Genomic DNA, 143,191 nt, shown 5'->3' on the forward strand with positions numbered 1-143,191 from the left:
TGCAAATATTTTCTGAAAAAAAGTGAAGTGTTAAAAGGTTCTGATGGGAAGCATTACAGAAGTATCAGCAACTACTTGGAGCATGGCACCCTTTCAAGTCTGTATCCTATTTTTTACGAGGTTAAAACGACAATGCAGCCAATGCGTGTAAGATCAGTGGTATTAGGCTTACTGTTTGCCTTGCACACTGACTAAGCAGGCTGGGATACATATCTGCCTCCGGCTTCGACCCTGCCAGCTGAAGAGGCTGTTCCCAGGTGCTCATCACCTGGGTGACTCATGCCAGTTAGTGGGAGCTCCCACCTGGAGATCTGCCAGCTGATCCAAGGGTTGGTAACACCCACCATGTGGGTGCTGATGAGTAGCTGCAGGCGCACTGGGGCGAGGAAGCCCTTGCTGAAGGCTGGAAAGGTCCCATACTCACAGCCTGTGGCCTGTTGCGTGATTATGCACGGGTGGGTGTCTGTGCTTGTCAAAACCTCCTGATGCTTATCCTTGAAGTGGATGAAAATTTAGAGATAGTCAAGCTCGAGTTAAGAGGAAGAGACAAGAAACCTCAGAGGTAAAGTTGTTGGGCCTGATATACGTAGCAGCAAATGCAAGTCAGTGTTACGCAGACAGACAGGCTCAATGTTCAAGCAGCTCCTTTTGGTCATAAAGTCTAGTAAACCTATGGCCAGAACATTTGAGCTTGGCTGCCTGAAGTTAAGCTCCTCTTTGTGGAATCACATAAACCATTGACAAAAAAAAAAAAAAAGTAAAGGCAGCTTCTATCAAAGTAAATGAAACCCATATCAAAGGTTGCCAATTCACTTTAGGGCTTAAGATGTTGAAAAAATTTAGACTAATTGGAATACTACAAAGAGATTCACAGTGCAGTGAAAGACTGAACAGGTTTGAAAATAGCATCTGGAAGTGAAAAAAAGAAATTAATACTGCAGATGTTCGTGGCTTTTTCTTTCTGTGTCTGCCTGTGAAACAGCTGTGGGACGTTTTTTTGTCTTACAGTAATATTCTTTGTGGTGATCGTGTGCTGTGGGAAAAGCACTTTCCTGACATTTCTGACATGTTGGATGGTGGCAGGTGATGCTACCCAGTTGCCAGTTCAATGGGCATACAGTTACACTTCCTTCCCTTTCCCACAAATCTGGATTCACGTCCTTTTTTGAATCACAAGAAAATCTCTTAGATGTCAGTGTTTCCAAGTCCCCCATTTTTCACTGTGATTGGTAGCTCCTGCTGGGAAAGGAACCAGGGCTATAGTAATATCAGCTACTTACGTAGGATTCCACCAAGGTACAGTAGATGCCTGCAGTGCTTGCTCTGGCTCTTGCCATCCTAAGTTGTCTGTTTACAATGCATGTAATTACATGAATGAGGTTGGCAGATATGGAATATATATTGCTGCACAGTAATCTTAATCTAGTTATTAGAATGGGTGAAAGTTAACTTTGCATTTAATTTTTGGTTCTGCCACAGACTTCCCTCGGATGAGACACATTGTCTACCCTGTGGTTTAATTCCCACTTTTATAAAATAAAACTAATACTTCATATCTCTCTGGGATGATATTGGGCACAGTGCAAGGCAAGATAACACCAAGTAATTTCAAGAAAGCTGGTACGTCTTGCCTATCCAGCGCAATACAGAACCATGCAGGGCTACTAGCTGGAAGCCAAGATGCATAATCCATCCTTGACGAGCACTATGGAACATTACATCTATGTTACAAGTCTTCTTCCTGGTCCATAGCTAGACTGGACTGAACCAAGCCAGGAATCTCTTTCCCTAAGATTTTGTCTTTTTATATAAATATATATCTTTCAGGAAAATAATGACCAGCTCTCTCAGGGTACGTTGACAATATGATCCTCTAAAGTAATTCCACATGTTTTAAACGCGAAGCTTCAGAAATAAGAAAAAAATTACCTGCAATTCAAAAAAGCCTCTACCTATCTGTAGGTTTCAGGCCCAAATTCCTTCAACGAAACATTAGATACTGCCTGATTCAGGTGACAGATTCACTGAGTTACCTCCAGGGTGCTTATTTGTCTCTTCTGACCAAAGAGGGTACTTTTGGTGACTATATGCCTAACTCAAATGCCAAACTTAAGAAAGGTAAATATTGAAAGCAATGGACCCAGATAACTGTGGCAAATACGTCCTAAAATTATAGATCACTAGAGAGAGAGCTCTGTTTAGAGTGTATGCTGTGCATTCTTCTGCCCAAGAAGCCTCTTACACTTTCTGAAAGAAAATCTCCTAGAAATAACACGGAATATTAAAGCAGTCGACATAATGGCAAGAGACGTGGTGGTGTCACCAAGAGGAAAAGCGTTAAGACCTGCGAGTGTGAGCCTCCCTTTAGCAGGCCTCTGTTTTGAGATCCAATTCATCTCCGAGAATCCAAGTTGCTGTTTTGAGTTAGCAGCCAGCTGAACCTCTCTCGAGCAAAAATTCCTCTCTTTGACTAATTTGCTCACTATTTACAGTATTTGGTGCCTTAACCCCAAGATTGCTGGAGGGCTTACAGGCTTAAAGAGATCTTTCTTTTAAGATAATGAACTACAATGGTGATGATGGGGGTTTTGTATGCACATAAAAGGCATTGAGATATCATGGTAGCAAACACCTCGTGGAACACTAGATGAAGAGACAAGGGAATGACCTGATAGCTAGGTTAGATCAGCTATCATTTGTATTTTAGCACATCCGTTCAAGCGAGAGCACAGGGAAACTTGTTCACGAGAAGCACAGGGAAACTTGTTCAAGTTGTATCCTTGATAGAAAATGCCTAAATCCATTTCTGCTATTATCCTTCAAAAGGTAAAGTTTTGGAAGGAAAATCTGAGCGCCAGAGACAGCAGACAGTGTCTGCTTACACTGTTCATTCCACAGCACGTACTCGCTCCTCACATTAGGCTGCCTTGTGACCAAAGGAGACCAGCAGACCAAATTCATGGCATCACTAAGAATCTTTATTTTTCTCATGAGCCTTTTTTTACCACTTTTGCCTCTTGTGCTTTCACCTCCTTCACCATACTAACAGTATTCAGTTCTGAGAAGACCAAACTCTGTGCAGTCACAGCACATTATTTTGAGTTCATAACAACAATAACGAATTCAACCTAGTTTTATGAGGACTCTAAGCTAGAGTTGCAAGGACTTACACTAATGGGGAGGGACACACGCACTCCGAGGAAGGCATAAAATGTGCTGCTTCTGCTCTCTGACTGCTTCAAGCTGAACTACCTGCAACATTTGCTCATAAAGTGACAACAAGTCCGTTTGACTCGAACCAGTGTGCTGGAATTATAATGGAAGTTCAGGGCATCATTTATCAGCTGTTTTAACTAGAGGTCAGTACATCTAAAGGATGCTGTAATTTTCCACTGCTTTCTACAAGGACAGGAATTACTTTTTTCTCAGTGCAGCCCTGCATCACTCTGTGATCCTGTGAGCGTAATCCCTTGGCACTAAAGCCTCTTATTGACAATGCAGTAAACCTGCTCCGTAAGCATCAGAAAAGGGAAATAAAAGATGTTACAAATTTGTGTTTGGCAAAATATGACACTGAAATCAATTAGATGTTTCCAGATCAATAGGGGCTTCAGTCAATAAACCTCCTGTCAGAACAATGTCTAGCAGACCTGTTGACAACATTAGAAAGCTCCTGATTTAAAATCTCTGTTGGAGTTGTTATTAAAGCTGTTATTCAGTTCCTTATCTATTTGCTGCCACTTGTAGACATCATTTGTGGGGGCAGCCTGAAGGTCTTGACTGAAAGTTTTGGCTGTTGCACACAAAACTTAATTACAAGGTCAGAAACAAGAACTTGTTTGTTGGGGATTTAAAGGAGGAAAATAAAAGCTTTTTTTTGAGATTTTGCTTCAGAAGACAGATGCTGTTAGGAGTGCCATCGCCTTTTGCATTTGGGGGCTATGTCATTCCTGCAGTCCAAGGCTTGAACTCCATCTTTGTTTAATTAACCCAAAGCCAAATACTGCTGAAAATATTTGCAGAATTTGTGGAAGCTTCCTTCCGGACTCAGCCAAGTAATTTTAGGAACAGTTCAACCTGCTGCATCCTAAGGTCTTGATTCAGCAAGATTCAGCAAGCAGGAATTCATCCATTCAGCACTGAATTCATTGCCAAACCGAAGTTCAGAAGCTATCAGTGAATCTAATTCCTGAAGGATGGAGGCACTGAATTACATTCATAAATCATCCTCCGCAGAGGACAATGAGGACCAGGACAGAATCAGAGGAAGAGAGCTCACAAATTCCAGTTACCATGTGGGCTGCTGAAGCCTCTGACCTTCCTGAAGGGCAAGAGGGAAAAGTTTCTGTGTGCCTCATAAATAACCTTCAGGCAAGACTAACATCTATCCATACACCGCAGATGAAGAAACCCTCCAAACAGCAAGACTCCTCTAGGGAGACGAATTTCCACTGTCCAGCTACTGCTGAAGGTGCTTTGAAGTGCATTGGCCAACGCAGGCCAACAGCAGTGATGTGCGTGTCTTCATTCTTTAAGATAAATGGAAAGACATCCCTCCTGGCTTTATGTTGGGCACGTCCCAGTCTCTGTGTCAGCAGGACCTTGGTGTTACCCATTTGGGTAAGCCAGCATGTCATGCCTGCTCTGCCCTTATGCCTAGGTTGCCCACTGTTCCAGCAGAGTCTGTGTCTTTCTGTATCTCTCGCAGCCCGGCAGCACGGCCCTGGTTTGGATGCTGGCATGGTGAAGAGTTTAATGACCATCTGTTTACCTAGTGCTACTTTTACATGGAATGCAGTTATTTGGCAGAGTCAAACGCTTTACATCAGGTTACAAATCAAATCAGTTCTCTTTCTTCTTGCCAGTAAGCTGCAGTTCCTGTGATTTTGTGAGTTGGTTAAACTCTGTGACCAAAAAGCGGTAGCATGCCACTCAGAAGTGCAATATAAGACTATCAGACTGAAGGTATGGGCCCAAGGTCCACGTAGGTCAGTCTGGGTTACCAGCACCAGCTAACAGTGCACTGGTAAGGCAGAGGGCAAGAACACGCAACCACTTGGTGATATGCCCCCAAAACAGCCCTGACTCACAGGATTTGGTGGTCCAGGAACATTCCAGGTCAGACACACCACCTTTGTGGTCAAATCTTTTTTTTCTTTTTCCTATTGATTTGCCCAGCCAGTCTTGAACCCACCCATACTTTTGGTGTGCACACAACCTGGGGCAAGGAGTTCTATAACTTTTAATATTCCTTGTGTAGAGTCTCCCTTTCCTTTGTATTTTCAATGCCCAACTTCGACTTTATTTTCATTCATTTTGCTTTGAAAAATTGTTAATTTAGAAGTTCAGGAAAATTTGCCAAAATTTTAGCCTGAGGGAGAAAAGTAACACGAGTGGGTTTTTTTATTCTTCTCTTGTATCTACTTTCTAGCTGTGCACTCCTAACCCACCGACTATACAAATTATTGACGCAAACGCTTGCAATTGATTGAGATTTTCACAATATCTGATGCTTTTCTGTCAGAGTCAGCTTTCGAATACGGGGATCTTTGGGTACCTTTTCCTTGCTTGTGTTCTCTTGCCTGTTTCTAACTGCTAAGGTGTTCGCTGCTATCCTTGGAGAGGAAAGTTCTAAAACACAACCCAAGGACACTCAGGCTTTTAAGCCGAACCCCGGGCTTCTGAGAACCCAGTTCATGACTCTGAAGCGCCGCGTGAAGTATAAATAATAAAAATTCGTCCCTTGGGAGGAATTCCTCCCTTCCACATTAAAAACGTCCGTGCTGTCAAGCGCCCGCCGCCGGGCCGGAGGACGAGGACGGGGAGGGGGCGAGGGCCCTGCCGGACGCGGTAGCCGGCAGGTGGGTACCGGACGGAGGGACACCGGGTTCCCGCGGCGGGGCGCGGCCGGGGGTGCGCGGCGCCGGGCCGGGCCGGGCCGGGCGGCGCGGAACGGAGCCGGGCGGGCGGGGGGGGGGCGCCGCCGGGGAGCTGCCGGCGGAAGGCGCTGGGTGCCAGCCCGGAGCGGGGCGCCGGTCCCGCCCCGGCGCTATCCGGCCGGCGGGGAAGCCCGGCCGGCAGCCGCAGCCCTCCGCCCCCCGCGGGCAGCCGCAGCCCCCCGCACCGCCTCTCCCCCTCCTGGCGCGGAGCCCTTTTTTTGGAAGCGGGGGGGGGGGGGAGGGGCGTGGGGGTACAGGACCCGCGCCGTGGCGTGGGGGGAGCGTGGGCAGCGCCTCCTTCCGTGGGGCAGGGTTAGCCGGTGCCGGCAGGTCAATTAGGGCCGGAGTGGCCCCCCCCCCCCCTCCTCCCCTCCCTTCCCCCCACCCCCCCTCCCCGCCGCGGCCCGTGCGTGTGCGCGCTGATTACAGTAATTTTGAGGGCGATGTTGCAACGGGGCAGGGTGTGCGGGGCGGCCCGTGCTGAACTTTATAACGCTCCTGCATGTCAGCCGCCCTCGATATTGCGTCCATAAAGGGGTCAGCGGGAGCGGCGGCCGGCCTCGCCGCTCTCGCCGCCTCCCTCCTGCCTCCGGGCCGCCCGGCCAGGAAAGGGAGTTATTTGGGATTACGGCGGCGGCCGGGAGCCCAGTCACAGCCTCAGCGCTGCCGCGCCGCGCCCGGGGTCTCGGCGGGGAGCGAGATGAGGGGCAAAGAGGAGAAGTCGTCGCTGAAAGGTGGGTTCAACCTCTCTGCCGGCGGGACACCCCTGCCCTGGCAGGAAAACCGCTCTCCACGGGGGGAATAACCCCGCCGAGCAGCGGGGCCACCGCGCAGCCGGGGCACCGGGGGATACAGGGGGGTGCGTGCGGGGTACAGCCGGGACAGCGTTTGGCACGGAAAGGGGCCAGGTGGCTTGGCAAAGAGCAGAGGAGCCCTTGCAAAAAGACCGATGCAAAGCGGGGGCTAGGGCAGTGGTGTAACCGACCGGAGGGGCGACAGCGGGGGGGGGGGGGAGCCGCGATGGGGCTGCGCCGTGGGCACTTGAGGGCGGCGTGGGGGGCCGCGGCGGAGCGGGGAGGAGGGAAGTGGGTCGCAGCCCGTGGCAGGTTGTGCAGAAGAGCCGGCGGAGGCTGTGCCGGCGCCTGCCTGGGGGCTGGGAGCCGCTGGCCTCTGCGCACAGCTGGCAGGAGGGCAGCGGGGTGGTAGCGCCGCCGCCACGTCGTAGAGCCCGGAGGGAGATGCCGGGGGAGCAGCGAGCGGGGGACGGGAACGCCAGTGACCCTCAAAACTGCGGGTCTCGAGTAGTTTTTAGCAGCAGCCCTCTGAAAGCAGTCCGGAGGGGGCAGAGGAAACTGGCCGCTCCTGTGGCAATCTATCAAAGTTTTGGCGTTTTCGGTTTATTTTTTTGTGGGTTTGGGGCTTTTTTTTTTTTTTCGGTCTTCGCTTCCATCAACGAGAGTGGCAGTTTTTGCAACAGAGTGAGAGGAAAGCAACAAGTGGGAGAAACTAGAGCCCCGCCAGCCGCAGCCGGCTTTTCCTTGCTTCTCCCGTCGCCCCTTCCTTCCCTGGCGCCGGCTCCCTCGCACTCCCCCGCACCGCGGCGGCGGGGCCGGGTAAGGCTCCCCCCCCCCCCCCGGTAAGGATACTGGCGGCCCGGTGCAGAGACCAGCGGTGCCGGCAAGCATCCCGCTTTGCTCAGGCCTTTGCAGAGCATTTTAAGACCTGTGCCCACCTCCGGGGGGGTTATTTCTCTGCTCCATCCGTCTTGCTGCTCAGGCTGAGATGCAGCCTTTGACGGCTGCTGTGCCGAGGTGTTTGCCATCACCGCCCCCCACCCCCCCTCCGAGGCAGGCGACGCCGACAGCTTCCAAGGGCTGCCGCCCAGCGGCCGGCTGTGGTTGGCGGGGGGGGGCGGCAGCAGCAGCGGGTGTAGAGAGAAAAAAAAAAAGAAGGGGGGGGGGGGGGGAAGGGCTCCGGGCGGGGGGAGGACGGGGGCAGGTTGCAGCTGGAGCCGCTGGCTGCAGCCCAGCGCCTTTCGCTCAGGCAGCGAGGCGAAATACGCGCATGAATTAACGTCCCGTCGGGTGGAAAGTTCCACCCGCCTGTAGCGCACAGGAGCCCGGCACCCCCCCGGACGCGCCGGCCTCCTGCGAGGGCTGCAAGGGGAGGATGAGGGGGAGGGAGGCCGTGATACGCTTCGCTGTGCCTGCTTGAGCCCCCCTCCCCCCCCCAGCCCCGGGCGGGGGTCCCCGGGGCAGCATCGCTGCACCCTGTGCTTGGTGCATGCACCAGCGCTCCTTTCGCGCCCCGGTGCGCCCGCAAGGAAGCGAGTGAGCAATTAAGTCCCGGGTACACGGTGTTCCCAAATGACCGTGTACAGTGGAAACAAAAACTGCGGACCGGGGATGATTTTTTTTTTTTTTTCCTTCCCTTGCTGCACTTGTCCAGTTCTCGGTCATCTCCCCGCCTTTTCTAGAAGCAGATCTTTGCGCTCTCCTCCCAGGTTCAGGGGACTGGGATTTATTTTTTCCTTATTTCCCTTTTTATTAAAAAAAAATAATCTAGGGATTTGGGTGGGGTTTTTTTTGTTTGTTGGGTTTTTTTTCCCTTTTCCCTTTCAGTAGCGTCCCAGCCGGGATCAGGGCAGTGCAGAGAAGAGACGTTTTGTTTGTTTTATTGAAAACCGGGCAGGAAATCTTGTTTTCCTGAGTCACCGCGTCCTCTTATCGCCGCGCACCCGGGGCGGCGGGACGGCGGCGGGGTCCGGGAGCGGACACGGGCTGCGGCGTCGCGGGGGGGACACGACGGCGGGACACGCTTTAGGAAAGAGCTGCTCGTCCAGGACAGAGCAAGATTTCGACTTGATATTAAAAGAAGGGCCTGGAAGAGAAGCGGGGGAGGGGGGAAGAGCAGAGAGAGACGGGGCCGCTGTGCCAAGAAAAAAAAGGGGATTTGATGCATTTGGTCGTGGATGCTCTGCACGGTGGGGATGCTGGGGGGGGAGCTCCCCAGGGGGTGCGCCTATGGTAGGGCAGTGGCGGTGACGCCAGCGGCCGCCGTCGAGGGCGGGGTGGGGGGGGGACGACGGGACGAGCGTCGCCGCCCCGCCCTCCCCCCCCCAGTCCCGCCCATCACCGTCGCCACTTAAGCGCTGTCGGTTGTCTCGCCGAGGCAGTGCGGTGCTGGGAGCCGGTGGTATCGTACGGTCGTTATTTATCGTTGCCCCCCCCAATTCGCTCCAAAATGACCGTGAAAGCAGCCGAGGCGTCTGGTCCTACTTTGACTTACTCGAAGATGAGGGGGATGGTGGCCATCCTCATCGGTGAGCGGCGGGGGGCTTCTTCGAGGATGCTCAGGGGGAAGGCTGTGATTTTTTTCTGGCAGGATGGCTTAACGATTTTATTTTTCTTTTCCTTGTCCTTTTACTTCATAGCCTTCATGAAGCAGAGAAGAATGGGACTAAACGACTTCATTCAGAAGATAGCCACCAACTCCTATGCATGCAAGCAGTAAGTATCAGAAAATTTGGTCGAATTTCAGTCACAAATATCACTACGTATTGCAACATCTAGTAAAAAAAAATACGTTTGTTTACTGTAATGCCTCTGGCATGACTGTTACGGAAGAGTTAATTGATCTTGAGGTGTTACTCACTTGGCAACAATCTTTGTAAGCTGGGTTTGGGAGAACTAAGTCGGATGGGATTTCTAGTGACCCGTCCCTATTTTGAACTGTACTTACAGTATAAATATATTTCTCTGTATGATGAAATTTACTTTCTCTAGATTAATTTTACTCCTTTAGTCGAATAGATTGTTTCAGTTGCTTTCTGTAATAGCCCAAACCAAAACTCTTTTTACGTGATACATGCATGCCCTCTGGCGGAAAGATCTGCCTGATGCTTCTGGTAACTCTTCTAATCGTGCATGCTCTTATCCTTGCAGCCCAGAAGTTCAATCTATCTTGAAAATCTCCCAGCCTCAAGAGCCTGAACTTATGAATGCTAATCCTTCTCCTCCGGTAAGTAGATTTTACTCAGTGAAGCATTTTTAGAACATCAAATCAGCCAGTAATAGAAGTGTAGCAAAATTAGCATCATGAGTATTTTTTTAGTTCAGCTCATAGCACGCTGATGTAATTGGGAAAAAGAGTAATTGAAACTTTGTCTTTTCCCAACATAGAGAATAAATTAAAAAAAAAGAACTTGATTAGTTGTTACTTCATTATGGAATATGACTAAGACCTCAGCAAGAACTTTTAAGTAAGCTACGGCTATTTTACTTTTCTTAGGCAGTACCTAATAGCTTAAGATATCTGGTAGAGGTTTAATTAAATTTTTAGTGGTAAGAAGAGTCCTAATCTTCATTTTCAAGGTCACTTCATTTGTACTTTTAAAAAGATATTGTGGAGACTGTCACTACCAAACTGTTTTAATAAATGTGGTTTCTGTCTGTCTGTTTTTCTAGCCCAGTCCTTCACAGCAGATCAATCTTGGTCCATCATCCAACCCACATGCCAAACCATCAGACTTTCATTTCTTAAAAGTGATTGGGAAAGGCAGTTTTGGGAAGGTAAGCTTAACTTTTTTTTTTTTTGGTTGTAATTTATTTACTCTTCAACTCTTGTATGTAATGCCTAAGGATCAGGTTTGTATTGGCTTCGGTAAATGATGGCCATTTAAACCAGACCCCAAGCATGTTCTGCTGCCCAGTGCCTGGCGTCCTCTGTAGCTTCAGGGAGAAGGAGTAGGGTGCAGCACCTGAAAGAGCCGTAAAAGAGCCAGGGAATGAGATGCACTGGTGCTGGGAAGAATATGTACTTGGCTTTTGGAAGGCAAAGAAAATAGATGTAAAAACTTTGGGCTAGATTAATATACCAGAGTGGTAATAGCGCTAGGCATTTCCAGCAAAGGGCTTGCACATTGAACCAGAGGGATGCAGCAGTGCTCAGCAGTTAACATAGGGGCTTGTTTCCAGTTGTGTTTTCAAGTTGTTCTGTATTTCAGTATTGCTCAGTTCTGGGATTTTATCCTCTTTCAGGTTCTCCTTGCACGGCATAAGGCAGAAGAGCAGTTCTACGCTGTTAAGGTCTTGCAGAAAAAAGCAATCCTGAAGAAGAAGGAGGTAAGCTGCTTCTTCATGATACCACTGCAATGTCCATCAAAGATATTTTTACTGCTATTACTAAGCAAGTGTACTAAACATGGATGATTTCTTATGTTTTCAGGAGAAGCACATTATGTCAGAGCGCAATGTCCTGCTGAAAAATGTGAAACACCCCTTCCTGGTCGGGCTTCACTTTTCCTTCCAAACTGCAGACAAATTGTATTTTGTCCTAGACTACATCAATGGTGGAGAGGTAAGCAGTAAGAACCTGAAATAGTATTTCCTATCATGTGCTCAGTGGTAGGGTAGACCTTTTTCACCCTTCCTTTTAAATAAAAAAGAGTTGCAAGGGGAAGAGTCATGGGGGAAAAGTTACGAGACTGAATGTTTCCAGCCTGCCAAGTTTTGAACTACCAAAGGATCGTTAGGCCATTTCCTGCTATTGTTCTCCCTCGCTATATATGTTGAGTCTAATTAAGTGCATTGTTAACAGGCTTTGGCGCCGTCTACACAACTTTGTTCTCTCTCTGTCTCCTGTAGTTGTTCTACCATCTCCAGAGGGAGCGTTGCTTCCTGGAGCCGAGAGCCCGATTTTACGCTGCTGAAATTGCCAGTGCACTGGGCTACCTGCACTCCCTGAACATTGTTTATCGGTAAGCAGCCTTGCTCGGTTTGTCAGACTGAAAAAAACCCACCTGCTTTGTTGAATAAGCATTGAAAAGTTGATCTCAATATGAGCTCAGAATTGCCTTTAATATTTTTTCGTGACTTAGTAAAGCTCTGTAAACAACTGCACCTGAAATATTCTCACTGTAGCTCCTCTAACGAACGCTTGTCCTTTTTCATCTCTTCCTACAGCGACTTGAAGCCGGAGAATATCCTGCTCGACTCACAGGGGCACATTGTCTTGACTGACTTTGGACTCTGCAAAGAAAACATCGAGCACAACGGCACGACCTCCACCTTCTGCGGCACACCAGAGGTAAGGCCAGCCCTCAGCCCGCCACTCAGAGCGGCAGCAAGTGCTGTCCTTGTCATGGAAAACTGACATCTCCCATGTATATTTACAGCTGGTTAGACAAGCAGGGGGTATGACGGGTCTTGTATTACAGGCTGCCAGTGAGGACGTGTAGGACACGTAGAGCTTATTGAGCAGGAGAGAACAGCTCTCAGGCTGTCTCCCTGTTTATAAAGAGCTTGCAGCTTTCCGGTAGCTTAGGTATTGCTGGGATTCAGTAAGCTGCTTTCATTCAAGAATGGGGAGGCTTTCCTAATTATAGAGATCCCTGTGGCTAACGCAGCTCTCTTCCTTCTCTTACACAGTATCTTGCTCCTGAAGTTCTTCATAAGCAGCCCTATGACCGGACTGTGGACTGGTGGTGCCTTGGAGCAGTCCTGTATGAGATGCTTTATGGCCTGGTAAGCACGAATCCTTCGTGGCAGATCAAACCAGCTTACTCATCCTTTCCCTGCGAGAAACTGCATGCCCGCTTGTCAGCCTCATTAACCCGGGTCTCTCCTTTGCCATTTCCACAGCCACCCTTTTACAGCAGGAACACGGCAGAAATGTACGACAACATCTTGAACAAACCCTTGCAGCTGAAGCCAAATATTACCAACTCGGCTAGACATCTCCTGGAAGGCCTCTTGCAGAAGGATAGGACAAAGAGGCTTGGCGCCAAGGAGGACTTTGTAAGTGCAAAATGCCAGGTGCCTGTAGGCAGCGCAGGGGGATGACTAGGCCATACTGATTACATTAGCTTGGGTCTGAATTAATCTATTTTTCTCTCTGTAACAGATGGAGATTAAGAATCACATCTTCTTCTCCCCAATTAACTGGGATGATCTCATTAACAAGAAGATTACACCCCCTTTTAACCCAAATGTGGTACGTATCGTTTCTAATTATAGAACGTACAGAGAGTGTCTTTTCCCCCCTTGTCTTTGTGGGGTGCCCAGGAGCCGGGGGGAATTGGCTGGATGGCTGTGCTTGGGGAGCACAGCTTTCCCTTCCACTGGGGCTGTCCACGCAAGGTTAAAAATGGGAGGTAGCTGACTTTTTGCTGATAGACAATCTAAATTTAGCTTTTTTTTTTGGCCTCTCACATGCTTAATTTGCATGGCTATTTTAAAATAATCCCCAGCATCCCTGTTTTACCAAAGGGGGAAGGTAAGGTGTAGAAAGCAAGTCGCTTCCCAAGGGCAGAGTTATATTTGGCTTGTCAGATACTAACATCTAAAGAGAGGGATCTGGTTGTGGAGGTTGTTTTCTTTCTGAGCATTTTAGAAACTAAATTTAATAACTAGCCCAGAGATCAAAGTCTTCCCCTGGAAACGGCTGCATGGCAGAGTGGCGTGTTTGCGTTTGGCTTGTGTTGCATGAGCTTAGTTGGATGGTAGCATATTAAATTGAATCATCTTGGTTTTAGTGAGACAATGTGCAGCAAGATACAAAAAAAAGGTCAAACTAAAACTGGCAAAGGCTGTTAAACAGTGGGCCCGAGGGGATAACACTGTGAGTCTCCACTGAAGGATGCTTGTCCCCATTTTGAATTGCACTGTGCGCTCACAAAAACGTTTGGGTCTAAATGTTGCATCTTTCCTTTTCTGCCCTTTCCACAGAGTGGCCCCAGTGACCTGCGACACTTTGATCCGGAGTTTACAGATGAGCCAGTCCCCAACTCCATCGGCCAGTCCCCGGACAGCATCCTTATCACCGCCAGCGTCAAAGAAGCTGCTGAGGCTTTTTTGGGCTTCTCGTATGCCCCACCCGTGGACTCTTTCTTGTGAACATTTTTCTTTCTTTCTTTTTTAATAATAATAACTATTATTATTTTTATTTTTGTTTGGCCTTCTGGTGGAACTGCCAGTTGACCAGTCATCTTGAAAGAGAATTTGCACATTTCCACCATGGCAGCTTTGCAGCCTTAATTTCAACTACACTGTTTGCTGGAAGCTTTTTTTGAAGAGCACATCACTCTCTAAATGAGCTTTACAGGCTTTTCATTTCCATTCGTTCTTCCCCCAAAGTGGTGCTGTCTCCTTGGGAAAGAAAAACAAGAGTGACTGCTGCCATAGACTGCTCCGGCAGATCGTAGGAGTAAGAACAAGCTGTTTTGAAATCGTGCTCCGAAAAGCCTTGCCTGAAGATCTAGCTGAACGTGATAACGATTTTATGAAATGTGCCTTTTTCTGATGAGATCTTGTGAGCTCCAAAGCTTTCCCTGTTGCAGAGTGTGTTTCTCAGTTCATTTATGTGGGTTTACTATGTGAACAAATGGTATGCGTGTGGTCTGCGTACTACAGATGGACGTAGTTTAAAGCATCAGTGTGACACTTGCAGGATACCACAATGTGGGGCATTGTTTGTTTCTTCCATATTTGGAAGATAAATTAAGTGTAATTTTGAAATTTCTTTTGTAAATCTATACAGTCAACTAAAATTATTGAAATGGGCTCACAATTACTTGTATCCAAATGCTTGAAGAAAGCATTGCTGCTATGAAAAAAGATTTCTATTTTTAGAAAGGGTTTTTATGGACCAAAATGCCCCAGCTGCAGTCGGTCAAAGCTGTTGGTTTCTTTTTTTTTTTCTTTTTTCTTTTTTTTTCTTTTTTAGTTTAAAAGATGTCATCTGTAAAATGGGCATTATTTATGGTTTTGGGGTTTGGGGGTTTTTCATTCCTGATTGTATGTATTGTAAAAAAGGTCTGTACATTCAGTTGTAACTCTAGATGTATATTTAAACTTACAGACTTACTTGTAATGTATACCATCATTGTAATGTAATATAATTAACATGGTTATATGTATCATATTTTTTTGTGACCAAACCCATTGGTTTGCAGTAAAATCCTGAAAAATAACTTCCATAAACTCTGTCATGTTTTATTTTAAAACAAAGGTTTTCTCTCTGAAAAAGTTTTAGTTTTTTTAAAAAATAAAGAACAAGTGGTGCTGGTGGACGAGAAGCTCAACGTGAGCAGGCAATGCACACTCGCAGCCCAGAAAGCCAGCCACATCCCGGGCTGCATCAAAAGCAGCGTGGCCGGCAGGGCAAGGGAGGGGATTCTGCCCCTCTACTCTGCTCTGGTGAGACCCACCCTGTAGAACTGCATCCAGCTCTGGAGTCCTCAGCACAAGAAGGACATGGACCTGTTGGAATGGGTCCAGCAGAGGGCCATGAAGATGATCAGAGGGATGGAGCACCTATCGATGAGGACAGGCTGAGAGAGTTGGGGTTGTTCAGCCTGGAGAAGAGAAGGCTCCGAGGAGACCTTGTAGCGCCCTTCCAGTCCCTAAAGGGGGCCTACAGGAAGGATGGGGAGGGACTCTTCATCAGGGAGTGTAATGATAGGACACAGGGTAATGGTTTCAAGCTGAAAGAGGGTGGATTTAGGTTGAATATCAGGAAGGAGTTCTTTAAGGGTGGTGAGGCACTGGAAAAGGTTACCCAGGGAAGCTGTCAATGCCCCATCCCTGGAAGTGTTCAAGGCCAGGCTGGATGGGGCTTTGAGCAGCCTGGTCTGGTGGGAGGTGTCCCTGCCCATGGCAGGGAGATGGAACTGGATGATCTCTAAGGTCCCTTCCAACCCAAACTATTCTATGATTCTATGATTAAGTCTGAGCTGCCACTCAGCTAAGAAACCTGTGTAATTTTGCTAAGGTGTGTAATGGTTATTCCGTCAAACTGTACCCACGCAAGTCTTATCATGGAGACACCTTAGCAAAATACTTGGTTTTCCAGCTGTGGGTGTTGGAGTGGGTGTGTGTCAATGTGGGTGCCCCTACATGGTACAAATGTTCACACCTCCTCAAAATGAGTTTCTCTACCTCTGGCAAAGTGAAGGTACTGCTCTCTGCTGTGGACGAAGCATAACTGCACTTGAAGAATTAAGTCCTTAAGTCCGTTGTATAACAAAAGCCTTGAGCTGTTTATCACTATGCTGTAGACATATGCTAAAAGCAGATTGTAGTGAGGCTGATGGAAACTCTCTACGTGGGAGTCCATCCTGGAGCACTGAACATTGCTGCTATGAGGTAGGGCAGTGTAATGCACCCTCAGTTTACCAGTGTGCCAAAATCTGTATCGGGGAGGCGGATTTCACCAACTGATCATATGCTCATCTGGATGGGGTAAAACTGACTGTTCGTCTAAAACTGAGCTGTTAAATACAGGTTTTTATTACTGAGTATTACTGTGTGGCCTGCAAGCGGGACTTTCAGCCAAGAATTATTAAGATAACTACTTCTTCTGGGGTGATCACATTCAATTTCTTCTGCATGGTGATGGCTGACTTCTTTCTATGAGGGGCTGAGTGTCTGCACCTTACTTACAGCTCCCATTATCCACTGGTTACTGCAGTTGGTGGTCTCAGCAATTCTGAGAATCAAAATGAGCCGTTGCTGAGAAAAACCTGGACAGAGTCAACTGTTGCTCAGGCCACTGCGGTAACAGCATGTGAGCAAAGCTCTCATGGGGGTGATAGTTCTATTCATCATATTTCCGAGATAAAAGCATGTAGTAACTTTCCATCTTTTGTTATCCATTGGATGTAGGAGCAAAAAAAACAAGCCTGTATGGTTTCAGCTGTAAAGCGTGTCTGGGAGACCACACTCAGAGATGAAAATGCTAATTTATAGCAGCCAAGAAACCTCTCTCCTTTCAGATCATGTCAGTATACGAAAGAGATGCTGCCACCTCCCCCTCCAACCCCAACAACCCCCAAATTCACGCATTCAATAACTCTTTGAATAGTGTACTGACAGGTTTTGCAAAGTCTTACAGTGCTATGAGGTGCCTGAAGCATCTTTTGTGTTGAGGACTTGTAGGCTAGAGATGTTAAAATATATAGTGCTAATTTGCCCCTACAGAAAATCAAACTGTGCTTTTCAAGTGATAAAGTTCTGCAGTACGCTTTATCTTTGCCTCACATTTCCCAGGCATTAGCAAGGTGCTACGTGCAGATACGCAGGGAGAGAACTGCAGCCCTACAGTACCCAAACATTTAGTAGTATCTATCGTTTTCAAGAAAAAAAGCACTGGAGTCATTAATAATGAAGAAGTATGGAACTTTGGTGACTCAGAGGTGTACCTTGGGTGCCTTTCATCTTTGCCAAGATGTAGGTATTATTTTAATGGGTTACTTTCAAAAAGCAATGTCTGATTGTCATTTTAACTGTTCTACCGTGCATAGGCTCATTATGCGGCTGTTGCTTTGTGCAAAAGTCTGCAACTGCTAGCAATGAATATTCAACACAGGCTGCCTCAATTCTTTAGTGTAGAAAAGGTGAAAAAATTATCCATGTTTTTAATCTCACTGAATTTGATGTATTACAGTCATGCCTGAGGGGAAGGAGTCTATGGCAGTCAGCTGTTTTGGGGGTTGGTTTGTTTGTTTTACAGAATGCCCTGTCTGTAAGGTCTATATTCCCTTTAGAGAAAAGTCTCTGGACTGAGAAGCAAAGGGCTAGGACTCCTGAGATCCCAGCGGACATAGATGTTATGTGTTATTTCGACTAAGAGCTGAATTTATGGTTTAATTTCACCCATTTATAAAATGGAAATAATAATTCAAATTTTCTGCTGGTGGCAGTGTTGTAACTGCCACCAGCTGGGGTGGCTCCACTTAGCAGAATGGTCAACCCAATGAACCTTAAAACACTCCTTATATTGCATTTTGCATAGCGAACGTGCCTGGGCTCTCATACACCCTTTGGATGGAGTGCATTGATGATACGGACATAAACATTTTAATATGTAAATTCAGAAGTTTCACGTGGTTTAGTGTGTATTACTTATCTCTGTGTACCATGAGCCATGTACCGTTTCACGAGCCTTAGGAAGATAAGTGAAGCTTCTTAGTGTGACAGTATTTTTCTTGGGCTCCCTCTATACTTAACCAGCAGTTACTTCTGTAAGACAGTCTGCATGTTAAGCAAGTTAATCAAGAGATGCCTGTTTCTCCCCAAAAAGGTTTTTAAAAAGTAGTCTATGCCCATCTTCTGTACGCTTCTCATAAAGAGCCTGTAGAAATTAATGAAGAAAACCACGATTTTTGTATGGCCTTGCACCTCCAGTGAAACAGTTTTACAAATAGCTGAAAAAAATGAGGGATATTGCTCAGAAAAGAGCTTTGGGTGGTGGTCCTAATTGGGCATCTTACCTGGGGTACCTAAAGGGTAGACGAGATAAATCCTGGCCCATATGTACTCTTCTAAGAAGTGAAGTGAAATATTCTACAACATTACTCTCCTGTTTAACAGGGCTAGAGTTACCCCAGCAGAGGTAGTAAGGTGGTTTCTGACTCTCCCCACATTTACAGTTTCTGCTATCAAGACCAACATATAAAGATCGGGATAAAATTTTCCATGCTGGCAGGAACTGTCTATGGAAAGTTTCCACAAAAACGCTTCCAAAACTACTTTCCAAAAAATGAGGTTTAAAAAAAAAAAAAAAAGCATGCTGTCCAAAAAAGAAACTTTAAACAGTTAATACAAATACGTACTGCATATATGTTTTGAATCAGAGACAATTTGGCCAGCAGATTGCTTTAGTGTCAGGTAAGGCTCTAAATACAAGTTCTCTCCTTTGAGAGACTGAAATCCAGTAGTTTGTGGCTTTCCTGTACTAGTACTGGCATTAGAGTAACAGTATATAATCACTACACATTTCTGTTTGGTCACCTGCAGTTGTGTGAAGTGAGTTTTCCAACTTTGGATGTTTGCAACCCCGGAGAGAGCAGGGGCCTGTTGTTTATTCAGGAGTTTCCTCCTGCTCCATTTGTTGGAGTGAAAGAAAAGGGGGGTGGGGGGTGGGGAAAGCGGAGACCTCAAGCCTGGAGAACCTCGACAGTGAGGTGCCTTCTGCTGCTCTGCCAAAGAGCCTCTGCCCCCATGTCCAAGGGCTGGAGAAAGGGGTCAACACCCCAGCACGGTTGGTCTCTGCTCTTTGTACGTGGTACCACTGACCCAGCGCCGGGGGGGAAGCACTGTCCTACCCGAGGACCCGCCGGGACGCGGTCAGGAACCCCCTTGAGCCGTTTCCCCAGCAGTGCCCGTATCTGACTGTGGGAGACCTCCAAGGGACAGCTGCCCACCGAGGGACCGCTGCCACCCCCGGGGGCGGCCGCGGCGGTGGGTGCCAGTCTGGACCGAGGGTGACACCCTGTGGTAACCTCCCTGCAGCGCTCAGCTTCTGCCTGGGAGAGGAAGGCATTGGAGCGGCCGTAGAAACTCCGGAATACGAGGGCGTTGGAGTTCGTGCATCTGGAAAATGATGTCCCCCTTCCACACCTGGAATGGCGATTGGTTTAAGTGAGGGGCAGGAACGATCTCATCGCTCCGGTTCCTCTTCCACGCAGACGTCACCTCCCAGTGGCAGAGGTTTTTTCTTTCCCGAAGCTGTTTTCCTTAATCAGCCCTGACAAACCCACCCTTCTGTCAGGTGCAGTCTCCTCTGTAACATCCCTCTCTGGATCCACCTGCCTTTGAGATGCACCCAGCTAACACAAGAGTTTCCTCCACTTTTTCTTTTTTTTTAGTGCATAGATCGTTGAGTAGTACAAAAAACACTGTTTACTTGCTGTCTCCCTCCCTGTCCTCTAGCAGGTCGGGATAAGCAGCACCAGATGAGCAGCAACAGGCAAGAACAACATTGCACCATGTCCTTCAGTCGTTGTTTATTTGGGAAAATTGAGGTGTTTAGGAAAAGGTCCACAGCCTCAGCCTCTTTATTCGGTAAGGGTCTATTCACTGAGTCGGCTCTCCCCACCGTGCAGGAGGATGTGAGGAACCCGGTACTCCGTGAATGGTCCCTCACACATTGATGAAGAGAAAATATCCCGCAGTTGAGGCCATCTCTTATGAATGTAATATATGAAGCACACAAATAAGTGGTTTATAGGATAAGGCCTAAGCCTTCTTAGACTTTATCCTTCTTTCTCGGTACCCGTAAACATCCTTCCTTCTGCACTTTAGAGTCTACGCTTACGAGTGCTCTCTGGTGGCTTGATACTGAGGTTTTGTGTACTGGTATAGAAAACACTGTATCTTTCCTTTTGTAAAAATGTAATCTTCATTATAGGATACTGGAGAGTGGAGTAGAGATGTAACACAGAGTCCTGTATGGCTTCAAAAATATATTGTCTGTCAGTCAGTCAGTTACCATTTTTGCTCTTCTCAGGGAAATCAACTCATTATTTCAGATAAATGCACACACTATTCTTAAGATACCTGTGCAACTAATGTCTCCTGAGGTACAAAGTATATGCCATACAGAGAAGTTTCCTGCTGAGAACTGTGCTCTATCAATTCAGTTGTATATGCTAAAAATAGCCTTTGTATGGATTTGAACAGAAGTAATTTGTGCCATACAATGGCAGTTACTGACTGATTGTGCTGAGGTACGTTGAAATAAGAAATAGAGATGATATGTGGATATGCAGCTTTTCAGAATGGTCAAAATAACCCATTTGCTTCTTTTAAGTGATGACCACGCAACAAGCTATGGGACATGCTTTACTGACTAACGATAAAGAGAGTCTCAGATATGATTTATGTTTCCAGATTTGGGTCTGAAGTTTCTCTGCGCTTCAGGATCACTCAGCTTCAGAGTTGGGATAACATGCATAGCCCTGGCTAGATGCCATCCTTAAACTCAAGAAATAGAGGCTGGTGGTGTAGGTACAAGCAATTCCAGCCATCGGGTTGGTTATAAGTTAAAATTTACTGACGTATTTTGAATTATGAATTTGCAGACTTGGGACTAAACCTTGTAAGAATCACTTCTGCTTATTAAGACATTATCCAAGTACTATTTTATTCAGCCCTGTATATGGAATATCATCTCACTGAGATACGTTGAGCCACACTTCAGTAAACAGTCTACGGCTAAGTTAATTCAATCATATCGCTTTATAAATATGGGGTCAGACTTGAGCCAGCCACCGAGTCTCCCTTCACCAGTGACTTTACAGTTTACAGACAGGAAAAGGTACCCAGGGAGAGCAACTGATCTCACCTGTCCTAAACAGAGGTGGTGGGCCCTCTGGAGAGGATGTTTTCTTTCTGTTGCCTACAAAGGGAGTTTTCACTAACTGGTAAATGCAGTCAGTTAAAAGAGACTCTCACATACACACACACACACACACACACCCCACAAGTGATCATTCAACATGTGCATATTTTGCTCAACATAGCCATATATTTACCAGATCACATTATAGGCACATGGGATTGATATCAAAAGGATGTAGAGCTAACTGGAAATCATGCAGCTCGCTAGGGACTTGAAGTATTTTACCTTTGCAGATGCTGATAAGCCCTGCTAGCAATTAAAAACATTTAGCAAAGAAAAACTGTATTTGTTTAAAACATCACTGCAAGCCAGTAGAAGGCTTATCAGATGTGATGATTAACACACTTCCAAAGCATGGGTTTTTAAATTATGGTTTACACATGACTAGTGATATACTGCTCCTTATTTTGTGGTCACTAAAAAAATATTTCAGCATCTGAGAACAAGGAGAGAAGAAGAACAAGCAGCCTACAAAATGAAAAGTGCTGGAGAACAAGGAATATGAAAAGCAAAAAGCAAAAAAAATTTGTTTTATTTTTTCTAAAGCACCTATCACTTTGGCTATCTGCCCTGAAATATACATGATATATTAACAATTATTAACATGACATTGCATCTCTTGGCATGTTGCCATAATGCAAAATATTGTGACAGGTAATGGCAGAGAGCTGGAAATAGATAAGATACTGGGATACTCCATTAGAAAATCATTTGCAGAAGAGCAGCTCTTGTGTGAAATACTGCCAAAACCTACAGAGAGTTATACTAAATCACGTAAACCTGTAAACCATTTTTTCATACAAGATGAGAGCATCATTAGTGGAGACATTCAGCTAGCATGAATCAGCCCAAACATTTGGTGAGGGCCTGTCACCATCTGGGTCAAAAATAATTCACCAGCTGTTCATGCTAAAATACCGTGGTTAGTCACTCTGAGCCAGGTTATAGAGCCTTCCAACACACAAACACACGCAGCGTCTTCACTCCAGTTCTCCCTTTGGCTTCAGTGGGACTATTTATGTCAATAAAAGTTAACGCTGGTGAGTACCCGGCCTACCACTGCATGTACTCTAGCTCTTGCTGATGCATTCAGATGAGCATTTTTCCATGTGATTTACTGTTTCCCCTCCCTCCACTCCAACTGTGCAACTTCTGTGGCAATGGACAGGCCAGACGTACAATGTTGGTTTCCATGTCACCTTGATTGGAACAGCCTGGTAAGAAAGAGGGGTAACAGAGCTTGTGAGTTCCCTCGCCTTAATGAGCCAATGCCCATCAGCTGAGGTACCCTCTGTCCCTGCTGGAGGCTGCAAAGTAAAACCTACAGGGTTAAGCTACCTAAGGCCAATTTTACTCCACAGCTGGGTTAGGCTAACAGTGATGATGGGTTTGCACAGACTACAGAGCCAAAATAGCAGTTCATTGAACCAAATCAGGAGGGTCCCATAACCCTCCTCCTTTCTGTCCTGCCCTGGGGCTGGCACAGAATAAGGGTCCAGCACAGAGATGGGGAGCTGTGAGGGGGGGCAGGACCTTGCCATTTTGGCAAAAGTGAGACTTTAATGTGGCTCAGTACTCTCATGCAGATGTCAGAGCTGTTGATGGTCACTCAGCTGGGCTGTGGAAAATCCATCCCTTTGAGTCCTGTGATTGTAACTGGAGGTTACAGGTGGTGACTCGAGGCTGCAGGTGGGTTGTTAGTTGTGGGCAACAGGACCTTCATTGTTGTTTAGCCTGTGTAGAACCCCCATGTATCGGGGCCCAGGGCTATGGACCACAACAGCAATGTTCCAGCACGCACTTGTGATGTTCATGAACCATGCAACATTTTCAAAAGGTTCCTATGTTTGGACTATAGTGTTCACATGAAGGGTCTGAGAGAAGCAGTGTCATCTTCCAGATAAGCATAAACTGAATCCAGATAATCTTCTCTTAAGTATGTTCATGCAGCTGGGTTTGTCTTCCTATTACGTAGTCAAGTCTCCAGCCACTCTGGAAACCCAGGAATGCTCAACTTAAGTGTCTGAATGCAGTTCAGCATTTTAACTTGATAAATTTGATAAATATAGTTTTCTAAAATTATTTTGGAAAGATCACTGGTTGTGAAGTAAGAAAAAACAGAGTGACCTTGATTCTCACCTTTCTTTCTGTCAGGTTGATGCTGGCACAGCACCATTGACTCTACTGAAATTAGTCTGAGCTTCTGCTGTGCAATTAAAAAAAACCAACTGGTCCCACAACTGTTTTAAAATTACACGCAAGTTTTTATAGTGAGAATAATTTTTGACAATGTATCCTTACCTTTTTCTGCTGGGAACAGCTTTATGTCACAATTCTAAATGAGACAAATCCCAAATATCTACAAAGTGTGGGCAATTGCAAACAGGTTATTTGCATCTATCCTCTGGAATTTTATGGGTGCACATGAACAAAGCAGTGGATATTTTTTGCATGTGTAGCCAAGTATATGGTCTCTATTCAGTGCTTCCATTTCAGGTCTTTCATCTGTTGCAGCAAATACACCTTTATATTATCATGTCATCCTATAAGGCCTCTTCAAGTAAAAAAAATAAAAATGCTGCATGGGTCCCAGAATTGCCTTTTTGAATAGACCATTTAAAAACAGAGATCAATACCCTTCCCTGGATGAGAATTCCAGAACTCAATTTTCAGTGCTCTTGTACTCTTGGCACGGTGCTCATTGCTGATGGATGACACTTAGGTATACTGTATTAGTCTTACAGGCACATGCAGTACCCAAATCCATTACATGTGGAGACAAAATACACACTGCTCACGGTTTAAAATCCAGCAGCTATGTAACCACGTATCAAAACCAGGATCTATTATTATATCTCTCTACTTATCCATCACTGAGTAGCAAATTGTAATTGCAATTTGGTTTCACAAAGATGACAACTGAAAACCCATCACCCTGGTTGCCCCTGACCCTCTCTGTTTGTCTGCCCCTTGTCACATCCCTGTCTCTGTGTCCCTGTCAGATTCAGACAAGAGTATTTTCCCTGTCACCAGGCAATCTCACATCTTATCTTTTCCCACCATAGATGGCCCTTAGTTTCCTATACAAGGCACTGAACTGCATCCTCAACAGCTTCCTTTCTGAGTGTTTTGGTTCAGGTTCTGCCCTGATCATGGCATAGCAAGTCCCAAACAGTCTGACACTATTTTTTAAAAATTGTAGACAACATCTGTAACAATATGCTGGCAGATCTAAAAAGCAGGGACTCACACGTCTCTGTGGTCATGCCAGCTTTTCCTGCATCAATCATCTACTTTTAATTTAAAGGAAAGATTTTCTCCTACCTGAGATTTTGAATTCATAGACTCACAAGACACTTGGTGCAGAATCATTAGGTTCCACGTTAGTCCTGGAGGCTCTAAATTCAAACAGAAGTTTATTCCTATTTGAAAGACTGCAAACTTCATTGTCTCAGTCCTTTTTAAACAGGAGTTTTCAAAAAGGGTAGAATTTAAAATAATTTTAAAAAAGGGGGGGGGGAAACATCTGCTGTTATTTATGTCAACATAAGCTACAGTAAGGCGAAAGAGCTGTACGGGTTTTCATAATTAAACCTGAACCAAAATTTGTCCATAATGGTTATTACTACTAAATAGGCGAGTCCTGCTACAGAACTGAAGAGCCTGGCAGTAATCTGTTCCCACGATGCTATCCGGTTTCATTTTTAGCTTTAAGCACAATGCTTTCCATTACCCTTCCTAAATTTAGACCGCCTGTCTTTACAGGTTTAGATTCTCCTCTTACGTTCACCGTAAATCGGGGAGTCTTTTGCAACCGCCCTAAATAAGGTGATGCGCTAATGCTAAATTACTTGCTGGCTAAGGATAAAAATACACTGATTACACCATCAGGATATAAAAAGGATGTTAAGACGCTTGTGAGTTCAAATGTGGTATTTCCAGGAAGCTTAGTTCTCTATAAACGTGCCTTTTTTTTTTTTTAATTATTATTGAAATCCACACTCCGAAAAGGCAGCTGGAAAAGCGCCATTACTGAAATGAAGAGTCACTTCAGAAGCTGATTACATCAAATGCAAAACCTCCTCCCCTTCCCTCCTTTGAATATAGCATCGGCTCGCCAATATATTCCAGAGCTAGGATTATAGATCTTTCATGCTATAAATTCTTCATCAGAAAAGGATTTTAATTTGTTTTAAATATTTTGTACTGATTTCCCCAAAACAAGCTAATTAATAACATCTCCTTAAGGACGTGAATGACAAGTTAATTAGTTAATTTACGCTCCGAATATGACAAAAGAGAATTTGTAGGCACGCAAACCCAAACTCTGATAGCAGGTGCATCTTGAAATTTGCAGAGGTATACTCTGATATTTTCTCATTCTACGTACACTACTTCTATCTGCAGCCTTTTGACCTCAGCAGCACCAAGAGCATAACAGGATAGGTTTCCTACCCTGCAGGTAAGTGACATAAGAGGCTCTTCCCATTTGGATTAATCCAAAGGCACACGACAAAAGTACCAGTTTGCTGTGATTATGGGTTTAAGAGGAGGCATGGGATGGCATCCCAGAAGTAAGAAATCCCATTTCCCAAACCGTAGCTCGAACCTGCGCCTGGGAGGACACACACCCTGCAGCCAGGGTGTGCCTGCATCAATGCACAGGCATCCTTGAACTGGATTTAAGGTACCTGTAGGCTGCTGTCCCAAAGGAGCTGATGTGAACATCCCCAGCCCTGTGCGGGGGGCTGCTAGCAGGGACCTTGACTGGTCAAACATATTATGTGCTTCTTAGCTAGGTTTGACAATCTCCACTCAATTCTGCTGCAGGAGCACCGTTAGCCTGATCGATGCTTATCCTAGTTAACTCTGACAGCAATAGCAAGCAAGACGTGACAGCCAGGCTTTCAGTCTAGTCTCAACAGACCCAGAGGGGACATGCGGTGCTCACGTCAGCTGTGAGCCTGTGCAGAAACCACACGTGCAACGTTCTTCACTACCACTTGTTTTCAAGTTTGCCAGATTAAGTTTTGACCAAGTGCATTTCCCTGTCCTGTCATCACACCTTCTGGTGGCAACAGGCTTTCCACCTTTCCTGATACGTAAGAGAAAAGTGTCAGGTGGTATGCCACAGGTCATCTCTTGCCTCACTCAGTTCCCACCGTGGGAGGACAGCAGTGGCGCTTGACTACTGCCACGGGCTATCGCTTCTCCCAGATCTTTCTTCTGTCTTTCTTCTTGATGATTTAGAATTACTGTATTAAGAGGATGGCGAATGATCAACCCCTGTTCACTCTCTCAGTATCACTTGTGATTTATAAGACAGTCAGCTAGAGGTGAGCAAAAGAAATTACCAAGGGGGTGATCATCCACAATTTAGTGAAAGGCCAATTTTATTCCATCCCAGAGTCTTACTTAAGATTGTCCTGAACAAGAAAGGGCAAAAGTGATGTTGGCAAGGACCGAGAAGTGAACTGGAGGAGCATCACACTCTTCCTATACTACACAGACTTCGTTGCAGTGATAATGCTGCTGAGAGGCACTAGCTGTCATGGATTAAAGGCAACTGATGCTTGTGAAGTGCCATGAGGAATAAAATTGTTCACGTATATGGTGGATTAGCTGTTCCTTCCAAAAACGTGGTACATAGCGGAGCACTGGAAAGAGTCTGCTTCAGTTCCTGCTCCAACCATCCCAAATGTCAGTGGCCCAGCGAAGCAGGTAGAGGTTTTGCTGTCTCTGATACCTCTAAACCACTACTTGCTGCCAGAAACATTTGGACGTTTTTCAAACACCTTCTCTAGGTGTCTGCCATGCTCCCTTCACAGCTGGGTCTTGCAAGGAGTGACATTTGTTGCAGTTTGGCAAGCACTCAGATTGCCCAGTGACAGTATAGCCAACACATTTGGTGTCCTATCATGAATTGCTCACTGCCTGGCACCTGTCCTCTAACAGCAAGCAGCTGAACTGCCCCATAGCTGATGGGGACTGCGGTGGCTCCAAGTTTCATGCAGGTGGATGGGCCCTTTGTCTCCTGACCTCCTTTGGTGGAGCACAGCCAAGGTGATGCCCACAGAGGGGGTGAGGTTAGGAAGGCGAGTAGACCCAAAAGAGGACTGAAAAGCAAGGAGATAACTGGGGAAAGGCTTTGCAAAGAGTTGGGGGCAGAACATGGAAAAGGAGAATATCTGCAAAGGTGCATATGAACTCACTAAATGGTTTACGTAAACCATCGCTCATGGAGCTGCACAATGTTTGGCAGCAGCATTTGCCATTGATATCAGGTGATTCATGAGCAATGCACAGCTTTCTGGGAAGAGACTCTTTTTGTTTCCCGTTGCCTGGCCCCTGACCCGGTCCATCAGCAAAGGTGAAGTTCCCGGTGGTGTGCTAGGGGCTGTCCACCACAGCTCCGGGCTATTGTGTGCCCTTATCTCCTGGAGCGGCAGGATGTGTGATGGCCCTACTCCCCTCTGGAAAAGCACACTGAGGCCTGCAATTGCATTATTCATGGAAAAATACAACTTTCCAGCAACGAAACCAATATACATAGCCTATGGCGCTCTTACACAACCTGTTCCTTTTATAGGATGAGGTGTCAAGGCGAGGCCATGTTAAGACCTTGGGATCACAGGTTAAGTAAGGCTTCGACCTGACACTGCTGCAGCCACACAGAGAGCGAGAACTGCATGGTGCAGCTCTGGGGGCAGAAAAGTGAGCTGCAACGTTGCCATGGGGAAACATGGGGGCAGCTGTGGGAGGCCTCAGACTGCTGCAGGGAAAAGGCATTTTCGGTGCTCCCTTCCTGTTGTTCCGTGTGTGAGAGGCACGGGGCCCATTTAGCGACTGCTGCTGCCATCCCTGGCCCTGATTATTTATATATTGCATAGCATATCACAACAAATTTGATACGAGCCAGCTGCAACACCACTCGCAATGGAGATGAGACAACCACTTGCTGAGCACGGCCTCCACGGAAGAGGCAGGGTAACCGAGGGCACGGCACTGCAGCAGAAGCGGTGCCTGACTGAGTGTGTCCCTAACGAGTTAAGTTGCTGCTGCCATCCCAGACCAGATCCCCGCATGGCTGCAGTGACGAGGCAGCAGAAGTGCCACAGGCAGGGGCATCTGCCAGCACACTGGCAGACTTTGGAGTAGCCACAGGGCTAGTCGCAAATCCGGGTTAATGTATCTTGCCTCAAAACCTCCTCTAAGGTCCTCATTTACTGAGCTAGCCACAGGAAAGAAGGAGCACAGAATCTAATTTAAAATCCTTATTTTAATTTGCCCTCTTATTAGTGAACATTCCACTCTTTAATTGTGGCCTAACCACTTCAAAATATTCTCTCAGTGCACTTATTTTGGTATGATATAACTTTTCTAAGCTATGGTGTTTTTTATGGTGTGCACGCTCTAGTACAGAATTAAAGTGATGTTGTTTTCAGAAAAATGCTCAGCTCGCAAAGCAGAAATCTGTGCGAGAAGTTTCTCCAAAGTAGTTTGATACAAACAGTTATTCCAGAATGATTCATCCCATAGTAGAGTCCCAAGTGAACTTCTTGAACTGAAATTTTCCTGTTCTTTCCGGTCACCTTTTTGTAAAAATATCGTGCTAGTGACCTCTAGTGGAATAAAAATAGACAAATTTTATTCTTTTAAATTAGGTCCAAAAAATCCCTGTTAAAAGCAGTGGATTTTTCTCCTCAAAAACTGTATTAATCTGAACCCCATAAAACAGGAGCTTATTTTGCTTGTCTATGCTCAAGAAACACAAATCAACAATACAAAACCTGCTTCTGTGGGGTCATGGTGTCCTGGGTTGAGCGACACAGGACTAATTTCTCTTCTAATGCTGGGGAAAACTCCACTTTTGGAAGACTTTAGTGTCTGAATTCATGCAAATATTCACTTTATAGCCAGCTGGCTATGTAGGATTCAAGGTCTCAGTGTTTTCAAGCCCTGCCAGGTGCAGGCGAGGCCTGGGCATTTGATCCAGGCTGGCCAACAGGATTATTTCATACCATGAAAATCACATTCTATATAAATTAGAAAGTTTGCTGCGTAGTTTCTCTCTCCCTTGATGGCAGCGGTCCAGAGGAACTTCTTGCCCCGGTGCCAGGCCCCTGCTGCCTTCCCTTTCTCCCGAAGCCGTAGTACTCGCAGTGTCCGACATTTACTGTCCACAGCTGGGAGCGCACAGCTCCCTACTGATGGAATTGGCTGAGTATAATTTTTGTATGTCTTACATTAGTATCAGGATTAATACCGGGTCTTTAGTATTATTGTTAATTATTTAGTCTTATCCTATTAAATCTATTTATATTTCTGCCCTCATGTTTCCTTGCTTTCCCTGATTCCCCTTTCCAGGTGGGGAGGGGTCATTGGGTGGTAGAATAATTGTCTAAATGACAATAAATTTTTATGGGTTTTCTCAAACCGTAACACATCGTTCCCATGGATTTCTGTCATGGTGAAGATTATGATATCATTATTACAATAAAGGAAGTACATGACATCTGTGTAGCACATTTACCCGTGGAGTCCGAGGGAAGGGGAAGAGCCAGTAACGGGTAATTCCCTCCCCACCTCTTCTGAATCCCACCCCGGGTCCGCTGCTGTTCATCCCTGTCACCAGAGGGTGGAGAACGTGAGGGCAGTTGGTCTCTTCTGAGGGACATCCTCAATGGGCACCCGGTAAGTGGCACTAGGTATTTATAAATTTGCCCACTGCTTTGGGCTAGGTACCTTGTTTCTGGGTGCTTGTCATCTTACTAAACTTCAGCAGCTTTGGTTGAAATTAAGGAAAAAAAAATAAATTAAAAGAAGACCTGTCCTGAGGTGAATGTCAATAGCTGCTGCCAGTACCCACACCATAGATGGCCACAGGCAGGGCTCCTGATGACTAAATACATACTAACCCACTTAATATACTTAACTGAAGAGTTAGGGGTTGCTTTTTTCCCTTTACTCATAAATGTATGAGGCAATTTCAGCAGTTGCCCATGGCTATGAAAAAACGCTACTTGGCTGTAACTTTTTGAGGCACTTTGAGCACCGACTAATTGCTGTCATCTTTCCTTCTAGCTGAGCACCCTGTCCTGGGCTCTCTGGTTGCCTGCCCAGCTCCTTTTCATGTTTCCTGGACAGAATGGCAGCCTGGTACAACAGCCGGCTTCTCCGGTCCCTTTGCCCCGGCTTTGAAAACCTTGCTCCGGCCACAGCCGTTGTGATCAGCAGGTTCACTGCATTTAAGATCTGCAGCAAAACTCAGTGCAAACAGTGTTCTCTCCACAAGCAATGCTAGGAGTAAAATCTGCTTTTGCGAGTGCTCAAAAATATATTTACTTTCAAAAACATTACTGTCGTAATTACTCCCCCATTCTGCCTCGTCCCAATCACTTGAAATTTAGCAAGGGTAACCTTTGTGCCAAGTATGTATGCCTTCCTGTTCCTGCGAAGCCCTGTCTAGGTTTGGTTAAATCAGGAGTTAGGACATGTACGGGCATGCTAGAGCTTAAAAGCTGAAGTCTCTAAAGGTGCTGTCTTCAGTGAGCGTATCCTTCCTTCCCAGCTCCTGGTGCCCAAGAGGCTGCACCTTGCCCTTCCCTCTCCTTGGGAGAAGAGCTCCCCCCATCCACCCACCCATCCCAGGCAACTCTGGACTGAATGGGGCCCAAGAAGTGCCCCATCCTGGAGCCAGATGAAAGCTGAGCTCCAACCCCAGCCTGTGACACAGAGTTGCTACCTGATGCTGGGGAAGTCACTTACACCAGACTTTCCACAGTAGTTTGTTCATTTGTAGATGCCTTGTTTCTTAAATGCTTGGAAAATAATTATGATGGGAACTTTACTTAATTGTTTCAGTGGTGCCCAGTGACAGGACAAGAGGTAATGGGCACAAACTTGAGCATAGGAAGCTCCACCTAAACACCAGGAGGAATGTCTTTACTTTGAGGGTGGCAGAGCACTGGAACAGGCTGCCCAGAGAGGTGGTGGAGTCTCCAACTCTGGAGACATTCAAAACCCGCCTGGACGCGTTCCTGTGCAACCTGCTCTAGGGGACCCTGCTCTGGCAGGGGGGTTGGACTAGATGATCTCCAAAGGTCCCTTCCAACCCCTACCGTTCTGTGATTCTGTAATTATTTACAAATCACAGTTAAAATGTAAGAAAATCCACCATTGTTTCCAAAGTGGTCTGCCCTGCTTCTGCTTCTCTTTTGTGCTTTCTGCTCCATCACTCGTGTCATTATATATGCGTGTATTAAATTTGTGTGGGAGACCACAAACAACACCAGGCACATGGGAGGGCAGAAGACTAACACATTAGTGTAGTGAGTTGAAAAAATGTAGGAAATAATTCAGTTAGGAGGACCACAAAGGTCTATATTTAAGTAAGAATAATTGATTACCTAAAATTACAAAATGTGACCTGGCAGAAAAGGAACTGGGACTGTAGTGTACCCCAAGTTATTCATGAGCAGTAACATTGACACTGTTGTGAAGAAATGTGAGGATTACATCTGGGACATACAGGCAGAAAAGTAACACATAGGAGGTACAGAGAAATTTTTCCGCCTTACTCAGCACCCTTGAGACCTCTGCTGGCGTTTCGTGTCCCATTCTGGGCAGTGCTCCCCAAAGAGAGGTGTGAGCCAGTGAGGGCTCCGGGGGCCAGCAGCAGATACTCAGCATCTTCAAAGAGCGGAGGAATACACAGTTCTTCATGTCCCCTCATGACAAAGCAAGGAAAGATGGACTAGTTGTAGTACAGAGGGTTTAGTTTAAACACCAGTCTAACAACGAGCATAATTAAGCACTGGAAAAGAGCTGCCTCAGAAGACAGTGAATTCTATGTTTTTAGGTATTTTTAAGAACAGGTCAGACAGGAACAATTTTGCAATAGGGATACCCAGGGAAGACTGATATAGCTAACCTTTTTTTAGGGCAGGAAGGTGGATTAGATGGCCTACAGAGGATGCTGTCAGACTTATTTTTTCTCTTTGTATGATCTGAGATCCTGAAGCTTTTTTTTCAGCTGTGTTCAAGACTCCCAAGTGCAAATAAAGTCAACAGTAACTGCCTTTATATGTATTAAGACTTGTTTAATACTAAATGACAAGGACAGATCCTAGGTTTCTCAGACTGGGCATCCAAAGTTAAGGGATGTTTTTGGACTTAAAATGATACATCCCAGTTCTTCAACCCCAATGCAGAGGTAATGCTATCCACTCATCTTATTGGCATGTTGTGAAGATGTATGAATTCAGGTTTATGAAATTTTTATAGATTACCTTACCGTCTAGCAATTTATAGGGAAACTGTTAACCGTATCTCCATGACGGATTATCTACATGTCCAAGGCTGGAACAAACCAAACCAAACAAAAATGCTGACTAGCACTGTAGGTTGTAAGGGCAGCAGCAATGGCTGTGGTTTCGCAGTTTGAGCTCTGATGTAACACAGACCTCCAAATGATTATTAGCTAAACATTATCTGCTTTGTGTACTGAGCAAGGTGAGGGCGTGTGAAAGAACCTGTATGCAATAAGGATATTAAACAATGTATTGTGCATATGCACAAAAGAGCTGAGTTACAGAGGCACAAATACTCTCTTGTTTCCGGGATTTCCCAACTTCCACACAACTGCCTTTTGTAGTAGTGTTTCTAGGTGCCCTTGTGCATAAAATAAACCCATGTGGTATTCAAACATGAAGAACAAGATTCATCGAGACAAACCTGTCTTATCATCAGGAGACTCAGCCTAAACAGGAGAAGCTGTTTGATTCCTTTCCCTGCTCAATTAAGGGGACTAAAATGGGGGGCACAACACAAGCTGTTGCTGAGACAGCTGTGAGTTGCTCCCAACCTTCCTCTTCCCCAGGGTGGTGCAGCCCAGGCAGGAACCACGTCTGGGGGGACTCAGGGTGGCCGGGCTGGCCAGAGGTCTCTCCTCTCTGAACTCACGGCAACCTGCAGCGATCAAACCTCAATTCGATCCACCAGACACGTGAAAACAAAGCCGGAGGGATGGAATGACGCCGGAGGTCTCCGAAAGCATCCATGCCAAATCTGAGAGTGAATCACCGCTGTGCTGCTGCAGGAGCTCAGCACGGGGGAACACCATTGCAGCTGCGTCCCCCAGCCCTCACTGCTCTGTTTGCCACCAGCACGGGTGTCACTTGGCAGGGAGGATTTCAGATGAACAAAGCCTGTGCTCAGGCCCTCCCTTCTCACTGGCAAATTGAAACTGGACTGTCAGAGGAGTACTGTAAAGGTGCTGCACATCTGAGCACAGTCCCTGGGGTATGTGCCCACCACTGCCCCATCCATGTCAACGGTGCAAGGGCTGCACTCTTCCAACTATCCTGTGGTCACAAGCCTGAAGGATTAAATCTCTTCTATCCATAAAATCGCTTCTGCTCCTCAATTTTAATGTCAGGTATGTTCAAGCTGAGGATGAAATGTTAAACTCTTCATATGCCTTTTGGAAAATCAAAATCAAATGACCAGCTTAGAAAACATGGCTCTTAAAAATAAAAAATGCTGAGTTACTTGCATTCATATCCTCATTCTTGAGTTTCTATGAATGAAGCTCAACTAACTCAGTTTTTTAAAACTGAGAGATGGATCGTGTAGATGTGATAATCATGACTCCAGGAATTAGGCACTTTAACATGTTGCCTCTCATTTCAGCGGCACGTGTCCAAAAGTTTGAGAGCTGTCCCGAGTGTATTTGCTTTTAGAGCTTGCAAGGGAGCCAAGCCCTCAATGATAAATACGGATATATTTGTCCAAATATGTTGTTTGCCACAAAAAACACTAAACCACAGGGAGAGCCGTTTAAAAGTCCGATGTCTTGCAGCAAACTGGGACTTTCTTCAGAAGGGAACAGAAGGTCTGAGTTTCCCTCCTCGCTGCTGTAGCTGCTCTGCCCCCTTGGGTGGGCTGCGGGAGAGGAGAAGACATGGTCAGAGAACTGAGAATGAGAAAGCATGAGTGAGTATGTGGTGGGGGGGGGTGAAGGCACGTTCACTGAGTACAACTGACATTTCCGAGGTGCCCAACAGGAGAGGGCAGACATCCACTGCAGAAAGTAAAGGTGCAATTCAGGAGAGTCACCGACAGGGAAGAGGAGACATTTCTTCGGGCACTGGACTGGGTATTGGTCACTACCTAGGAAAGGTTAATATTTATGAGGGAAATGTTCGAGGTTCCCTGTCTCAGGGGAGGGAAGTTGAAGGCAGTGCCAAGACTCCTCACCAGCTTCCCCGAAAGTCAACGAAATTGGTGTGATCTATCTGTAATGAGGATGGAGAAGGAAAACGGGTCTTTCACTTCCCAGAGAAGGCTCCAGGAAGAGACTAGCAAGTTCTTTTACTCTCGTAAAAGTAGCTGCAACTAAGCAGCCACCCTAGTGCTACTCCAGAGTTTCTGATTACTTTTTGTGGTATGAAAATAACCTTCAGATGAGTCAGTAACTCCTGCCTATTTACTCCACGTGTGCAAAAAGCTTTCTCGTGCGCTATGTCCACTGTAGGAAAGTCCTTACCAAGAGGTAAACTTTATGACAGCTAACTACAAAACCGTGCTTTGCCCATGCTTCTTTGACAAGACTTGCTGAAGTTAAAAGCTGTATTGGAAGGCTAAAGCATTGTGTGGACCCTGTTTGCTGTGAACCCAATCTTGGTCATCCCTTCCTAGGGGACATTCCTGCTCAGAGGCAGCACGGTGGCTCTTCAGGCCCCTGTGCATCTTCCGCGCAGCGCACGCTGTACCACTGACAGCCCCTTGGCCTTTGCCAATGCCTATTTCATCAGCGTGAATGAAAACAACTAATGCTTCAGTGATTAGTCTGAAACAGAGAGGTTTAAGCCAAACCGAGCGGCACGGAGCCTGAATCTGAATGAGAAGGGAGGGAGAAGGGTGTCTGCTGAATGGAGTTGCTCATAGGCTGGCAGCCCAAGCCGTCGAGAAGCCAAATGAGTGCACCAGGACTTTTGTAATCTTCAGAGAGGTCCAAGTCCTGAGGCCGACGTCTCTTGTTTCACAGAAGTAACTCAGCCAAGCAGCCGCGCTGGGATGGCAGGGATCTTGGTGACGGGTGGCAGCTGCCTTCTCGCAAGGCTGTGTCCGCCCGTGCCAGCAGCAGGGAGGGAGGTGGCGTCAGCCCCCAGGCTGCAGTCCTCAGTGGCTCGGGGAAGTCCTTCCTAAAAATCACGCTGTTAAACTACACAGAAAGTTACAGGAGAGGGTTTGCTTCTACCCTGGAGATCACTAAATCAGCTTTGCCAGAGGTGATGTGTACCTTGGGCTTTTAAAAAAGCAAATAAAACTGCAAATGACTGAAGAGCAAACACCAGCTCCTGAACTGCAGCGGGCTGCAACCAGCACCAAGTGCTTTCAGGTGTGTGGCAGGGGTCCGCTCTGAAGCCATGGTCCCACCAAGGGTTTCCTCGCCAGGGAGGTCCCCGGGACTCCACAGGCGCGCGCCCAGCTGATCCGCGTCGGATAACAGCGCTGCTACTGCCCACACAGGCACAATCTCTCTTCAGGAGCTACATCAGACAGTGTGAGGGGCTGGAGAGCTGGCGGTCAAATGGCCTTCGCTCCCTCCTCTTTTTTTTTTTTTTTTTTTATTTTTTTTTAAAGTGGGTAGCAAACAGTTTCCTCCCCAGCCTCTCTGGCAGCAGAGTGCATACGTCCCCCATGGGGCTGGTGCAGTGGGGGAAGGAAACCTTGCTGGCTCCTCCCCGTTGAAGTGCTGCCAGTGTATTATTTCCCCTACCTGCATTTCCAAATTTTGGCGAGTAGAGAGACTGGGGCACCGACAGCTTCTGGCAAGGTACCGTCAGGGAGCTGGGGAAGAGGAAACTTGCCTTTCTGTTCAAGGGGAGAGATGGAGGCAGACGAAGCCCTGCTGCCTGCCCACAGCGTGGCACCTCCTCCTGTTGTTCTCCTCCTCCCACCTGCTCTGCAAAATCCCCGCTGGGCATCTGCCAGAGGTGGCTACTGACCTTGAGCTACTTTGAACGCCCAGCTTGAGATTGTAAAAGGGACCGAATTTCCCCTGGAGACCTCCAAACATATACTGTCCACTGAAGACCATCTTTGCTACCTGTTAACGAACCCAGATGAGAGGTGTTCTGGGGAACGGATGACTCAAAGCAGGATCGTACGCTGCTTATTTCTTTGTGTCCGCTGGGTGAACACAAAATGATCTGTGCACTGGAGGCTGGTTTTTGTTTCCTGCTTGCCTGCAATGATCTGAAAATTTTGGTGGACTTTGGAAAGCTTACCCAGACATTTGGTATTAATGACTGCATGTAAAACAGCTTTCAGGTTGCCAACTGCGGTCAAAAACCAGCAAGAAGTCGAAGCACAGCATTAATGACATTTAGTTGTTTATTTTTGCAACAACAGGATTTTCAGGAGAAAACAAAACACTTTCTCAGTGGAAATAATTAAAACCATGAAAATGACTGCATTTCCTGTGTGACTGACATATTCCATGCGGGAGAAAATGCTCCCCAGCAACAAAAAAAAATATATTTCTGCAGCTCACATTTTTCTTAACAATGTACATCCCTTTCCTTAATTGGAACAGGCAAAGGGAATTTTAACAACCATGTTAACGTTTTTAACAATTCATCACATTAGGAAAGAGCAAAACCCTTTTTCCACTGAACAGTGATCTAAAGGGCTTCCATTTTTGGCACCTTGTTTGGAAATTCCTGAAAACCGCCTGATTTTAGGCAGTGGGTGACATTACTAACGGGCTGCTCCAGGCCCAGCCCTTGCCGTGGGACTGCGCACCAGCAGCCGCTGCACCACGTAGGTGACAGGGCGCTTATGGTGGAAGCAAAGTGAGAAATCAGGGCCACGCGCTCACTGTTCACCCCCGTCCATCTTTCTAAGGCATTTTCTCCAAGTTCAGGCTCAAGTTCAGCCCCTGCCAGTGAAGTAGCTGGTTGAAATGACTCCAATCACACCAAGCAGTGTCCTGGATACACTAATAAAGACATCTGAAATGTAGCTCTGATATACCTCTTCCTGGTTCCTACTGTTTTTTCCCCACTGATTCCAGAAAGTTATATCAAAAACATAAAGAAATCAAGCCCATAAAAAATTCAGTTTGAGTAGAAAAACCGGTTTGCCATTTCCCACAAGATAACGAACTGGATAAAATTTGAGGCATTTTTACTGAACCTTCTGGCTTTCATTTATCACTGCCTCCTGATTTTATTTCAAGTGGACAACTTTCAAATGTATGGGGCTGCTGTTTCTATGGTTTGGTAAAAAAAGGTACATGTGAAATATCTGATGCAAACAGGAAAGAACAGTGTGTGATGGCAAACCACACACATATTATTATTCAGTTACTATTACAAGTGGCCCTTCAGGTCACCCAGAAGCTAGAAAATCTTTCCTTTTATTTGATGGAAAGGCTATACTGCCATGAAAGTAAAAATCTGAAGTAAAATTCAGTTTTTATTGCATTTTCTGAGATCAATTCTTTTTGTATTGTACTTTCCAACCTTCCGTTCTTAACTTCAGTTTGATTTTCAACACATAACTCTTAAAGTTGCTGACCCTGGCCACGTTGTGTTTTTAAAGGGTACTTTTAAAGAAGATGCTAACAGAAAAGCAGCAGGAATAAATAGCTGTGCAGTGAGTCAGTAGGTGTTTTTCAGGCCCTAGAGGGAGTTGTGAAGAGCAATGAGCTCTGGACTGGATCTATTACTTGTTCTATCAAAAGAGGTCAAGAACTTTTCCAAAAGACTTTTGTAGAGTCAGATAAAAATACATTGGTATAAATCAGTGCCTCTCAAAGAGTAAGAACAAAATGCAAAGAGAATGACATAGTAAGAAACCACAGAACTCAGAATGAAGAAACTTGTGTTCTCATTTCTGTCATGTACTTGCTAAGTGACATCAGGCTATATTATTTATTTACTTAGTATTACCCACTTATTGATGTATTTAGAGTTTATTCATTTGCAAAAATGACACAACTGGCATAGCCTAAATATTGCATTTATTGAATTTATCTTACACTTATAAAAAGCATCCTTGCAAAGCTACTCCTAAATTGCAATTCATTTGCTGCACAACAGTAATAACAATTATCTCCTCTATTCACAGTTCCTCGAGGATGGATCAATTCACTTTCTTGAGATAGCTTTCTCTGCCTTTTTTGTCTAGTTTTCATTGCTCTGTGACTGGAATTTTGGCACATTTTCCCCCTTGTGTGTGGGTGTCAATGCATCAACACTAATGGGAAAGGATACTTGTGCTTTTTTAGATTGCTACTTTTTTCTGGAATAAATGGTACATTTTTCTCAGGGTTTTTACTCTGTTGCTTTCTTTTCTCTCCGTGTCTTTTTCCTTCCCTCGTCCTCCCAGCCTCACGCGCATTGTCCTGTGCTAGCTATCTTATGAGCCTCTTCTGGAAATGGTGAACTATTAGTTCTGAGAGCAAAGCTCGGCGACTACAGATGCAGACAACATAACTTCAGCTGGTATGTCAAGAAAATCCTCTCCACAGTTTTGCTGCAAAGCTTTATTTCCATATTTTAGAATAAATTAATTGGGAGAGTTCTACTCTCTTCTTTCTGAGTCATAAAATCTACAGGGAAATAAGATGACCTTCTTTACTCTAACTCTGGTAAAAGTGGCCTAAGAAAACTGATTCAGAAAGCTCTTCAGCTCTTGATTCATTCCTGTTGGCTTAAGGACAACTTTCCTGTCTCTCCACAGCCCCAAACTCGAGTGATGAGATTGCTGGAAACGCAGACAAATACAAACTATAACCAGAGAATTTAGCAGAATTGCCCACGCCAGCCTCACAGATTTTTCAGGCAGATTAGTCAGCAATTTAATGTGAACATCTTATCTTACCTTATCTTCTTTTCCCAGCCTAACTGTGCATCTAATTATAAACTGTTTGGTCAGTTTTCAAAGCAAGGAATTGAAAAAGTATCAGAAAAGATGATTTCTTGCCAACTACACTTGGACAAAGCCGGCAGGGGAATCTCATGACGGTATTACACTCATACCCCTGGCTGGTCTCCTCACCCTCTCCCGCTTTTGGCTTTTTTATCTTTTCCATTCTTCTGCCTCCTGAGGCGCGTGACCCTCTGCCCGGCCTCACAGGGCACAGCTCCGGAGCTGGGGATCGTCCTCTTCGCAGCGTCCATGAGTTGTTTGCCTGCCCTGCTGTTTGGGATTTCTTGCTTTCTGGAACAACTCTCCCAACCCCCCTGGTTTCAGGGGAACTCCCTTCCCAGGCAGCAGGGAGAGGGGCAGAGCGGGTGCAATCCTTTCCCACCCTGCAAACCCTCCGGCAGCCCCCCTGCCCCTGCTCTGACCCACACCTCTCGAACTCGGGCACACGGCGTGAGCCAAGACCTTGTTTTAACAGCATAGGCGGGCCAGGCAGGGACAGGAAAAGAATAGCGAACTGAAAAGTAGCAAAGCACATTCCCTTTTTTCCCTCCTTATCCCGTGCATGTCTTGTATCAGAGTTTTGCTTGTTTATTTCTGTTCTGCTGGGAAACAGATACAGGGCCCTGGGACCAGGACCCCCTGGCCACCAGCAAGTGTTTCACAGTCGCTGCATTTCATGAGATCCCTTTACGATCGCCTTGGCTGCAGAACCAGCACAGGCTGTTTGCTTTCCCTCCCTCGGTTTGCTTTCATTGGCTGGAACTGACCTTTTTCCCCGTTCCTTCCTTTTCTGGGATGCCAGTTAATGCCAGTTAACACCAATAACAAGGATGCCTCAGCTTTTCACCTACAGTTGCAAAAAGAGATTCTCGCACCTGCTGAGCTGTGGCTTTTCACTATCAGCTGGCTACTGATGATGCTGCAAAACATCCCTCATACCAATGCCATGCCAGGCAGTAGATCTCAGGACAAAATATTTCACTTTTTTTTACTTATGGAGTAATTTTTCTCCAAGACCTTATGTAAAGAAATATTTATCACCCTGAAACAGTGTTTTTGGCACGGGGTGTAACTTAGGGAGCAGGTCGAAGCTCCCTAGTACCTCTGCAGACTCTCAGCTCAGCATGGCAAGGGTGTACTGCCCTCTGCGTAGCCCAAAGGCAAGGCCTCAGAATAACAACGTCTTACTTTATTTTTTATCTGGCCATTATGGTTTGTGCTGTGTAGTGGCTGCCTTACCATCTGTGAAAGCTAGGTACCTCCTGAGGTCACCACAGGGGACAAAGCTAAGCCATTGCTGTGTTGCAGCTGGCATAGATACTGTGAAATAAAGGCAGAACTAGGGAGGAAAAATGGGTTGTTTGGCCTTTATTTTCAGGAGAAGATTGCCCTGCTGGATTTCTGGGTAAACAAGTAGGTAAACATTTAAAAATCGGTCTAGGCTCTGGCTTCTGAGGGGAATGTAGGTAGCACTGAACTCCAGGTTTAAACACAGTTTTAAAAGAAATCCCACTGTTTGTCTAAATTTTTTTTTCCTATTAAAAAAAAAGAATTAAATTCACTGGTATTTTCGCTTAACATTCATCACTTAAAATCTGTTCATCACAAGATTTGGGAAGTCAATGAAAAGCAGCCTTATCTTTTTATTACTTACTCCTGGCAGGTAGTATGCTTCTTGTTCAGGGAAAGGTGCAGTTCCTGACAAGCTTTTAAGTTCTCCCAAAGTATATAGGTGCCAGCAGCTGTACATAATCAGTATATTTAGTTGAAGGACTACATTTACAGGGAAGGTTTTGAACAGAAAGGGCTGCAGTTGCATTACACCTCTCACTTCTGTCAAAATTAGAAATACCTTACAGCTGATGAGTCCAACCCAGCTGGCAGCTGAAGAAGGACACTCTACAAGTGCGACGGGAGTGGAGATGCCTGCCCAGGCTGTCTTCATAGAGATTTGCAGAATCAGTTTTGGGTGGAACTGGGATAATGAGGGGACAAAGACGGGCTGCAAAAGTTCTTCACAAATGCAAGAAGAAGCGATGGATACTCCCAGTCCCACCCATGCTGTGCTGCAAGCTTGTCTTGATAATTTCACACAGCCATCCTTATTTCAGCAAAGCAGACTCCGGTCAGCCGGATGGCAAAAGCCAGGAGTAAAATTAAGTAGTCAGTTCTTGCATACTCATTACCTGAGATTTTCTACGTGAAACCTTCTGTAAGTTCATATGTACAAACTTAAAAATTGAGAATATCTGAATAACCCTGATGCAAAGAGAGCGTGAGATGGGGGAAGCCCATCATCTGTTCAGGCTGTTCAGGACACTTCACTTCCCACTGGGCATTCCCCCTTTAAATCACCCCCCGCTTCTGCCAGACCTCACCGAGAGCCTGGAGAGCCCCTCATCAATTCTCTGTGAAGCTGAACCTGCCCTTTAACCAAATGCTGAACTGAACTGCGTTTTCCTCTGGGCTCCTCAGCAGGCAGCGGGGTCACTGCCCTGGGGCCAGCCCTCCCCAGGCAGCAGCTCTGGGCAGGAAGAGTGAACCCCAGAGCATCCTCCAGACTCGCACGTCCGGGGACATGTGAATGTCCATCCCTTACTAGATGCGGGGGAGGAAAGCTGCAACCAAGGACGAGAAGGCGGCTGAGATACTTAATGCCTTCTTTGCCTCCGTCTTCAATAGTCAGATCTGCTATCCCCAGGGTGTTCAGCCTCCTGAGCTGGAAGATAAGGATGGAGAGCAGAACAACCCACCCATAATCCAGGAGGAAGTAGTCAATGATCTGCTTCTGCACCTAGATGCACATAAGTCTATGGGGCTGGATGGGATTCACCCAAGAGTACTCAGGGAGCTGGCGGGAGAGCTCACCAAGCCTCTCTCCATCATTTATCAACAGTCTTGGTCAACAGGGCAGGTGCCAGATGACTGGAGGGTGGCTAATATGATGCCCATCTACAAGAAGGGTCGGAAGGAGGATCCGGGGAATTACAGGCCTGTCAGCCTGACCTCGGTACCAGGAAAGATCATGGAGAGGATCATCTTGAGTGAGCTCTCACGGCAAGTGCAGGGCGGCCAAGGGATCGGGGCCAGCCAGCATGGGTTTAGGAAAGGGAGGTCCTGCTTAACCAACCTGATCTCCTTCTATGACCATGTGACCCGCCTTCTGGATGCGGGGAAGGCTGTGGACATTGTCTATCTGGACTTTGGTAAGGCCTTTGACAGCGTCCCCCGCAGCATTCTCCTGGAGAAGCTGGCGAATCATGGCATAGACAAGTGTACTCTTCACTGGGTTAAAAACTGGCTGGATGGCCGTGCCCAGAGAGTTGTGATTAATGGGGTGAAATCCTCTTGGCGGCCGGTCACCAGTGGTGTCCCTCAGGGCTCAGTTTTGGGGCCGGTTTTGTTTAATATCTTTATCAATGATCTGGATGAGGGGTTTGAGTGCACCCTCAGTAAGTTTGCAGATGACACCAAACTAGGTGGGAGTGTTGATCTGCTTGAGGGTAGGAAGGCTCTACAGAGGGACCTGGACAGGCTGGATCGATGGGCCAAGGCCAACAGTATGAGGTTTAATAAGGCCAAGTGCCGGGTCCTGCATTTTGGTCACAATAACCCCAAGCAACGCTACAGGCTTGGGGAAGAGTGGCTGGAAAGCTGCGCGGCAGAAAAGGACCTGGGGGTGCTGGTGGACGGCCAGCTTAACATGAGCCAGCAGTGTGCCCAGGTGGCCAAGAAGGCCAACAGCATTGTGGCTTGTATCAGGAATAGCGTGGCCAGCAGGAGCAGGGAAGTGATCGTGCCTCTGTACTCGGCACTGGTGAGGACTCACCTCGAGTGCTGTGTTCAGTTCTGGGCCCCTCTGTACAAGAGGGACATTGAAGTGCTGGAGCGTGTCCGGAGGAGAGCTACCAGGCTGGTGAGGGGTCTGGAGACCAGGTCATATGAGGAGAGGCTGAGGGAGCTGGGCATGTTTAGCTTGGAGAAGAGGAGGCTGAGGGGAGACCTCATTGCCCTCTACAACTACCTGAAAGGAGGTTGGAGAGAGGTGGGGGTTGGCCTCTTCTCCCAGGTGAATAATGACAGGACCAGAGGAAATGGTCTGAAGCTGCGGCAGGGGAAGTTCAGATTAGATATTAGGAAGAATTACTTTACTGAAAGAGTGGTCAGGCACTGGAACAGCCTGCCCAGGGAGGTGGTTGAGTCACCATCCCTAGAGGTGTTTAAGAAACGTCTAGATGTGGCACTTCAGGGCATGCTCTAGTGGCAGAGATTGTGGGGGGTTTTTTTGTGTGTGTGTATGGTTTGACTAGATGATCTCAAAGATCCTTTCGAACCATGAAGATTCTATGATTCTATGACATGGCTTTGCTCCCTGCCTGCTGAGCTGCCACGGGTGTCTCGGCAGTTCTCTGACTTCTCCAGGACCATTACATATAAAGACAATCGGGAAGTGGGAACATGTCTGTGGCTATGAAGTTAGCTGAGTTTCCAGAGGTGGGGGCTGTTAAAGGAGGTTGGTTACACACCATGTTATAACAGAGAAATCCTGTCACAGCTCAGTTTAATCTTTGAAAAGGCTTCCTCTCCTTCCCCAGACTAAACATCAGAATGATTTATTTAAAAGTTGACATTACTTTTTGCATGTATCCCATGAGGAAACAACACCTCTCTGGCTGTGGCAAGAAATTCTTAACAGCCCTGATAGCATCCCGTACAGCCTGACAGGTGGAGATTTTACATGGAAAATATGTTACACATGAGAGCAGAGCCAGGCTGACTCATTTAACTCCACACCAAAGGCACTACCAAAACCAAACTCCTGCGGGAACCGATGCCCCCGTGGCATCCCTGTCACTCCAGCTTCTGAAGCTGACAGTAATCAGCTGTCAGATGGGGCACTGACTGTGTCTTTTGTCAAATTTTCTTGTTAAGCAAGCACCGATCAAGGGTGTATCATGCCTGCTCCACTTAAGGAAGAACTGTTTAGGGATTCTCCTTCCTGGAATGTTGTAAAAGCTACCAACTTTTCACCTCTGCCTTCCCTCTCATGCTATCTGCAGGCGTTGGTGTATTAAAACAAAAACAACCAAGACAAAACAGCAAGTAATGAAAGAGAGAAAGAGCACAAACAAGAAGCCTGCAGCACTGCCAAATTATACAATGGCGGGTCCCACTGGGGATAGCCTGGACAACTTGCCTCACTGAGGCTAGCGCGTGTGCTGAGAGCACCCAGACCCTCCTGCACCAGGACCAGCACCAGGACCAGTATCAGGATGGGGCAGGCAGCCCCTCTAGGTAGCCCCGCTGCAGTCCAGCCCTGACCACTGCTTCCACCAAAGCTAGTAGGGATGGAGTGACTCCTAGCAGCCCTCAAAAGCAAGCCTTTGACTCAATGTAACTGAAACGGTCTCAATTTTCCCACAAATAATTGTCATGGGAGAGAGAGTGGCTTCCCTTTCGTTTGCTTGTAAAACAGCACCTGCATCTATGCCATGAAAAATCCTGACTCCTGCTGTCACTGACTGCAAAGGGCTGCCATGGCTTTTTTTCTTCTCTGCTATTTCTCACCACAACTTGCTCATAATTCACGAGAATGAAGCGGTGCTGTGTGTCTGTGCTGGGTGCCCTAACTTCAGCTGCCACAACAAACGCTTCAAATCCTCCCCATCCGCGCGCCTTCTCTGTTAAAAACCTGTATGTGTGAACACCAGAGAGAAGAAAGTGCAGGGAAGAGAGAGACCCTTTAAGCTAATGGGTAAGGAACGTGCATTGAGCTGTGCCTGGACGTCTGATGCCTCCAACAATTTGTTAAAAGGCAAAAGCAATACTTCCGACAGACGGCCCTCCCCTCGCCTGTAATAGGCTCCCAAGAATAGCAACAGCCTGTGTCACTGCAAAGGGCAAAGCCTTCTGAAATAGCAACAAAAGTTGTTCACAAGCCACTTTGTGGTTTGCGTTTGGTTTCAGCCAGCTTCAGCAAACTTGTTGCCATGAGGGAAATAACCTGCGCTCTCGCCGGCCGGGGAAGGACCGCTGCCCTCTGAAGCGCTCCCACCCCAAGGTGCACAGAAGGCGGCGATGGTACCTGGGCAGAGCACGGAGGACCTCGGCCAGCTGAGCCAGCCGATGAGAGCAGGGGAGGATGAGGAGAGCAGCCGGGGCAGCCGCCGCCACCAGCTCCCCCAGCTCCCGGCTGCAGCAGGTAAAGAGCGGCAGAGGCGGAATTCCAGCTGCTGGGCAGCAGCTGCCTGCCTGCAGGAGCCCTGGCTCGGGGCTGGGGGGAAAACAGCCCCAGCAAAGCCAAGGGGCTCTCAGGGCACCCTGCCTCACTTCCTAAAAGTGCGAGAGGGGGAAAACGTGGGTAAGGCAGGGAAACGCCAGCGTGAATCTTGAATGAAGGTTTATGCGATACTTTTCCCAAAAGGCCTCGGTCCAACTGTTCGTGCATGGGCTGCCTGTTGTGTAAATCCCTTCCCTTTGTGAAGATCAGTCACCTGAAATAATCGGAGAACCCACTGCCATCTAAGATAACAACGGTGCCCCCTCCTTGCATGCTCGGGAGCAATTCAGCCCTTGTCACTGAAGCGGAGGGAGGCCAGGCAAGCACCGCACCTGCTCAAGCAGGGGAAAAGTACGGGGTGGGGGCACGGGGACTCCCTCCTGCATTTTCTCCCCCAACATTTCATGAAGAAACAGGGTGTCTGTGCTGGCAACCTGAAAAAACAACTGTATAATTTCTTCTGCAAAGATATTTGCAAGCTGAAGCTAAATTCCATAGCTTCTACCCAGCTGTCCTGGGTGGGAGGTGTGTAGCTGTAGCTACCCAGCTGCATTGCTGTCCTACCCAGCCAGTTTTTCTAAGTTACAGCAGGGTTTTGCATCTTGAGCCTCTTTCACTGATCAAGGGGAAAATGACCCATAATGGTGACATTTCTCACCCACAAGACAGCTTTAAGCAAACAGCAGAAATGACTGTGTACCAAGCAGATTTTTTTTCACTTAAAAATGAATGAACTGACTAACCCGTGAATATTCAGATGCCACAGGCAGAAATGCTTTTTTGGAGTGTAACAGTGATCAGTCCAGCAACATCTACTGATACTGGAAAGCAGAGGAAGCAGGGATTAATAAAGAACAGAAAGTCAGTTGGTGTGCAGACGTATTTAACATTACCTTAGGGTGCGGGGGGAGCAATGCAGATGGCTATAGGACAGCATTACCAAAGGGAAGCACAGCAGTTACAAGAAACAGACAGCGAAGTTACTGCAGCACAAGGGCTACGGCGTCCAAATTACACGTTTGGCCTTACCCTCAGAACCTGAGGAATTTATAATTACCTAGGTAGGAATTAACCTGTTGATTCTTACTGGAAAACAACAAAACAAAACCCAAATCCCATTTAATGTAACGAAGGACCAGGCTGCCTGTTGACGTAATGAAAATACATGGCAGAGCACTAAGAGAGATGGAGAGATGGCCAGGGTGGGTCTGTCCAGGATCCGCTTTCCCTGTCTTTCCATCAGTGCCAGCGGGCTGTTGTTCATGAAATTCGAATATTCCTCGCACAACGCATTCATCAGGCTTACGCTGTACAAAGTATACAGTGCTTCCCACCATGGCAGGGGTTTAGATCTGTGAAAATGTGTGATACATCAGCTTCCTTCTGCCTTCTTTTTTAGTTCAACTTACAAAATATTTGGTTTGGTTTTGCTTTTCACACTTGGGTGGGAGGAGTCACATATGTCAAATGGTTGTGACCCCACATGGCCCTGACACTATTTTTGGGCAAATTTAATATTTTCTGAGATTTTCCAGCTCTGCTTGCAACATAACTTTGTCCCAAAGCCACCATTTGTTCCATCCCGTAGGGTCTTCTTGGGCAACCATTTTAGATCCCATGCCAGACTTCTAGATGGACAGTTAAATCAGATGTATCCTTGCTAATAGAAGAAATGCATGTCTTGAGCAGCTACTGGATGTAGAGAAACCTCAGGCACTAGAGCAGATCAACAGGGTAACATATATCTCTTTACACCAGATAACGGGATGAGACAGAGAAGATGACTGTGACAGTGCAGCAAAGATCATGATGGCATAAAAATGGGATAATCACCTTTTACGAGAAGCAAACCCATGATTTAATTATGCAGCAATTCCCAACACATGCCATTAAATATTTATCCTACAAAACCACGTGATACGCATGCTTTACACTTTAGCAAAAGGCTCCTCTAAAGACAATTTGGGGAATTTACAATATTTCCTTGTAAAGGCAAGCTTTTTCTATTTCAGACAGCACTCAGATGGAGAAGAAAGATGTTGTTGAAGATAGTTTAAAATTTTCAGACACAGATGCTGTAGTTTTAAGATTTCTCATGGGTAAAAGTAGATGCCTTTTTCCCCAAAAAGTGAGATTACGTGCTGTGGATTTGTATCCATGCAATGCACTCAACTCATCATGATTTTCTAACCTGTGTTTATTAATCAAGGGTTGACAGAGCTTGATTTCACCTTCCAGATGCCTAAATAGATGAAAGAATCCCCAAGGATTTAAAGAACATATATTTGACCTTCCAGTAAAATACTTTCTTTCCCTCCCAAACTGAGACATTTCTCACCTCAGATTAAATCAAAGGCAACAGAAGAAAGCGCCATGTTGGAAGAGATTGCTAAATCCCCTCCTATCAAAATAGATGTATTTGCACAGGTCACATAAAGAAGTAATCTCCCCCCGATCCCATCCCACTAGTTCTCTGTAGGCACACTGCGCATTCTCTTGGGAGAACGGAAAGAAAAACTACATCACAAAAATCTCAGTGTCTGGACTAAGGCGGAGCATGGTACTGCCCAGGGCAGCTGGCAGGGGCTCCCAGGCACCTTTCCCAGAGCTCTGCTGCACATGAAGCCAGGGAAGAGTGGCGTTTCCCAGCTTGGACTGCTTGCAGATCTTCCCTGGCACAGATTATTTATCCGTAATGCCAATAAAATACATGCACAGACCAAATGTTTTGCCTTCAGAAGGACTGTATTTTCCCAAATATGTGCTTGAAAATAAGTAAAGGGGCACACCCTTACTACTTGGCCCCATCCAGTCTCATCAGAGGTACACTGTGCTATACTACAACTGCGCTTGGTCTCCTTTTCAGGAACCAAGCATAAACATTTCCAGAAAACGTTCCTAAATACAAGTTTGTTTGCCAAGTAGTGCTGCTTTTGACCTGAGTAACAGTTGTGAGAAACCATTTTGTTTGCGCGGGGAAACTAGAGAATAGACTTTCCAATCACTTGTCACATACCAGCCGCACACTCGTTAGCCATGGTGTTTGTTGCAGGCAGAAGGAGAAATTTCTCTGGAAGCCATCATTAAAATATTTTATTCCCCTGGGCTGCACACTGCCATCTATTTTGCAAGCATCTCATAAAAATAAGAGGAATATATATTTCAAGAAGCTTTTTTTGAAAAAAAGAAATGCCTAAGAACTGCCAGCAACATCATTAAAAATGACACTTAAAAGGATTGTGAGTACAAGTACTGCTTTATCTGGAAATGTTAAAGGAAAACATATGCTGAAGTCAGAGGGAATTTTGTCTGGAGGAAGACCATGAAGGAAAACCAAGCAGAGATTTTGGGCTTTAACTCAGCAGGCAGTTCTGAACAAGCAAGTCTTAGGTACATCAGTTACAACAAAACTTCATAGTGATATAAGGATGTTTCTCGGCAGAATAGTGCCTGTGAGGGACAAGAAACACCAAGTTAACTGCTGAGTTTGCTGCTGCTAATGCAGAAAGATGATGTGTCTCCCTCTGCATCACATCATAATCTGCTTTTCACTCAGGGGTCTGCTCTAATTACAGCCCTCCACTATGACTGCGGGCATGTGTCACCGAACACGTGAACAAGGATACCAGTTGACCCAGTAAAAACAAACCAAAGAAACATTAAGACATTTCTCAAGCTGGTGTACTTGGAGAAGCAAGAAATATATAGGTTTGAGTGCTTCCCTAGCAACTTCCCAGGTGTGCAAGCTCCCCACCCAGCTTGTACAGCCTCTCTGATTAAAAATAAATAATCACCTCGGTTGCTCTGACCTGAGGACCACAGGCTGAGGAGACCACAGTCTGGATTGTAAAGAGCAGTGCTGATGGTGGACTGCGTCAGGGTATTTGACTTGGCGCTGTCATTTTGAATCAGAAACTGGAACCATACAAAACTGACAGTCGCACACTTAAAGAATTAAAAGCTGTGCAGGACACAGACCTCAAAGTACCAATAGGAGACACTGCCCGCACTGCTGTGTTTCTGCTGCAGAGCCCTAAACTCAGTTTTTGTCCCTCTGTTATTTAACATCTTTTCTCAATTGCCTGGAAGAAGATAGTAACAGATTATTTGTGGGTGAGAAAGGTGACGGGTGATTAGTAAATGGTGTATGTCACTGGCTGAATGCAATTTGCATGGTTTGGCCTGCTGACTGCGAGTGAATGTGTTGTCTGGGGTTCCTCTCTGCTAACTTTAGACATCTGCATCTGAGCAAGCTGCACAGATTCCTTTTATAGGCAGTGGAGAGAAATAGGCATCTGACCTACTTCAGTCATCTAGAAGTGCCTATTTTTCGCAAGTGGTTACAGAAGAAAACTAGAGATGCTGTAGATTTCTCACAGTTAGGCAAGTTGAACCCATCCTATGTGTTTTAATACAGGCAAACGTAAAGTGAGTTGCATGCCTAGCTAGGATGCAGGAAGGCAGGCCACACTGAAAGGAAAGGCAGTGCCTTGGAAAGAACCCAGTCAGAAAAGTAATTCGTTGTCCAATTGCTGTCCAACCAGCAGAAGATGAGCTCCTGTACACAGCTGTGGCAATCCTCAGACGAGTAGAAGGGGAAATGTCCACGAGGAATGGGACAATTACATCAGGTTTCTATCTGGCACTGTGCAACCACTGCAGGAGCACTGGGTCTGGCTCAGGATTTCTTGAAGAAGTTGATAATTTGGATAGAGTTCAGAGAACAGGGCTTTGAATACTTAAGGGACTGGTAAACTTGTAAAGCCTCACAAGCTAAGTAGCTTATCAAGAAAAGGTCTGTGGGATGACTCAATGACAGGGTATAATTTTGTACTTAGTGAACACAGCTAAGTGCAGGCAAATGGCAAATAGGATGCAATTGTTGGAAGCTAAAGTTGCAGAAATTAAGTCTAGAAATAATTTACAGATAATTTACAGTGAAAGCAATTAACCATTGGTACAACTTATGACTTAAAGTCATTGGTTTTCAACCACTAGCAATTTTTAAATCAAATCTGAATACTTTAAATGTCCTAGTTCAAAATAAAAAGGTCCTTTATAGGTGTTTGAAGGTTTATGTTGTGTTGCTCATGAGCGCCAGACTGGATGACCACAATGGTCTCTTTTCGCTTCATAATATAAAAATTAAAGCAAAATCTTAGGTTAAATCTACATGGCTAAATGACGTAAAATACAGATATCAGCACTGAGCAGTAGACTGGGTAGAGCACTGTGCTCAAATCAGCAGCGTAGCTTCTGATACCCAGGCTCGCTCATTCAGCACAACACTGTGCTGTTACCAGCCCTGATTTCCAGCCAGATTCCTTGGAACGGTATATTTTCCAGATCTAGTAATATACAGCGAGCAGGCAAGTCAAAAGTATAAAGGGGAGGGAGAAATTAGGTTTTGCAATGATAAAATGTATGTTGCATGCATGCATTGGAGGATGGAGCACATGTAGCACAAAGCAGCTTAACTGGAGTCAGTAGTGCTTCCACTGAAGTGCTGTTTAGTGTGTGAAGGAAATACAGCAGGACCTTGCCCTAACCCATGCACTAACCTCTGTTTAAAATAAGTGCAGTGATCTCAGATACTGCAGACATAAAGGAAGAAAAAGCTTTAGACATAATACAGACATGGACAACAACAATATTAAAAAAAAAAAAAGATTGTTCCATCACCGGAGTATTTTGCAAATTTGTTTCTGACATTTCCCTCAAGCTGTCCCACCTCCATCGCAATAAATCTACCATCCACCCTAGCCATCTGAAAGACTGGTCACAATATTCCCATTTCCCCCATGCTATTATGTCCCATCGTTAACAAAACCACGTGGGTTTTGCCCATCTCTTATCTATCTCTGATTTGCCAGCCACACCCAGAGGCAGAGTGGGCTGAGGTGTGCTGGGTACACTCAATAGAATCACAGAATCATAGAATCATAGAATTGTAGAATGGTTTGGGTTGGAAAGGACCTTAAAGATCATCCAGTTCCAAGCCCCCTGCCATGGACAGGGACACCTCCCACTAGACCAAGTTGCTCAAAGCCCCAGCCAGCCTGGCCTTGAACACTTCCAGGGATGGGGCAGCCACAACTTTGCTGGGCAACCTGTTCCAGTGCCTCACCACCCTCACAGGAAAGAATTTCTTCCTAATGTCTAATCTAAATCTACCATCTTTCAGTTTAAAACCGGTACCCCTTGTCCTACCACTACACTCCCTGATAAAGAGTCCCTCCCCATCTCTCCTACAAGGCCCCCTTTAGGTACTGTAAGGCTGCTATAAGGTCTCCCTGGAGCCTTCTCTCCTCCAGGCTGATATAGCTGGGGGCTGCTGCTGCTTGACTTCTGCTTGCCTCAAAGGGACCAAACCCACAGCCAGGTAGGAGAGCTAATAGGTGATACTTACCTTAGTAGACTTAATGGGCTTACACATCTCCCCTGACCCTGGAGAAGCAGTTCATGTATTATATACATACATATATGTGTGTGTGTGTGTGTATATATATACACATAACAGTATTCTGCTACCCTACAAGATAACCGACCTCCTGTGGAGTGGCTGCAGGGCATGATAGTGGGCTCATGCTGAAAATTGTTAGGAGAACCCAAGGTGGTGTGGGGCACAACCGTGCCAGGGACCATGCCAGCAATTTAGTAGGATATGTGGCCACATGCCAGGGTCTGGGCCTGGGCTCCGGCACTGTTTATTTTGGGAGTGCAGATGTACCACTAGGGCTTCCCTCCTCCCCTCTTTTCACAATTTGCTTTAGAAATGTAATATCCTCTGTCAAATGGGACTGATCCTCGCCAATGTGCTCAAATGTGACTGGCATGAAACTCCAGGCAGTCAGCGTGATCAAAGAGCCTTAATGCCTTAGAAAAATAAGCTAAAAATAAACAAAGTCTATGTATCATTTTCAATTAGACCATATACCACTTTCCAGCCAAGCTGGAAAGTACTTGTTCCAGGAGAATTAACTGAAATACAGACTCTGTTATGCTGCAAAAGCATAACAATCTCCTCAGACACGTCCTCTCTCTCCAATTAACCAGAAAATCAGAAGTCAATTTACTCTTTTTCTAGTTGTGTCTCAGCCAACATCATGATGAGAGGAAAATCATGCTGGGAGAAAGAACAAGACCAACAATAACAAACTGATATATTCCTCAAGGTTTAGGGTGCAAAAGGCTTCACAGTTAGTGAATATGATCAGCTAAATCTATCTTGTAACAATAAACAATGAGTCGCAGTTGTATAAAATGAGTTTGCTTTAAGATGGATGTTCAAAGGCATATAATCTCCATTTGGTTTATGTTTTCACCATCTGTTTTTTATTCCTGACATTGTGGCTGTCATAAACTATGCAGAATATTTGATCCTGATATTCCAAAGAATCTGAGATTAGTGATGAGCAAAGCCTGGAAAGTTCACGAATTTGTACTTCAAAGATTGGTTTCCCTAGTATATCCCAGCTATCTGGATCAGCCTGGTGCTCAGTGGATAAGTTTCCATTTGGAAAAATAAAAACACTGGTAGCAGCAGCCTTCATGGCATCCTCAGGTGAAGCAAAGGAATGAGTAAGTGGCAAGGGAAAACTTAACTCATTACTTATTCAAGTGAAGGTTGAATCAATTTGGCTGGGAAACTGCTGCTTTCCTTGTCCATGACACACTATTGGGTGGGCAAGATTTCCTCAATTCAGTACAGGAAAACCACTGAAAACGTCTCATGGCAAAAATTGCTTTCTCACTGAAAGGTTGTATTGTCAATGTTGCCTTTTGCAATAATGTTCTCAGGCAGAAGGTTTGATTATTTAGGGACTGATAGAAACCTTATTGACTTCTGATCAGGAAGATAAGGGACCCAAAAGCATTAAAATTAAAAAGGGTTTGGTTTTTTTTTTTTCATTTCAAAAATAGCCTTTTTTGTCATCACTTTGTATGCACCTAACTGCTTTGCCTAAAAGTTACAAAAAGATTTTTTGGACTGGTATATTAAATAAAGTTATTATTAGTTGTCAGAATGTTGTGGAAGTCACACTTTTAAGTTTTTGTGGTTTTTCTCTTGTTTCAGGCTGTGGAACATTTACTTTTCTATCTTCTGCCATTGCTGCCGTAAGTGGACTTCTGATGGGTTATGAGTTGGGCCTTATCTCTGGAGCTCTTCTTCAGATGAGCAGCATATTAGCACTGTCTTGCAAAGAGCAGGAAATTGTTGTAAGTTCCCTGCTTTTTGGGGCCTTATTTGCATCCCTTACTGGTGGATTCCTGATAGATCGCTTTGGAAGGAGACTCGCTATAATTATTGCATCTTCTTTACTTGTGCTGGGGAGTCTGATTTTACTGCCCTATGAATCGTATGGGATACTTATTGTGGGACGGATTGCCATAGGTATTTCCATATCATTATCATCAATTGCAACATGTGTGTATATTGCTGAGATCGCCCCACAGCACAGAAGAGGTCTCCTCGTATCATTAAATGAACTCATGATTGTGATAGGCATTCTCTTTGCCTATATTTCAAATTATGCATTTGCCAGCGTATCTCACGGCTGGAAGTACATGTTTGGCCTTGTGATTCCATTAGGTGCTTTGCAAGCTATTGCCATGTATTTTCTTCCTCCAAGTCCTCGGTTTCTTGTCATGAAAAATAATGATGAAGCTGCAAGAAAAGTACTGGAGAGGCTACGGGAAACATCGGATGCTACTAAAGAACTTACTGTGATCAAGTCTTCCCTGAAAGATGAACATCAGTACAGTTTCTTGGACCTGTTTCGTTCAAAAAACAACATGAGGGCCCGAATGTTGGTAGGACTCACTCTAGTCTTTTTTGTGCAAACAACTGGGCAACCCAACATTTTATTTTACGCATCAACTGTTTTGAAGGCAGTTGGGTTCCAGAGCAACGAAGCTGCCAGCTTGGCTTCTACTGGAGTTGGAGTGGTTAAAGTGGTCAGCACAGTCCCAGCCACGGTTCTTGTGGATCAAGTTGGAAGTAAAACTTTTCTGTGTATTGGCTCTTCTGTTATGGCAGTATCGTTGGTCACTATGGGCTTGGTGAACCGTAACATACATGTGAATTTCACCAACGTCTGTAGAAGCCAACCTCCAGAGGATTTCTTTCTCCAGAGACCAGGAAACGTCACGCATGTCTCCAATGGGAGTCTCAAGGACCTCTTTGCTAGCTTGGCTTCACCAGAAAGATTGTCATTTGACGCACAGAGAAGCCCAGATGTTGCCAGGACAGAAGAACTGAACAGGACTGCCCTGGCAGGAGGCAAAAGCACAACAAGGTCTCACATGGAAAGTGAGGAGGTTCCTGTTGTCCTGAAATGGCTCTCACTGGCCAGCCTGCTTGTTTACGTTGCTGCATTTTCCATAGGTCTTGGACCAAGTAAGTGTTTCATTTTTCTAACTCTTTCTAATGATTTACTAACAACTGGATTAAGTGCTGGGATGACATGTCCAGCTTGGCATCAGGCAGTTCCCAAATTGGGCAAAGCAGTGTTTTCTGCTAATATGTGCTGGTTTTGTCACAGATCATCCTGGTGGGCCTGGGGTATACTTTTTAGAAAGAGGTCCTGCCCATTTAGGTCAAAGGCCTAATCTCCCTTCAGTTCAGTGATATTAACAGCTCCTCTTCAGTGAAGTTAAGAACTGCTGTGAGCATTGTACGGCAAAATTATGGGGGCCCTGGCTATCTTTCCTTTTCCTAGGCTATTATGCCCTTACATTGGAAAAATTAAGATGTAGGCATTTGCTGCTGCTAACTCATAAACCCAAGATAATGATAAGCTCTAGACTGCTGTATGGTATGACACCATCAAATCCATGAAATGCCAACATGCCTGAGTCCCACTGAGGATCTGGCCCCCTGACTATATGATAGTCTTCAGATATAGGAAAGACATTCAAGGTATCATAGTTCATGAGCAAACTGTGGTATCATCGCCACTACCTGTGCTGAACAGCACAACTGGAAGAACACAAAGGTGCATCGCTGTACAACCGAGGTACCGCTGCAGCCGCCACCACACTTGCACAGTTCCCACTCTCTCCAGAGGAGAAAGTCTGCCATTCCCAGAGATTAGCGATGAAATATCTCCATTTTGTTTTGTTTTGTTTTAATAGTACTGGCGTATTATTGTACTTTGAAGGGGTTGATTTTTTAAGCCACGCTGCAAAAACCGTACGCACGGAGTCCATTATTTATTAACAGACTTTATGTGCTTTTGTGCCCTGGCTCAAACTTGCCTTGCAAACACTCTGTACTCCTGCTGAACTATTATTATAAAAAGCTTGCCACAAGAATACAACTCAACAATTGCACTAACAGCAACTCCCCAGCAGTATTTATTTATTTTAAACATTACTCACTGGGAGAGCAGCGTGAGATAAGCACTCATTGCCAGGGCAGCGAGCTTGACTGTGTTATTGCAGCATTATTCTTTCCCTTGCAGACCACCTTGGGGCTGGATCCTGCTTTTAATGACATAGGTTCAAAACCAGGAGTGCAACCCTGAAAACAAAATGTTACTTGAGCTTTTACTTGGGTCTTTCAAAGGCAGGGGCATGTGTTCAGGCTCGTCTGCCTGTTGGAAGCTGCTTTCCTGTTGACCTGGTTGTAAATGCGTTCTTAGTTCCATGAATTGGCCCAATGTGACATTAATGATAACAACGTCTACTTCCTTGAGGGCTATAGAAACTGAGGTGTGTTTGCCAGGCTAATCTGAGAAGTCTTTGAGGCCCGCGCTTGTTTTCTGACCTCTTTCTTGACTAAGAGCACAAATGCTCTCAAACAGCAAATGGGAAAGAACAGGCACTGTCTCAGCTCCAGCATGTTGAAATCGTGTATGATAAAAAGTCGCAGTGAGGCAATTTAAACTGACAGATGTGTTTGCATAGCAAGTGAAGGCCAAGTCCGGGAGAGATACAGGTATTTCAAAATGCAGAGAAGTACTTTCAAGGCACTTCCATACCTTTAAAAATAATAAAATGTTCAGTTAAAATTGACAATGTATAGAAAATGCAAGAGTCAGAGAATCAAGAGGCTGTTGGAATCTGCAAAGGATCTATTGTGGTTAAATAGTCTGGCTTGGGACGTGAGGTTATGATTTGTGTTTCATGCGCAGCCTTCAACATCTGCTGCTTGGAGTACAAATCCTTTGCTGTATTTCAAAAGGCTAGCTTTCTTATCCTTACACTAAGAAAGTGTGCCTTTCTTAGTGTAAAGAAAAAAAACAACGAGCCCTTCTGCTTATATAAAGTGAACAGTTTTAACATGTTTATGTTATTCATCTCTAAATCTGGTCTGTGATCTGGACCAGAGCATTAGCCGTTGTCTGCTCTGCAGCGGGAGGGAGGCATCGAGGCTGCGTTCGCCGGCTGCTGTGGCCAGGCGATGCCCGGGTGCCTGGGGACAGAATCACTGTAACCTCAGTTACATCTCATACTCCACCCAATATCTGCCCGTCCTGCTGGCTAAGGTGAAGGTAGTGCTGGGGATGTGTCTGTTTGTAACCTACAGATCAAATCAGCCTCTTCTGGACAAAGAGCAGAGAGGGTCTTCCTCTTTTCCCTCCACCCCACAAGGCCATTTCTGGAACAAATTCACCCACTTTATTTTCAGTCCATGCTCCTGATGTTCTGTGGGGATAAAAGAGAGTCTATGTAGCACCATTAGGAAAATGGCACACGCTTCATAGGGCAGATCACGTAACCCGAGCTCTGTTGTCTTTTTTTAAACTACTTTGTCCTTTTTTTTTCCCCTTCCTTTTTTGGGATTTTGGTCAAAGAGCTAGTTATAGCCCAGATTTGCATAGCAGACATTTATAAATGTTGTATTTTTCCATGATTTCTCTTTTGTGTCCAAATTACATGAAGTATATGGATTTTTTAATGAACTAAACATATGCTAAATATATTTATCGCCATTTATCAAAGCAGCCAGGCAGCGCAGCGATGAGCACTCAAAAATAGACAGTGAGAGATAAAAGCCATTTTTGCATTATAAAAGAATTCACAGACTAGCAAGCATCTGCTTACTCACTTTTTTGATTCTGGGGTGCTCTGTATTTATATCATTTATCTTAGGCAAGATAAAAGGAGTATTTCTGCTGCTCTGTTTCGGATTAATTACGTTTGATGAATTGCGATTCAACTGCTTGTTCACACTCAATTTCACACAATTATGAGGACGTTTTGTAGGGGCAACAAATCAGTGTTACATCACGTCGCAGAACAGCACATGCCGTCTCTCCACGGGTGTTTGCAGAGGTGTTTCAAGGTGGTTATTAGCTAAGGGGACTTACTTGACGCCCATCTTTGTCTTGAGTTACCTCTGTCTGTATATCAGAAAGGTCAAACGAGGATCAACCATTCTCAGCAGGAAAAGATGGCTGCAGAGCCCAAGAGAAACCTCTCTCTGGCTGCCACGTGAAGGGTAAAGAGTGCGAGAGGGCCTCTTCCCTGTTTTCTGCGCACGTTTGCATGGGGAGGCATTTGAACCTGCTGAATGTGGAGGGGGAAACAGGAGAAATCTGAGCCTCGCAGAAATGCTGCTATGCCTTGCACAGTGAGTTGCAGGCTAATGAGTGCAGTGGGGAGGCAGATCACTAAAAGCTCAACGTGACCCTGGAAATTAATTTAATACAAAGAACACAAAGAGAAATTCTAGTCAGGGGCCACAACCACGCATGACCATTTACTAAATGACACAGATTTAACTGAAATAGTTGCAAAGCACCTCATTTGCCAGATGCTCAAATGATGCCATTTGCTCAAATCCCTTGAGGGGCAAAAAACAGTGGTCTTTTCTTATAAAGAGCTGTCACCTCCTTCACTCATCACTGTTGTGTGGTACAACATGTTGAGATGCAGGAACCAGGAAAAACAAAGTCCTGGAATATCAAACTTATTTTCCAAAATAAGACTGTAAAGATCTGCTTCTCCGCCCTGATCATCTTCTTTTGCACCATTTAGGATCAAAGACTAAATAGGAATAACTTCCCTCCATATTTTTCTATATATCTCCTGAGTGAGGAGGTCTCACTGGGTGATCTCACCAGTAAGTAGATGAGAGACAGCAGAGAGACCATACACATTGATACGGGGATGCAGTGTGGCCTGGAGGCAATTCTCTTTATCAAACAAAAATCAGAGGGGCTCCAGCAAGTCCTAGGCTGAGAAGCAAGTAGTGAAAACTCAGTCTGGACCCAACAGCACATCTGTTTTCCCAGTCTGAATTTGTTCTAGCAAATAAAAATCAAGTGAGCAAAACAAGACTTGGGCAGTACCTCGTTACACGTATTGTGGGAGTGCAGTTCAAGGGGATCCATGCACATCACAGGGATTTTTTGCCGTGCAGTGGGGAACACTTTTATTGAGAGGGGGATGTCGAATGAGTGCATTTGGACTGCGTGTATGGCATTGGTGCCTTGCACAAAAGAGCTCTTCCTCCTCTGTTAGTCCTTTAAACATGTTTCTGTATAACTGCAAAGGCGTTTAGGCAGTTGGCCAATGAACTTTGGGATAATCTGCTGGTGCAAATCACATCAGCTCCGCTGACGTCATGGAAGTTCATGCTGAGCGTGTGGATGCAAATCAACAAAAGCACCTACCAGTGGGACTGAGGGGAAGTTTCATGATGTGAATCATCCTCAAAACCATTTAGATGCATAAAGTCTGAAGGTATTTTTGTCTCTGCCAACCTAGGACTGAAGATGTTCTATTACTTTATGTCCCGGAGCAGCCACCAGCTTTCTGCAGCTCTCCAAAGCCAAGGGCCAAACTCTCAGAGCTCTTCTCTTGAAGGCCATCACCGGCTCCGCTTCCAACGGACTTCTCAGAGATGCAGGGATGCCCTGTCCCCAAGCGCTCAGAGCCCACTTGGCACACGCACAGCTGTGGCCACAACACACCCGAGGCAGATCAGTGTCTGCAGCTGGAGAAATGTCTTCTGGGTTTCAGGGCTTGGCACAAAAAAATACCACATATACCCATTGACGTAGATATAAAAAAGTATTGTTAACATATTTGTGGTCAACAGATAAGTGCCTAACAGGGTCTTAGAGGAGGGATTTAGAACTTACTGCAAAACCTGCTTTTCCACATAGCTGTTACAGTCCCATCGAAGCACAGCTCCCGTGAGTGAGTAGGGCTGGCAGTACCTTGGTATTGATTAAAACCTGTGAAACAGAGGAATTAAATACCCATGGTAAGCCTTCTCAGACTGGGATATTATGCCCCTGTTGCCATCTGCTAGCCTCAGGCATTGGGTGAATATTTCTGATTGGAAAACTGGCAGTTGGACTAGATGATGGTTGTAGGTCCCTTCCAACTGAACTATCCTATCCTATCCTATCCTATCCTATCCTATCCCATCCCATCCCACCCCATCCCACCCCATCCCATTCCATTCCATTTGTAAATGTAAAACCCCACTTGTTTTGTCTACATCTTACTGTGAGTTGTTGAAGTCATTTAAATGCAGTTTTAAACCCACGTTGGGGACAGTGGAGGAGATGGAAGAAGGATCAGGTGAGAAGGATCAAGGAGGATGGAAGAAAGCTCAAGGGTTCACAAGAAAAGGGAAATCCATGGACATGAGGAAGGAACTAAGTCTCTCTTTCAATCCATCACTGTCCCTCTTATGCAATCTTATGTGGTCTGTGGCAGTCTTTCTTTATGTATTTTATTGGATTAAGCAAGCCAAAACCCAGAGCTGGAACATTCCCCTAAAGTCCAGAGAATTACACTGGAGACAAATTCAGTTCCCTTGACTTTGTTCCTGTGATTCTTAGATTAACCGGCTACCTGAGTTAAAGTGTGATGCATTAGCATGGTTAAATGCAGAACCTTTTCTGTGCCTTTCACCTCAGTCACTAAATGCATCTGTAACAAAACCCAGAACAGCTGGTTTCACATATGACACTGAACGGCCCAGAGACTCGATCACAGAGGTCGTCTCCCTTGCCACACTTACGAACCAGATTGCATAGGACTGCTTTTTCTCTTCCCCAAAGTGCTCTTGGACTTAATCTTGGCCAACAAATGCTCTACTAGAAACTGGAAAATCTTGTGGGAAAGAGAACTGTCAGTGTGGAAATTCTGACCCTCCATGGATTTAGTTGCTTGTTCCTGCGTTTTGAAATATTGTAAGCTTTATGGCCTTGCACTAGCTTGGAAAACACTGGTAAAATATAGGGGTGTCTAGAATTCACATCAATGTCTTTGACATTAGAGTAATATTTCAGGCTTTTACAAAACATGTGGTTATCGTATTAATTTATAGAGCACATGAATTTGATGTTAACAGGCATTCATGCTCAGCATTGCCTTGCATGGCATTTGTTTGCAATGTTTTATTTTTGAACTTCCACATTTTGCAGAGCAGCTGTGGCCTGGCCTTAAATTTCACAGAAATGAGCAGCATCGATGTTATGTTGTTTTGTGGTTTACTCTGGAAAAGGAGACAGTGGTGGGGATTAAATCAAGTGATCAAAAATAAGCAAGTGCTTAAATGCTTTGCTGGATCTGAACCAGGATAATAAACCTTGGAAATGTGCATGTTTCACTGAGGATCAGTATAGAAAGTCTTATTTTATTTTAGTTAATTAAAAAATTATCTTGGATTCTTTTTTAAGACAAGATTCCTAGCACTGTTCGTTTGTACTGAATCAGCTTTTAACGCATGCATCCATGTGGCTTGAATATGACACTCCTAGTATTTATCTAGTTCATTATTCCTATGCTTTTCAAATAGTGCCTCATGTGGCCTTTATTTCACACTGTGTCTGTACTACCAAGCTGCAGCAGAATGGCAAGGCATGCCAAAATGAAAAATAAAGCAAGGATTGTGAATTGCCCGCTTCTCTCTATTTCCTTGCTTCAGACAAGGTTTATCTGAAGCCCCTTGTTAACCCACCAGCTAACCCAGGAACAGGTTTGCCTTTGCACAGGCTGATTGGTAGTGGTGAAGTGCCAACAAATTTAAGATATTTTTGGATAGTTGGATGCTGAATTACAGGATTTCAAATTGCAGGAGGTGTTCTCTAAAATACCAGCCAAGCAGGTTAATCTTGTTTAACTTGATAGAAACTACAATTTTGAGAGGCTTTTTTAAGTGTGAAAAAGGTCGCAATAAGGGAAAAAAATGCTTTTGCAGTAATGAGATATGGCAATGTCAGTGGGAGCTCCTTAATTATTTTAGAACTCCATATTGCAAAGAGCAGAATAGCCTTGTCCAACTCCAAGAGTGAACTTAAACTATATACCAAGGTCCACATCTGAAATCTGGGACGTCCTTTTCACTGACATCTGTGTTTCTGTACATAACTTTACTTTTAAGTATGTGAATGAGGGAAAGTCTGGGCAGAGCAGGCCAGCGGCTTTCTCTCCTGAAAGACAGAGCCCTTGATTCTGTGAAAAGAAGGATTGAGAACACCATGGCCCAGCCAATATTCCTGTGTCTCTGCAACGGCGGTGGTTAAATCTGCTGTTGCTGAGCACAAAATTTGACCCTCCAAGAAAAGGTAGGGGACTACCTGTGGTTTGGTGCACTATGCTTCACTTAAACAGCGATTTCAGTCAATATTCTGATCTTGGTTCTCTGGCTTATATAAATGTCTCTCTACTAATAGTTGTATGTTAATAAACCTATTGACACAAAGGCACTGCTTCAGAGGAATGGCTCCTGTGCATAAAATTAGGCATAGTTTTAAAGTTGGACTCAGGTTAGTTAGTAGCCACTGGCTAAAATGAAGCATTTCACTTCCAGACCCACTTTATAAAAAAATCTAGAGAATTAATATTGCTGTGATTCTAACTAATAATTGGGCCTAACAATCCTCTTTTGTTCCACAGGGACATTATCTTCTGTAAAGTGGTGCACTGTCAAGTGGGTCTAGCATAACATCTTGTGCAAGCTTTCACGATAGGCTGCCTGTGGTTATCCAAATTTGCCATTCTTTGTAGATCAAGCGTTGCATTTAAGCATTCAGTAAATATTAGTGGGCTTTGATAAACATATCAAAGACAATGAAAGATTTTACATTCGTTTCCTTGACCATGTTCTGGGAAAGAAAATCATTGTGACACTGAAATCTGTGAAAAAGTTTATAGGGCATATGTCAAGCTTCATAAAATCCAGTTTCCTTTGGGAGAGAGGGCTGGGAGGAATTTTCCAGAGGCAAGCTGATCTTGGGCCAGCTTTGTGCAAAAACTAGAATTGTCAGTAGGACTTCAAGTGCAAAGACAGTGAGTGTTTTGTTTAACTCGTAAAGATCACCAAACTAAACCATGTATTATAAAATATGAGAAAATAATTATGCCAGAAAGGTAAAAATGTGCAATCCCATAATTTCCTGGCACTGCTGAGGAAGGGGTAGACTGGCAGCCAAAATGCAGGGAGGATGGCCTGATGGTAAGCCAGTGCACGCATGAAGTCAGGAGAGCGTTTCTCCCCAGTGGCATCTGAGTTCCTGAGTCATATTGAGCTCTGGGAGGAAAGCCAGGGAAAGGGGACACGGGAGGGCCTTTGAAAATCAGCCCTATGTCACAAAACTGTTATGAATGAAGGAGAACTAAAAGACACTTTGTGGTGGATGGACCCAGAGCCTTCACGCCTTCCTCCTTGCTGCTTCCCCCACCAAAGCATGAGCAGCAGCGACCAGTGAGGGACTTAAAAAAATGGATCATTGCGGGCCTTTCACCAAATAAGTCACTATTGTAAAAGGTTGCTTATCCTCTCCACTGGGAGTTTTCTGAAGTATACACACAAATCTCTGTTTTGCAAGAGCAAGGGCTTAAATTGCCCCCAACTGCTTTGTCCTAACAGCTCTTTTCTGTTGTGCACCCTCTTAAGGACCAACAGTAGCCCTTGGATACTGGAAAAACAGGTTCATTTACCACACCCAGCTGGGTAATTTCTCCTCTCCATATTTCTTGGAAGTGAAATATGTGATAATCTGAACTAATTCATGCACAACTTCCTTGTGAATTAAAACCTCTGGCTTCTGCAGTCATTCCTCTGCAAATGCCTCAGAGGATTATCCTGGATTCAATATTCCGAACAAATAAACACCTACAAACAGAAATACACATTTCAGGATTTAATTAAAAGGCCTTTTTTTTTTTTTTAATGACAGTATGTGATTTATTATAATAAGCACATTCTCTCTTGAAGGCTTGTTTTCATTTTTACTTTTTCTCTCTCTTTTTCTTTCTTGTTGCCCAGCAAATTGTTCTGTCTTGATGCGACAGTATAAGGGTCTATATAATAAAAGATGAGAGAGTGAGACAGTGGTTGTGAAATCCAGTTGCAAACAAAATTATCACCTCATACGTCAGTTCAAATCAACTTCTATTAGGGGACCTGAAAAGAGGTACAGACTATTACATACCTGCCTACAGTAAAGCTATAATGCATCCTACTGATATATTTGCTGCTGAGTACCGTTATTGGGCAAGATGGGCCACAAATCACATTAACTAAGACAATTCTACCATTCCTAAATCCTTGTATATCCATCACTTCTCGCCCAGAAATCCTTTAGACAGAAATTGCTGTCTATAACAAAGTTCTTCTTGTTTGTGACTATTATTTCAAGCTGAAAATGGACGGTAATTGAAAATCACTGAAAATATATTTAAGAATACATTGAACAGCTTGCATGAAACAGGAAAACTCATACCAGGCATCACATTTTTTCAAGTTCATGAAGATGAAAATTCCAATAGTAAAAAAAAAAGAAGTGTTAAAATGCAGGGTCACACTGGTGAGAAGGTTAGGGGAGGAAGAATGGCTCGGGGAAATCAGAGGTGAAGCACGTCTCAGTGCCCTCCTCAAGTGGCCCAGAAAACTGGGGAAGGAGGTAATGTGTTGGTCTCACAGATTCTTCCCCCACAACCCTCCTGCTGCTCTAACGTAAACTGGAGGAGGCGCGAGTGAAGGGTGATTTCCGTGGTCCCCTGCAAGGTTCCTTGAAAAAGCAGGTGCGAGTGTTCAGCCTGTCTAGTGATGTGCTAGCGATGCAAATAGTACAAACACCGGACAACAACTTTTATGTACTAAATCTCACTTGTCGTAACATATGTTACTTTAAGGAGTCAGCCTAAAGGATTAACCATTAGAAACAGAAACGTAGCGTACCAGAAGAAAAGAAGAAGAATTTAAGTTTTGCCACACCACATCAGCTCCTTTCAGATCACCAGTGGTATCAGGTATCTTGCAACCAGTAGTCACAAAGCTGCTCGGAGAGCTCCTCAGAAGCCATAGAATGAGGTACATAATGCCTTTGCCCGCAGACATCAGGATGCAGCCGGGGGCGTGAGATTAGCTGAGGCTTCTCTGACTCCCCTATCTCCCAGCAACAGAGCAATTCCACTCCTTTTCATGTGCGCACACAGGGTTTGACTTGACCCTTGGCAGGCTGGCATTCTGCTGGCAGCTCACATGCTCTCCAAAGCAATACAGCCGCTCATTTGCTCCAGAGCTGCCAGTTATTAATTTTGAGCAGCCAATTCAGTCTCATATTACGGGGCAGGGCCAGAGAGACAAATGGCCCTCATTAAGCAGAGTCATTGATTTTTAACGCCAGTCACGATCGTCTGCTTTGGCCTCTTACACAAAACCCCGTGCAGAGTTTCAATCCATTTCTCTTGCGTCCTATCTCTTTTACCTGCTATGGAAAAAGACAAGCTGTCTCTCACCCTCTCTTTTTCCCAGTCAAAGCATCCCTCACTTTTGCCAGCCCCACAAATCTCCTTCACGGGAGCTGCTGCGAAAGCCTTTGCAGGGGTTGCATTGCGTGGGTTGTGCTGGTGCGTTACAGTAGCAGGTCCCACTGTCCCCATGTCCCAGCTCTGCCCCAGTGCCACTCACCCTCATGGGTACGCACCTCATCACCATCCACACCGCGAAGGCTTATGCCATCCCCTGCAACAGGCCCTTTGAAATCAAGGCAAAGCAGCGCTGAAGCTGGCCTTCTGTGAGAAGCAGTTGGCCATCTGGCTATTTGTGTTAATACCCAGCAGAGCCAAAAAATAGGTAAATGAAAAGCCTGTGGTGTTTAATAAGCCTGGAAAAAAAATCTGGTCTTGGCAAAGCCAGTCATGAGCCATGTCCTTTGACTTCCTTCCTCTCATGGCAGCTTTGCAGTTGCTTGCTTGCATCCTTCCCCAACATTGATCACTTATTATACGTTCTTTGATGGTCTGCCTGCATTACTGGTGGGATAATCCCTTCCTTATCTTCCCTTGGATCTCGTGTTGCTAACAACCCAGTCCTCCCTTTCAAAGTCTTACATACTTCTGCCTACTTCCCTTCTAAGCTGTAAGTCCACTTAATCTGTTTCCAGATTTTATATCCCAGAAACTTGAATTCCTTCAAGTATTGCAATGGCCACTTTCTAAATCTCACCATAAAGAACCTGATCTTACACAATACAGGTATAGGAAAGGAATAAATGCTAAGTAGCAAATGAATACCAAGGGAATCTAGTATTTCATTAATGAGAGCTGCTGAGCAGCTTCCAATTTGCTTCTGCCTCCTGGCAGGAATAAGGTCAAAACAAGGACATTTTTCATTCATGTACCTCACTTAAATGTTGAGTACCCTCAAGCTCACAGTATTTCTCAGATGTTCTTAGATGTTTCTGCTTCTCTGATGTACGTCTGTTATCTTTTTTAAATTAATTTTTATTTACTGCATAGCTGTAAAGTAAGGAAGAAATCACATGAGGGCTTGAGACATCTCTTTCTTGTGGATGAAATATAAAGCTCATTGAGATGGCCATGTTGGCTCAAACAAAAGGGCCACTTGATCAATCTGTTACCCTGCTTCCAACAATAGCCAGCAGCAGATGCTGAGAGAAAATACATAAGGAAAAGCCCATGCAGCATGCGCAGTGTGACCTTCTGCCTACCTGTAGTTTAGGGAACTTCAAGAAAAATGTCAGCGATTTATTTTTGCTGTTGTGAACAATAGTTTTTGATGGATCTTTTTCCACACATACAGAGAAAAATTGTTTTAACACTCAGCATTTAATCCTTTTAACCCACTAATATTTTTTAGATCTGAAGTATCTTGTGAAAGTGAGTTCCATAGTTGAACTACCCAGTGTCTGAAAAAGCACCTCCTCCCACCTCATCTAACTGCTGTCCCTGATAATGTCACTTGGATTCTTTCGGCTTGTGTCTTTAAAAATATAATGAAAACTTCTCCTCTGTTCGCCTCCACTTCAACTCTGTTTCCCTCTGCTGTATGTCATCTAAGCTGAAGAGCCCTCGTCTGTTTAATTGCTCTTTGCCCATTCCACACCTTTCTCCATGGCTCATCTAGTTCTGAGTTGACCAAATCTGTGCGCAACATGACAAATACAGAGGGACAACAGGCACGCTCAGTGACACATTCAGTGTACCCTTCCTGATATTTGCCAAACCTCTCTTTGTATCCACAACCTGTGCCCTGGGGGAGCTGATGCTGTCCCTGAACTGCCCACAGAGGCTCCAGCACTTCTGCCCTGAGAAGTGGTGGCATGCTCCTGTGGGTACTGGTGGCTGGTTTTCTCCCTGCATGTTATTTTGCATGTGTTGGTAAGGAATTTTATGGGTCATTTTTTCAAAGTATCCTTTATCAAAGTATTTGAGATCCTTTTGCAATTCTTTATGATCCTTCTTCATTTTTATTACCCTGAATAATTTTGTACCATCAGTAAGTTTTGCACATGCATTCACCTGCCTTTCCTGAGAGACCTGGAAATACCCTGAGCAGATCTAGTAATCACCTTCCATTGTGAAAACTGGCCTGTCCTTTATTTCCTATTACAAACAGTTATTTATCTATAGGAATACCTTCTCTTCTATCCCATGACACTTCATCAAAGCTCTTCGAAACTGAAAAGCGCGGTGGCTCATTCGTTTTGATCCCCACGTTCCTTAGCTCTTTCAGAGAGACATGGCTTTCCTCAGCAAAAACTGGACAACTCTTCCTCAAGATACTGTAGGTATCCTCTTTTCCTTCTTACAGCTGATATCACTCTAGCTTTATCCTAGCTCCAGCCAGCGGATCCGTACAGAAGTCTATCAGGGTGACCCCTTCCTGCACCCCTATGGAACATTTTCTTCAGTGCTGGCATGTGTCGCCTCCTCCATCCCTGGCCTCTCCTCTCTCAGCCAGCAGACTCTCAAAATACTTGGCTGCCTGATGATGGCAAGTAACCGCCTGATATGGCAAGTAACTTTTCAGCAGTTATGCTGTGTTTTCTTTGTTTGGACACAGCATACACTCTTATGGAAGGCATATTTCTATTTCTAACAACTTTCTTTGTTCAGTTGTTTATCTGTGCTGAGCTATTTCTTTTTGTTTTATTTGGTTGTGGGAGTATTTTAAGCCTCTAATCAGGTAATTTAAACATTCTCCATAACACCGCTGAAGCATTTACCCTGGTTGTCCTTTTAATTTCTTTATAGAAATCAGGCTGCTTCTAATATTGTTCTCCTTTTGAAACAAAATGTGGGAGGCTTTTAGTTCTTCCATTTCTACAGCAATATTGAATTTGGAATGTTATAACTAATATAACAGAGCCTCTTTGTGAGAGTTACATCTCGAACTACCCCTGCTCAGCACTGAAGCAAGATTTGCTTCTTTTCTCTCATTAAGTATCAGGCAAAGCGCTAAAAGAAACCATCACCTATGGTATCTAAAATTTAATCCCAGCACTGTGCTCCATTATGCAATTTATTCAGCCTTAATGGGAGCAGATGAAATCTTCCATTATTATTCTGTTTTCTGCCTTTACAGCCCCAGTAACTTTGTTTAGAGTAAAATGTCACCATCCCAGTCAAGGGCTTGTTTGTATACCTGAATCCTCTGCTCTTCCTACTTGGGCAAGGAAGGGCAGGGCATCAAGTTCTGTGATACTTAATGAAACAGTTAAGCATTCTGATTCAATGAAATATTTTCTTCTGCATTTGCAGTGGGTGTTCTTTTCTCCAGATTGTATGATAATAAAAGACCATTCAACTTTAGAATTTTTCTTATCTGCTGTTAACATACAATGCACTGCAGATCAGTCAAGGTGAGTTATTACCTGCAGCTGCTGCATGAACAAATCCCGCAGTTGTTGAATCTAGCAGAGAGACTCATGCTGAGCCCTTAACCTCATCTCTTGCGCACATCTGACCCGGAGAGCACCAGCTCTTTTCCCATCTGTTCCAAATCACCAGCCCAGGGTGGCTGGAGCAGACACTGAAAACTACTGAGTGCGTGCAATGTGGTAACTATCGCAGCATCCTTTTGAACTAAGGTTAGATTCCACAGCGGAGGGAGAGGTGGTGGGGCTTATTTGGACCCTCTTTTCAAGGACAGGCTGATTTCCCCCGTAAAATGCCACTGCTTAGGCTGGTGAAGGCAGAGCACATCGTTGACTTTGCTGTGACTTTGGGAACGCGCAGGTTAATTTTCTGCAGCGCTGCGTGCACATAAGCACACAAGGTAGCAGCAGTCATTATCAATGGGAGCCCAAAGCTAGTTACTGGCTCCCCAGGAGAAAGCCACATCCCCGCCGTGCCTACAGCAGCTGCTGCTTTTTGGCAAAGGCACAAATAGCAAAAACAATCCCAGAGAGGTGCTAAAGGCAAAGAATCGATCGTTATTGCTGCCTCAGCTTGGGGAAAGGGATAAACAGAATGTAATAAGTCTCAGATTTCTACAACGGCTCTTTCTCCGTGGGGAATAAGCCTATCCACTCCTCACCAGCTAAGCAGAGGTCAGGGCCATGCCAGAGGAGACAGCTACCATTAGTAGACAAGAAGAGCAGATCTGGTATGTCGGTGGGATCTGTCTGAACTAAGTAACTGGTTGAAATAAGAGCAGCTAAGCACTACTGCGGCTGATGCAGATGCTCAAGTATTTTGGTTTCTTACTGGGAAAACAGTACGTTTCAAACCTCCAGGCAGATTGTAGTCAGCCTGAAAGGGCCAGTCTCTCCTTGGAAAAATGCATGGCACTGGAGTGCCATAGCGCCACACATTTCAGCTGTGGCATGAGCCGTCCCTCAGTGCCCATAACGCTGCTGAAGCTCATGAAGCTCAGGGCTCACCCCACCTGGCGGGGCTGCCATGGCAGTGCGTGGGACTTGAGCCTCCTCAATCAGTGTCCCCCTGAGCAGCCACTGCAAGTTGCTTGACCGCAGGAAAATTCTTGAAGAAGCCAATACGGACCAAAGTACCCACCGAAAAAGTTTATTCCTGAAGGTTGGTTTATGCCCAGTAGAAAGCAGGTTTGAATTTTTTCAAACTTTATTTTAATCCTGTCGAACATGAATATGAATATCTTCTTTGCCAGTCTTGGTGTATAATCATTTTTCCAGCCGAGCTTGGCACACACTGCTGAGAAGGGCTCCTTTCCATCTCGCTTACTTGCTGCTTTGCATTTCAGCTAGCACTCCCTGTCATAACATGTTGTATTGGCTGTGACTAATGATATGTATGTCAACAGCCCTGGTGCTGAAGGGGGCCAAAATCCAATCATGAGATGCCCAGGGCTAGTTTTAAAGCTCAGGCACAGGGCTAGCTGGCCTGACAGGGAAAAACACCTGCTTGAGAAGCCACTTCTCTTCTTTTTTTGCTCCTCCCTCGTGTGTAAAACCCCCTAGAACATGCCCAGGGCATTTCTTTAGAGCAACACTTGTCTTGTCAGCGGCAAGTGTATGAAGCTTTGCTGTGATCCAAGTCAAGCAAAAAAAGAAAAGCCTCTCTAGGGCTGTTGTTAGACACCGTGTCTGTGTTATGACTGTGCGCCACTTGACTATGTGTAACGGTGTCAGGCGTTATGCAGTGCTGTCTTGATTCTCTGGAATAAAATCACCACTCTGCCAGGTCACTCCTACTGTGGGAGTGAAGCTCTTTACATTTTTCCTTAATAAAAAAACCAAACAAACGAAAACTAAAAAAACAATCAATCAGGGCCAGCTCCAGAAAACATTATTGAATTAAAATCTGTGGCATAAAGAAATCTAGAGTTGGCTCAGATCTGCTCTGTTGACTTAAGTCTCAGGGGTTTTTTTTTCCCTTTTCAGTTGGTCCTTTCTAGTCTCCTTCCACAGCACTTTTTTCTTTTCTACCTTTACCAGTACTGTCACGCAGGAATGCTACAAGCATCCGAAGGGATATTGCAGGGTGACACACACTTGCACGTACAGGAGGCTATTTTTAAAGCATAACTTTAAGACTGTCCAGGGCAAGTGTCCCGAGGAAAATCCCATCTGTCATTTTGCAGAAACAACATCACAGAGGAGGAACTTAAAATGGCCATGGCCAAGGGTCTGAAGACACAGTTCATCCATGTGGATGGATGAACTCTGCTCTTGTGCTGGTCATCTGCTAACCCACAACCTTTCCATGCAGCAACCTCTTGCTAATGCATTTTTCTTATGAACAAAAGGAGGGTGGAGGGGGTTTTTTGTTTGGTTTTTGGTTTTCTAATAACCAGGAATGCTGAAGAAATGTGGTGTCTTTTTTTCTTTTTTTTTTTCTTCTTTTTTTTTTTTCTTTTGCTATCAAGGTGGTTACACAGCCAGCTCTTCATGTCTGAATTTGTTTTTGTGGGCTAGCAACACCAGCATTTAGATCAGCTGTGGTGTGGTGTGATGTGATATGAAGGAGTCAAAAATCAGGCCCTCTCTCTTCATTTATACCTCAGCAATCTCGTTTGTGTGGAGCGGAGAGCTGGAATAGCAAACCTGCTTCGGTGTGGCAGGTTGATTTATAAGGTGGCAGAAACACATAGTGCCGCTCCAAGGCTGAAGATTACTTTGGTTTGCTGCCCCGCTTCCATTAGCGTTACGTCAATGGAGAGTTATTTAGTCAGAGCTCCCTTTCCTACCCAGATGTACAGTCAGAGCTCTCTTCCCTGATGCCTTCCACGTTTCCCTGGTTCTGTGTCCTGCATGCTCACTCGTGGGGCGCCAGGCAGGGGTGATGCCCCCGGGTGACGCTGATGGCTGCGCACGCTGCTGGCAGAGCACAGGTGGTCCTCCAGGGCTTGGGCCCCCACAAACCTAACATCCCTGAAAATCACCTTATTCTTTCAGGGGGCTTCACCTGAATTCATGGACTACCTAAATTTACAGCAAGGAAAGCCATCCTTTTGAAGACAACATCTTTTGTTTGTTTTTTTCTTCTATTTCAGTGTCCTGGCTGGTCCTGAGTGAAATTTTCCCTGGTGGGATCAGAGGACGGGCCATGGCTTTGACATCCAGCATGAACTGGGGTATAAATCTCCTCATCTCCTTGACGTTTTTGACTGTAACTGGTAAGATTTCTCTGTGTCCTTCCAAGTTGATACTCTCCTAGTGGGCAAAATGAATCTCTGATACTCTCCTAGGGGAAAAAATGAATCTTCCCTATACAAACAGCATTGCCAAAATTGCAGCCACGATGTGCCAGGAGCCAAATTCAGATTGCTGTTTTTGTAATTTCACCGTTTCCACTACATCCTTCTAAATTTGTGCTAGCAATTACAGCCTCACAGTGCTGGCTATCAGAGCACCTTGCGCATCAGCTCCACAGGCTGTGAACCCCAGCTCTTAAAAACACCCTTTCCTTAATAGGTTGAAAGCCCATAATATTTAGGATTTAGTCCTGCACCTTCTGAAGTCAATGGAAGTTCTGCTCTAGATTAGACCACAGCTTTTCAGATCATTTTAAAAGACAATCTCCTTGAAATCACTCCTTTTCACAGGAACATCCTGACTTCCAGAAAATTTTCTTTAGGAAAAGGTGTCTTTGTAAAGTTAAAATGTTTCATGTTTTAATGCAAGAAAGTAGACTACCATATATAGATGATAAACAAGGGAAAAGGTTAAATGCTGATGATGAAATTCATTGACTGGCAAATATTTTTTTTCTGATTTTATTTTACAAGAAGTTCTGCAAATTTTAGTTTTCAATCTTAGTCTGAGGAAAACATGTGCTGAAAATCAAAATATGTAAGGGAACAGAAATTCCATGTTTCCTTTAACTCTACATTACTCTCCACCAGAGGCAGGCAATCAGCCCACAAAAAGTTGAGGTGGTTTTCATCCTGTTAGATGCATTTTGAGACACATTTGAAAATAAGTGTGATCTCTGACTATAACGGGTTTCACATTGGTGTTTTCTTTTCTTAAAAAAAAAAAAAAAGAGAGAGAGAGACAGAAAAAAACCCTGAGTACTTTCTTGATTACAACTAGGAAAAATATGCCACGTCGAAGTCATTGTGTCCAGACTAGCACTTTAGTTAGATCAAGGGTCCTCTTCAGAAGCAAATCATCCAGTTTCCCCCACTCACTGCACTTTGTTTTTGCATCGCAGAACTGAACTCCACAAGCTTTTGGACAAAATCAAACCAGAAAATGCAGAGTGAACGCACTCCAGCTGCCAACACTTTCTCAGTCCTTGGACCAGATTTAAGAGCTATTCCTAAGGCAATGTCCCCCAAAACAGATAGTGCAGACCTCAGGTCCTCAGCATCATCTGCTTCACCTCCTGTCGTGCAGCATAACTTGTGAATGCACACCTAGCCCTTATTCTGTTCTCAGTTTCAATTAACGTAAAGCCGCAGTAACTTTATTGGCTTAGCTGGGTCTAATCTGGATTTATCAAAGTGTAACTACAGCAAATCTGCGTTCCTACTCTATGGCAGAAAGGCAGAACTGGAGATTCTGTCTTCAAATGAATACATGTGGAGGTTACACTGGCCAGCAGCACCTGCACTTAGGTATCTGATGCAGAAGATATCGGCTGGATTAACAGCTTCAGCTGCAATTTTTAGCTCATGACACAACTGACGAATGTCCCAACCATCTGGCTTAGTTTTAGCAGGGAAAAGGCTAAGGGGGCTGCAGCAGCCTGTTGGGTTTATATATGCTTTACTTTCCAGGGGCTGCAGAGTGCATCCCTCAGCCTGAGGACCTTCCTGCCCCTGGACTGTAGGCTCAGAAAACCACTAGTTCTTGGCTTGTCCCATTAGGGCTTCACTCTTGGGTCCCTTTCTGGCAAACTGACAGGGGAGGATTAGCTGGAGACAACTGCAACTGTGAAAAATGCTTGGGTTTGCTCCATGAAAGACAACAAAATCAGACACGGGTGGAAATTTGAGGCGCTTGTGACCCCTGGTGCCTTTACACAAACCAGTAACAATGCCTGCGCACTGGTTTTCATCCAGAATGACCACAAACAACACAAATCGATAGGTTTATGCTAAATGGGTCAATATGGGTCCTTCAGTTTTCTTTCATAAGGACTATTAGAAAAAGCAAAACCACTCTTCTTTTTCAAATTATAGCCAGGCACAAATAAGTGAGCCAAGAATAACAGCCTAGCTTCTTTCTAACTTCTCCTGTGAATTAGGGACTGTATCCCTATAAAAACACAGCAACAGAAAAAATTATAATATCTGAAACTTAAAAAATATGTGTTTTCTTCCTTTGTAGAGCTCATTGGCTTATCCTGGGTGTGCTTCATTTACACAATAATGAGCCTAGCATCCCTGGCTTTTGTTATTGTGTTTATACCAGAGACGAAAGGATGCTCTTTGGAGCAAATATCCATGGAACTAGCTAAACAGTAAGTACCGCATCCCCTGGGTGCCAGAGGAACAAAGCCTTTCAATGCTGCATGCATTGCTGGTACACATGCTATTTACTTACAGTCTCCAACTGCAGGTATCACTGACCATAAACTAGCTGGCAATTTTTACTATCAATTTGCAACTGCCCCCATTCTTTTCAGTTGTCTTTGGCCATAAAAAAATTCTAGAAAAAACTTAAGCAGCCCTGTTTTTTAAAATGCAGTTCTCTCCTGATCTGTTCAAAGAGCTGCTCTACAGCAGCTACTTGCTTTTTTGGGCTCATCTCAGAAGTTATCAGCATAATGAATAAAAGGATAAAGAAATGAGAGGGGAAACAATTTATCGGACAAAATTTTTGCAGGGCTGATGGCTTGGTGTGAGAGCCAGGCCTCACCGTAGCTGCTGGTGCGCTGCTGCAAGCCAGGGAGCATCCCCCGGTCACCCGCACAGCCAGGAGCAATGGGCCGAGTGATGGGGCAGACTCCTTCACTCTCTCCCTGCTGCCCTGTCCATAAGACAAATGACACCCAAAGAGGCTTGAAGGCACTGGCAGAAATATTCAAACTGGAGATAAGACGCGTACTTTTTGACAGCGGAAGTAATTAACGTGTGACCAGCCTAGCGCATGGGTCATCCTGTATTTGGGTTTCTTAGATTACTAGAGAATTTCTTTTTTTCTAAAGGGCACGCTGCAACTCAGCCAGGCTTGAAGGAGTTCCCTAGTTTACGGGTTAGGAAAGAGCAGTTATCCCAGAGCAGAAAGCCCGGAGCTACTGTGCTGCCGGAGCCCCCGCGCTCCCCCTCCCAGCGCTGCACGGACAGAGAAACTGGCGCTTCTGGTCCGGCCTGCGCTGCCTCCGCCGGGCACCCCAGCCTCCCTCCGCTTCGGGGAAACACCGAAACCCACGGGGAACCGGAGGGGGTGGGAGCCCGAGCCGAAGCGGGGGGAGCCGGAGGAACCGGAGCTGGAGGGGGAGAAGCCGGAGCGGAGGGAGCCGGAGGCGGAGAGGGGAGCCGGGGGCGGGGGGAACCGGAGCCCGAGGTGGGGAGCCGGAGCCGAGGGGGGAACCGTAGCCGGCGGTGAGGGGACGCCGGAGCCGGAGCTGGGAGGGGGGAGTCTGGAGCTGAAGGGGGGGAAGCCGGAGCGGTGGGGGCCGGAGAGGGGGAGAACCGTAGCCGGAGGTGGGGGGCCGGAGAAGGAGGGGGAACCGTAGCCGGAGGGGGAGAATCGGTAGCCGGGGCTAGAGGGGGAGAACCCGGAGCGGAGGGAGCCGGAGGGTGAAGAATCGTAGCCGGGGGGTAGTTGGAGGGGAGGGAGCCGGAGCTGGAGAGGGGGAGCTGGAACAGAAGGAGCCGGAGGGGGGAGAAGCGTACCCGGAGGTGGGGGGCTGGAGGGGGGGAAGGGAGCCGGAGCCGGAGATGGAGGGGGGGAAGGGAGCCGGAGCCGGAGGGGGGGAGTTAAGCCGGCGGCGGCGGCAGGATCGTGCGGCGGGGCCGCCCCCCCGCGGGCCGCCGGGGAAGCGCCGCGTCCGTCGGAGCATCCCGGGGCGCTGGGGTGCCGAGCTCAGCCGCGGCCCCCCCAGTCCTCAGCCGCCGGTGTGTGCGGCGGGGAGAGCGCTCCGCCCTGGCAGACCTTGGTGGGGGGTGTTTTGCCTCTCCAGGAAATACGTGAAGAGCCCCTTGTGCTGGATGAGCCAGCGCAGAGAGAAACTGGTGCCGGTGGAACTTGCCAAGAGAGAGAAAAAGCAGCTCTACTAGACCCGGGGCAACCAACGCAGCCTTCAGCAAAAGACTAATATAAAGGAAAAAAATAAATGATTGTTCGGTGATGCTCACACTTTGATGGGACACGTGGTATCTTTATTATACACAAGATATTCTCTCTTTCATTTCTTAGTAGAGCTCCTTTCGGTGGCAGTTTACAGCCAACATTAAAGATTGCTGTAGTTTATGACTTGCTGGAACCCTGGGCTCCGTCTGTTTCAAAACACCATCCCTCACCCCCCCTGAGGTTACTCACCTCTTACATATAGGAGGTGAATAGAAACTGGAATATTCTGCACTGTTCTAGCTATCCGTATTCAACAAGAGTTCAGCGTGGAAGGGGTGCAGAGAACGAGTGGGGTGCCAAGGAGGAGGAAGAGCCCATCTCTCAGAGGAGCCCACCAAAGACAGGTCTGTTTAGCCTAGAAAAATGGGGCTGAAAAGGGTTAACAACTCTCTGTCAGCACAGGAAGACAACACTATGGAGCAAAAATGGACAACTGGGGAGTGTAAAGGATGGTGTTAGTGCAGAACAACTGGGTAAGAACTGTTTACGAATTAATTTGAGGCCTCAGCTTAAGAAAACTTGAAAAAGGATTTTGTTTATCAGAACTTGATTATTTATAACACAGAGCATGCTGAGCTTGTAAGAGGAACTTTGCATAAAGTTCCCTGGGAAGGTCAGGATTCAGAGACCTAGAAGTATTCCTCAGAAAATATAGTCAAACTTTAACGGGGGGATATTTGCATAATTAGTTACTCTAAATTCAGGATTGCCTTACAGAAGAGGAGGCAGGATTTCTTTGGCTTCACAGTCCCAGGAAGGTTGGAAGCTGGAGGTACCAGAGTTGATGCCAAAATAATTTTATTTCTCAACACAGGGCACGCTAGACTTTGACTTTTGGATTCAGAAAGCGAGAATTGTGTGGTACAGGGCAGCACAAAGGCAATTCAGAAACCATAATCACTGCCAATCATAGATTACGTCAAATTCTTGGTTACTGCTTAGCAAGTGTATCCTGAAGTATTCAACAGGCCTCTACAAAGGGTTATCTATACGGCTCCCATAAGAGAGCGTATGCCTTTGTTTCTTAGAAGGTTAATAGATTTTGTTAGAATGATCAGTAGATAATATTTATTAACAGATAAATAAGTGGTTCTTTGTTTAAAGAAAAAAGCATGCTTTGAAAGCATCCTGGCTGTCTCAGCAGCCACACAGCAGCATTTCTTCCACCATTTAATTGAGGAAGGAAGACTGACACTGTCAGCTGGAGTGCAGATACTACTTTGAACTAAGCACATGATCCCACTTTATTTGCTGTCTCATAGCATTAAAACCACCTGACTGTGTCCAGCACTGAAGGAACCGTAGCTTACTGATCTAGGGAAAGTTTTACTTCTGAGCAGAGCGGATCAGTTCCGATCAGATTCTCCTATTGTCACACTTCTAGATACTGACGTGGTAGATTTATAGGTGTATGTCTATTCAGACAGTGAGCATGTGTTCAAACCCTGAACTGAAAGAAACTGCTGAAGTCAAGGACGTGATTTGCCAGAAGTCACTGGAAATTTAGCTACCTTGGGATGCGACCCTACCAGCCAAATCTGTACCACAACTTTCCTGCATTGTAAGCTTTCAGGGAACCAGTTTAAAAACCCTGTTAGACTTTTGGTACAAAGGTCGGGTAAGTAGTTATCACAACGCAGGATTTTCAACTATGCAGATCCCATGTCATCTGAAACAAGCAAGACTCTGGAAGAAGCTCTTCCCCTGGCCACTGGCTAGCAGGTTGGCTTATGGCTGCCTTATTTTTTCCGTCCTGATGCTAGAGCCAGCAGTCCTCACGATAACCTCATGGGTGCCAGGAGCCCAGGCTGCTTTTAAGAATGCTTATGATAGTATGCATAAGGCTCAGCAAGATACAGTTTTTTGGCATACACAACGTACCAAATATTAAGTAAAATCTTCTGATAAGGGTACACGTGAGCCCTTTCAACATAGTCTGTAGGAAGCAACAAGAGACCAAGCTCACCCAGGATACACGGACAGACAGCAGGGCCGTGCACCTGAGACGTAGGTGGCTCAGACCAAAGGCCCCATCAGAAGCAGTTGGCTCAAGAGCCCTTTGCTCTCATTCCCTGTGGGGAGTTTGTAGGTTCCCATCCCAAGCTAAAATTCCGCCCTGGATCTTGGGTGCTTCCACTTTTTCTACAGGCATAGAAAACTTTGGTTTCTTTTACTTTGAATTTTCCAGTAAAAATCAAAGGCCTGCTTAGAAAATTTTGTTTGAGGTCTACAGTTCTGGTATTGACCAGAAGAAGCTAGAAGACCTCCCTTTGCCCCTGCCTGGGAGAGAGCCCATAGCAAAGAGGCTCCTCCTGCTTCCCTGACCTCAGCAGTAACAGTTTCACTCCACACTGCAGCGGAAGGAATTGGCAAAGGTAAGAGTATTCCTGTAACTTCTGCAGGCAGTCAGAAAAAGGATATAAAATGCATTAGAGCTCAGCCACACACAAGTTTCACAGTGGTGCGAAACAGGGAGAGCTGGGTTTGGGGCCACGGATGAAGGCAGCACACGAATTGCAGGGAGTCAAAGATTGACTCTGGGGGTGGGAGGGAAGGGGCAGCTGAAGTTTTTAAACGTATGTTTCATGCATAGCAGATTGAATTTTTTACCTTAAATTTTCACACTTAACTTGGAGGTGTGAGGAATTCAAGAACCAGAACATGGCCCTACAAGATTTGGTGGGGTTTTTGTTGTTTTTGTCTAGTGGGTTTTTTGGGGTTTTTTGTTTGTTTGTTTGTTTGGTTTTTTTTAATTTTTTATTTGGAATGCTCATTTCAGCATCCTGATTTTTGCACTTTTGGGATCAGCTCACATTGCGATACACAGCCTGAATTTAAGTTTTTTAACTATAGTATGCCCAAGCAAAGAATGGTTTTGAAGAACATCAATGCCTTCTTGATAGAGAAAACAACACATTCTATTACTGAAACAGAAATAATAATAAAATATGGGGTACGTTGTTCGTGCCATGTATTGCCTAATTAGTATGGAAGCCTGGCAAGCATTTGTTGAAGAAAAGCAAAAGATGTAGAAGAACTTCTCAAGCACCAGCAAAGGGCCACAGGCTTGACCTGCTAATACTGTAAAGCCTTTTTCGTAGATCAACGGTGACATTTTCTTTTTATAAACCCTACGAATTCCACTAGCAATTCTGAATGCTTACAAAATTATCTTGTCAAAAAAGAGAGTCTGAACCCACCATTTTCTGGATTTCTGCATGTTAGTACCTTCCTCAGTTTTTTAGCATTGACGTCTACTGAAACCTCTCTGCCTGCTTCATGTTTAGGCTGGAGCGTGGTTATCAGTGTCATGCCTTCTACTACATCAGCTTCAGAACAAGACATAAATTTAAGGTGACTCTGGGTAGCCTTCCAAATGTGCCGTTGGTTTATCGACATCATTCTTACGCTAACGAGTGCCTGAGATTAGATCGAGTAATAGAATGTATTTTTAGTAAGACTATATTGCAGCAAATTCATCCATTTCCTGAGCTGTGGCTTCACCGGGTAGTGGATTACTTGCACTTCCAATAGCATCCCCATTTGCTCTGGTTGGTAGTTTTCTGATAGTTGTCTCTATGCAATCCAAGCCCATGCTGGCTTACAAATTCTATTACATCACATTTAGTGAAAGGGGCTTCTGCAAAATCCTTCTTAGCATCACAGCTTCCCGAAAAAACCCAACCCTCTGCTGTGATGATAAATTTTGTGCGTGTTCTCACAAAAATAGATTTAACTCAGAAAATACCATAGAAATCATCTCCACCCTTACACATGCTGGGTTCATTGTAAGCTCTTCTAAATTTTCCCCGTGCACAACTATTTAGTGCAGAAACAATAAGTAAAAATATCATCTTTCTGTAGAAGGCATCGTTTCAACACTGATTTAAATGCAGAGGCCCCAGTAGCTTCAGATATCTCTGAAAGGTGATGATGGTGATATCATCATGGTTTTTATCACGAAGGTGATAAAAAGTCGAGGGCTTTTTAAATCATTATAGCTACAGTCTTAATTGTAGTCCTACAGACTGAGCCCTATGTATGTAGCCCTAATTGTACTGGTCTTTAATAACAAAGCCTGCACACCCGATGACACAGAACTGGCAGTCACAACATCATCGACCGTGAAATTACAAGGGGAAAAAGGGACACGTCTTATAAATCACATCCCTGTATCTCCGAAGCACTCCACAAAAAAAATTGTCCCCGATCTAAAATTGTTTACTACCTTCATTAATGGACTGGATTACAGAGCAGAATACGCTTATTAAATTTGCAGGCAATACTAAACCGGGAGAGACTGGGTTGGAATTCAGAGCTTTGCAGATCCGTGAGAAGGGTCTGAAAAAAAGCAGGATATAATTCTGAAAGCGCTAAGTGCAAATTTCTCTGGTAAGGCTAATTGCAAGTCAGAGAACGATAAAACGGAGCTAGAAACTGCAGGAAAAGATCTAGTGGCTATGACAACTCCCAAGCTAGTGATGAGTCAGAGTTATCATTCTGCTGCAAAAAGGAGCCCTTAGTAGGTCATACAAATAGAACCAACTGTTCTCTGTAAGGAATGTGAAATAAACTTTTTATGGCGCTGCTGGTGCCACAGCTGAGCACCGCGCAGAGTTTTGCATGGGATCCACCTGGAGAATCCGTGGACAGATGGAACAGTGCTCTAGAAAACACGGCCACTGAGGAACAGCGGACCGATGGAGAGGGAAATGTTTAACGTAAAGCAGCGCTCCCCACACTGGAGGCGAGAGGTAGGGCGCTGGGGCACGTTCTCTGCTGTGGGGTCCGTAGCAAGAGCCTCGGTGGAGGCAGCAAAGGAAGCAGAGACCAGCAGGTGACGATGGGGGCAGGTGTGTGTCTGTGATTAGCAGAAATTAGGAGCAGCAAGGCTTGTCCCAGACCGAGGTGGGGACCTACTGATTTAGAGCAGTGATGGGAGGGAAACAGTGACATCCCTGAGCATAAGTGTACACTGCCAAATGCCCTTCATCATCAGAGGGTTTAAAGCGTATCTGTCACAAACGGCGTGAGGGGCCCCTGGAGCTAGGATAGGTGAGCACACATTTCAAGGAATCTTTTATTTGCTATTATTCTTTTTCTCAATACTACCCTGTATGTTTAGTAGCGTGCCTTTCCGCTCCCTTACGGACTGTTACGAAGGCCTGAAACCACTAGCGTGGATCTAAGCAGTACTTCAAAAGAAACAGTTCCCATTTTAATACATCGCAGCTTATTATTACCTTTCATTTTTGCTCTAACAGGCAGATTTCATACTACGTGACACTGCTATCAAAAAAGCAAAATGTTCCTCTTTCTACACAGATAAATTTAGCAGACACACATGCTTGATAAAAGCTCCAGAATTTCACTGGTAGCACTCAAGTGCTTTGTAATTGGATCCAAAAGAAAAAGAGGCAAGCCTAATCTAAGACAGCTATTGTAGCTATAATGGCCAAATCCTCATTCATCAGTTTAAGACTACATTTTGTTCCCGGAAAACCCATTACAATTTTGTTCATTGTTCAAATAAAACCTTCTGGTTTTTCTTTTTAAAAACTGTAACAATAATACACTAGTGTTCCCTAATGGCGGTTTCTCTCTTGCTCTCTATGACTTTTCACAAAATCCTCATTAGTGTCGGGAGTGCTGAGGTCTGCATTATCTTCTGTACAAACTGGGAAGTTTCCATATAGCAAGTATCCCTTTCCCTGCTCTTTATCGTGAGTTCTATGACTGTTGAACTCAGCTTAGTAATTTCATGGTTATAAGTCCTCTCTTTCCTACCTACACTGAGCTTAAAAGGGCTTTTATGAATATGTTGCTTTAAGGCTTGTGGCAGTGTTGCTTCTTTCTTTTTCTTCTGAAGGGTTTCGTTTAGGATTTCCCATACTATTCCTTCCTTTCCATAATTTCTGCATGAAGTCACCATGGACAGCCCCAACATCTATACCATCCCCTCCGTCAGATTAAATACATTATGCTAGGCATTTGCTTCTTCAGGATGTTCTTCCACCTTTCTTTCCTAGCTGTGACTGCTGGTACAGTAACAGCTCGTGCTTTACTAATTTTAGCACCCTCTAAGACTGTACGTTACCTGCAGCACACGATAGTAGCATTACATTTCTCTTCAGTGACATAGGGAAAAAAGACATACATACATTTATACATATTTATTGTATCTTTTTAAAAGTAGCATTTGCAGTTACTTTTAAGCATTCACCTCTCTTCTGCTTCAAATGTGCACTTATTGAGAGAAACATCTACTGGCTTCCAAGTCCAAGATTAATACCAATAATAATACATGCCAGAATCAAGCTTCGTTGCTTGTTGGCAGCTCCTGTCATGAAAATATTATACAGTAAGAAGAGCGTAGAAAAGGTCTGTGTTAATCATTCAGCAATAGGCTGGGGCTGGATTAGCGTGACCGTATTATCTTCTCGAGTTGAAGCATAATAACACTTTCCTGAAAAAACGAAGCTCACATAGTAACTTCTTCCTTCCGCATCCAGTAGGTGGACAAGGCAGTTGGTTTTTCTACAGTAGCTTCTTTAGTTGATAAGATTTCCTCATCATCTATAGGAAAACACTTGCTGTAGACCTTTATATTTAGAAATGTCTTCTCTTCATGTAACAGCAAGAAAATACTTGAAATCTGGCATGTAGTTAAGAGAACTGGGAACAAACCAAATTTCATCCTCAGATAAACATACGTAACTACTATAGATTTCAATCTAACCCACGCACGAAGTTTTACACATACTACAAATAGAAACAGAAGGTATCAGCAAAAGACTATTCTTACATTGTTTCAAATTAATTTGCAACTATACAATTTTAACTGTAATAGAAAAAGAGAAAGGAATATAACAGAACAGGTATGAAGAGAAATATTTTCCAAACTTTTATTTGTGCACATTCATCAGGTGAAAAAGATAACTTTTACAGCTTCTTTGGTGCCCAATATTCAGCATACAAAAATGTAAAAGACTATTCACAAATAAAACACAAGCTCAAACTAAAAAAAAAAAAATGTTTTAAAGGTAGTGCACATCGTGACAGCTTTGCTTATGAATACACAGAAATTACTGCAAAAATAAATAGAATGTCTTTTTAAAAGCAGCAATTTCATATCTTGTAAACTTCCGTTTTTACAATACAGCACTGTTAAGAGTAAAATCCAAAAGAACTGGAGTTTATACTGTGGCCATGAGCAAGTAAAACAGTCTGTATTCCTCTGCTATGGTTGGTCCAGTTTTCCTTTTTGCTTTTAGTCCAATGTGCAGCAGTCTTTAAAGGTGCTTGGTTAGGGAACCTAACCATTAAGTGGTGAATTATAAAATTTATTTCCTGCTTTCAAACACGAATGGGTAGATCTGTTCCACAGCACTGGCAACAGCCTTTACGTTTGGCCCTGAGACATATTAAAAAAAAACAAAACCAAACAAACAAACCAAAAACAAATTAAAAAGAAACAGTAGGAAGAGAAAAATCAGGGAATCAGAAATTAAAACAACAACAGTACCTTTAAAATAACCTTAATATTTTTAGCTACCACAACTTCATACTGTAGACAAAAATCATTTCTCCCCCATTTTTTCCAACTTAAGAAGGTGTTCCTCCGATCACTTTTACTTACAAGAAAGGACTCTAGAACGGAACCTCTAAGATGTTCTACACTGGTCAATGGCTAGACTACAAATAAATAATACTGTCATTTAATTTCTTAACAACTTGGGTGCTTTTTGATTTACTGGCTTAAACAGTCAGCCCAGAGAAGAAGGCAGAGGCTGAGTGGCAGATGTAAAAAAAAATACTTTTACTTACGCTAATCTTCTAGGAATTTGTATTATTCAAAACTTAGCCACTTTTATCTCTTCTTTTAAAAGCCTACCAACAAAACCTACTGCTAAATAATGCTGGATTTAAGCCAAGTATGTTTCAAGCAAGATTGTTTTATGTTTGAAAATTCAGACTATTACATTCTAGTCTGGATTTTGTAAATAGCTCTACCACTGATCTCGGGACAAAACCTGCAAGCCAGGGAATTGTTATTGTCTCAGGATGAATCACCTGAAGGTTATCTAACATGACCTATGAGCGTCTGAGGAAAGAAAAGGAAGAATGAACTACCGGTGGTTTCTAATGGTGCTAGACCATTTTATGCAATCAACAGTTAAGATTGCAAATAAGCGAGCAGTAACATGCCAGAAAAAATTCACCCTGGATAGAAGTTTGGTGACGCAGATAAATGGCAACAGCAATTTTTAACGTGCTTTGATGCCTGTGAACTCAGGGATTTTTTTAACTCACTTTAAACTTCAAAAGTTTCTTCCAACTACAGAGAACTATTCAAAATAGTTCCCAAGAATCATAAATAACTTAATAAATGACTTATTTAAATCTAGAAATATTGTTTTAATATACACGTTCAGTCAGAAAGAAAATGGAATGGAATAGGATTCTTTCTGTATTTTCAAACTTGTCAAGTTGAGTTAAACACTCACCTAAACAAGCCTGGTGAAAGATACCTGCCTTCTGGGCAGATACTGCACTTTCCTTCAATTTGTCTGCTATTACAGAAATGCAATTTCTAGAGAAAGCCTTCAGAAAGCAAAAATATGAGTAGGCAAATAATTCTTGTAAAAAACCTGCTACTCCCTAGAGGGCTGAAGAAATATAAAATCTGGATCATCATTGCAGGGAGTATAAGAGAAGAAAAAAACCCAACAGAACAAACAAATAAAAAAACCCACCAACAACAAGAAAACCCCAAAACAACCACGTCATCACTCATTTTGGAGGAAGAAAAATTAATATTTCTTCCTATTAGGTATCAGTTCTTTTTATTTTCTTTTCTCAATGTAACTCTAAATCTTTTAATACTTGTCCCACTAAAATAAACTGCTAAAGTGATATAAAGTGATGGTTTTTAGTTCTGTACCATTTTAACATGTGTCCTCTAAAAACCTGACTTCTCATATCTGGAAACCTGAGGTGGACACCTCACAAGGAAACATAATGAAGAACAGAAAATTAAAATTAGGAAAAGAGAGAGAAAAACATGGCATGGCATCTCCAAGACCCAGGACAATCACATCTCTGGTTAAATGGGAAAAATCCCTGATGTCTACAATTCAGGTGACGGTTCTCTCTCAGTTGAGCTCTAACACAAGAGAGCGCAAGTCTGAAGAACTACAAATATTGGTCAACTTCAGTTATGAAAAAATGCCATGCTATGCTATACGTTTCCACAAATCTCCAGTTTGGAAACATTTAGTTATGAAAGGGATGTTAATGCTACATGCAGCATCGTTTACAGCACTATGAAGACCAAAAAAAGGAAGAAAATTCAAATGTTTAAATAAACAGTAGATACCTGCATTCTCAAGTCCTATCTCACTTTTGTATTTATAAAAGACAGACTATGTACATTCAATCAAAGTAGTTTTTGAACCTACCAATAACACTTCCTCTACAACTCTTCTAGCACTTTCACTCAAAAACAAACTAGGGGCTAACACTGGGAAACAAAATCCCTTCAACATATCTTTTGACTGTTTTGAACATCTTCCTTTCCTAAACCTACTGGCCCTAAAGTTAAATATTCCCAACAAGTTAAATATTTATTTTTGACATCAAAATACCTGTAACTGTGATACTGCCTGTGGAAAAAATCTGTAAGGTAGCTCTGAGAGTTTTTATTCTGTAACACACGGCAGGATGAAGTTCTGGTTCATAACTAGAAAACAAAATAAAAGGTAAAAAAGATAGATCTAGAACTGGAAAAGAAAAGCTTAAGAAATATAGCAAGACTGTAATTCTTTAAAATCCTACCGTACCTCGCATGAGGTCTGTTATTCTTCGTAAATTCTGGCAATCTGATCTCAAAGGGCATGTTGCACACTGCTAAAACATTCACAACTTTAAAATCTGTGAAAATTACCTTTTCGAAGGAGAGGAAAAAAAAGACATTAGAAATTCAGTTTACAGTGAGGTAGAGGTATGGGTTGCAAAAAAATAATAATATTTTGATGAGATTTCAAAACTAAAACCTTGTTGTGACTGATGCATTTTTAATAGTATTCTAAACAGTATTTAAAGGACTCAAATTGCTTACTTTATCCTTCTATGATACAGTAACTATTGAACTAGATACTTCACAGTTGTATTATGTGATTATAGTACAGTTAAAGAATGACACAGAAACAACTCATACTGCTGTTCTGAACACCTCCAAATTGAGAATAAACTAAATTAAATAGCTTATGAAACATCAAAATAAGCAGAGAAAAAGCTTAAATTTCATTCTTACAAGAACTTCACGCAATTTGAAAACTTCTTTCATGCCTTGTTGCTTGACACCATTTTTGTTAAAGCTAAGAATAAGAAAAATGGTGAAAATTGTTTTGTTTCAAATCTCCAGTGGCCAGTATGGCAAGCTTTTTTTCTACTTCTTTGCTTTCTGAAACCCAGCTCAAACTGCTGGCTTTCAGTTATTCTTTACCACATGCATTTTAGATGACAATAAAATAGCCAACAGACAATTCCTAAACAAACAAATGCACTGCTCAGAAGTCAGTGTTCACAGTATCACTGAAGAAACTTTTGATCATTTTCTGAGATTGCCTAAACTTAAAATGACCATTCCTCGGTCAAAACTTTTTAGAAGTATTCTACCAGTAGAAGCAACTTGTCCTTATAAAAGGTCAACTATCAATTTCATCTTCAAAATATATTCCATTTAAAGTGGTCACTTTTATAATACGACTTGGCGCCCACCCTGGAAGCACTGTTTACCTCACTGATTTAATGTTCCATTCCAACTTTAAGAGGCTGGGTCTAATGTATTCATTCGTAACAGTAAGAGTGTCGAACTTCTACTTGGGTCTGATGCAGCATTACCAGGACAGCCTGTCACCACTGCCTTCATGTATTACAATCAAAGGGAGCCTCTCCCTTCCTGCCAAAGGACAGCCACTGTGTTTATTTAATTGTCTGTCCGTAAAGTGAAACTGGAGGTGAACGGCACAACTGACTACCATGAAGTTTTACAGTATTAAAATGTGTCCTTTTAAGTCATTCACATTGCTGGTTTTCAACATTTAATATGAAATGCAAGTGATGTTTTTGACTGGTAATGTTAACCCAAACCCAGAAAAAAGAGGGGTTTCGTGTCCTAAGTATTTTCTTTGGCTCATTTCCTGCTGTGCAACCTGACAGAGCAGAAGCACTTTTTAAACTCAGTTAAAGAGGCTCAAACTTGCCCTTAACAAGATGGACATGTATCTGCTATTCCATCAGAAACGAGGGAAAATGGTGTTCAAATGACGCCTAGGTTTACACTCTTCAATATTTCTTCCAAATAAATCTTTCAAGATATTGTAAATTCTATCCAAGAAACATTTGTGGGTGGTTCATTTATTAAACAAATTTTGTTGTTCATTAAGCCAGTGAGGAAGCACTACTCCAAGCTGCCAAACGAAACTCAGATCCACAAAATAAAACAGCTTGTCTTTAAGCAGCATCTGGAAAATGTATGCTGACACAAAAGGGGCATCTCAGTGAAAACATGCTCACTGATAAATTGCTCCCTCCTTTTTGTTTCTTTCTAAAAAACGGATTACCAGCATCGCTTGAGTCATACAAGTCCTTTTTCATTAGAATTACCTGAAAACCTAGTTTCTGTAGACTACGAGCTAATCGTCTGGCACCAAATTTAGCTTCTTCTTCACTATAAAGGAGAAAGAAAAGAATCTAGCATTAACAGAAATAGAGTATGTAATTGTGTGCGCATATACCACAACAGCTGTTCAGACTACAAAATGAACTGTTAAATCATCTAACGCATGAACCATGATCACAGGGACAGCCTTCACTTTATCCTGATGCACGTATTACATTTTGACTATCTAGATATTCAAATGGGGTTCTTTATGCCCAAGAATAGCTTGGCACTTAGCTCCAGCTGAAGTGGGAGATATTTTGATCATACATGATACTAAATACTCTTAAGAGACAAATATGAGTAGTCTGGAGTCCTGAACAATCATCTTCCATTTTGAGAGGGAGATCATATACAGAAAGATCATATACAAAAATATACATATGCAAATTTACTATTGTACCTTATCCTTACTCCACGATGCAGGCAAATCTTAAAGGCACTCAGCTGTTAAGAGTTTGGCGAGCCTCGGTTGTATCTGAACTAAAAGTTTGCTTTTGCTTCTTTCCAGTCCCCCAACATTGCATAACATCGATAAAATTCAGGTGGGTTTTCATGAAATAGTAAGAGATATCCCTCAATAAAGGTCATCTCTTCTCAAGTTTCAAGTTCTGGTTAAAACCATAGAATTCTTAAAGAGTTCTGAAATGAAAGCTCTAGGATTTTCTTCATAAAGTATTTTTCGCTGCTGCTCTCCCACAAGACTGAACTGATGATGCTTAAGATTTCAACTCAGTCTGAGGCAGACACTCCACATAGAAAACTTCCTCCCAAATACATAGCTTGGCAAGGATCTACGTGTGATACAGTGTGAGTGAATCTTAACAGTGGTAAGTACTGACTCTTGCCATCTTCTTAATTTACAACATTGTATTTTGAAATACACAAGAATTTACAGCTAGAGAAAGAATCGTTGTGAACTTACCTTGTGGCTCCTGTGCAAATAACTTTTCCTGAGGACCAAATGGTGGCCGTAATCCTAGGTTTCCTAAGCTTCATTAATACTTTCTAAAAAGAAAAATAAAAGTGTAAGAATTGGACATTAGCGGTAGTTCAATTTCATACAGGAAAAAAAAATTAAAAAAGCAATTGTTAGACAAATCAACTGTTACACTAATAATACTTCCTTTATTTTTGATAGCCTTGAACTGTTCCTTCATCTCTTTCAGTAATTAAAAAAAACAGCTCCTGAGAAGAACAAAATAAGCGTGGAGTATCTCAGCCAGTGATTCCGTGTTCACAAAACAGATTAAATGACAGTGTTTTCCTGTGAATAAAATCTGGAGGTATGTTGAATCTCTTACCCCAACATCTCGCTTGTATATAACATTTGCTCCCTCTAATGCGATCTTCCTCAAGTTCAAATGACATCTTGTTCTAAAAACACACACTACGTTTGTGATTAAAATGTCCAATGCAACATCACTGTCCGCATCCATTGGGGTGATTTACAACTCAGCTTTCCCACCAGCTCACCATGAAGTTCACATCCTGAGAAGGGAAAATGATAAAATTAAACATACCAGTAGAAAATTGCCTACTAACGCCATTGTACACATCCATCCCTTAAATGAGACAAGAAGCAGAAGTGACTACACTCTGACTCATTTAAGTTAACTGTGTGTGGGGAGGCGGGGTGTCTGCATCCTCTATGCTAGAAAATAGGAGGTTACTTGTTTGAAGACACAGTTGCCAGACTTAACAGAAATAAAGTGTGTATACATACATTCGTATATATATATGTATAAAAAATTATTTAAAATTGTCCGTTACGTATGTTACAACTCTTACCAGCTATATTAGGACACAGTAAAGATTACTGAAATTTGTTCCATAGCTCCAGTGGATAATCTTTCCTCAGCTCATTTGAGGATGTCATTAAACACCTCAGGAAAAGGCAGTTCTCTGACTGCTGAAGTTGATAATTCTGAACAGCCTGACGTTTGTGCTGGAATGGATGAGCCTGCTGAATAACTCTGAACTAACACAGGCTACACACACCACAACCTGCAGACAGCCTGCTACCACAGCTTTGCCATCTTCATCCAGCACTCTTGGCCTATCTCCCCCAGTATAAAAGCATAATGCACACTATACAAAACGTCCTAGTGGCAGCAATGGCCTGGGCTGAGCCTCAGTGGCCTCTCACCCTCTTCTGCGCTGCCCACAGGAACCGCATAGAATGAACGCATTGTACACGCACAGCAAAATTGTTTCTGAGGAAAAAAGGCTGGATGAGGCTTTGAGCAGCCTGGTCTCGTGGGAGGTGTCCCTGCCCATGGCAGGGGGTTGGAACTAGATGACCTTAAAGGTCCCTTCCAACCCAAACCATTCTATGAAAAGCATGAGTAACTGTGAAGGCAGGGGATGGCCGCCCCCTGCACACATAGCAAGTCTGAGGCTGGCAGGGAGCATCCAGCCTGTCCACGCATGCTGAAGGTGACACTCCTCACACACACCTCAACTGGGCAAGAGGATCATGAGATGGGGAGTTGGGATACCACTCAGCCCAGCCCGAGACCGCCTGGCATCTCCTCTATAAGCCTACCAAAGCCAAGATGGCGGACATCTCAAATAAATCTCAGGTGAAGTATTTGGGGAAAGGAAAGGGGAAAAGAGCAGGAACATTGGTATATAGCGAAAAGGACTTCTATCAAAATACTGTAGTTCGTTAAGGAATTTTACTTTGTAGAAAAATGTAAAAATCTGAGTTTTACTCCAAGAGAATTAGCTTAAGTAGAGCATACCCTAAGAGACAGAGGTAACATTGTCTTGATCCATTCATATACAATTTCATCCAAAATGAACACAACAGAAAGCAAAGAGCAAAATCAAATAAAAATAGTCAGATATATTAAATGTTCTACATGGTCATTGCCATGGAAGAAGCCGGAGACTATGCCTCAAGAATAACAGTACACATAATGGACTGTAATGCATTTGTATCACTTTAAGTGTTTTGGCCTTACATTCTATATCAGAAATCAATGTTATTATCAGTATTTTCATCTGACTATGACTTCCCAAACATCATGCCATAGTCTCTAATCGAGAATTCGCGCAGGGTGTGTCTTTGACTACAACTCACTGACAACGCAGAGGTAATAAACTACAAGGCAGGTGTGCATAATCTACTGGGTCAACTGCTGGGTGTGATGGTTGCTGCTTCTACTGTGCAGCTTGTTCCCGGCTGAAAGAATTATTCTGTAATTGTTGGCTTGTCTACTGTAAGAAAAGGCAAGATGGGTGATAACACAGAAAAGAGATGAAGGAACAGCAAGAGAAAACCAGAAAAACCAAAGGCTATGTGTGGGGGCTGGGAGGAAAGCAGGCAAAGGAGAAGAGAACAAACAGTATCTAATTAGTATTCCCAGATATTTTTTTTTTTTTTAAAACAAAAAAATTACATGAATCCTCAAAGTTAAAAATTATTTATCCCATCTGGTTTTGATGGACTACTACAGATTGGGTTAGCAATTTATGGCACCGGCTCCAAAGATAGCACATGTACAGATTTTGAATGGCATGCAGGCAGGGCCAGCACAGAGCAGGGAGCTGGAACCCATGGCATCTTCAGAGAGGCACTTGTTTTCCACCCTGGCTCCAACTCCTGGCTCCCACTGAGTTCACTTACTGGAACCCAGGAACCACCACTGTATAAGAAAACAGGACACCTCCAATCAGCAGCATGTCCCAATTATCAGCAAGTTTCTACTGGCATCCTCAGTCTCTACATTCTGGAAGAGTAACACTGCAATGAGTAACATCCCTGAAAGGTTATTAACCTCTAAGCAAACCATAATACTGTATGATGACATCCCCATAAAACTCTGATGGTTTGTCTTAAACAGATCCGGGGAGAAAAGACACGTGCTCACTCAGGACAAAGGAAAAAATGTTTGAAAGAGAGGAAAATTACAATTTCAAAGGAAAAGGTACATCATTAAAGAGGGATCTAGAGGAAAAAAACACACATTAATATGCTGTGGAGCTGTCAGGATATTTTCAAAAACTATGGTGTATCTTGGTTAGAAGTACAATTTACTTACATAAATTTTAATGGGAGGAAAATTAACCAACATTACAGCAATGTGCCCCCATTTTCATAAGACAAGTTCTGAAAGTTTAAGACAATAGATATTTAGGGAGGAGCTTTTTAATTTGAAATTTAATTTGAGCTGTAGTTAATATTCTAGACAACATGTTGTGACATTCATTTAGGAAGGGACGTAACTGTTATAGAAGCAGTACTTGAATACAGCATAAAAATACTGAAAAATGCCTTTATTCTACTTTAATGTTACTTGATCTAACAGAAGCATTTCAGTGTTCAACTTTTCACTCAAATATTGAACATTTCACATATTAATTACCAAGTTTTTTCATTTGTATTGAGACAACTCTTTATTTGCTGCTGCTAAATACTACCCATGTTCTCTGAGAACCTGATAAGTATCAACAATTTTGAATACACCCATTCCCATTTAGTATACAAATACAATGTCAGCCTCTTCCAAGGCACAGTTTAGAAATATTGGGTAATCCAAAACATTTCTAGACTCTGGTACTTCTGTCCAGTGAGCGAGCATAATCTATTACAACCTCTGCCTTAAGCATTGATTTTAACGTCTCGCACTACACTGACAACAAAGAAAAAAATCTAGAGGAAAAACGTCCTGCTACCTTTCTTTGGGAAGTCTCAGAGATCTGTATTCATAGGAATCATGTGAATGAAGCAAGCTAAACATTTTTTAAAAAATAATAATACATGCACTATATAAAAAAATAGATCTGAAGAACATGTTTATGAAAAAAGTGTAACAAGTTTTCAGAAAGAAAGATAGATAGATGGATGCTGTTCTTATTTATATGTGTCTCCGATAACGTAACTAGCTGGAACACAGGAATCCTAAACACCACCTTGATACTCCTCTTTCCCAGTTTTCCCTTGTCTTCTGTGCTACTGATACACACTTCTGTATCCCCACTGCATAGCCCTGACCCACTACGTTATTTCCCAAAACTTGAATTTCTGCATTTCTGTTTCCTATTTGCAAAATAGGGAAAATACCGTTCCCATGCTTTTACAAAGACATTTTGAGATCAAGCAACAGCCTTACATATAGGCCTGTTACTGTTCCATATTTATGCAGTTACACTTGCAGAACAGAGGGACTGAGTAGAAACCAAACATCTGGTTCTTTCCCGTTATGGATTTGCAAATGCCTAACTTGATTTTATTGAGCTCAGCTTAGGTTTTGTTGATTAATTTTGCCCAAAGGTTCTCTCATCTGAACCTTAGAATTTTGGCAGCTTAAATATCATTTCTAAAATTATAATTTGCCAGTTAGTGCTAATTTAATAATAGGCTCAAATTGAAAATAAAATAATTAACTTGTCTATCTATTTGTATTATTTTATTTTATCAGGGACACTTTAAAAGTTTGTTCTTTATTTTCAGCATAGATTTCAGGGATAACTCTGAAATATTACCCTAAGAAGAAAAAAAGAGGAAGGAAAAAGAGATAGATAGGTAAAGCATGATAAGGAACATAAAAAATAAAAAAAAAAAAAAACAACAACAAAAGCTAATTCAAGGATATTTGGCACTGCAAAGTAATGTATCCTACACTGAAACTAGAGAAACTTCCCAGAATAAGAAATATTTCAGAGGAAGGAATAAGCACTCAAGTTCTTAAACAAAGCATTACCTATACATCCCCAGTTAGGACCACGGCCATACTATTTTAGATACTATATAAACACACATGAAGACAAACACCCTGCACTGAAATCTTACAATCTAAAAAAAGCCAGCGCTCTCTGTCTTCGAAAAATTCCAAACCAAACCAACCACACCATCATCATCAAAGAGAGAGGAAAGGCACGTGGGATGGGGTATATAAACAAAGTATTATTTTAAGCTTTTGGCTACCTTTGATCTGAGAAACTCAGAGCTATAAAGGTAGATGGGGGCTATCTAACAATGGTTATGTTATGTCAGAACAGTTTAATAAACACCTTTTTGACCAGGAGTGTAAATATAAGCAACTTCTACTGGTTATTTTTAACCTTGCTCCAAAGCAGTTCACCAAGTGACCGACCCTGCAAACAGTCCCAACAGCCCAGCTGAAGGTATAGCTGTCACTGCTGTGCCAGTAGGCATGCATCAAACTATCACTTGAAAAGAATTTGTTAAGTTAACAGGAATTTCCATACGAGGTTCCCATACGAGAACAGAGAATGCACAAAATAAAGCCCATCAGGAATAGGGAGAGAGCTGATTACATCCTTCCACTGAAGGTGCATTTTTTAAGACTTGTGTTCAGCCCCTCAGGGAACAGGTGCATATGAAACACTGGAGGTGACAGACCGCTGAAATCTGCTTGAATTCTTAGATATGATACAGTCACAGTGGTAGGTGGATGACTCCTCAGAACCGAGAACAACATAGCTACTACTGTCAGTATAGAAAATCCTCTCATCCAAACACTAGCCACTGAGCTAGAGAGGTATGGTTTTATTTTCTGTTGTCTCCAGGGGAAAGTTAAATTGCCCCTAAAGCAAAAGGCCATCTTGCAGCTAATATTCTCAACCTTTTGAGATTTGCACAGTCATGACTATTTCCTACAGAACTGAAACAAATATATTTTGGAGAAGGAGAAAATTTCCAAATATGCATAAAACCAGCGTCAAAGGAGGGATTTGTCCAATTAGACCAATGAAGAGAAAGATGATACCAGCCATACCATAAGCAAGTAGGACACAAATTCCCAATCCTGCTGTCAAATCTCCTGGATAAGCCTACTGCATCCCCATGGACCTAGGGTCTTCCAACAAAATCCAGCTGCAGGAATAAAGCCAAACATCTTATAGAACAAGACCAGGAAGCATATTTTTAAATAATTCATAACAGGCCATTTTCCTCAAATCTTTCTCATCAAAAAGATCTGTTGATATTCAAAGCAAAAAATCACTTGCACACAATTTTGTGCCATCTTTCCCTTGTAACATTCATCAATAGTCGAATGCAAGGCATTAAGAACAATCCTTTAGGTCTTTTATGATATGTGAAAGTACAATAAAAATCAGAACCAGGAGGTTAGGTGGCTACCGCAACTCAATAAAACATTGAAGAAAAACAAAAATCTGTCTTGCTGTTACAAAATATTTTAAGACAACAGGTAAGCCTGTCACACACACACACAGTCAAACATCTACCATTTGCGCGTCTCGATGGAGGAAACAGAAGTACCCTTCCCGTTCACTAGCTGGGAAGCTCGCTCACTTAAAGCCCTGCGCGTGCCCGTATCACAAATAATTACTATTTTTTCTTTCCCCGCTCCCCTTCAGCCCCACAAGAAAACTTCTGGGGCCAGCCCAGGACAGACAAAGCGCAGGCAGGAGGCGGCCCGGCCACGCCGGTCCCAGCCGCTCGGAGCGGCGCCGGCAGCCCCGGGGGAGGGTGTGCTGCGGCTCTTACAAAGCCCCCGAGGGCCAGGGACGCTACGTGGGGGACCCGAACGCGGGGCAGCCGGTGCCCCTCGGGGAAGCCTCAACGGTTGCCGAGGAACGGGCCGTTCCCCTCACGGGATGCTCTGCCCCCGTCCCCGCCCCGACACCGCCGGCTCCAGGGAGGGGAACGGGCACCGCGGCGGGAGGAGTCGGCCGGGCCGCGGCCAAGAGCGGGGGGAGGCCCCTCACCTCAGCCGGGGGGAGCGGGAGAGGGGTGGGGGGGGCAGGGCTCGCCGGGCCGCGGCCCCCCGAGGGGGCGGCGAGGAGGAGCTCGGCCCGTCGGCGGGCGGCAGGCGTTACCGTGCGGGCGGTCGGGCGGGCGGCGGTCGGGGCGGCGGGTAGCGGGGTGCCGGTGTCTAGGCGCCCCGCCGCTGGCGCCCGGCGGCGGTGCGGGTGCTGGGCCGACTCCCCGCGACAATAAACATCCCCCAGCGCCGCGGGCATAGACGCGGCGCCGGCTAGAGCGGCCGCCGGAAGTCACGGTCGGCGGGAGGGGACGAAGGGAAGGGGGGGGCCGCGCTAGCCGCGCACTTCCGCTTTCGTCTGCCGCCCCCTGAGGCGCGGCGGGACCTTGGTGGGGGTGGTTGGCGGTGGCGACACCGCCTGGGCGGCACTAGGCTGCCCCACTGCGGCTTGGTCGGGCAGTCACCGCCCCCGGCCTCGTTCCACGGGGCTGGCGCCCGGTAGTGCTCGCCGCCTGTGGTAGTGTTGGTGCTGGCCCAGCTCCCTGGGCTGGGCGCGGTGAGGCCTCGCCCTCAGCTGAAAGGCCCCTGAGTGGCCGCCTCGCTTCAGAGCTCCCGCAGGAGCTGTCGAAGCTGCGCAGCGGACGTGGAGCTTTTCTGGTGATTTTTTTTTCTGCTTGTGGGCCACCCTGGCAGCCCCTGCCAGTGGCCGGTGGGCCCGTGGTAGGTGGCTTTTGGCCAACTGTTACGGGCTTGATCCCAACCATGTCACGTGAGGTAGCCCTTTTGCCAGCAAACCGGCTGGAGATCTGATCCAGTTTGCAGATGAGATGGTCATGGCACGTACCTGGTGTTCCTGTTAGGGTACTCACCCTCAGACCTCTAGCTTGCTATGTATGCTTGCCTGCTTCATGCATACTCCGACCAAACCAAGTGGTAAGCGCTAGTCTTGACACAATCCATCAGTAGTTATTTAGGACGCACAGCAACAACATGGTGCAACGATTGCTGCTGTATATGTGCATGTTGCATTGCAGCAGGATTCTGGTCACTGCGTCTTGTCTTACCAATGCTTTAAAGATTTTTAAATTTAAAACAACATTGTTTGGTACTGAAGGAATAGTTCACAGCAGTAAGCGGTGGTACCTTGGTGTGCGAGTAGACTACTGACCCCAAGTGAAACAAAGAAGTAGGTGACTGAGAAGCCTCAAATATTCCCAAGTCCCCTGAGGACTATGTGGCCCTCAGCATTTTTTTTTGTGGTTTTAATATTTAAATGACTAAGACAGCTGCTTTGCATTCTTCCAATATGCACCTTGTTTAATCATTGCAAAGTGGGTACCTCGATGCACGCTTTGAGGAGAGAGAGAAGGGGACCTGAGGACACAGTGGGGGTGGCTGGGATGGCACTGGTTCTCTCTGTCCAGGACAGTCCTCCAAATTTGGCACTATCCCACCTATGGTGTCTGTAAGGAGTAGAGCCTGTGATGAACTGTCTTTCAGCTATACTACATTTTCTCTTGGAAGAGCTGTTTGTTGCGTTTCACTTGGGAATGCAGGAACAAATGAATGTGGCTGCAGTGTGGCCAATTAAGGACACACCACCCTGACTGAAGAATGAAATAAAGTTACCAAGTCAACTAGGTTTATAAAGACACATCAGTCTTTACGTGAAAAATATGTATACGTATATTTATATGTGTGTAGTGCAAAGTATTTACTGGATGGACAATTTTTCTGAAATTGAGGTTCTGTAATTACGTGTGTGTAATTTCCATGTGTGAAGTGATAGCAGAATAGCTTTAATTAGGATAGAGGAAACAGTATGAAATTTAAATTTTGAAGTCTTCAGAGTTGGGATGTTTTCCTCTGCTAGATCCAATTTAATCCTTGAAATGCATTTCTAGGTTCACTTGTCAAGAATAATTATTTCAGATTCTTACTTCAAATCAGCTGCGAGTACATTAGTGACTGTACGGCTTGTTAATGCCGATTTTGTTTCCCTGTTGGCAGACTGGCTTCATACCAGTGTGCGGCAGCGCTGCCACCCTGCGGCTTCTTGCAGAAATGGATCCACGGATTAAGTGAAGACGGTCAAGCGACGCGAGCTTTTGGAAACAGGAATGCTGAATTTAGAGCAGCTGTTACCACAGTTCAGTAAGTCTGCATAGGATCTCCAGCATTTTTATGGAGTGCCTTAAGGCTGTTTTAATTCTTTATGGGCTTCAGCCTAAAGGCTCCGAGTCATTACAATTAACACTGCCGATGTGGGGTAGATTGTTATGATTCTTCTCCCTGAGAAGATGAGTTCTTCTCGGTTCTTTCGAGCTTCTATATAGCTGTGTCACAACAGGTGCTGATTTTTTTTCTAAATAGCTGATTGTATAGGCAAGTTATGAAGAAAAGCTTTATAATCGCTGATTTTGCTTGAATTCTGAGTGAGCTTCTGGTTTTTTTAGCATACTCATATAGGTCTACATAAATTTGACACAAAATGTCTTCTATCAAATACACATTCATTGTCTATTTCCACATGCTTGCCCTTTTCAGGATATAACTTTTTCTAGCAGGTGTTCCACAGAAATGTGCAGTCATTGCTGGACATTAAGAAATTTTTTTTTACTTATAAAGAGATGAACCCTTACCATTTCAAAGTTTTGGCTGCTTTGTCAGCCAGAGATTTTCCTGTTTAGACTAGGACATGTTCTGAAGATTGCCTCTTTAAATATATATTTGGAAAATGTGCAAATGTATGCAAGTAGTTATGATGACATTAACATGGAATGCAAATAAGGTGATTGGGCGCCTACCTAATTTGACATCTAAGTTTATCAGTTGTGCCTGCAGTTTTATTCCACATGTAGATAGTTACAAAACTGGTTATTCTGTCCTTATGTTCTCCGTCCTTCCGTGCAATTCTAACTTGGCTCCGTGGCTTCCTCCACTAGTATGACTGAGAAGCTAAGGATTTACCACCTGCAGGAACTGTGTCCTCATCTGCCTCTTGCTATTGCTTGTTCTAACTTACCAGATGCTGTACTGACATAAAACAGGGAAGGCACAAAGGCCATTTCTGACACTATCGCTTCCTTACTATGTGAGTTCATTTTCCTATGCCTTTGTTTCTCTGTCCTTTGTTTGGGAAGTAAAGAGGAGAGAGAGGTGCAGGGAGGCTGTTTCCTGTGCTTGGACACTCTGCAGCATGGAATTGTGGGCTGCTTGGGACCATCAGTACTAGCACAGTAAAAATAAGGATAACCAAATTTTAGGACACTGCGCATATTTTTGTTCTGTAATTACAGCAGTGAAAGTGAATGAAGATGCAATTTTTTTTATGTTGCTACTCAGCTGTAACTGCAGGTTTCTGTAAAAAAATCACTCATCAAACTGAAGCAAATGCTTGGTTATCTGGATTTTTCTATTTTTACAGGATTAATTTTCAATCAGGTAAGATCCAGTGCTAGGCAGACTGTGGGAAAGTGTCGGGGGGAGAGTGGAAAGCTGGATGGCCCCTTGAGTCAGCCCACAATGGAGGCTAGAAGAGTTTTATACAGCTATGTCTTAAGTACTGTGGGCTCTGTGCAGAAGATTATATTGACGTATTTATGTTTGAAGAGGAGGTACCTAGGAGCAACCCGTATCTCGCACACTCCATAGAAATGACATTGTGGGGAGTGGTTGTCATGTACATGCATATGATACTGCAGGTTAATTGTAAGACATCTCCTAAGCTGGCAGCCAGCAGGGAATGAGCTTAAACCTGTGGCAGGAGATCAGTCAGGAAGGGAATCCTTTGTTCCAAGGCTTAGTTTATCAGGTGAAACTGTAAACTCAACTGTGCCTTCTCACACTTCTCTGATGATGTACAGTATGATAACTGATGCCAGCACTGTTAAACCATTACCTCCCTGCCGTAAGTGGCACTTAAATAGGCCCCACAACATCCAGTCTGTTTAATTTTATAATATAGATATTATTTTATATATTTGAATTTATAGGTAGTATATATTATGTAAATATTTATCCCATATTTTTATACAGTGTATATATATGACATAGTGTATGCATATATATATTGTGTAATATACGTAGCTAGATACACTATTTAATATAATCTAAACATATGAAGAAAATGTCAGTGAAGTACCCCAGAATCAAAGTCAAATGATCAGGATGAGGTTTTTCTTTAGTAAACTCTATAATGTAGTTTCAGCCTCTACAACTGAATGGTATTTACAGACTATGCATACCGACTTTTGTGGGCAGTAAGGGAGAAACATGATGAAAATAGTAGAATCAGAAAACTGAGCGTGAGGGAAATCAGGGAGAAAAGTTTACAGGAAGATAGTAGTGTCAGCAGTTCTCCCTGCTGTGCTACATGTAGCTGTAGCGGAGCGATCTGGGGGTGCTGGCCACAGCTCACCCTGCCAGCTTGCTTCCTGCTCCAGCAGAAGGACACTAAGCAATGCACAGACAGCACCTACTGACTGTCTGAAGCCTTCCCGTGGACTTCAGTAGGGGAATATCTCAATGCCGGATCTTGGCATGAGGTTAGCATGATGCTGTTTGGCAATGGCAAGAAAGAGATACTCTGAGAGCGTATGTCAAATTTAGGCATTAGGGAACTCACAACTCTGGTAGAAAAGGTACTGCAGAGCTTACTAGAGTTGGGCAACAAATGAACAGAAGTTTTCAGTGTCATAATTTAGGTTATAATGTTGTTTAAGTCTTGTGTTATGTTTGTTCTTGAACTTGGCCTCTTGCTTCTGGTGACCTCTAGTCTTAGTTACGAGATAAAAATAGCACAGAGGCTCCCCACTAAGAAGTTTTGGCCCATAAAAGAACATAGCAGGTTGGTCGAGAAAACAAATGAGAATAGCATGAGGTTGGCGTGACACAAAGGCATCAAGTACCTTTTTCACTCTAGCTTCTGAGGCTGCAGTGGCACTGATAAATAAAGCAGGGCCAAGGCTTATTTTTCAGAGTGCTTGGTTGCTAGCAGGGTCCTTGGCATGCCTTTGGCCTGTCTGACTAACTTCCTCCCAGGTTAAAGTGAGGTGAGGTGCCAGTGGTATAAAAGTCCCTATGTAAGAATGAAACATGTTACCAGTGAGGAAGAACTGTTCCTATTCTGGTCAGCTCAGCCATCAAACAGCATCACAAGAAACAGGATGCTGTAGCAAGAGGCTGCACTGACACTTGGATTGCTTGTCGCACACAATGGTCTTTGCCTCATCCCTGATGGGGGAGGGAAGTGCTGCTGCAGCAGCCTGGGAAGACATCCAGTGGGACAGTTATCCGTGTGAGCGCATCCCTGGGAACGTTCGCTGCCTGTGCCTGCTCCTCCTCCCCTGCTGCTGCCGCCCAGGATTTTGCAGATGTTCCTCCCAGAGAAGGCAGCTGCAGCTCTCAGCCTCCCAGTTTCCATCTTCCTGGTGGTCTGGCTCCACCCAGCTGTGATGGAGCTGCTGATAGTTCCTCCCTTCTCCAGCCCATCTTTTCACACAGATTGAGCAGTAGTAGTCAGAGGAAGGGGAATTATTCTATGCCTTTTTCTCCCTTTCTGCTTGTCTTCTGTCTGTGTAGCTGTACCCTTCCCTTTTTTCCCTCGTATTTCTGATCCCTGTTTCTTCAACAGCGTGTAAACAACTGAGAGAAAACTTTAATGTGTAGATAATCCATATTTACAGTCGGATATGGTCTTACAGTTTACACAGCAGCCTGAGATGTAAATAAGGGTTAGGGTTTTTCTCCTCGCTTAAGAAAAATGGCTTCTTAGAATTTAAAGTGAAGGGAGGATTTGTATTGGTTTTATCCTCCTGCTTTTGTTATCATGTTTTTTTTCCCTTGGAAGGAGGTTTGGATCTCTCCACTCCCCATGCAAGGGCTGTATGCACGCATGCGCATCGGCTTGAAAATGCATTTCATGTGTTTACAAGTTTCAGTTTAAGGGCAAAACCCTAAGGCAAGAAAATGCATCATCTCAGGACTGTTGTGACCCTAGGGTATGTCCACGCTGCAGTTGGGAAATGCGATGCCTGCATGCCTAGGCCTACTCAAAGTCGTTTTTATAGAGCTAGCTCAGATACACCAGCGTCTGAAGTAAACTGAAGAAAAATGAGTTACTTGCAGAACTGTGCTGGGTTTGGAGTCTGCTGACAGCAATCCTCACAAAAGTAACACATTTTTTTCCCATCCCTCCTGGAGCATAAGTTTTAGGTCAGATCTCTTATATCGTCTCAGGGTTGCAGAATTTCACCAAGATGTAACACACCAGTAGCTTTGCAGCACTAGAGACAAAAAAAGCCATTATTACAGGTTGTGCCACTTCCCATCCATTAAGCATGCTGGGCTGAAGAACACGAAGCAGTCCACGGCTGAATAGTGAGCACAAAGTTGTGTTTACCTTGTGGGTCTGCATTTGGCAGCACAGCCTTAATACGGGAATAGTCAGTGCTACACAGCTAGCAATGAATAGGGACAGTTGAATCGCTGTCTGGTGCGAGAAATTCTGTATGGAGAGTTTTCTAGGTGTGTGTATATACATGGAAATTACAGAGTGCTCTGTTGTTTGCCACCACAAATTTAAATTTCATTGAAAATGAATTTAATTTCAATGTCACTGAAATTTCTTTTGAAAACCTTTCCCTTTTGTGAGACTATGGGTGATAATCTACATTCAGATATCCAACAATAAATTAGAAATACCCTGCACTTTTATTAGATTATACCCTCCAGATTGTGCACCAGATATATGTGAGTTTTGTTCTCTTATAGGCAGCTTATTACCTGCAATTAGGTAACATCTTTTGCATATTTTTTTTTTTACTACAAATAATAATGAATGTTAATGACAATGGGGTTTTGGGAAGGATTACCTTTTGAAAAATAGAGGCAATTAATTTACAGGGAAGCATGTTTTTTCCAGGCAGACACAACTGTGGGGTTACCAATAGAAATGCTTCAAACAAACCTGTGCTTGGGATCCTGTCATTGTATCCGGGATTCAAACCAGCTTCCCTACAGAAGAAACCACACAGATTTTCTGTGGCTTTTCATGTCTGAGGTGAGCTGGGGATGTCGACCTCGAAGGCACTTTAAGGGATAAGCTATCTAGCATATGTTCTTCTTGTGCACCTTGCAGCTTGGGGGCACAACCATGACTGTCGCCTTGCTGTCCCAGTCAGTGCCCAGGACAGCAAGGCATTGTGTAGGTGTCTGCAAAGTGGCTTTCTTGCTATGCTGATGTTTCAGGCTGGCAGATTTCTATCCCAGCAGGAGGATAAGATAAGCCTGAAATGTATTTTCTGTAAGGGATGGACAAATGCTTGCTCCTGAAGACTTTGTGGACTGTGAAAATTGCTGCTTTGCTGCTAAGCAGTACAACGTGAGCACCAAAACCAAGAGCTTGAGCACTGAGTGCAGCTCTGCAAATAAAGGATTTTTCTAGTCTATAGCTGAACTGAAAAATGGTCGTGACGTAGTTGGGTGGAACTGGGTTTCCTTCCAAAAAAAAAAAAAGAATAATAGTATTGAAATCAGATGGGACTAAACTGTTTTTAGAGAGTTCTTATCTTAAAACACATAGGTCCATAAGCTTGTATCCTGTGATTGAAGCAGCATTTGAAGCTTCATCTACCGTTAGCACTCTGCTCTGAATGCTCTGGTATCTGATAAGGGCTGAGTTCATGTTGAAACCTTTCCTTTAGTTGCAGAATTTAAAGATTTTTTTTCTTTTCTCTATTCAGCTGCCTGTTTTCACCAAAAAAAAAAAAAAGTAGCAATTTAGTTATCTTTGAGACCTCTGTCAAATTCAGTTGAAATCAGGCAATGAGTTCAGACACTATTAGGAGGGAATGTATACAGACACTCACGCAGCTACATCTACATCCATGTAGATAGGGAAAGATAAATCGTCAGCTTTGTTTCCACATGGGGAAGGGATATATTTTGGTAAATATTAAAATGCATCACTTTGTACAGAAAAGCAAGAAAGCAGACAAAATATTTTCTTTAAAATCATTGACATCAATATTTAAAACAGTTCCCTGTTTTCCCGTAGCACATTATCAAATTCCTTTCAAAATCAATTGCTTCAGTCAGACTAAACATACATTTTCTGTTTGCAAATATTTTTCTGTAAAATTGTGCTCAGCAGTGGGGAAGAATAATTTCACTCATTGTTCTCCTGAGATATGTGGTAGGACTCATAATTCATCTAAGACACTTGTGTCGTTGAAGCCAGCTGCTAATACTGTCAGGGCTGTGCCCTTACAGAAAAAGTCAGTGGACCAAGGGTTCCCAGGCACATAAATACCTGTGGAAATTAGGTTCGTTGTCTTCAAAATGAAGATGAAGCCACTAATTGTTTTACAGTCAGAGTAAAGCCTTTATTTACCTTTCTGCATACTGATGGTTTCTTTTCTTTATTGCTTGTTGCTTTTTGCCTGTTGCTGAACTGTTGCTCAGAGGTGAAGACTGAGAAAGGTGGAGGATGCTTGAGGAATAGTGTAGTCCTCAAGAGGCTTGCAATCTCGACGGCTAGATAAAGCGAATAGCAGCACGAGAAATAATGGTGTCTACAGCCTCCTCTTACTGTTCCGCTTACAGTACAGCTTTTGGCACATGGTTACAGCTGTGTCCCTCACATTTCATGGGGGACTACTGCATTTCTCCTTTCTCTTTCTCCATGTTGTGTTTCAGGTGGCAAATGAACACTGAACACAGCTAACTCAAAAGGGTGGCAAAGATACCGAGTACAGTTAGTAACCACTGCAAAGCAGGGTGGCAAAGAAGAACGTGTGAGAATATTCAGAATTTAACTCTTAATTTTATGCGTATCTCAGACGCCTGTCAATTTTTGCTTTCTAGAAGGAAAACAACAATTTGCTATCAGTCTCCAGCAGGCATTAGTTAGTATGGATTTAAGTCGAGATTTTGAGTGGTTAAATCCAACAGTTAATTTCAATTCAGTGGGTAAATTAAGTGGTAAAAATGGTATTTGTGCATTTGCTGTATCAGTGATTTGCACTTAGCTTAAGTTCAGAGGGCTTTATTCTGTCTCCCTTTACGAGAACAGCAGTTCCCACTGAATTTCACAGTGCCTGTGGCAAAGAGATCAGTCCTTTCAACTGTGCCTACCAGAGCTGCTCATCTCTTCAGCATGAGCTGTGGCTGTTAAAAGGTGGTGTGTTTGGCAGTAAAGTCAGTCAAGCCCCTGTGTGTAACTGCGTGTCTCAAGTGGTGCAGGCCCGCTTACGACAGTGAAGTTGCACATGGTTATGGCAGGCGAGGAGGTCAGCTTTTAATTGCACAGGATGGAGATAAAGCTGTGAAAAAGTGCAATTAAACAGCTCTCCCCTTCCTAAACCATTAGGAGGATAGAGCAGGCCCTGGCCCTTTCCATAATGAGGGCCGAGATGTTTGCACAGCCCGTGCCTCACAGCGAGCTGCTTTAATTAAACCTAGCCCACGCAGGAACCCGACTGGTGAATGTGGGTCGCCTGGAGGCCGCGCTTCCTCACCCAGTTATCTCGGGGGGAAGGGGAGTATGAGAAGAAACATCACCCAGCCTCTGCACGGCTGCCGGGGTGGCTCCGCGCCCGCCCGCGGGGTTGCCCGGGGGGAGGAGGCTCCCGGGAGAGTCCGTGGCCCCCGCGCCGCCCGTCACCGCGCCACGGCCCCCCCACCCCGCAGCCCGGCCGGGACGGAGGGCTTGGCTGGGGGGCAGCCGCCATGCCTCCTCGGTCCCGGGGCGGCTCTGCAGCCCCCGCTGCCTCTCTCCGGCTTTCGGCCAGACAGTACCCAGGTATCAAACGGAACCGGGGGACAGTATTGAAAGAGCAAGTGAAGCGGAAATTTAAAGCCTCTCTGCTAATAATAACAGTATAAATAACCGAAGACGTCTTGTAAACAGTGCGGTCATAACCCTGAAACATTAAACAGCGCGGTGGGATCTGGCGCATCAGCTGCCGGCGGCCGCTGCCGGTGCCGGGGAAGCGCCCCGCACTCCTGTTTATCTCAGCCCCATCTCCCACGGGCGCGCTGATCGATAGAGGGGAAATGTTTAAGTTAAAAATTCCCGGCTTCGAGGACCGGGGCCAGAGGGGCATCCTCCGTCCGACTGTGCTTCATCAATAGCTAAACGGCTTCCGTCCCGGCGGTGCGGGGAGGTGCGGGGCGGCGGAGGCGGCTGCCGCAGCTCCCGGGAGCCGGGGCTGCGAGGCCGTGCCGAGCTCCCGCGGCGAGCTGGGCTGCGGACCCAGCCACCCCTTTCCCTAGAGATTTGCTCTGTATGTGTAGCTCCGGGGAAGCAGCCCTCCCGGGGGCCGGGGCGGAGAGACGGACTCCGGGCAGGGCGCTGGGCGAGCGCGGCCGGAGGCCAGCGGAGGAGGCGCGGGTCCTTTCCCCGCCGAGCCCGGGAGTCGGAAACGAAGATTACACCGCTCTGTGTTCAGTGGAAAGGAAGGTTTATTCACAGAAATAGAGCAGAACCTGCTTGAAGAAAATATATCTATATATCTTTAAGGTGAATTACTTCATAGAGATGACTGTCAAAGTCAGTTTTTCTAGGCATCTACATATTTCACAGGTCTCAGACAAAAGATACACGCGTGGTAGGTTTTGTTTGATCTCTGTTTTTTCTCTAGTAGCGCTTGGACCAGCAAGGCTCTTGTTGCAGGACACTCGACTGTACACGCACTTAATAAAGTTAAATAGAGTCGGGATCTCTCGGGGTGGAGTCTTTGCTAGGGCACATTTGGTCTCCTCTGCGCCGGGAGAACGGCTCTCCCCGTCGCTCAGTCCGGGGCCCGGGGCAGCGGCGGGGCCGCGGCGTGTCCCCTGCCCGCCCCGCCGCCCGCTGCCCGGCCGCGCCGGGAGGCTGCTGGCCCGGCCGCCGGGGCTCAGGATGCCGTCGGGCCGCACAAGCGGTTTGTGTTCACCACTTCTTTCAGGTCACTCTCGGGTTTGCCGGCTACCATAAAAGGCCAAGTCTGTAGCCAGGAAAAGACACGGGTGGGAAGGGGGTTACATAGGGAAAAATGCACATTGCAACGCTTATTTCGCCAGCGGGTCCGGCTCCTGAGCGCTCCGGGGGATCGAGCCAGCCATCCGCCGCCTGAGCCCGCTTCTGGCCGCGCACAGCGGGGCTCGGGCCGGGGAAGCCGCCGCTGGCTTCGGCGAGGACCCTTTTGCCTTTCGCCGCCAGCTGATGCCGCTTCGCTTCCCAGCCGCGGCGGGCTCCCCCCGAGCGTCCCCGGGGCGGCGGAGCCCGTCTGATCCGCGGCTGGAGGGAGGGAGGGAAGGAGGAGGGAGCCCCGGTACATCCGCGGCCCCCTGCACGGCCGCCGCGGGCATCCCGCCGAAGCCACGCCGCCCCCCGCGTTTGGTCGTGACCGGCGTGGGGGCTCTTCCCCGCGGGAGCCGTCCCACTCCCCGACGCGGGTCCGCCGCCGCCGCCCGGCGGCCCCGGCAGCCCCTGACCGCCCCCCCCCCCCGGCCTCCCGTGGCTCGGGGGACAAGTTTTGGTGTGCCTGTGTGTGGGGTGGGGAGTTATACGTGTATTGGGGGCTGGTTTTGTTTTACTTTATTTTTTCCCATGTTGTTGTGCTGAGGAATTTGGTTTTAGCCAAAAAAATAGCATCCAGGCCCTTATCAGCTGACACAGCGGATAATGTACTTTCCCCCAGAGTCCAGAGCTCAAAAGGCAGAGGTGGACCCCAGTGAAACATCGCCAGATCCCCTCTGCCATCCCTTTATCCAGCAGGGTCTGTATGTGTGGGCAACGTAAAGGCTGTATGTCTAAAAACAGCCCATGCAGATCTTGCCCACCCCTGGTTTGCATCAGTTGCACATATTTTTAGAGCTGGAAATGGGACATTTCTGGTGGCTGGGTAGGGCGGGGAGACCTTATGCTGCTCGGGAAAACTTTCTGTGTGTGGTGGGAGCAGCAGGAGGGACACCGTGCAGCCCAGGGAGGCTTTGTGGAGTGTGCCTAGGGCAGACACCCCCCTTGGGGTGTCTGCACTGGTATTTATTTCTCATTTGCCAGTTTAGATGGGTAGGAGAAACGTCCTGGACCTAGCAAATCCGAGCGGCTGAGTGCAGAGCCCCGAGAGCTCTGTCTTTAAAAAGCTAGGGTTTGAGGATTATCGTGGCAGGAAATGTTGGGATAGGGAAGAGGGATTAGAATAAATCCTGTGTCCTTGGCTTGGGTCCTTCCTAAAACATACCTTTCTCTACCCAAATTCCTATAACCGCCTGCTTTCAGGTAGAAAGCTGCCATCAACCTGCTGACATTTCTCAGGCATTTCTGGAGCAGTAAAGCCTGTCCCTGCCTATCTGTGGCCAGTGTGGCCCCTGCCTGTCCCCAGGAGGGGACTGCCAGGAGCAGCGGATAGGGCATGGGAGGCTCAGCTTTCGGGGCACAGGGCAGTAGGGCAGCTGGGAGCATGTCCCCTCACACAGTACCCCTTGCTACCCCACTGGCACCAGACTCTATGAGAAGCACAGCAAAGGTTTCTCCCCGCAAATGCCCCATACCGGCTCCTCGCCCACCTCTCCCCATGCACACCCACATAGAGTGCCTGGCCCCCGTGGGCTGTGACTTACCAGGTTGACTGGGTGGATGTAGCCATTTTCGTACTTGTCATTGGCCAGGATCTGCCTCAGGTGAGCGATGTAGCTGGAGGCCAACCTCAAGGTGTCCAGTTTGGAAAGCTTGGTGTCTGGGGGCACCCAGGGCAGGGTAGTCTTAAGCCTGGAGAAGGCTTTGCTAAGGACCCTCATCCTTGCCCTCTCCCTGGCGTTGGCAGCGTTTCTCTGGACCTGCTTTCCCTCCTGGCTCACTCCATTTAAAGGGCTCTTCTTGGGGGGAGCTTTTTTCCTCTTGCCCGAGGCCCCTCTCCCCTTCTGAGGGGAGCCGTTCTCGCCATTGGATCCCTCCTCGTTGCTCTCGTTGGACGCCCCAAACTCTTTGTTAGTATCCATTTTCAGGCCATCGCACTCCAGCATCTCCACCTCCTGCAGATCTTCCACATCACTGAGGGACCCAGTGGACATGGTCTGGAAGATGCCAAAGGACCAGCGGGAAAGGGGGAGGGGGGGAGGAAGAAGGGGAGCTCTTCAAATCTACTTCAAGGCGGTGGAGGAGAGAAGGGGCACCAGTATTTTTCTCCCCTTCCCTCCCCCCCCCAGCACTAAGGCGCAATACCAGTCCAGAGAGGATCCCCGCCCTCCCGCCCCCCAACCCTGCTTTGCCCGTGTTTGAGGGAGGGAGTGAGCGCGTGTGAGAGAGGGAGAGAGAAGGAGAGAGAGAGAAAGCCGAGGAATTTAGTGAGGACACTAGTAATTTATCTGGGGGATAAGAGAGGCGGATCCAGCCCAGGGGAGGGGCCCTGCCCGCTGAGCACACCACATCCCCAATCACAGACCTTTGCACAGGACAGGGAATGAGGTATCCCGGCAAGCCTTTGCCGAGAGCTCGGAACTGGGATTCAAATCCTCACAAGTGGAGCAAAGCAACTTGCTCGCTCTCTCCCCTGGCTCTGTCTTTCTATCCTCCCCCTTCCTCCTCCTCCTCTTCTCCTTCCCCACTTCCCTTTCCAGCCCAGGGTTGCTCTCCCCCTCCCTGCCTCCTAGATGACCCAGGCAGCTGGTGTCATGATTCTTGAAGAAAGCCAAAATGGGTCATGAGCGGAGCGAGCAGCAGATCCACCAGCCAAGGCTTCCACGGAGCTTTGTAATGCGTGCCGTCAAAACGCTGTCCTGTAACCTAATCTGGGGGAGATTTGTGAATGATTATATTTGCAAACGCATCCTGTCCAGCTACTAGTGTATTCCAGGAAGAGAGCACTCTGCTGCCTGGCCGGCAGCGTGGACCTCACTGTCACAGCCCAGGGGCTGGAGGCAGGAGAATCTGACTTCTTCCAGCCTTCCTGGGTGACCTTGGACAAGTCCCGATCCCCTCTCACTCTTTGAGTGCCCCCAGCCGTAAGTGTCCTGGAGGTTGCCCAGTCCGCAGGTGTGCTGGGGGGCTGAGATCCTGGCTGTGGGCAGAGCCCCATCGAGCCGAGGGAGAGCACCGTGCCACCGAGGAGGGTCAGCGTGGCTGCGGATGGGGTGGCAGGGGTGTAGGTTGAAGTGAAGGAGAAGGGAGGGGGGGTATTGGGTGGTAGAGATCACACAGAAAAAAAAAAACTCTTCTCAGCATGTTGTTGCAGAGCAGATGTCAGCATTTCATTTTGCTACACCCGTGTAGCTGATTTGTGCATGCTCAGAAGTCAGGGAGTTTTGCCTGAATAACAAGGCAAGATAAGGCCCCTTCTGTGGGAGCGGTGGGAGTGAGGGCATCAGGCCGTACTCTGCAACCACTGAAGCCAAACCTCCCTGGCTGTTTTACCACTAGTGTGAATGAGCAGGTTGCTGCGTAGTTTGAATGAGCAGACGTGTTCTGCAGTTACGATCTTTATGTATTCAGTCTCTGCAGTGCAGGCTTTTAAAGGCAGTAAACCTTGGCCTAGCTCTTCTTCCTCTCTGCGTAAAATCTCGAACCCCCCTGTGGAGCCCAAAGAGGCCAGTGAAGCATGAACTTGCTCCCGTGGCTCCTTCCCTCCCCGCACGCTTCCTGAAACCTCACGGGTCCCCCAGCAGCCTGGGTTTTGAACACAGGGGACTAAAGGACTGGTCACTATCTGCGCACGGGACCTTTCTGGACACAGTGACAGATCTGATTGCAGGAGCCATTTATTCAGCTGCTTACCTGAGGATTCAAGTAGCTCTGGGCAAAAATGCACAGCCTGAGATATCACTGTGGCATGGCAGTGGGTTCAGAGTTAATCCAAGGTCACTGGAGCCACAGGAAAATTTCTTACTGATTTGTGTGAGCATCACATCGGGTTTTCCGCATGACGCTAAACAAAAAATAAACAAAAATTGTGGAGGGCCAAGCTGATATCTTTGCCAAGTACTGTGTACTGTCTGCAGATTAAAGTTTCAGTAGGAGGCAGAGTGTCATTTTTGATAACTAGCAAGGAAGTCTTTCCTATCTCTTGATCCATCTTTGTTCCTTGGCTCACGTAAGCCAGAAGAAAAAAAGGCAGATCTGAACTTTAAACCTGCTCTTTACCGTTTGGCTGGAAGATAACACCTTCCCACTCACAATAGGATAAGTACATTAAGATATCATATCTCCAAGCCCTGGGCTCTTGGGGATTCACTAACTTCTAAAGTCATGTTATGTTAACTGTGCCCTGTTTGTGTTTTCTCTGTGTATAAACTAAACAGATTGTCAGCATATCAGTCCTAATTACTGAATTAGCTTTGCTTTTTTTTCTTTTTTTTTCTTCATAACATCCTCATTGCAGATCCAAAATATTACTAATCAACAGCGTGGAGATTTATGAGCCTCCTTATTTTCTAGGCCTGATTGTTGTTTGTGCAGGTGGAGATTTAAATGGCCATATCCATTGCAGAGATTTATAGTCCAAGTGATTGATGTTAGAAAGACAAGACTCTTACTGGAGCAAGGATGACAGAAAACCAAGTTGAAGTTGCATGTGTCTCTAAGCACAAATGACCAGGGAGCACAAAATCCCATCAAAATTTCAGCATCAGAAGCTCCCAGAAGAACAAAACAACAAAAAAAGTATATACTCACAACCTTTTTATCACTTATTTTTAACTGTACTTTAGTAATTTCTAAAAATTTGTTGTAAAAAGCAGAAGGAACAATCTAGCTTCTTAAAAATTCCTTTAGTATGCTGTTAAATGTGCATTCTGAAAGTCAAGCTTGCATACATGTGTTTTACAAGTCTTTAGAATTGCCACACATTTGTAGCTTTTACCAACTTACATACGTTTTTGAGTTCTCAAGTCCTCAGAGCCAGTAAAATCGATCTAATACAGACTATACACAGGACGCATTTTGGTACTAATTCTGTGGAGATTATTTTGTGTGTTATATATATACACACATACACGTAGTATAATGTACTTTGAATCCTTTATGCATACAGACTCTTACACACTTTTTTAACAACATAATCGTCCCTTTTTTCCTCTCAAAGGGGTCAGCATGGGCAGACCTAACAAGCTGTATCCTCTCATCTCTGGGTTCCTTATTAGTTTGTTACATGAGTTGAACCTCTCCTTTTCCAACCTTCCTGCTTTCTTATATCTTCCTGTCAAGCCCAGGGTTTGTACCCCTAACCTGGCTCCCAGTTTCAGTCCCTCTCCCCTCACCTGAATTGCCTTGCCCAGTCCTCCTGACTCTCATTCTGAATTGCAACACTGGTTTGGGATAGAGACTGATGGGTTGGAGACCAATCCAATCCTGTGGGAAGAGTAAAGCTGGGATGGCTGCAGCCACCGTGGGGATGGTGTGGCCACTTACTTCTCCAGTTAAATAACTGGGACCACAGACCAGCCACAGGGTTAATAACTGGCTGGGAAAGACAGATGGAGCTAAAGTCCTTTTGGCCTTTCCAGTACATTCACTTCTTCATTCATATTTTAAAAAGGAAGTTGAAATACTGGCATGGGGAACATCAGTATAAATCTGTGGATGACTTTCTCCTCTGTGTTGCTCTGGCTACACAGGAAAGTGCATCTCTCTTTTGCTTCTAATTGAGACCCACTAAACCATAAGGTCATTTAGGACATACCAGGGGTGCTGAGGGCAGAGGTTCGGGATGCCTGGTCTGAAGGGTGTCAGACAGGGGACATGTCACACATAGGCTTATGCTGGTCTATGGTAGGTTACAGATTTCCCCCTGGAAAAAAAGCCCCACTTTTTATGCCTCCAGCCCTCCCTCCCCTGGGCTGGAATAACACAGTAATTTGAGAACAGCTTTAGAACTTGAGGCCAAGATTTCTGCAAGTGTCTCATGATTTTGCGTGGCATGGCTTGGGTTTTTTTTGGTTGTTTTTTTTTGTTTTTTTGATGTTCTTTGTCATTTATCAAGGCACCATATTTTCACTGTGCATTGAACAGTCACCCAAGAAAAACCTCAGATCACCCACAACTGAGGAAAACATAATCAGTAGCTGATTTTAAAACTCTTCACCCAAGTATAATACAGGTGTTTTCCGATATTTGGAGAATAACCAACGAAGTCACTCATGGGCAGCTAGCTGATCATGGATCATGTTCAGTCAGGTTTGAGAATAATCAGGAATAAAAGTACAACCAGATTAATGTTTTCAAGTTGCAATTAAAAGAAAAAAGTTGGGTGCACTGAGATTTCTCCTGCTCACCCTTTGTCTCACCTGGAAACTGAGTAAAATGGTGGAGGGACTTCAGAAGCATACTTTTACATACCTTAAGTGAAATAATACTAATAATAAACTATTATATATGAATAATACTAATAGTAATAATATAATACTAATATAATAATCCTGTGATATTTTTGTGATTGGATTCTGTCTTGTCCATTGTAGAGGATGGACAGTGCTGGGGAAATGGATCAAAATTGTTTGTAACAGTGGGGTAGATTTTTGGAAGGACCAGGGCACTGAAACCCTCCCACGACTCCATTCCAGCGCTGTGTGTCTGTTTCTGGTCACCGTTTTGGTTTGAAAGGTAAAAGACATTGTGATAAATAACATAAAACAATACACAGAGAAAAAATAATGTCCCTGCCAAGACAGTAAAAAGGCTGTCCTGGAGAACTGGCCCAAGAGGCACATATTTTTATGTGATACCAGTGTGATACCCCTCCCCAAGAAATCCCAATGTATTGCTTCAAAGCCCTGAGAAATCAGAACTTTTTGAGAAACTGTTTTCTGTAATAGTTTATTGTCAGGGAAAAAACCCAACAATATTTCCTTCTGTTTTCATTTAGAAAGATCTGAAAATTTTGCTGATACCTAGAATGGAAAAATTTCAGTCCTACTGATTACAGGCTAGAACATTTAAAAGGAAATAAACTGCTGTTTGCAGACAATTTATATAAAAAGTTATGCAGCAGCCATAATTCCATTTCGTGTGACTTTTTAAACCTTGAAATGTCACAAACCCCAAAACATTGAAACTCTGGGGAATGGAGATCCAAAAAAAATTTCTTTAGTGGATATGGAAAAAATATTTCATGAAATCCAAAATATTTAATTCCAGATTTTATATTTTAATCCTTTTTGTCACATTGATGACAAAATCTGTCACACATGTAAGTAGTGCTCTCATCTACTGCAAGGAGTACCTGTACCTGTAATAACTGGATGATTTCTACCACCCTGACTAACGCCATCTGGTACCTTTTCCTTTGAGTAGCTTCATAAAAATCATCCAGGCTGCTCACAGAGTAAAACAGACTGTGTGAACAAGAATGGAAAAAGCTGCCTCTGCCTCTGGAGAAACGAAGTCATGGTTAAATATCCTAATGCCTAAGAGAGATGCTAACAACAAGGGCAGTGTCCTAAACATGAAGGATGCATCAAATCCTGGTGTGACTCACTTCCACCTCCTATGCAGGTCTCTGGTGAGGGTTTCTGGTACTGCTCCTGTGTTAAGCAATGTCTTGCAAAGAATCTGTCATCTAGAAGCTGAGTACACCAGAAACAAGAAGTCTGTAAGCTCTAGAAATTGTCGAAGCAGAAATAAGACAGCTAATCCTCGACACGAGCACTGAGCCCAAGCTTTCAATTAACTGTACAGAGACACGCAAGTGAATCTCCTTTTGCTGGATGCTTGTAGGAAGCAAACCTAAGTGGCTGAGTCATGTTTATTTTATAATGCACATTTATTCCTGGATAAAAGGAGACTCATGGACAATGAGGAGAGGTATCTTCTTCCATCTCTACTGCAGGGCCTGTTACTATCCACTGCTTCCAGGATGCATCTCTGAAATATTACTAGATAGTTGACATTGTAAACTGCAGAGTCTTTTATGAAGTGGTCAAAAGGGAAATATGCAAAAAAGCCAATATATCTTATGCAAAATTATCACTGAAGGATTAAATTGCAGACATAACTGTTTTGTTTTGAGTATCTCTTTCCGTGATGTTTCTTTGTTGGCTAATCTTTTGCATTTTTGTGGCTTTAAGACACGATGAAATTTGTCGATAAGAAATAAGTTCTCTTTTGCTTTCCAATAATTAGCACATTGGATAAAGTTTTGAAAAATAAAAGATTTTTGCTTCACAAAGAAATTTGGAAAAGAAGAACACTTCACAGGGGAGTGGCAGGAAGAATGTCAACTATTCGGGTGAGCTTTTATTACTTGTACGGTTTATGGCATGATATGCGTGCATGTAGATGAAGATTTTCTGAAATTCCTATTCAAGTGCTCACAGCTTCTGAAAGTCTGGTTCCCACAGCATCCATCATTAAATGCAGTAGGTCGGCCTATGTCCTCTGTTCCTATCCAAATGAAATGTCACGTGCTGGGACCCAGAGTCTTTGTGGGCTCCTTTACGCTATTACAGATTGAGTTGTCCACAGTTTGTGCTGTTGGACTCCCTGCACTCCATTTGTCATGGGGGCTTTGCATTTTACCAGCTCTGATAGGTGGCCACATTAAACCTTTAAACCTTTAAATGCATATGCCTAACAGTGATATCAGATATCAACAGAAGTGACCATACATAGCTGGAAAAATATTTGGGCCCAAACTACGGATATAATAAAACATCAAACTGGTAATATTCAGCTATCCACATATGAGATTGCACACAGGGATTCACCCAACCGAGTAGTTAGCTGAAGATAGTACGTGTTGCGGATGAGTCTTAAATGGGAATGTTAGCTGGCAAAGCAAAGGAGAAAGCAGATTACACATCCTACTCAAGTGACACAGAAAGACCACAGTCACCGTGCATTTCTTTTGACTCTGACAGGCCTTATACATGCCTCACAAACTGTGGCTCTCAGAGCTCTTGGAACATCCCCAAAGTGGGGTCATGGCACTTTGCCACAGTGCAGTCCTCTGGTTTTATGGTGCGTATCGTAGTTCGTAATACGTATAGAAAATGGTGTTGTTTTAGAAAGTGGTATTGCAAAAGCACATAATAAAAGTCTATTTAAGTAATTTGGAGGAAATAAATAGCTTTAAAAATGAACCAGGGGATAGCATTAGAAGAAGACCATAAATGTAGGTTGCAGTCCTATGAGGCTGAGAAAGTACCAAAGAACTGAAACTACAGAAGCAAGGGGAGAAAAAGCCCCAAGCATGGACTGTGAAGACAGTCTTGCTCTCTTTTCCCTCCTTGCTCCTCTCTTCTCCTTTGAGTGTACAGATCCAGGGTGATGCTCACACTGCCTAGCATTTGATTCTTAACTGGGGGTGTGGCTAACCCAGAAGGAAAGCTGGTTAAAGGAGGAAAACAAAGAGACGAGCCATCAGACCTTCTGTGAGCCAGGACTAGTAGGCCCTGCATGCTTGTGCAGTTCAACGAGGGGAAATAGAAAACAACGCCTAATAGCTGCTCCGAGTCCTTCCAAAGCAGAAAGGCCAAGTTTTAAAAACTGCTGGCAAGATAAGACCAACCATTAAAGCAGCCTTTTTTTTTTAGAAATAATGCTATGGGGCTCAGATATGTATCTGCATATGGTTTAAGATTAGATGTGATGATGACTGTGAAGAGAGATATGTTATCCAGAACCTCCTGATTTGAAACAGTAACAAAGTATTTTGTGGCTAGCTGAAAGATTTTCATTTCGATGCCTTATTTCAATCTCCGTATCATTTCAGCTTGTTCTACCCTGCACATAGATCTCTTATTAGCCAAATTTTGAACCAAAATAAGGAATTTCTTTGTCATGCAGGCCATTTGGATTACATAGCAAATTTACCAGACATCATATACCATGCCATTTACTATATACCAAAATTTGGTGGCAAAAATATCTTGATCTCTACTCTGTAAGGACTTAACAAAGATGTATGTGTGATCACTATGAGCTGTATTGACTGAAATTTCCACAGAGTGGAAGAGATGACATATATATGTGAGACAGCATCCACAAGTTTTCTCTCAACATTGTGGATGAATTCCTCAGAAAGGCTTTCCATATATGCAAAACCCTCACTGAGGAGCTGCTTAGCCAATCTGTTCGAGCACAGGGGCTTCAAGGGGATTCAAGATACAAACATCCATTGGGTGCCAATGCACACCAGACTGGGGCTAGCTTGGGCTTCCCAGGATGAGAGCCGTGTTCTGTCCTGAAGAACAAGCCATTCCAAGTAAAGCCTCTGTGAACTGCCTGATGCAGCACCCATAGCAATACACCGCGTAGTCTTTTTATTTCTCCTCTCTCCATGTCCTGGCTCACCTTTTTGGAATGCAAGCCCTAGGTTGTTCCTGTGTTTCTAAGTGTTGGTGGAATTAGTCTTGCAGCTAGTGGCTCAGTGATATGTGTAACACAGCCATGCTTCTACGATTTATGGTGGAAATGAATGAAGTGCAAACTGGGATAATTTAAAAGAGACAGACTCTTCTTTCAGTAAGGTGCTAGCCAGAACCCCGGGGTATGTGGATTGATTTTCTGCTAAGTCATGGGCTTTCTAGGTGAACACAAAGCAGGGATCCTTTCTGCTCCAGTTCTTCAGTGGTAAAAAAGGGAGAACGCTTCCCTGCCCTACAGAAACATTATGAGGGCCTTAGGCCCTATGGTAATGGATACCAAGGGTAGCTAAGATAAATAACCTGATAGTTAGTTGCAAGAAAATGATTGATGTTAGAATACTACAAATATGTTGAAAGCCTAAAATATCTTTGTGATGTCTCCCCATTTCTTGAAATGCCAATTAACATTTTTCACTCAGATACCTGATGTTTACATTGGCGCATTTTTACGCTCACGTGTCTTACAAAATGGATACTTGCCTGACTTTGATTTTAGATGAAAGCACTCGTCCCTCAACCTCATAGTAATTCTGAAAGACAGAAAAGTTGCTTTTATAGGAAGAAAAACAATGAGTTTTGATCATGTTAGTGATGAGTGACAAGACGAAAGTTTAATAAACAGACTACAAGTACCATCCACTATAGCACAAGTAGCAAATCACCATTGACTAAATTACTCTGAAGTCCCCAAGCTCTCTGTGAAGAAAAATAAAGTGTTACTTTGGTTTCCTGTAATCCTTCCTCAGTAAAAACACGATTCCCTTAGGAGAATTAAAATCCATTACTAGGCTTCTTTATGCCTTTTTGTAACTAATTGTCTCTTCAATGAAGGGTCTCACTTCCTTGAATCAAGAGCCAATGCAGACTCTCAGGGCGAGACGGGTCTGCAGAGAAGTCAGCTTTTATGCCCGTCTTCTTTCGGTATCCTCTTTTTGAGTTCCCTCCCTCAACCATGCTTGTTTCTGAGACTCCCTCAGTACTTACCTGTGCGGTAGCTGTGTGCAAGAGAACGTACTCTGAAGCATCTCTTTGTATGGGTGCTGGAAGCAGTCAGGCAGGCTCAGCACCCGAAGTGGAGTGCTTTGTACCACAAGCAGCACGTACGTGGATTTGTTAGCTTCATTTCCTTCCCTGATAGCAGAGCATGCATTCATCTCATCAGAGCTAGCCTAGCTATTTCTTCTCACCTGAGGTACTTCTTTTTCCTACTGCCATATATCCCGACTACTTTTGTTTCCCATCCTTGTATGCCACCCTTCCCCTTTTCAGTCTGCTTGTCTCACAGCAGATTTGTAATTTTTGCAGTTTGTTGTTTCATGTGAGGTTGTTTCTCAACAATTTAAATAACTGATTTAACTCGAGCTGTTAAATGAACTTCTCAAATAATATTCTTCACTTTCCACAACTGAATGGTAAAAGCACACATTTGTAAGTCCATAAGCTGCATCTGAGCTGAGTTTGAGCTCCTCAGTATACAAAAATGAATGCATTTTTTTTTATGAATTGGTAAACATATTTATGAGCACAATTGCAGAGACAGGGCTGAAAAAGGAGGTCCTTTGATACTAAAGTTACTTTAGCATGGGGCATGTGATGATACGTATGTTGAATATAGCAACTGCAATAATAGCCAAGTAATTTCTTTATTGGTGTGCCCCTTCCAATTCTGAACTATTTTTATTACAGGAAAGTTGTAAAATACATATCTTGCTACTTGAAATTCTTTGTTTTCCTTTTAAGAAATGGATGAAGAAAGCTAAACAGCTCCAGGATATACAACCCTATACAAGGTGTTGGGGAGGGGGGAGGGTGGCTCAGTGATGAATGACCAGTCGTTCAATTGTTTTCTTTCTTGCAGAAATCAGAGACAGAGTACAGTTTATCTTACCCTGACTTTTAGCAAGACAGATTGCCAGGCAAAACCCCCGGGTTGAAGTCATCCAACCACCAAGCAGAGTAAAGAGACCATTGCTGTTACCTTTCCAGGACTCACCCCCACCCTCAGTGCCTTTTAAAAGGCTATGGTCTTTCTTTCTGAGGTTGTAACATGAACTTTAGCTTCTTTCACCCCATTTTTACACTGAATGCAATCTGGAATGATTCATTCGGGGCCTGAATCCTCTGCTGTTAGACAGGCTGAGACCAGCTCATCCCTGTGCATCCCTTGCAAACGACAGTCGCTGCTGCAGAATTCCCCCTTGCGCTGTGTTTTATCCCCCTCCCCGCAACTTTCAGATGCCACTGAACTTGGTTTCCTCTAGTTTGAACATTTCAGGCCTGCACTACTATAATGGCATCAGTCAAACATCTCTTTCACCCCATGGGTGTGAACAGGGAGGAGACCTGTATGCCAAGAGGATAAAATCCCTAAGTAACGGCAAGCCAACTCCAAGGCGGGCTGTTATTCTCCCAGGTTTTTCCTGCACTTCCCTTTAGTTGTATTTTTCTTATCACCTCCATTCCAGTCATTTGGAACAATACTTCTGGCATGGCATCCTGAATTTATTCCATCTACATGTGAGAGGCAATGTAGATCTTAAGTGGCCTTAATCATGCCCCAAAGGTGCTTATTTCCCTGTGACAACTATAAATGGATCAGTAGCTTAAGTCAGCTCCGAATAAAAGTGCACATTATTGAACTGTTTGATAAAATGCAGAGGAGCACAAAAGGCAGGACAGACAGAAAGAGTTAAAAGGGAAAGATGAATGCAGTTGCAGTATCTATTACTTGCAAGTGACCATAATGTGTTTATACAACTCTCAGGCAGGCTAGCGGATAATTAAAGGGAAGAACTGACACTAGACACTACACCACCTTATACACTACGGCATGGGGAAAGTCACACAAGTGGGATCATAAGAAAACAGCAGCAGATTCCCTCCTCCGCTTTTTGCCATGCTCAATCTCTTCTCTTTTGCAGTTAGAAGGATGCCTGACTAGTGCGCATTACTGGGAGGGAGTTAATTATGCTGATAAAGTTAGGGTCTAAATTGATCCAACTGCATTACAGTCAAATATGTTGTAAGTTCTGACTGCAGCAGGACAAACGCTTTTGCCAGGCACCAGTTCAGCAGGACTTACCCTCATCAGCATAAATCCATCTCATGAGCTCTTCATTACCTGCCCATTCCTATAGCTAGAGACTATACTTTTAATCTCAAACTTGCCTTTCGGTCAGATCAGGCATAGATTTGAGTCCTTGTCTAAGCCATGGATGACCAGCTCCTGGGTGGGTAGAAAAGTCTTGGCAATGATGTGATTTCTGTGCGTGTTTGTGATCGGAGGAGTGATTACCTGTTCTCTGGCCATGTGAGGGGTCAGAGAAGACCATCCTCCCTCTGGACTGCCCAGACCACTTGGCCAATTTGTCAAGAATCCCATAGGATAAATAGCTGTCTCCAGAGACCTTTATAGTGACAAATCCAAATAAATCAGAGTCACTTTTACTGAGCACTTCAGCAGACAGCTCAGATTTAATGAATCAGCCTTCAGACCCCCAAGGAAGATTTTCTTACCCAAGCCCAAGGGGAACAAATAAGTGCCAAAATTTGCTTTCAGAGTAAAACTCTATCAATCCAGCCTGTAATATTTTGTGATTGCAGTTACCAAAACCTCTAACAGTGTTTTAAAAAGCACTGGGAATACAGCAAAGAGCTCTCAGGATGTGTATGATCAGTGTGCTCAGTGCAGAGAAAAGGAGGCTGCTATGGATCAGATCATTTTCCTCATCAGTGACTGGGGATGGACTTTGCATTCCTTCACTAGTGCCCTTCTGCACTTTTGGCTGGAACTCTCCACCAACACAAAAAAATAAAAAAAAAGAAAAGAAAAAAAAATCAACCCTAAACCCCATCACCACCAAAACTCATCACACAGATAAAACCTTGCAGGGTAATCATTGTGGGTTATTCAAACAGTCTTAAGGCTTAACATCTTGATCCTCTCTAAAAACTTCCTTCTCCATTTCCTTCCCCCCTTTGGGATCCATCCAGATGCCTACTCAAATACCTGCTGGCGCCAGAGGAAATTCTCCTGTAACAGATACCCTGCGATGTAAAACCAATATTTTGTTTCCAGGGTCATCCCTTTCACACCCCCACAGATCCTCTTGCTTTACCAACCTGCCTCTTGGTCAAGCCAAAACATGAGAAATTGTGAATCCGAAGGGTGGGATTGCAGAGCAGTTTAATAGGCTTGGTGATTGCTAACCCACACATTTCCTCAGCTTCCTCCTCCCGTTGTGGTAGCCTTGTCTGATAATTTGTGTCAGGTTAACGGGCTGCTGGGCAGGTACCTCTGCTCACAGATCAGCAAAGAGAAAGCGAGCAATTTAACATGACCTAGAGTGTTCGTGATGATCAGACTGGTTACACCCTTTCAGATAGGCTAATAGCTAATACGAAAAGGCCTAGTAAAGTTAAGAAGCATCTTTCAGTGGTAGTGCCTGAGTGAGTGCATCAGGAACCATTCCCAGGTAAAACAATTAATTAAAAAGCACTGTCTGATATAATTTATGTGCAAACAGAAAGGCCGAAGTGTTTAATCTGTGATGGTTCCTCATTTGTTTAGGGAATCGTGTTGGCAATAAAAAGTGGATCAGTGTTTGGAATTTGGTCAGGAAATTCTTGGTTTGACAGTTTATCTTCTGGTTTTTATTTGTGCTCTCTGGCTGTTCATACACTTTACATGATAACCAACAAATTGCTTTATATTATTGTATTGCAATATAATGAGCTTTGTTAATTGTCATATGGGATACATGAGAAGGAGTTCTTCAGAAAGGACCAAAAGTAAGCACTCTTTTAAAGTGACATTTTAGATGTTCTTTTCCTCATTTAGCCTTGTAACATATAATATAGGCAATACCTCCAGGATGATAATTGGAGAAAACAATTAGGATTATTTACTTATATAAAATAGGTAATCCTACCTTTTATGTAAGTTTAATGAAGCTAAGTGCAAGGATAAAATAACAAGGATTTATTTCTCTAATATATTATCTCTATAATTGCATTGGAACTGAATTTCACTTAAGAAACTTTGTCTTTTTAAATTGTCCTCATGAAGGAAACAAACAGAATAGCTGACTTTTTTCTTCTTTCAATCTTTTAAATAAAAAATAATAAACGAATAAGGTCAGGAAACAAATATTCTTTTGTCCATGACTGAAAAAAAGAACCCATAAAAGATTTTTTTACAAAATGGCTGCATGTAAGATTTTGCTATAGAGTGGGCAATTTGTCATCCAAAATCCTGCAGAATATGCCAAAACGCTTGTTCACATCTTAAAAAAGTCTCTTCCATTCCGACATAATATATTGCATAAAGAGCAGGAGAACAAGAGTAAAAATGTGTTTTTTTAATGATTAAGGACTGATCTTGTTCCAATTGAGTCAATGGCAAAACTCCATGGAATTGAGCTGAATATATGAGTATAGATAAGATGTTGTTTACTGTGCTCTTGCATTTTCTGAGAGCAAAATGTAAATGAAATATATTCCTTGCACAAATTAGATTATCCCAAGTCATCTGCTGACTCCTACTTAAAACAGAGCACAGGGATCTCTCCATGTTCTCCAGGAGCTGCAAGCCCTTAATACCCATGCAGCCTTAAGGACACTCTTGCCACTGTGCGAATTGGCTGTTGCACCAAAGAAGGAATTAACAGAGTCACGGAACAAGAGCTCATGAGATTTTGCTTGTATATTTAAATGAATGTAACATTAGTAACTTCTCCCAGCCCTTTTTCATCAGCAGTTACTTTTTTTTTGAAAAGCAACACATATATTTGTGCAGAGTCTTGCCTGATTTTAGCACAGCCATGAACAGGCGGAGGGCAAGGTTTTCCTCCACATGCCACGTTCAAACTGGGAAGTGAGCATCGTTTGTGCTGCAGCTCACCCCTCAACAACTTGGGGGGCACTGATCAGGAAAAAAAAAAAAGAGAAGTAAACAGCCTTGAGTTAGGTTCTGTCAGCATCAGTCAGGTAACACACGTGGTAGAGATGGACTGAGGTTGTGCCAGTGGTGGAAATTATTCCTTCCAAGGAGGAAATCAGGAGCAGAGAAAGCACCATGTCTCTGCAAGCCCTTGATTTTCCCACAGCACCTCTTTGGGAGGTAAAACTCCCCGTTTGCACGTCTTAGAGTTGAGACTTAACCAGTCCCTTGTAAGATGAAAAAGAGGGCTCTCATTTTTGTTAAGAAAGCCTTTGGAAGACAAACAAACGATCTGACAAACTCCACCTAATTGCTTCAGTGGCACAAAACGTTAATCAGCTTGTATAATGCCTTACCAGCAGAGACGGAACCGCATGAAAAAAATAATTACCTCTGAAAGAGGAGGTAGGAAACAGTGCTGCAACTGCTATAGAGTGATGTTATTAGGAAGCGTGAAGGAGTAGAAGGGAGTTGTTTACGATAACCTGACCAAATGATTCCTAAGTTGTTGGCTGTACAATTCATCAGCCCGTCAGGTAAAATGTGCAAGGCAAAGTCAATCAATATGGTCATCCCCTTCCCTCTCTGCCCCGTCCTGGTGGGTGACAGAGCATAACAGTGTTGGTTTTGACATTATTAGGTTATCCTGAAAATAAATCACTTTCAAAAAGGTGAATAATTGGACAGAGCTTAGTGCTGACAAGCAAAAGGTTGGAGGCAGGGGGGATGGCAGTCAGGGGGAGAGGGAAGGGGGGCTCTGGTGTCGGAGATGCAAACCCATTCCAGGAGGAGACCAGCATGTGAAGAGCTATAAGTCTCATTCTGGTTTCTGCTTTGGCAAATGAGTGCAGTTTTTTGTCTGATAAGTATCAAACTGTATTTATAGTTTCTGAAACTATTTTTGATCCAGCAGAGAAATGAGACATACCTTTTCATGTAATCTAAACTGTGAAAGGTATAGCCCTGCCCAATAAAATTAAAAGGTAGTAAATTTTGTCCCTATAAAAGGAAATCCCCGCTTTTCCCAGCATTTAGCTCATCTGTGGAGTTCACTGCCGTAAGTGGTCATCAAGATAATATATTGTGGCTGGACTCTTAAAAGAGCTAGATAATTTTATGACCATCAGCAACATCTGTAACTATGCAAACGGAGATCATGGTAATGGTAATCCAACCTCATATTTTACAGCATAGAATAAACCCCCTTTGGGACACAGGAAAGACTGGATAATTGACTGGTTATCTGATAGGTGGTTTTAATCCTTCTTCTGACACCTAAGAGACAGGGCACCATTAGACACAGGGTACTAGACTAATTGCGTGTACCTACTCCCACCAAAGACCATGGCAATATTTCAAGGGTTGATGTGAACTCAAACTTCATGTGGACATGTCTGAAGGTTTGGTGCCAATAGTGGGTTGTAATTCGTCATTTTTGCGATTAAAATGTAATGAGGTCAATCTACCATTCCTGGAAAATTTCCTGAGTGTAAGTAAGTGCTGTGGTTCTGGCACTGTGTTGGCATTTAAGGAATATATGTTCAAATCTTAATGCCTAGACATTTGTGATATGATCATGAGTAAATCACGCATAGCTGCATTACACATTATCTTCCCCTCTCAAAATAAGTGTAACAATAAGTTTTCTTTTTATCCAGTGTCTTTCTGTCCCATTTATTCCATCTTAGCTTGTCTAATGAGGACTCCTGTAGTAATTTTATACAATATCTGACACAAAGACACAATCGCATCCTGAATTTCTTTGGAGTTTACTCATGCAAAACTCTCCATTGCAATCAATGGATTTAATTTTGATCTTTAAAAGACTTTCAGATTGGTGCCTGCTTATGGCACCAATCTACTAAAAGTCTTCACTGCTCAAGGGAGATACTACGTTTGGGGAGGAAATGGTGAAAAGGATCCTGAAAATGCAGTTCCAAGTAGTGTAAAATTCCATCTCCTCTTCCTTCTCCCTTTTATCTGCTAGCAAGTACTTAAGGGACATTCAGAAATCTGTCTTCCAAGAGTTCTCCTCCCAAACGCCCCCATAAACGTCACAGTTCCTCAGGCATGTCAGGGAGCTGGGTGAAACATCCCCGTCTTCTCCTGCCCTTTTTAACATTTCTGAGCAAGTCCTTCTCATTCAGAAAATGCACGATGGGGAATTTATGACAGGAAAACACCAACAAATGAAACGGGCCATGAGCCATCAGACTTTAAGGCTCCACAAAAGTCTAAAATGAGCCTTCCTCCAAGGGAACCCTTATAAAGCAGTGCATTTTGCAACCCTGGACATTGTTCTTCCGCATGCCAAACCCTGTGGTGGTGGACCCACCTGAAGACATCCTCATCACCCTCTTTGCCTTGCAGCTCCTTCCCATCCTCCTCCCTGCAGTGCCAGAGTTCACGGTCTGCTCCACTGTGATGAGTCAACTGTTTGGGTGGCTGTGCTCCCAACCAGATTTGTCATAATGCCTGCTTTCAAAACAACAGAGAAAGATTTCCCCTTTCTTGCTTTTTTTAAAAAATCAGACCATTCCCCAGGTCTGGTTTGGAGTTAAGCCACCCCAGCCATTGAATTGTCATGATCGAGGGGAGGTAACCCCTGTCAAGCAAGGAAGGAATCCCTTAACACTTCTCTGCTTTTAAAGAATTTGTGCCCTGGAAAAACACTCTCCTGTTAGATAAGGGGCAACCCAGAAAAGCCACCATCCATGAAAAGGGGAGGGATACTTCAGGCCACACTGCTGTTCTAATAGAGCTATTCAAATTCATTATCACTGCATGATACAATCAGCCCTATATAGTTATCAGGATTTGGGGCTGTTTTCTTTTTCTGCCACTGACAAATAGGCCAAAGTAAACCAGATCACTGATAAGAGAGACCCCTGGGAAGATGTTCTGCCACACTTGATGCATGGATAGGGCTTTTTGTTCATCACTCAGATGATTTCGTCTTGCAGCGTCTGTTTATTTTCCCTCTTCTTTCATTGCTCAAGTTTGAAAGCAGCCTGAAATAGAATAGGATTTATGCTATGATCTGCAAACCCTGAACTTTTTATTTAGGAGACTCAAAGACTATAAGGAGGAGAGAGGCCTTTGGTATCCTCTTGTCTGACCTCTGCTACAACCCTGGCCATTAGCTTTCTCTGACTTATTCTTGTTTGGTCTATCTACTGGAAAAACATCCAGTCCTGATTTAAGAATTGTGAGTGGTGGAGAGAATTCATCACAGCTCTCCATGAACTGTTCTTATGGTCAGTTACCCCATCTGTTAGAAAATTTCCATTGTACTTCAGTTTAGGTTTGCTGAACTTCAGTTCCCAGCCTTTGGCTCTCGTCCTTGCTGTGCCTTTGTAGCCTTAGATTTCCATCAAGAGTCAGCTCAGAGAATGGGGTGGTGATTAGGCACATATATATTACTTAGAGGTATTTTCAGTCAGCTTGCCTCCTGAGCAGAAATGGGGTCTGAACAGAGTCATGTAAAGTTTTTCTGAGAAATAGATTATAATTTGTTATCATTCCAAATATTGTTTACATTTGCTGTCATTTGAATTACAGGCATATGATTTTCCAATACCTGTGGAAACATAACTCCCACTAGATGCTTTTAAGGATCACGGGCTAAATTTTTAAATGAGAAATGGCTGTTACCCAAAATTGCAGGGGACCCACATTTGACATTGTTGTCAACTGAATTAAACCAAAATATTTTACTTGCAAAGAGAATTCAGCAAGTGTGAGACCAAAGTGAATTCAGATATACTGCTGGTGTTACGAACGTATGAATTACAGTTGATAAAGGGACTTGAGATCTGTTTCAGAAAGGTGCTTTCATGCTATTAGAAGATGTTTCTCTGATGCGATGACCACTTTCCTGAGGATGCTCTGTCAAGCACTCTTCAGACCCAGGAAAGCATGAAAAGACGGCAGAGATAGACTGGGATGATAAGGCACAGACAAGTACCCACAAATTGCCTTTTTGGTTGTTCTCTGACAGTATTATGTAACGTTACCCTTTCTAGGGGAACATCCACCAGCACTGAACCACATTTACTTCAGATGATGCTTTCTGATCTGATTACATATAATATTTTAATGTTCTGGTTACATATAATATTTTTGTTGCCTAGTTATTGTTATGCTCCCTGGCCTCTGTTCCTGAGCTATGGATTTGGGTACTGCCAGCATCTTGTACACCAATAACTTCTCTCCTGAGCCTTGTCCCCTTTGATCACAAATACTGTGCCTTTTTTTTTCTGTAATCTGGGAAATCTATGATTTATCTAGCACTCCATGGCTTGGTGACTGAGCTGGCTAATCTCTTCTCTGGGAAGGCTTCTTTCCTTCTGTCCTCAGCTGGGGTGAAGGGAAGACCAGAAAATTTGAGCCTGCAGTCTGTCATTCTTGTAACAGAAACTGAATTGGCAGTGAGAAGAGTTTCCCGAGTATTTCTTGAGACTTAATTCTTTAAGAGCCTTTGGATGGGAAGATCTTGACAAATCTGAAAAAAAGAGGGAATCTAAATCGAAGACCAGGAGAAAGAACAAAGCATGATCCCTGAACTGATTTCTGCTATAGACACTGGTGCACCTTCCACTGGGAGAGGCGGGTCTGGAAATCGAAGACAGGTTTTCAAAAGACTTTGTGGAAGAGAAGCAGCAGTGATAGTATTTAAATGTTGAAGCATAACTCTGTAACCCTTTATGGCACTACCTCTTCTGGTCTATTTTCCTAATTCAAAAAGCTACAGTCTCGTGAGGGCTAGAGTGGGGACAAAAGAGCTGTCAGGGATCAGTTGCCTTGCCCTGGTTGCTAGACCTCTGGGGAGCTGGCATGCAGGATAGATTGGAATTTTTGTAACAGATGCAGGAGCAGGCATTCAGACCTCTTTACTCCCGCGCGTAGTTGTCCCCAGGCTTGAAGAGCTGCTTTCCGTCTTGCTCTCTTGTGTTGCTTAGTCCTGCTAGCTCATGAGGCCAGGACAGGCTGTGAGTTGGATCAGGGAAATTTTCCCCAGTGGATTGTGCCACAAGCACGCGAAGAATTGGCAAGGCATGAGAAAATGCCCCATGCCATGTGTCTTCTCCCACGCAGAGCAAGGAGAGTAGCTGGCCAAGGAGGGAGCTGTGCTGGGTTGATGCCAACTGGAAGTTTTCCTTTGCAGATGATGAATTCTCGGTAACTATTTAAGATCAGCCCAGATGGGGGGCGGAAAGGGGAGAACCTGGCCCATAGGAGGATCATGCTGACACTTCCACGAAGATCAACTGGCTACAGCAGAGCCAGTCCACCAGCATAACTGAGCAGAAAGACTGGTGAAAAGGACTAAATCCACATCCAAGTGAAGACAGCGGTAAAAAGTCTATTGTCACCTTTGAGGCTCAAATAGAGTCCTATCACTTTAACCTAGCACAGTGTTTTTCATTCAGTGCCACTTGACAACAGATTGGTGATGGGGATGGAGAACATTTAAATAACAAGCAAATTTAAATTTAGCTAATTTGCAATGAAACCCTCTAGATATTCCAACTAATGATGCTAGAGCATTTGTTGAGAAATGCTGTGTTGCTATCCATGTGACGAGATGCAAAGACAACTTACTTTTTGAAGTTAAAATGGGATGGTTTGGTTTTTTTTGTGTCAGTCAAGTTGATGCAGTAGGAATTAATAGTACATGTGAATGAACAATAATAATTATTATGCTCTGCAGTTAGAAGTTCCAGTGTTTTTTGTTTATTTAATAATTTGCTGGAATAGTTCACAGACGTTGGCTCCCATTGTCCAAATATTTCATTTAGATTCAACTTTATAGCTGTACTGAAATGTAACTGGTCATCTGGCCGAAACCAGAAGGCAGCCAATTAAATTCACAGGAAAACATTAATCTGAGCTGAAGAATTCACAGCACATGTGTGCAATCATTCCTCCTTTTACGTATGCTTTCTGTTCTTCCCCTGCTCCTGCTCCCCCAGCTCCCACCCCCTGCTTCTTGTTTCACCGGTCGAAGGAGAACGTGCCAACTCTAACAGCACTGTCCGAGGGAAAGGAAAATTAACACCAGCTTTGCTTTTGTGCATTCAGGACCTGGTCCAAAAAGGCCACTAGAGTGAACGCGAGTTTTTCTCCTGCTTTTACCAGGCTTGGGATCTGGCCCAAGCATTGGATTGCTAACACATATCAGTGCAGGGTGTGAGGATGGAGAAGGCAGGAGCCAGGGCGTGGGTGGCAATGAATGAGATGCAGGCTGAAAGGGAGGAACAAAAAGGAGAAGGAGGGCTTGCAGGAACTGGGGAGGAGGAGAGGGGAAGTTGGGCAAGCTGTGAGCAGGAGCAGAGGTCTGGGACCATGAGGACATCCTCTCTCTCGGGCTGGGAGCTGAGGCTGGTCTACTTACTCTTCTGCTGTCAGTGAACATCTGTGAACAACTGCTGGAGATGTGTGTTTCTCATCTCCTTCTCCCTTCTGTTTCATTCTGCAAAAAGTGTCCCGACTTCACTGCAAACTTCAGCCAGGGAGAGGTATGCTGTGGCTGCAAGGGGGTCCCGCCTTTCCAGCGAGCCAAGCTGGGGTCACCCTGCTTCCACCTCCTGGCATTTCAGGACAAAAAGGGAGGTGTTGCTTTTCCAAGGAAGGGATTGCATCAAAACCCAAACAGACTTATGTCAAAAGGGCATACAGGTGACAAAGTTAAGCATTTACCAACTGGGACATAATGGAAAGGATGGTACTTGCGCTCTCACATTGAAAGATGTGCAGCACAGGAGGGGGTAGTCTACATGACTGCTGCCTTATGTGTAGCAGAAGTGATAAATGGGTGGTAAATTAGGTGGAGGAAGATTGGGGTTAAAGTGCCTTATTAATGTTCATGACAAAAATGATTCCACCCATTGCCTTTGCCACAATGCTCCTAAGTAAAGCTGGGTCCTAGATTTCCAAAATCAAGAATCTAGCAGTTACGTAGATAATTGTGTATTCCCCCATTTGCTGGGGTGCCACACATGGTTCCTTGGCTGGACTTGCACAAGTGCACAGGTCTCAGCAGGCATTATTTGAGCTTAGGAGGCATTATAAAAATGTTCCGTGCATCTAATTGGTTGTGATTGTTGGGAGGCCTGCCACTCTCTGGGCATTTGGTTTCTTATCTTTAGCTGTGAACAGTTGCAGACTTGTGTGTGACAGGTTTCACAGTGTGACATTTTAGTCTCTCTCAGGGTTAGAAGCACATGCATAGAAAGCTGTTTGAGTGTAATATAGGACGCAGATTTAGATGTACATATATATGTGTATATATATGCATATGTCATATACAATATTCATGAACACGGGATGAGAAAAGTTATATTATCTCATCCATAAGGGTCTGTGTGAAATAAAGGACTCTGCAAGAATAACACCGGGGTTACATTTGGTACTTTTTAAGAACCTTATTGATCGACAGAAAGAAATTAGATTGAATGGGGAAATACATTATCTTCTCAACACCAGAGGGAGCCCATCGGGGATATCATCCACTTACTGGCAAAGGGAGTGTGCTTTATTCTGAATATATCCTCCAAGTATTTCTATTTTGCTCAGTCTTTCATTTGTGTGTGTGTGCACACACACATGCACACACACACCCTCTTCGAGGTTACATCAATCACCGCAGATCCACACCACTTACACACATGTGTGTATGTGTGTGTATAACCAAAGTTGTGCGATGTAGTGTACTTTATGCTTTTTGTTTTGATTTTGTTATTTAATTCATAATTCAGTTGAGATCTGAGATACAAATGCTAAGTAGTTTTTTGGCTTGATGTCATACAAAGTTTTAACACAATGCTTTTGCTTATGGCCTCCGGCCAATGTGTATGCCTTGCACGTCATTTGTGGATGCTCTCAGGAAAGAATGTGCAGAATTGCATTTATTTTTTGGCATTATGGGTTGTATGAAAGCTACTTTAATGCTTATTCTAGGCCAGCAATTCAAAAAAATGTAATACTACTTGAATTTTATAAACAAGAGTTTAAACAGGGCTGGTTTATGTTATTGTTACTTACATTTTGCAATGAAGAGGCAATACAGTGACCATCAGAAGTCAAACTCAGCTTTTGCTTACAAACAACTGTACAAGTTACAGGTATGTTGAAAGCTTTTTTTTACTGTTGAGCCCAATTGTTTCTGACAGAAAGCACACAACAAGTTATGAACAGTATGCAACTCTCATCTAGTTAAAAGTTTTGGTGGTAGTTTCAAAGGAAGAGGAAATATTTGAAGGACTATTCATAGGGTAAAACCTACCAAGACTGTAAGTAAGCATTTTGCGAACATGGGCTTCATTTTCACTCTATACATGTGAAACGCCTGTCAGTAGAAGCTTTCCGACTGGTGCTCTCTGCAGTGTCACTTGAAAAATATCATTTTAGCAACTGCTCTTTTTACATACAACACTGACTGTTCCAGAAGGTCAAAAGGGAGATGGCTGGGGTGTATATGCCTTGTCTGCCTGGAGTGTAAAACAAAGTTGATCCATGTTAAAGACCTGACAACTAGTGTTTAGGAGCTGAGATGTGGACCTCAGTCTGGACGTGCCTTCTCCATTTCAGAAGCTTTCCCCAAACTGCTTAGCAGCTGCTGACCTGTTCCTGCAGTCCTAGTTTCTGTCACAACTGGTGGCATCATGAGTACAATCATTTCTGAGAAACGTCACAGCAAATGCTAGAAATGGAGTGAATTTTGGGATGAAAGGTGTAAGTGTTCGACCAGTTGACCCTCATAGCTTTGTCCTGGCAATCTCTTGTCTAGAAAGAAAGGAGAAAAAAATTGCCCAGGATCTTTGGGTTAAAGCTCTATGATGCCCCTCTACTCACAACCCAAAGTAAGCAGCACCTTCTCATCTTCAGGTTTTGGCTTGCTCAAAGGAACATTGCTGTAAAATATAACAGACAGAGGCTGCTCTAATTTACAGCTGTCTGCAGGCTTCTTAGCAACCAGCAGGCAGGATTGGTAGCTTTCCCATACGTGCTTCTTCCTCCTTCCAGTGCAGCCCTTGGCAGAATCTAAGGCTTAAAGGAAAGAAAGGGAATAGCTTGAGGTGATCCTAATCAGAGTTATTTTGTTCCGCCTCAAGCAGCCTAGAGAGCCCACAGCAGAAAGGAAGGCTAATAACACTACCAGCTTGGTCTGGTGACATTGATATGACAAATACCTGCAAAACTGCAATAAAAACTGGGAGCCGAGAAATCCAGTGAGTGATGTATGAAATGAAAAGTCCTTTGAACACAGGGAGTGATGAAAAGCACTGGAGTAGTGTGGACTATTTGGTTTGGAGAGGAACAGATCATGTTCTAAAATATCTATTAAACATAAGTTCTAGAAACACCTTTAAAATGCCATCTATTAAATTGATTTTGAAGTGACTTTCAAGTGTGAATATAATTAGTTCTGTAAGAAGAGAAAATGAGGTGAGCAAACATTTTGGGGCTGACTGTGGGGCTGGATAGCTGTGCTAACTCAAAGTTATTGATTTAGAAACAAATACTGACTTCTTTAGATTTTCCTGTGAACAGGTGAAAAAATCAGCTAGAATCACATCATGTATATGTTAAGTCAAAGCACAATATGTTTGGTTATACCAGCTGAAGAAATGATTGGAATATTTTTGCGTAGTATGAAAAGAACCAAGAACTCATTTTTTACCTTAAAGTTCCTGAATCCAGGAACTTTAGTTTTGATTACTTCAGGTGAAATATTTTTTAATAGAGTTGAATGTGAAGATTGCTAAAAGAAATCTTATGTGAATGCTTGTCATTGTCTGATCATCTAAATACTTTTAATGAAAGAGGTTCTGAGTCAAATGAACAGCTAGACATTTGGGTGCTTCCTCTGAATTTACAGGCTGAGTATGCCTGACATTTTGTCGAAAGGTATTATGTTGATTTTTTTCAGTGTCTCACGGTTTTACAGTTTCCTAGCTTCCTGTCATAGAATCATCGAATGTGTTGGGTTGGAAGGGACCTTTAAAGGTCATCTAGTCCAACCCCCCTGCAGTAAGCAGGGACATCTTCAACTAGATCAGGTTGCTCAGAGCCTCATCAGGCCTGGCCTTGAATGTCTCCAGGGATGGGGCCTCCACCACCTCTCTGGGTAACCTGTTCCAGTGTCTCACCACCCTCATTGTAAAGAACTTCTTCCTGATGTCTAATCTAAACCTACCCTGCTCTAGTTTAAAACCATTGCCCCTCGTCCTATCACTACATGCCCTTGCAAACAGCCCCTCCCCAGCTTTCTTATAGGCCCCCTTCAGGTACTGGAAGGCCGCTCTAAGGTCTCCCCAGAGCCTTCTCTTCTCCCGGCTGAACAACCCCAACTGTCTCAGCCTGTCTTCATAGGAGAGGTGCTCCAGCCCTTGGATCATCTTCACGGCCCTGTCCTCCAGACTTCTTTTCTAAGCGGCTATTGTTGTTTTCTGTCTACCTGCACACTGGCTTCTTTGACCAAACAGCTTAAAATCTTTCTATTGACTGCAACGCTAAGCACTTTGCAGTCTATTTCGATAAAAGGAGAGACTTCTGTCAAAAGAAGACTGGAAGATCCTCATCAGTGATGGTTTTTAAGGACCCGTTGAACAAACAAGTGTCTGGAATGAAACAGGTGTAATTGAACCTGTATTTAGGCAGGGGAGTGTTGCAGATCATCCCTGGAGAACCCTTTGGTTCTTGAAATACTTTCTATCATTCTAAAATATAAATAAAGAGTTAAATTCCATAAATATATATATATTTAAGTATCATAATTGCTAGAGTTTGGTAGCATAGCTAAAAATCTGTTTGGAGACGCATTATTCTGCTACATTGCATAGGGTTTTTTTTCTTTTTTTGGAATAGCTGCTGAAGAAAATTTTTTACTTGATGTCTTTCTATAATGATGTTGTTACCACCTTCATTAAATCCTCTGGCACTTTGCCAAAGAATAACCTTTGGTAATCAAAAACAAAACAGCAGAGGTCTTGCTCTCACTCAGGCTTTACTGCTCCTTACCAGGTGCTTGCAACATGGGCAGCATGGCAACACAGTCTGAGAAGGTCTGAAAGCCTCTCCATTCTGGGTACAGAAGCAGTACTAAAACATGACTTTAGAGATTTTGATATGCCATCCTAGCAGTCAAGCAGATAAACAGCCTTCAAGTCTTGTTTGCTTGAGAGTTAAAGTCATATCAAATCAGAGCAGGCCAGTGAGAGAGGATGCACTGGCCATTAGCAAAAGGGAGTTAACAAGTGATGAAGTCAGGAATGTGCTGATGTCTTTAAGCTGAATGAGGGGGATAAAGTGTGGGAAGTCACAGCTTCATAGAGTTGAAGCCACTGTTGGGTTAATTAATTGGGGTGGGATTCTGCACATTGAGGGGAGGAAAGGAGCTTCGTTTGGTACGTCTCAGTTTCGAGCAGCAGTTACAAAGGATTGTGGAGCTAGGGGAAGGACCGAAGAAGTGTTGGGTACAACTCAAACTGGCGAGGAGACAAAGAAACTTGTCAGATATTTGTGAAAATAGGCTACAGCTGCTAGGGCTAGAAGTGCCTCACTGTGTAAGCAGCATGCTGGGCCTGAGTGAGACCCCACAGTGACTGTCCCCACAATTTCTGACAAGGCTGTGTCTGCCACAGGTCAGATTTCACACGTGCGGCCTGGTTTTGGTAACATGAAATGCCACACAGCACTTTTCCCACAGCGGAGCATCTCCCCCTGGCCTGACAATGCCAGGTGAAGGGAGTCAGTGAGATTTCTTTTGAGGACAAGCCCTACGTACCTCTTCGTCCATGCTCCCTGATTCCCTCCATCTCTTCTCCCTGATTTTTGGCTCTACAGCAACATCCAAGTAAGCTGTTACCCATTAATGGGAAAGGAAAGGAGTTAATTTCACCAAAAGCCATGTGCTGTGATATCAAGAAAGAGTAGAAATGACTGCTTTGTTTGACCAAGAAGCAGTGGCCGTTCACCTTATACTCGAGCAATTTTAAAAGGCTTGGTTGCCTATTTTTCTTTCAGTCCCATACTCTTTCTCCTTCCCCCTCTTCCCTTTTTGCTTTGTAAACCTTTGTAAACTTTACACTGATAAACTTTATCCCAGAGCTTTATTTTCCTGATAATTTTGGGAGAAGAAAAGAGGGTATTTTCAAACCAATTTATCTGAAAATCTGACTGCCTAAATACATATTTCAAAATTAACCTGTCCACGGGTCCACCATTCTAAATATATTACGTATCATCCACCTCTGGAAAGTATAACCTAACATTTTTGGGAAAGGGATGATTTTGTGAGACAAGACAAGAAGTCACCAAGATTTGGAGAGTTTTTTGTGTTCAGCTTGCATAATAATATCTGGAAAGCAAAAGACTTACAGATGGCATGACTTTAACTTTTAACAATTTTATATTGTACTACTTATAACTCTTAATGTCCAATCTTTTGTATTTTTAGGTGTTTTAAGATGAAAATATTATTCTGGGGAAGTTTCAACGTGTTGTCCTGGCCTCAGGTAAACACCACTTAAGTACAAGTTTTATCCTTCTTCCTCTCAAAAATGTCTGTTGGTTTTCAAGAGGAAGAAGGAAAGGAAGAGCGATGGGTTGTTTTTGTTATTTTACCCCCTAGTTTAGTCCACAATATTAAGATAAAGCAGCATCAAGGCTTATAAAATCTTTGGTATCTGTATGCAACATTCATATTGTGCAAGGCTGGGGATAGCAAATGTTCAGAATGGATGGCCATACCCATCCTAAGGGTTTCCATTGCCTCCATGAGCAGTTTGGTAGCTACTGTAGAGAAAGAGCAAAGTGTGTTGAAGGTGAAGGAAAGGATCCCTTTTTCCTTTTTTAAAACACAAAGCAAGCACAAAATAAATAAAAAAGAGGACTACATTTCATTGTTATTCGGTGCTCACATATTGCAGCTACCTATAAACATTTTGTAATATCCTAAATATAAGTCAGGAACTGCACAGACTGTGGAGATGAGTCCTGGCACTGGAGCCTCAGCTGGCATATATCAGGATACCTGATTTACAGCAGCTGGAGGTCCGTAATTTTGGATGAGGCTCAGATGTTTCACCTCAACCCTATGTCTGGCCCTGAGAGCTACTTTGTACATTTATAAACTTATCTAAACATGACTAATGACATTTCCACATGCCCATCATTGAACGTGTGCCTTCTCTTTTTCAAACCTACTCAAGTTGGAGGAGGGAAAATCCAGGAGAAGGGCTCCCTGCCTTTTTAGTCTAGCCTGCCAAGGGGCACAGTCAGGAGAAAGTGGCTGGAGCTCGTCTGCCCAGCTTTGGAATGGAAGATAAAGGGGGATCTGGATGCAGAAGCATAAGGAGGGGAAAGACTTCTCCTTTTTTCTTTTTTCTTCTTTTTTCTTATTTCTTCTTTATTTTTTCTTTTTTTTCTTTTTTCTTTTTTCTTTTTTTCTTTTTTTCTTTTTTTCTTTTTTTCTTTTTTTCTTTTTTTCTTTTTTTCTTTTTTTCTTTTTTTCTTTTTTCTTTTTTCTTTTCTTTTTTTCTTTCTTCTAGTCTCCTTGAACTGAAGGATTGACGTTTTTATCTCCATTTTTCCTTCCACTCCATCATGCAAAGAGTTATTCCAAAGTCACTTGGCAGTCACAAGACAAGCTATTTCCTAACCCTCAAAATAACTCTTGTTTTGAATAGTTCCCAACTTCTTAAAAATGTATCCACATGTATGTGTGTTTTGCATGAGAAAGAAAACTTATAGTAGAAATAAATGCTCATGGTAAATCACTATTAAAATCCTGTTATAATCATTACTAATTTTGGACTGGTTCTGTGCGTAGAGTCCTAGGCATTAATCAATATGTATTTGTGATATAAACTGTGCAAGCACTAAGGAAATGGGCAATCCTAATCCCAAATTTTTGCCATCTAGACAGAAAGGGTGAGTCTGTTAGACCTCCAAGTTCAAGCAGGGAACTGCTTGCTACAGTCTAAAAAGACCTTTTAAACAGTTTTGGCTGGCAGCCACGTAAACAGAAACAACAAGGCTGACCTACACAATACAAAATAAAATCATGGGGGTGCAGTGTGCCCAGTTTTGCTTGACAGCCTTGCTCCGCTAACTAACTGAGGGTTAGTGCCTGTTGTTGAGCACTTCGGTACATTTCATCTGCTCATGGACTTCTTGAGCACGGATTTCCTAGGAGGTTTCTTCCTAGCATTGGTCAGTAGTAGTCTTGGTAACTTCATAGTTTTACCTCCTCCCTGCCTCTTCCATGAAAATGGAGACAACTTTGGTATTCGTCTCTGAAAACTCACCAGAGGCATTACAGCAGAAGAAACAATACCAGTAAAGTAGACTTTGGAAAAGACATCTATACTTAGTGAAAACCAGACATTAGCAAATAAGGCTCACTTTTTTGCCTTTTCCAAAGAACAAAAGTTACGGATAACCCTACCAGCACTTCTGTAGTAGAAAATGTCTCCCCTCATCAGGGCAATAACTGGAGAGATTAATTGCTAGAGAATGATGGCATGATAAAAACATTCTGAAATTGCACATTTCTCAACCAGTTATCTACTTCTTAAGCTAACTCTTTCTGCTTGAAGACAGCATGGGGATTTCCAGCCTTTCCTCCCTTTCAAACTGGAGCTGTGGAAAGCTCTTGTTGCTGTTCTTCATCTGGGCTTGTTACTGCCTGAGTCCTCTTCCCCTTTATGAATCCTGAAGAATTTGAAGAACACACTGCTCAAGAAGTGAGAGGCTTCCACATTTCTTGGGGTCCCCTTCACAAGCACATTTAAAAATTAGCCTTATTGCTGATTTCAGCATGTCTCCAGCCTATAGATTGTTTGTTTCTAATTAGCTGCTTCTGATTCACTGATAAATAAAATGTACTCATGTTATGTAAATGCTAATGACTTGCTAAGGCCAGTTCAAATTAAAAAGCGATATAAGGTAGAGTTAACTAAGTAAAATAAATGGCTAGGAAAAGCAGTAAGTGATAAGCAAGTATTCAACTGTGATGCATCACTGGACTGGAAAACTTGAACCAGTTGACCTCTGGAGGTCTGTTCCAACCTGAATTATCCCATGATCCTAAAATATTTGGCTTTCTCATCCTGCAGGATTTTAATGTCTTCTTCTTCCTCTGGTTCTCAGAAGACAGCACCTCTGCTTGCTCTTTTCTTGTCTTGCTTTCCAGCACTGCAAGTACAGCAGTAAAACCATTCCCCCCTCTGCACATAACTTGGGCAAGGATTGGATATTTAAGGAAGATAACAGATTTGATGAAGAAATTCAGAAACACAAAACTGACAAATGAAATAAACAAGTTTATCGCATTTCCTGCATGGAAAGGAAAGTTTCAAAGGAAACAACTTTCAAGCAACAGAACATGTAAGAACATGTGATTTAAATGAGTTTACAAAGTACGATTTAAATATAGGCTTTTAAGTTTGCTGGATGATATCCACTCAGTTCTTTAAAGGTTCTGGACCGTTTTGTTCAATGTCAGAAATGATTTAACTTTATTAATAACTTTAATATGTTAGTTAAACAAACTGAAATATAACAAAATAGATAAAAAGAACAAAAAGAAAAACCCAACAACTTAAATCCATCAACACCCAGCAAAGAAGCATCAGACTATCACTCAGTCTGGGCCATTAAAACTAACATCAAAATAAACTAGGAATTAAGCAATGTAGCCATCAAATCAAGGCGAGGCAAATTATCAGTCTCCCTTCTTTGAACTCTTTTCTGGTTATGATGATTTTGCCCCCTGGAACTGCATCAAGCACTGACATTACACAACAGACACCAGGAGAGCACTCTCTATGAGCAGAATTTGGTAACTTTTCTTTCCCAGAAGCTGTCTTTTCATAACTCCATGGACTATGAATACAAGCCGTAAAACAGGTCCTATTTCAGTCCTTCTTTAACTTGTGAAGTATATTTTACAGAGAGAGGACCAAGGAGCTCAAAAGCAGCATGATGAGGCATGAGAAGGCAACAGCATGTTCTGAGCGAGGGGCTGACTGAGCTGTCTCTGGTGGATGCTTAGGATGGTTTCAAATGGAGGGACAATTTGGCTGGGAACATAAGTCCTTTCCAGTTCCATCTAAGTTAAGGGAGATGGGATGTGCCCTTGCTGTCCCCCAGCGGTTCATCACCATTCTTCTTCTAGAACATATGTCTCTTTTAGGTCTTCTGTTGCTCATCCCCTGTGAGCACTTCCCATGAAATTGGCAAATGAAGTTAGCAATGACATATATGTGAAACTACCGTTTTTATTTTGGCTATCCTAAGTAGTTCAGGGTGAGGAGAGTTCACTGGACAGCCTGCCACCTCTTGTGTAGGAATGAGCACTGGTAGCAGTGGGGTGATGGCAAGGACTTGGGACTAAGTTGGAGCTGTCATCTTGGTAGGGAACAGCTGAAGCTGTTCTGAGGCAGAAGGAGGAGTGTCTGCAGTATTATCTGTTGTGATGGGGACTTTGACTGACCCTCATATAGACCTGCAACAATTCCACAACAAAAATCTAAGCATTTAAAAAGACTGGGAGATTTCCCAGCTAGAGATAAATCAACAGCTAAAAAGAAATCCAGAAGACAAAACAAAAAGCAAGGAAAAATATGCAGTTCGTGAACTCTAGCTTTCACAGCAGTTGATATTTTCTTAGAATATATCTTGGAGATCTGTTCAAAAAAGAGACAATGCTGGCAAGTTCCTTCTACTAGCGGACCCACCACGAGTGAAGAAAGATTGGGCAGCTGTTGGCACAGTCTCTTTAGTGACATCTTGAACTTCTCCCCAGGAAGCCCATGAGAGATTAAGAGACAGCAGCGTTCCTCAGCTAAGGGGCTTCTTTGCCTTGCTCTGTCCTCTTATAAACAGCTCTCAGCGTACTTGGTCAGATCTTCCCCCAGACCTATGGACAAATCAGTTCCAACGGGACAATGCAGAAGTTATTGTAACTTTATCAAGTTGGGTTCAAATGTGGTTTCCTTGGTTATTGCCTATTTTGGGAAAATTCCTACTGAACCAAAACTTTGGAAGATTTTCTCTCTTTATATCAGAGCGTATATGTCTGTGATCTTCCCCTCCAAATAGCAAAAATGTAGACACTGAACACCCGCATTCCTAAAGGAGCCAAGATGGTTTTATCTGAGTGACAAGGTCCAGGGATGATAGTGCGTTGCCAGGTTATGTAAGGTCCAGTTCACATATCCAATTAAAAAGAGGGCTTTTGTCAACAACTGGCCACTTAACATTCATTTATCAGCGAAGATAAAAGTTTGCAAACCAGAGAGCTGACAATCATCTTTCCATTTGGAAGGCAGCATTGCATCAGACAGATGATCTTCTGGAGTCTCTCTCAGTACAGAAATGCTACTTTAAAATTGCTAAGATGAAATGCAGTTAAGAAGTAAATTTATCTCACCCTGGTGTATTATTGCTCTCACCATGCGTAATGTTCATTTCCTCTCCTGGAATCCTGATGTGCAGCAGCAGGTTACACAGTTCTGGCTTCTGTGAAGCCATTGGCTTCGCTTAGGATACACATCTTCATTTTCAACAATGTTGTCATGTTCCTTCCTAATCCAGGCCACTGTGTCTGCTTATTAACTAATAGGAGGTATTTCCTCAGGACAGTTCTTGTCTTCATTAGTATGTTTGCTGGTTTATCTCAGACCTGCCAAAATAAAGAATGCATAACAAATTTCAGAATAAAAGCCCTGGACTTTTTAAAACTTCATCCTTATAATGAAGAAGTAATGCCTATGTTTTTGACCTTTTATGTTCTCTTTTGGAGGCGCAGTTCAAACATGCCAAGAACTGGAACCAAAGCAGTCATTAACTAATTAAGATTTAGTAACTTCAGACCACGAATGAGCTCAAAATATTACTTGCCCCTTTGCCCCTCTTGTGCCTGTCTTCCCTCCAGGTGCCACGCTTCTGTTGTGAGCCCAACAACTGAATGGGTCAGGCCAAAATTTAGCCCTTAGTAGTTGCAATCTCAGTAAAGGGTCCAGTGCAAAGACCCATGTGGATAACATGATAGACAGCATTTAATCTTCCAAATGCTAAAGCTGCTACAGTCACACCATGTAATAAAAAAGCACTGCTAAAATAAACTAAAAACTGTCAATGGGAAAACTGAGAGTGACTGGGACATACGGGGTTTTAAGGAGAAAATTTTAAAATAAGCTGTGGCAGCTCAGTCCTGTAGTCCTTTTCGAGAAGGCACTCATCTCATAGCCAACGGAAACGTTACCTGATGGAGGACTGTGCACTCCAGTATGACATCAGCAGCGTTCTTGATATTTATAGTCCTGTAAATTATGGATACGCAGCCATTTATCTTTCCTGGAGCAGATTCAAACCTGGCGTAAGCTCGCTAGGCTTGCAGCTGGGTAGACTTGGCCCTTTTTCTCTTACACAGATCCTACTCCAGAAAAGCACTTAACTCTTAAGGACGAGAATAATCTGATTACTTTTGCTGGAACCTGCGCATTTGAATTTAGGCAAGTATTAGACTTAAAGGGCCCTCGACAGAGGTGTGATCGTTCAGTTTACTCTTACTGATAAGTAAAATTATAATTATTCTTAATTTCATCTGAAACTTTCAGCTTTGAATGCAAGCATTTTCTTTCTGCTTCACACTGATACTAGCACACAAGAGCAGCTAGATGTCTCACTAGAACAAACTCTGAAAAACTTTTCCTTTCCCAACTAGAGATCAGTTAGAGACTCTTTGTTACTCACTATATTTTCCCCCAGTTCACAGCTTCAAGCTTCAGAACATCAAAAAGAAAAGTCACAGAGTGAGCTTGTTGGATAGGGTCAAAAATAAGTGGTGCTGCCCCACTTCAATGTAGATTATTCTGAAAAAAAACACATAGGGAAAAATCACCTATTGTCATTTGGATCGTTTACTGCCTCAGTTGATTTTGTACAGCATGTAACACAAGGAGGTGAAAATCTCTCTGAAAACAGAGCAGTTACTATTTTATGTGAAGTTTCATGCAATCATGATGATTGTTCTCGGAATATCTTCTCCAAAAGAGGACTGGAGCTTTCCATCTTTCTATTGACTGCAATCACTGCATCAGGTTTTAAACAATGGGTGCAATTATGTTATTTCTTTACAAGCTACCCAGCTTGCTCTTATTGACCTTTAAGAAATGAATACGCAGGCATTAAACAACCTAACAACCTCAGGAAGTGGTTTCACCCCTGGAGAGTCACGCTTTAGGATGGAAAATGAATAAAGAGCTTATCAGAATCTTTGTAACATATTAGAAACATTCTCCAGAATACCTATAAAATTCATTAGAGACTAATGACCTGCACTGAAGCCTGATAAGACAGAAGCTCAAGAAAGACTTGGGAAAAACATGATCCATCAGAGTCAGGGAAATCGAGAGTTTGGAGTAGAAGAGTACTAAGTATATAGCTGGGGAACACCTCTATTTAGAAAAAAAAAGTGAAAGAAAAAATCACAGGTTTTCTCACAGGGCAGAGAAAATGTCTTTGGTTTCTTAATGCTGCAAATATCCAAGGTGAGAGCTTCAGCACTGAGCTGTATAGTCCATAGGTTATATCTGTGTTCCTAAGTAAAAGAGGGTCAGGAATCCAAGCAGTATGCATCAACTTCTGTCTGCCCTGCTCCAGGTCCACTTGCTCTGGAGTAAACTGACCACATCCACACAATATAACGATTCTGTGGGTTGCCTATTGCCCTAAAATACAAGTGTCCATTTGTATACGCTTTTTAATTTCAGGTGTCCAAAATACTGCGATGGCCACCTAACTGGTGCTTTAGAGCATGAAAGGGAGGGCATTTAGGAGTGGTCCCTGAAGTGAAGAGCTGATACAACTGTACCAGGGCACAGCCCTGGAGAAGGCTTGCTGGAGCAGTCTAAAAACAAAATTAGGGATTGAGCAAGCAATTAAGCTGTGTGGATGATCAGGGGCCCGCCCTAACCTCATCTCGCAGCCGTTGCCTAGTTCATAGCCTAGTCATTCTTTCAGAGACCTCTCATAGCTGAGTGGCCTGCAATAAATTATAAGTCCAGATCTGTAACTGAGTAAGTAAGAAGTCTCGTGAGGTATTTTGTAGCATAATGATGCCAGTGTAGAAAGGGAACACTTGCATTCATCATCCAGTGTGGACACGAGTGGGATTGTGCTGACTGGTATGAATGCATGCTTTTTGCACTGAATATTAGGTGTGGATCGAAACCTAAGGCAGAGGGCGAGACTACATAACCTATAAAGCCTCCCTAAAATAAGGGAACAGAGGTGGTTCATTGGTCTTGGGCTGACCCTCTTTAGAAGAATTCACTATCTCTCTGTGGTGTCAATGGAAGAACAAAGATCTATTAGCATTGGCAGTAGAAGTGTATGTTTGGAAGCAGACGGAAATGCCAGGAATGAAAGCTTATAATTGCGAAATGCATGAAAATGTAGAAACTGAAAAGAGAACATTAAAAGCACAGAATAGCAGTGTTCATACGTAACTGTAAAATAAACATAAATATGCCTAATTAATAGTATTTAAGAGGATAAACTGCAAAATGAAGAGTAATTTTTCTGATTCCCTTCTATATTAGGAAGCAAATCCAGCTTGGAATCATTAGTTGTTATTTGAGTCGCTGCATTTTGTAGGGAAAATATC

The 143,191-nt window shown here is 44.1% G+C and overlaps 4 protein-coding genes and 1 long non-coding RNA gene across 8 annotated transcripts; 3 read left to right on the top strand and 2 right to left on the bottom strand.

Moving 5' to 3' along the window:
* Positions 1-6,376: 6,376 nt before the first annotated feature.
* Positions 6,377-14,910, top strand: SGK1 (serum/glucocorticoid regulated kinase 1). 2 transcript variants are annotated; one of them, XM_054194614.1, is made up of 12 exons: positions 6,377-6,673; positions 9,373-9,448; positions 9,884-9,959; positions 10,406-10,510; positions 10,979-11,062; positions 11,166-11,297; positions 11,585-11,697; positions 11,903-12,026; positions 12,368-12,463; positions 12,581-12,736; positions 12,843-12,932; positions 13,667-14,910. In XM_054194614.1, exons 1-12 carry the CDS (start codon positions 6,442-6,444, stop codon positions 13,832-13,834), a joined length of 1,452 nt encoding a protein of 483 aa, XP_054050589.1. In that variant the 5' UTR covers positions 6,377-6,441; the 3' UTR covers positions 13,835-14,910. The 2 variants fall into 2 exon arrangements, with proteins under 2 accessions (XP_054050589.1, XP_054050590.1); XM_054194615.1 differs by lacking the exon at positions 6,377-6,673 and adding an exon at positions 9,095-9,261.
* A 1,187-nt stretch (positions 14,911-16,097) lies between these two features.
* On the top strand, positions 16,098-75,885 carry SLC2A12 (solute carrier family 2 member 12). Its single transcript, XM_054194613.1, has 6 exons — positions 16,098-17,167; positions 45,036-45,270; positions 53,426-54,748; positions 71,546-71,668; positions 73,830-73,962; positions 75,628-75,885. The coding sequence occupies exons 2-6, from the start codon at positions 45,147-45,149 to the stop codon at positions 75,722-75,724; spliced, it is 1,800 nt and encodes a 599-aa protein (XP_054050588.1). The 5' UTR covers positions 16,098-17,167; positions 45,036-45,146; the 3' UTR covers positions 75,725-75,885.
* A 6,070-nt stretch (positions 75,886-81,955) lies between these two features.
* On the bottom strand, positions 81,956-95,525 carry TBPL1 (TATA-box binding protein like 1). 3 transcript variants are annotated; one of them, XM_054195519.1, is made up of 7 exons: positions 95,338-95,525; positions 88,827-89,013; positions 88,448-88,530; positions 87,468-87,531; positions 85,640-85,743; positions 85,445-85,539; positions 81,956-83,211 (listed from the first exon to the last, which is right to left on the bottom strand). In XM_054195519.1, exons 2-7 carry the CDS (start codon positions 88,959-88,961, stop codon positions 83,141-83,143), a joined length of 552 nt encoding a protein of 183 aa, XP_054051494.1. In that variant the 5' UTR covers positions 88,962-89,013; positions 95,338-95,525; the 3' UTR covers positions 81,956-83,140. The 3 variants fall into 3 exon arrangements, with proteins under 3 accessions (XP_054051494.1, XP_054051496.1, XP_054051495.1); XM_054195521.1 differs by lacking the exon at positions 95,338-95,525 and adding an exon at positions 95,227-95,246; XM_054195520.1 differs by lacking the exon at positions 95,338-95,525 and adding an exon at positions 94,272-94,369.
* Positions 95,526-95,967: 442 nt separating this feature from the next.
* Positions 95,968-102,521, top strand: LOC128907097 (uncharacterized). Its single transcript, XR_008465464.1, has 3 exons — positions 95,968-96,155; positions 97,233-97,376; positions 102,148-102,521. It is a non-coding gene; the product is annotated as an uncharacterized LOC128907097 (long non-coding RNA).
* A 2,998-nt stretch (positions 102,522-105,519) lies between these two features.
* Positions 105,520-108,429, bottom strand: TCF21 (transcription factor 21). The gene is made up of 2 exons (XM_054195522.1): positions 107,832-108,429; positions 105,520-106,213 (listed from the first exon to the last, which is right to left on the bottom strand). The coding sequence occupies exons 1-2, from the start codon at positions 108,279-108,281 to the stop codon at positions 106,124-106,126; spliced, it is 540 nt and encodes a 179-aa protein (XP_054051497.1). The 5' UTR covers positions 108,282-108,429; the 3' UTR covers positions 105,520-106,123.
* Positions 108,430-143,191: the final 34,762 nt, after the last annotated feature.

The sequence above is a fragment of the Rissa tridactyla genome, chromosome 3 (assembly GCF_028500815.1).
Source record: "Rissa tridactyla isolate bRisTri1 chromosome 3, bRisTri1.patW.cur.20221130, whole genome shotgun sequence".
Lineage (NCBI taxonomy): Eukaryota > Metazoa > Chordata > Aves > Charadriiformes > Laridae > Rissa > Rissa tridactyla.

Coding starts and splice junctions, on each gene's coding strand:
- SGK1 (XM_054194614.1), top strand. CDS start 6,442: ATGTCAGCCGCCCTCGATATTGCGTCCATAAAGGGGTCAGCGGGAGCG. Junction 11,063..11,165: donor CAATCCTGAAGAAGAAGGAG/GTAAGCTGCTTC, acceptor TTATGTTTTCAG/GAGAAGCACATTATGTCAGA. Junction 12,464..12,580: donor ATGAGATGCTTTATGGCCTG/GTAAGCACGAAT, acceptor CCATTTCCACAG/CCACCCTTTTACAGCAGGAA.
- SLC2A12 (XM_054194613.1), top strand. CDS start 45,147: ATGGTACCTGGGCAGAGCACGGAGGACCTCGGCCAGCTGAGCCAGCCG. Junction 45,271..53,425: donor CCAGCTCCCGGCTGCAGCAG/GTAAAGAGCGGC, acceptor CTCTTGTTTCAG/GCTGTGGAACATTTACTTTT. Junction 73,963..75,627: donor TCCATGGAACTAGCTAAACA/GTAAGTACCGCA, acceptor TTGCCTCTCCAG/GAAATACGTGAAGAGCCCCT.
- TBPL1 (XM_054195519.1), bottom strand. CDS start 88,961: ATGGATGCGGACAGTGATGTTGCATTGGACATTTTAATCACAAACGTA. Junction 85,744..87,467: donor TACAGAAACTAGGTTTTCAG/GTAATTCTAATG, acceptor TCCTTCGAAAAG/GTAATTTTCACAGATTTTAA. Junction 85,540..85,639: donor AATAACAGACCTCATGCGAG/GTACGGTAGGAT, acceptor TTTGTTTTCTAG/TTATGAACCAGAACTTCATC.
- TCF21 (XM_054195522.1), bottom strand. CDS start 108,281: ATGTCCACTGGGTCCCTCAGTGATGTGGAAGATCTGCAGGAGGTGGAG. Junction 106,214..107,831: donor ACATCCACCCAGTCAACCTG/GTAAGTCACAGC, acceptor TCCTGGCTACAG/ACTTGGCCTTTTATGGTAGC.